We start from the raw sequence: 142,042 nt of genomic DNA on the forward strand, positions 1-142,042 counted from the left end.
GGTGGGGGGCTGGAGGCAGGGCTCTGGTGGGGGGCTGGAGGAAGGGGAGGGGCTGGAAGCAGGGTTCTTGTGGGGGCCTGGAGGAAGGGGAGGGGGCTGGGCTCTGGGGGGAGTTAGGGGCAGGGGAGGAAGGCTAGAGGAAGGGGAGCTGGGCTCGGGGCAGGGGAGGGGCCGGGCTTGGGGGGGGGGCAGGGGAGGGAGGCTGGAGGAAGGGGGGCCGGGCTCGGGGCAGGGAAGAGCTGGAGGCAGGGGAGGGGGCCGGGCTCTGGTGGGGGGCTGGAGGCAGGGGAGGGGCCGGGCTGGGGGGGGCAGGGGAGGGAGGCTGGAGGAAGGGGGGCCGGGCTGGAGGCAGGGCTCGGGGGGGGCAGGGGAGGAGGAAGGGGGGCCCGCAGCTCTGACGCATGCTGCCGGCTGGCGGGGCCGGGCTGGAGGATGCCCGGGGCTGGGGCCGGCCCGGAGCCTGAACGAGGAGCCCAGGGCCCGGGACAGCCCCCCCCCTCCGACCCGGTGGGTGCATTTACCGGGGCCAGGGGGTGTTAGCGGCACCCGGGGATGCTCGGCCCCAGGGCTCCGGGCAGGAGCGCGGGGGGAGCCCCGGGAGGACAGAGCCGGGTTCGTGCAGCGCCGGACACAGCAGCACTTGAGTCCCCCCAGCCCTCCAGCCAGTGATGAGCAAGGCGGGGCGGGGGTCGCTGCCGGATTGGGCGGGGCAGCCAGGGACTCAAGGGTAAAGGGTGGGGGCAGGGGAAGTAAACGGGGTTAGCACCCTAGGGTGCTGCCTGGCCGGGTTTAGTTCTTCAGGCACCTGCTGCGCACACACGCCCCCTGCTACCGCTGGAGTCGGGGGGAGCAGTTGCAGCCAGGTATTTTTGTTTTAATTGCTTCCTTTGTTGTTATCCCCGGTGGAGTGGGCCCCACCCAGTCTCTGCTCTAACCACTAGACCCGACCCCCTTCCCCAGCTGGGGAAGAACCCAGGAGTCCTGACTCCCAGTTCCCCTGCTCTGTCTAACCTAGTGGTTTTCTGGCGACCCAGTTAAAGAAAATCGTTGATGCCTATGACCCAAAGGAGCTGGGGATGAGGAGTTTGGGGTGTGAGAGGGGCTCTGGGCTGGGGGGTGCAGGCTCTGCAGTGGGGCCAGGGATGAGGGGTTTGGGGTGCAGGAGAGGGCACTGGGCTTGGGGAGGGGCTCAGGGCTGGGGCAGAGGGCTGGGGTGCGGGAGGGGGTGAGAGGTGTAGGCTGCAGGCAGCACTTACCTCAGGTGGCTCCCAGAAATAGTGGCATGTCCCCCGTCTAGTTCCTATGCTCTCGCCCGCAGGCACCATCCCCGACAGCTCTCATTGGCCGGGAACCAGTGCGAAGTGCAGAGCCGGTGCTTGGGGCAGGGGCAGCACGCAGAGCCCCGTGGCCCTCCACCTAGGAGCTGGACCTGCTGCTGGCTGCGTCGGGGGTGCAGCGCGGTGTCAGAACAGGTAGGCACTAGCCTGCCTTAGCTGGGCAGCGCCGCTGACAGGAATTTTAAGCACTTGGTTGGTGGTGCTGACCAGAGCCACTGCGACCCACTGGTCTAACGCACTAGACCCACTTCCCTACCAGCTGTAGGGATAGAAGCCAGGAGTCCTGACTCTGAATTCCACTTGCTCTAACCACTAGACCGCACCGCCTTCCCAAAGCTGGGATAGAACCCAGGAGTCCTGATTCTCAGCCCCCCTGCTCTAGCTAACCCACTAGACCACACTTCCCTTGCAGCTCTAGGGCTAGAACCCAGGAGTCCTGACTTAGCTCCCTGCTCTAACCACTAATCCTACGCCCCCTTTTGCTCTGCTGCCTGCCTGGATGGTGGCCTATCTCCCCCCCCCACACACACACACACATGCCAGCATCTTATCGCCCCACCTCCCAGCACTCTTTACATCCAGGGGCTTGTCTCTTGCTTTCCAGATGGGGTGGCCAGCCTGCATTCCAGGGGCTTTTTCCCTGCTGTGAGTGTCCTCGCGAGCCAAGAAGAGGCAGGGGGATCTATGCAGAAATGCCAGTGCTGCCCTGGCTCCTCCTCGTAGTTCTCTGCCACTGTGGCGGCCTGGCATGTCCTGAGGGCTGCCGCTGCCCGCTGGAGAGCAGGGTAGTGAGATGCACCCATGGGCACCTGAGGGAGATCCCCCAGGGCATCCCCCGCGACACCCGCGTGCTCTACCTGGACTCCAACGAGATCACCGGCCTCCCGGATGGTGCCTTGCGGGAGCTGCGCCAGCTGCGGGAACTCTACCTCTCTGACAACCTGATCGAGAACATCTCCCCAGCCGCCTTCGGGGAGCTGGGCAGCCGTTTGCAGCTGCTGGACCTCTCCAATAACCGGCTCCAGCAGCTGGGCCCTGCCGAGGCTGCCTTCGCCCTGCAGGCCAAGATGCGCCTCTACGGCAACCCGTGGCACTGCGGCTGCTCCCTGCAGAAGCTGCTGGAGGCCCTGCCCCTGGAGGCTGAGACCCTGGAGGACGTGGTGTGCGCCAGCGCGGCCCGGGAGGAGTACGCCGGCCAGCCCTTTGCCCTCCTGCTCAACACTGGCATAGACTTCTGCAGCGTCCAGCAGAGGACCACGGACGTGGCCATGCTGGTCACCATGTTCTGCTGGTTTACGGTGCTCATCACCTACGTGCTCTACTACGTTCAGCGGAACCAGGCCGAAACCCGCAGGCACCTGGAGTATCTCAAGTCCCTGCCCATCAAGCAGCCGAGTCCAGAGGAGGAGGAGATGGAGGAAGACACGCTCAGTACCATCCTCTGACCCAGCCTCTTTGCGGTGGGTGGGAGCTGTATTTAAAAGGGGAAGGTTTTGACTTTGAACCACGACGGGCTGAGAAATCCATACAGAGTATGCTGGAAGGGTTAGAGAGGAAGGTTGGCCTTGTGGTGGTTGGGCCAGGAGAGACCTGAGTTCAATTTCTTATTCTGCCACAGACTTCCTGTGATACTTTGGGCAAGTCACTTAGCGTCTGTGTGCCTCAGTTCCCCTATCTGTACCTTAGGGCTTGTCTACACGGGGACGTTATTCCAGAATAAAGTAGGGCATGAATCTGAAGCACAGCAGATTGTCCACATGGGGAGTTTTCTGGACTAGTTTATTCTGCAGTAGCTATTCCGGTCAATTTCCCCATGTAGACAAGGCAGGTAGGGTTGAAGGCTAGTTGAAGCCTAGAGCTCAAAACATAATTGCTAATGGGGAATCATCAATGCATGGGGAGTGTTTCCAGCCGAGATCAGTTCTTGGCTCAATGCCATTCACTATTCAGCCATCGGGAAGGAAACGTGGAATCACTGCCAATAAAGTTTGCAGGTTGTTAAATCATGATGAAAACAGGACAGTGAGAGACAGCGATGAAGATAGCCTGGGCACCTTTAACACCTGGCTGAATGCCTGGTCCGACACAGAGGCACAAAGAAGATAGGTGTCACCGACTGCGTCCTAGGAATAAAAGAGTCTGAAAAGGACGTGGGTAGCTCATGGTGGAAACCAGCTGAACATGAGCTCCCGGTGTGGTGCCATGGCTGAGGAGACATACATAGTCCTTGGATGTACAAAGCAGCGGAGTCAGAATAGGAAGGTGGTATTATCTCGGTGCATAGCATTGGCCAGGGCATTACTGGATACTGTGTCCAATCCTGGCGTCCACTCTTCAAAGAGGAGGATGGAAAAAATGATGATTCAGACAAAAGCTGCAAGAATGATTCAAGTTCTGGAAAACCTGCCTCAGAGCGAGAGGCTGATGGAGCTCAATTTATTTAACTTATTATTCAAGAGGTGAAGAAGCAATCTGATGATGGTCTAGAAGCACCTGCAGGGGGGTGGAGATGTTCAAAACTAGGAGGTTAATTTTAAACTGCAAAATCCTTTATTTAGGCACCAAAGTAAAGGTCCTGATTTTCAAAAGTGCTCAGCACCCAGCAGCTCCCATTGACTTAACTAAACAGATGATTTTTTGGCTTAACCTCCTCCTAACTCTTTCCGAACAGGGCCACCACCGATCAGTTTCATAACCAGCTAATTAGCTGCACGCAGTGATCCAGTGGGGCTGGGAAGGGTGCTGTGAGTTACTAGAATAGACAACTGTGTTCTTCCTGCTGAATTGTAGCTAGTTTTTAAAACTCAGACTGAATAAACTCCAAACTCTGCGTTCTTCTTCGAGTGTGTGTTCATGTCAATTCCAATCAGGTGTGTGCGCGTGCACGGTAGCTGGAAGATTTTTCACCGAGCAGCATCCGTCGGGTCGGTCTGTGTGCCCCCCTGGAGTTGTGACATCATGGTGCTCGATATAGAGCCCTACCCCCCCCGCCTCCCCTTCAGTTCCTTCTTGCCGCCAGCGATGGAGGCTGGAACTTCCCGTAGCCCTTGCTTTAGCAACCGTGTTCAGCAGTTCTTTGTATATAGTTTATCTCAGTAGTTTTAGGTAGTAGCTAGTGACTAGAGTTGTCAGGGGGTACCTCCGCCCCTTTCGACTCCCCAGAGCCGTGGTATGCTGTGGTCCCCAGGGTTTAAAAACGGTGTGGTCTGCGCGAAGTGCATGCCGAAGAGCGATCCACACTCTTCATGCTTACGGTGCCTAAGGGCAGGTCATCAAAAGGATCGCTGTCAGATCTGCTGCAAGGTCCGCCCTAGAACGCTTAAAGAAAGCGAGCAGCGGCTTAAAGCAATCCTCACGCAGATCTACACCCCATTTGGACCCGGGCTCCAGGGACCCAACGTCCTCGTCGACACGGAGCGCCCCGGTGCCATCGTCAAGTTTGGTGCTGAGAAAGGACTTGTCCCGGGGCACTCGGTACCAGCACGGCACCTCCTGAGGCCCAGCGGAGAGCAGGCTCTGATCTCACTTGCCGGTGCCTCAGAAGAAAAAGAAGCCGGACAGTCAGTCGCCTCCGGCTAAACCTAGAGAAGTGAGAACCCAGGTGGGCCTCAGCTCTGGATCCCCTGTCAGGGCCACGTCGAGTCCTGCCCAGGCGAGGCTGTTGAGTTCCAGGCCGCTGTTGGCTTTCCTGGTTAGTCACGGGGTTTCAGTTTGATTGCACTCTGGCCTGGCTGGCTGATAATCCAAGCCACCTTCCCTTTCTCCGGGGGCAGGGTATGAGTCATGAACTCCTGTGTCGGTTTAGGTGTATAGACACCCTCATAAGCCAAGTCCTAGTTACTCTCACACCAGGAGAGGGAAGTCCCGGAGTGTCAGCGGGGCCCCTCTTCTGTCAGCCTGGCCCGAGGCTGGATGATTTCACGTGGCAGCGAGGTGCTGCTGGTCAGAACCAGCAAGCTGGGCCCAGCCTCTCCTCTGGTGACCCATCTCCAATGGGGTTGAAGGGCAGCAGGGGAGGGGGGTACGTGGCAGGGGGCAGGAATTGAAGGTTGGACGGGCTGGGAGTTGGTGTGCAGGGAGAGGGGGTGGGAGTCAGGTAATCGGGACAGGAGTTGGGGGACGAAGGGATAGGGAGTGAGGTCAAGGGAAGCAGGCAGGAGTCATGTAGTAGAAGCCGGAGTGGGCCTTGGAGTTTTGGGAAGGGGCACAGGCTGTGTCGGGGGGCGGGGGAGGGTGTGTGAGGAGAGTCATGGGGTGGGAGGAGGCAGAGCGGATGGGAACACAATCTGGGGGATTAACAATGAAACCACCATAAATCCCTCTCCTCTAATCCCTGCTTTTCAGGGGTGCAAGTTGGGGCCATCTGCCACCACTTTCCAGCCAGTTGTTCTCATCCACGTGTGCGCTGCTCCTCCTCAGCAGGTGAGAGCAGGAGCAGAATGAAGAGCTTGCCTGCTGATAGCGCCTTTCATCCCAAATAACCGTAAAATGTTTTGCACGTACACTCCTCACTCCCCCCTGGGCCTGAAATGCAGCCAGCCCTGGGGAGGAACAGGGCCACTGTTTTAACAGCTCACAGCCACACTATGGGACAAGTTAGGGGAGGAGAAACTGGAGGGGGACCGGCCCTTGGCTGGTATGCTGGTATTTCATACCCTCTGCCTCTTGGAACAAGAAGAGCCAGCTGGGGGCAGCGCAGATGAGACACTAGACACTTGCAAAAAGGAAAGGAGTACTTGTGGCACCTTAGAGACTAACAAAAAAGGTGCCACAAGTACTCCATTTCTTTTTGCGAATACAGACTAACACGGCTGCTACTCTGAAACTAGACACTTGGTTTTCTTTTTAATTTCTCCAGCCTGGCAAGGGTTTTAAGGCGATTACGGCTAAACCAAATGGCATCGTTCCTGACTCACTTTGGATGCCGATTTAGTCTTCCTCTTGTTTTGTTTAAAAAAAAAATTAAACCCACAAAGGCTTTAGTTTCCTGGTGTCCTCAAAGGCCCCCTGTGTGTCACGCCCACAGCATTGCTTATCTCTGGGGAGGAAAACGTTGACAGAGTCCCAGGATGGGGCCCACCACCCTGGGCCGAAGGGAGGGAAAGCCTGGGGAAGACCGTCTCAGTGCCGGTGTGTAGGACTCCACAACTGAACCCCTTCACTCCCACAGGTGTGTCCCAGATCCTCTCCCTGCTGCTGCTGCTGCCTGGATTGCCCAGATCTGGGAAGCTCTGCTTCTAACGCCCATGGCTTTTCCTGCCCGCCCTAGGGAGCGGCTAGGCATTACTGGCCAAAGAAGACATCTCCATGGAGATAGCTACTATTAGCACCGCTCATTTTGCTGGGGTCACATGTTCTGCTTTGGAGTGTCCTGGACAAGGCTCCAGCCCACGATCAATTACAGCCCCTCAGTTGTGCACGTCCCTGCTGTCCTTACTGCCTGGGAACCTCACCACAGACTGTCACTTGCAAGTCAGAAAATTAGATGGTGTGTAGCGTGACGGTCTTGCTTGAGCATTAAACAAAGTGCTCATTTCCATCTGGGGCGGAGGGTGGGTTTGCAAAGCTCCATCCTCTCACCGGGTTATTTATAACCAGCCCTTTCATCTCTGCACATCTCCCCAGCTGGCTTGTCCAGAAAGGCAGATGCCCCGCAGTTAACCCCCTTGCGGGGGCTGTGATATCATCCCATGTACACATGCTGTTCAGTGTAGTTCAAGCCTAAATCTGCAGCAAGACAAGTCAGGATGCAGGTGGCTTAAAAGCAGAGACGATCCCAAAGATTTGCTACATCCTAACATTACCAATGGTCTGAACTGGTCTAGTGTCCCACCATTCACAGGGGCACAGTATCAACCCATCCCTTAATGAACTATTATCCTATAATAGCACTTGGGTAATAGTCCTTCCACCCCTACAGGGGGGAGACTCACGAGTGCAGTTCTCACCATGCTGAGATGATTTGCTTTATGTCTTTTATAATCAAATGGAACAGCAAATAGCATTGGTCCCATAAGTGGCTAATCTTTTAGTAACACCCACTAACGCTTTGCTCCCTATTATCTTGTGGCAGTGAGTTCTGCAGGTTAATTGATCATGCTGTTAAAAAAGTTTCCTGTGATGTTCTAACGTTTTTGCCTTATTTTATTGGATCAGCCTTTGTGCATGTTGGTCCAAGTTTCAAATTTATTTTTTTAATTTGACCTTTAAGTTATAAACATAAGCAAATTAAGACAAATACCCCCCCCCCACACACATTTAGACTGAGAATGGACGATCTGGAGATTAGGTCACTAACCTGGGATAAGAGCCTGCATGCAATTTTCTGTGGCATCAGAGCCTTCCTGCATGACCTTGGGCAGCTCCCCTCGGCTTCTTGAGGAACTAGCCTAGATTCACAAAGGAACTTAGGGGCCACTGAACTCCTCCAAATCCCTGCTCAGCTGCCACCTAATAATATAGGCACCTAAATCCCCTAGGTGCCTAAATTTTCACTGGTGAGCATTTGCAAAGCTGCCTAAATCCCGATGGCACTGAATAGCTCAGCGCCCCAAGCCATGGCAAGATTCTCAAACTAGGTGTCCCCTGGCCTAGCTCATCGTGATGGAGGCAGGCATTCTTAGAGCATGCCTAGCCCCCACAAATAATAGCTTGGGATAGGACCTACCTACACATACCATTATACCCCAAAGCCCCAAGGTTAGGGCACTCAGCTGGGAGATCAGAGACCTGTTTTCAAATCTCCATGCACAATCTGAAGCAAGACCTTGAACCCAGGTCTTCCACCTCATTCTGATGGCCTCCAGTGGCTCAAGAGCAACAAACCAGGGCACAAACCCCAAAGTGCCTGTGAGTTCCATACTTAGAGTTCACCAACCAATTATAAAATGTAAACATTTAAGGCACTATCACAGCCTTAACATTGGGATACCCAAGGGTGCTCTGTAACTCCGTCTGTTTCGCATCCCAGTGAGCCTGCCTTTGTGATAGCTGGCCCCTTACACCAAGAATTACATCAGTATTCAGATTACTCCCAGTCCCAAAAGACCAGTCCCTTATCCCAGCTCAATTGCACTTTAGACATCAAAGACAATGCTTGTAGCCAGTCCTATAGTAAACTTTTATTTTAGATTTATTATCTAGGAAAAGGATACAAGGGAGTTGTTTACAAGGTTAAAGCAGGTGAACATGAATGAGTTATATTCTTGTTTCAAAAATTAATAGAAACTTCTATAATAAGCAAGCTCTATACGTCCTTTAGGGCTAACCCAGGCCAAGCAGTGGGGATCTCTTCCCTATGCCTAGAAAATCTTACCCCCCCAGAGTCCAAGCAGCACAGAGATACACTTCCTTCTTGTTATGGGGGGGAGGGACTTAAAACCCCTGTGCTCTGAGTTGTGAACTCAGCTGATGGGAAGAATCCACTTGCATGACTTATCTTCACTGGAGAGAAGAGCAGAACAGCAAAGCCTTTTGTCCTCTTTAATGTTCCACAATGGTCTGTCTGGGGTTGACGGGCCTTCCCCGTTGGCCAGGAGGTAACAGCTTCAGTTGGAGACCAGCACTTTACGCTAGTTCAGTGGTTTTCAGTGGTCCACAGACTATGTCTAAGATTTCCAAAGGTCATCCACACCTCCATTAGAAACTTTTTAGGGGTCTGCCACTGAAAAAAGCTTGAAAACCACTGCACGAGTTAATGTCTTTTGTCCAGTGATTTACACTGTCACAGAGGCTCACAATACAAATACTTAAACATTACCTTACAATATGGGATACAGATGCTGTATGCAGGCAGCAATTCACAAGCATTCAATAATGTCTAAACGCTTAGAATTTTAATACCTGTTTTAGTAACACTAACACACAGGTAAGCCAGCCTGAGTCCAGCGATGTGTTTGTCAGTGTTCATGAGACATGGGTACCTTGCCATGAGCTGGCATCTTGGCTGCTGCGATACATGTGTCTAACCTCCACAAAAGATAGCTTGGGGTGGGCCCTACCTACATGACCTAGTAGCCCAAAGGTTAGGACACTGTATTCAAAATCGCCTGTATTCAAAACAGCCACAATTTGAAGCAAGGACTAGAACCCAGGTCCTCCAACTGGTCAGGGTGCGCCCCGGGGTATTCTGGGATGGGGAAGCTCCCACGTTGGGAGAGGGATAGCTCAGTGGTTTGAGCATTGGCCTGCTAAACCCAGGGTTGTGAGTTCAATCCTTGAGGGGGCCATTTAGGGATCTGGGGCAAAAAAAATTGGGGATCGTGCCTGCTTTGAGCAGGGGGTTGGACTAGATCTCCTGAGGTCCCTTCCAACTCTGATATTCTATGTGTTGAAGCTGTTCCACTTTGTATTAAATATTCATTGGGCCACACAGCAAGCGAGATTGCCTCTATAGCTTGGTGTTTAGGGCATTTACCTTGGCATGAAGAAGCAGCGGAGACCTGAACTATTTATACAAAGTGGAGTAGCTTCAAAACAGGAGAGATTAAGCAAGTCCCCCAGAGCACCCAACAGCCTGCTGGGTCAGGAGCTCACCTGGGATTCAGGAGACCCAGCTTCAAGTCCTGGTAGCGACTAATTATTTATACAAAATGGAACAGGCTCAACAAAAGAGATGGGGAGATTCCCCCCCCCCACTACCACCCTCTATCTTGGCATTTCCTACTAGCTAGCCTGGGTGGCTTCTCTGCCATGCCTAACTCTCACCATGCATGGTGTGCCTGGGTGGCTAATACAGTGCTATGAATTCCACTGGATGGCAAGGTCCTAAAAGGGAGGTGTAGGCATGCCCGAGTCTCTTAGGGGAATCTGTTCCTTGCCCATACAGTGGGGATAACAGCACTGCCTTGCCTCCAGGGCTGCATGAGTATAAATTCATAAAGATTGTGTGATGCTCAGATAACACAGTAATGGGGCCATTAAAAGTTTTTTCATGCTTTACAATTCTTGGTCATAACTTTTTGCCTTGCTCTCCACTCAAATTAAAACTCCAGTCAGCTTCACTTTTGTTCCTAACCAATTTCACTTTCCAGTTTCTCCTGCATCACTGGAAGCTCTTTGGGGCAGGGACTTTTTGTTCTATTAGTACAGCGCCTTGCACAGCGGGGTGTCAGTCTCTGACTAAGGCTCCTACGCCCCACAGCAACAGAAATAAATTAACCACCATATTGGAATTATTAATATTTGAAATCAGTACAGGAGGCCTCAAGACAGTAATTCAACTATAAATTCCTTTATTAATTCCAAAGGCCAAATGGTATTTTATACAATGGCTCTAAACATGCCTAAGCAGTCCCTACACCCAATACAGTAACGAAGTATTCATAAGCATGTGATCGGTATACTTACAAATATGCCAGTCCTAGGGAAAACCATCTCACCCTGCCGTGCCTCAATATGATCCGGTCGGGTCTGAAAAAGACCCTTCAGCTAACTTGCTAGCTTTAGCAAAAACCAAATTTGAAAGTTTATCCTTGGTACTTTCCTCCCTCCACGGTCTTCCCTTATCTCCTCTCCCCTCCCCTCCTTGCTTACCAGCAGACCTGTGGGAAGGTTTGTGCAGGTTTCTTTTAAGACATTTTTTCGTTGTCTTGTTACTGCAGCTCTTCATTAGTTACTTTTGGAACCATACATCCTTCCCACACTACAATACTAATTATTTTCACAGCCTTCTACTTGTTGATTGCGGCCTTCTCCCTGCTAGCCATGAACTATAAAGCAAATAGGTCATTTTCTTAACCAAACTTTAATTCTTTTAATTTCAGAATTATCCCTACACACCACCTCTCTCTGTCACCCCTTATGAACTATCCCTGGACATGCGAGACTCTGGCTTGGGGGCTGAGAATTCTCTCTCATGGGAACAGCTCTGTTACTTTTATGGAAGATGGACTGAGATTTTTCAGAGCTGCCTAGCAGATTTGGACACCTGGTTCCCATTAACAGGAACAGGGCACTCAATTCCAAAATACAGAAAGGAAGCAATGTCACACGGGCAGGACTCTTAGGCTCCACTACCACCTCTGACTGCGCAGCATCACTCCCCCACTTCAGGCTCACAGTTGCCCACCTGTATGTAACATTGCACCTATGGGAGAGTTGTCAGTATGAGGGATTTAACCTAGGATCTTTTAGATCCCAAACTAGGAGCCTTCACTGGCTGTACAGAAAGACCCAAGTGTGCTCAGGCTGTGACAGACACCACTATGTAATCCAGACAGTAGAGGGGGCTGGAGATCCACACTGTATGCTTGGTTTAGCCCAATAGCGATAATACTGACCTGGCACAGAGGTGTCACTTGTTTTTAAAGCCCTCCAGCAGTGCCTAATAGGAACAGGCCCCCTAGCTCCAAGCAGGCCTGCCGCTTTCCCAGGTGTTACCGCACGCCTGCACCCACACAGCAGAACAGACATAAGCTGTAAAACACTTGCCCCATTTGTGACCAAGTGCAGAACTGAGGCCAGGTGGCTGTTGATGAAAGGCACTTGGGAAGTGCTAGTTCTTTCAAAACCTGCCAGGAGCAACTCCCTGGGTTAAATAGCTCCAGGGCTCTGAGCCACCCCAGCGCAAATACGACTTAGCCTTTTACAGACAGCCGTTTGGAAGCTGGGAGCCAAAAGTACAGCCTTGAGCTGCTGTGGTTGCAAAGCAAGTGCCATTCAGGTCACGTTGGGAAGTACAAGAGAACGGAAGCCAGAATGGAAGTGTGATCTTTAATCCAGACAGCACCAAGCACTTTAAAAAGCAGGGCCTCATGCCCTGTGCTGGCTCCTTCAATCAAATTTATACAGCAAACAAAACTGCTCCCCTTCCAGACTCGGGGCTCTCTTGACAAATTATAAAATCCATCAGTGTCCAGCATATGCTGCCTCCCCAGCTGACCACAGTGGATGTGCTGGGACCATCTCTCTCTTCCCAGTGAGGCTGGGGAGGAGTAACCATTACAGGGAGCAAACAAACAAAAGTAGTTACCCAGCAGCAGGGCGAAAGGAAACTCCTTAAACAGCACAATTAGCATGTAAGGAAAGGCCCAGCAGGGTTTAAATGGAGCCCAGCCCAAGGGTCCCCTGCTCCGCTCTTCACAGCTCCGAAAACAAGGGCTGCTCCCGCACACTGGCACTGCTGCTGCTCAGGGCCACAACAGGACTGTGGCTGGGTCTGAAGCAGGGGAACTGGGCACTCACAAAGAAAAATGGGATGTGGCTGATCCTCCCTGTAGACCAGCACTGGTGCAGGGGGGAAAGAGAGAGAGAGAGAGAGAGACATGAGCACAGGACCTGTGCAACACACCCCAAATCCCAGCCAATTAAATCTCTGTTGTGCTGGAAATTAGACCCATGTCCAATGCCAACAGAACCCGAGATAAGAACAGCTATACTGGGTCAGAGCAAAGGTCCATCTAACCCAGTGTCCTGTCTTCCAACAGTGGCCAGTGCCAGGCGCTTCCGAGGGAACGAACAGAACAGGGCGATTTGAGGGATACATCCCCTGTTGTCCAGTCCCAGCTTCTGGCAGTTCGAAGCCTAGGGACACCCAGCGTATGGGGCTGTGTCAGGATAACAGCACCTCCCATTCTCAGTGCCAGCAGATCTCAAGGCCCCTGAGGCCCTCATGGGGTCTGGTAATAAACCCCCCCCCCCCCCATTTCAATGCTAACAGATCCAGGGTTAGGGTAATGGCACCCTCAAGCCCCATTCCCAGCAGCCACAGAGCTGTCCCCTCTGCTGAAGCCCTGTGGTTTCCTGCTCCTCTGTTGTGGAGGGACTGTGAGGGTGGGTGGCGGGGGGAGGAGGATTGTGTTTAGAAAGCCTCCAGCTTCAGAGTGTCTCAGCTGGTACCCCCCCCAGGAGATCCCAAAAAACAAGGCTGCACTCACCACAGTCAAGAGGGCCCCTTTCTTAAAGCAGGGATGGAAGGTGATCAGCTGCGGCTGAGCCCCTGGCTCACCCTGCAGGAAGCCACTAGGGAAGAGAAAGGGGACACAGTGACTGCATGACCAATTGATCTCACTCACACTCACACTCCTCCAGTGTTGGGCTGCGAGCAACAGGACCTGGGATCCCTTCCACACCCCTTCACGCTGAGGGAGGCAGTTACACTGTCGTCAGACTATTACAAAACTATTAATACCAGCAAGGTGCAGCCGCCTCTGGGGTGGAGAGCAAACAGACAGGGAGAAAGGACATTTGGACTTTAGGGCCTGGGGCAAATCCCCTTACCCCCAACCCTTGTGCAGTACTACGGGATCTTTAACATTGATGCGGCATGAACAGGATCTGGGGATTTGATGGTCTTGTCTGAAAGATCCTTACCTGCACAGATGTGTCACGGTGCTCTGGGGCCTTAATGGGCTGTATGGATTGGTGTAGTGGAGTTGGGGTTGTTACTCTTATGGGTGTCTCTCTTATTCCCTGTCTTGCAAGGAGGGTTTTTTGTTTGGATTTTAAAATAGGAACTCAGTGGAAGCCACCCTGCCAGCAGGAGAAAGGACCAGGATGGCAGGGATTGCTCCAACTGAGATGCAGCCACTTCTGGGGCACAACACTGCATACTAACATTTCCTTGAGCGTTTAGGGCATGAACCACAGAATACAACATCCAATTAAGGGAAATTTAGGGCTTGATCCTGCACTGTGTCCCTCAGTGATTAGTGCCAACAGAGGGTGCTCAGCACCACAAGGCAGAATGGAATTACACAATGAATTGAATTTGATCAGGACACCAGAGGCACTCCTTGAATCTCACCCCAGCATCATAGTTGTTTAAGGACCAGCCAATCAGGATCCCTGTTTCATGACTTACTTGAAAGACAGCACCCCATGGTGACACGGTCCACCCTAGCACCACCTCTGGGTGTTAACTTAGTGCCGATTCCAAGGGAATGGCACCAAGAACCCAGCACCCTCTCCAGTATCATGCCAAGCTTGGATGCATCTTTCTAAAGGACATGACCTCACTCCAACAGAAGCTCTGGGCTTGACGCAGGAGTTACTGGGTGAAATTCTTAGGCCTGTGTTCTGCAGGTCTGATTAACTGATCAAAATGGTCCTTCTGCTGCCTTTAATCCTATGGCATCGAGGGCTACTCCTTAAGCCACCAGTACGCACCATGGCAGGAGTTCGAACACGGGGCTGTTGCGGGTACGAAACACAGCAACGATTGTCCTGCTTTCAGAATTCCCTGCAAAGAGGAAAAAAGCAAGTGAACAGGACATTAGCCATTTTTCAGACACAAGTGGTGCCCGGAAGCTGGTTTGAGGCCTCGGTAAATCGCTATTTGTCCGAAGGTCCCAGCAGGAATCTGGGGCGATTCTTTATTAATGAGCTTCACTTCACCTGTACCATTATCCGAAGTGATCGCTGTGGCCTGGACGCTAATCAGATCCCCTTTCTCTGCATTGGATCAGAGCCAGAAAGCCTCACTTCCATCAGAACGTCACTGACCAGTGACTGGGACAAGCAATGCCTAGGGCGGGGTTTTCAACAGCACTTAAGTGATCAAAAGCCAGTGGGTCTCGTACTCTCTGTTAGGTACTGAAACAGTGAAATCCAAGAGTGGTTCTAGCCTAGGACTTGGGAGACCCAGATTCAAGTCCTGCTCTGCCACAAGCTTCCTGGATGACCTTGGACAAGTCACTTGGTTTCTGTGCCTCAGTTCCTTGCCCATAAAATGGGGATAATAGCCACGCCCTTCCTCACAGGGGTGTTGTGAGGGTAAATACAGTAAAGATTGTGGGGTGCGCAGATGCTATGGTAAGGGGGAGCATCTACAGTACCTATCTGGCCCTCATTGTGGGGGTGCTCAGATACAGTCTTTACCTAGGTTTCACAAAAAGAAAAGGAGTACTTGTGCCACCTTAGAGACTAACAAATTTATTAGAGCATAAGCTTTCGTGAGCTACAGCTCACTTCATCGGATGCATTCAATGGAAAATACAGTGGGGAGATTTACACACACACACACACAGAACATGAAACAATGGGTGTTACCATACACATTGTAAGGAGAGTGATCACTTAAAATGAGTTATTACTAGTAAGGGGGGGAAGGAGGAAAACCTTTTGTGGTGATAATCAAGGTGGGCCATTTCCAGCAGTTAACAAGAACGTCTGAGGAACAGTGGGGGGTGGGGTGGGGGGAGAAATAACATGGGGAAATAGTTTTACTTTGTATAATGACCCATCCACTCCCAGTCTCTATTCAAACCTAAGTTAATTGTATCCAGTTTGCAAATTAATTCCAATTCAGCAGTCTCCCGTTGGAGTTTTTTTGTTGTAGGATAGCCACTCTCAGGTTTGTAATCGAGTGACCAGAGAGATTGAAGTGTTCTCTGACTGGTTTTTGAATTTAATAATTCTTGATGTCTGATTTGTGTCCATTTATTCATTATTATTCTGGAGCTCTAACCACTGCACCATCCTCTTGCTCCACTTTTGAAAAATCCCACCCCAAGATGCCTACAACAAAGATTTGGGGGGAAGGGGGGGGAAATGAGTGTTCCTCCTAATTTATCAGTGGCTTTACTATGTGCTTTGCACAGCACGCTGGGGAAGCCCATTTCCCCGTCACTTGTGGGGTCTTTCACAGGGCAACAGAGGAAAGAAGCATTTTTAATACAGAAGGTGGCTGATTCTCATTCTCATGGCTAAGGCCACTTGACACTGCTCAAGTGATATAAAGGGGCATTCGAACAGATGGAAAGTGCCTTCAGGCCAGGGTGCGGGAAACTCCCCTGCCAGGCCAGCCTTTTGCCCTAGGCAGGAATGACACCACAGTTTGTCCACATTCTTGACAGCTGCCTTTGGAGATGCACTAGCTCTCTGAGGGGGTTAGTACAGCCATATCCCATTGGGTTCCTGCTCTCTGAATAACAAAGGTGGCTTATTTATAACCAGGCTTTGAAGAGAATCCCAGCAGCCTCCCGCCTGCTGCTTTAAAGTGCAGATTAGAGGATTATTTTAAGTCTCTCAAGCATGCAATTTTATATGCTTAGATCCATGCAGGACACACCTGCATGGATCTCATGGGCCACTGGAGTAAGCTGGGGGCTGGGGGGGGCAGGGTGGCACAGCACAGGGTGCCAGTCATGGCTTGCCACTGTACCATGCATCCTGACTGGCCCTGGTTTTGCAGCTACTCCTTTTCTCTTCAACTGGACTTCCTACACAGCACACAGGACGTCTCTGCATGAGATCAGGGGACTGGATGGTTCAGTGAGTTGGGAATGGCCTCTAGATGGTAGGTCTAATGGCAGCAACAGAGCATTCCCGTGTTACCCCTCTGGTTATTGTTATACTAGATCAGAACCAGGGCCCCATCTGTGCATTGTATGAACACACAGGTCCTTGCTCCAGAGAGTTTACAGGCTCATCTGAAGGAGGAGGCTCATGCAGGTGAAGGCTGAGACCCAGTGGCAGGGTGGAGCCCACCATATTTCTTGCCTGGGGATTTGTGGGGCAGAAGTAGCTGTTTAACGCAGATGGGGAAAAGGCTATTCAGATGAGGTAGGTTCTGGAGTGAGAGGAGACTACCCACTGTTCTCAGCTGGAGCTAGCTGCACCCTCCCTTCACCTTCTGCATTATGCAGCTCTCACTCACTGTTTAGCCTCACGCTGGGTGGGGGAACCAAGCTACATAAGCCAAGGTCGCTTAGGAAAATCCCATTTGAGAGTGAGGGGTTGAAGGGCTTAAGGTTTTACCTCTGATGAGAGCCGCAAGCCTCTCACCCCTGGGGTCCCAGACCATGGAGTGCACTTCCCCTCCGATCCTGAAACCAACACACCGGGCATTAGATGTCCTCTTGCTGAGAGCAGCATCAGTGTGAGCTAGGCTCAGCTGCCAGGAATCCTGCCTGCCACCTCACTTGCTAGATGGGCTTGGAAGTAGCCCACGCCCCACACACCCCGTTTCTTTAGCAAGCAAGCAAGCTCTGTTCCAAGTTGCCTTTTGCATCATAGAATTTCTATCCTATGGGGATAGAGTAGCATAACTGGGACACATACGTCTTCCACCCTTAGCCTTGGCTTGGGACCCCTTTGGATGAAGTCACATGTGACACAAGTCAGCTGAGCTCAGCTTAGTTTGTTTGCTACATGCAACCACCCTATACCTAGTTCTCCCACCGCAGGAATTACCCAGAATTGCAATGACCTAGGCTTCATGCAGGCCCCGATGGGTGCAGAGATAAGCATCTGGGAAGAGAGAAAAGGGCCTGCCTGTTTTACACCAGGCTCTGGGCAATGATATCGATCTGCCACTGAAATCACCCACAAGAGAGAGTGGGAGAGAAACGTCATGTAAGCACTGAGTGATGCCCCTGTACACCCCACACACAGATCTGAGTAACAAGCACAGGGGCTATTTTAAGGCATCAGCGCCTGCATCTTCCATTAAGGGTCTGAATCTGCAGCACCATCCCCTCACTCGCTCTTCCCACCAGCTGCCCTGCCTTCACCTCTCCTCCCCATATGGCATCTCGAAGGTGGTCTCAGACAGGTCTGCCACAATAGATGCCGTTTTTGACCCTCCAACTTGCCCTTGCATCTCACCTGGAATAGAAAAGACCAATTAGGTGCCCAATTCCCACTGAAAGTCCATAACAGTTGGACAGTTAACTGCCCTTTGTATCTCTGAAAATCTCCCCCCACTGGGCTAATGACCAGTAACTCAAAGCTACAAGCATCGTGAAATTCATGAAGAGTTCTGTCCCGCCACTAGAGTGTGCCTAGGATACGTAGCACTACTGGATGTTATGGCACAATGGGCTGGATTAAGGAGGGGGAGAGGAAGCAAAATGAAAGATGAGTCCAAACACTGGCTTTGGATGGTGTGTTTCATAGTCAGCACCCAGGGTGTGCTCACCAGACCAGGAGGAAATTAACAAGATCATATAGGAGGAAGGCAAAGCTCTGGCTGGAAAGTGTCTGGGAGGCCAGTGTGGCTATGGGAATCAGACAACAATCTGTTGGAATCAGCTTACTCACCACTGTACTCTGAGAAGGACAAGGAGTAAATGACAGACTCCCCCAGGACCGTAAAGAGCAATCGGCTGCCGTCAGGGCTCCAGCACCCTGTCTGTGGGAAGGAAAGGGATGTGTTTAAAACCAGACCATGAAAACAACTTGCAACATGGTACCTTTTATTCTCAGATTTGACTAGAGAGCTAGACACACAGCTTCCCCTTAACGTTCCTGGAAGTCATGTGGTTAACTCAGCTTTTAAGGGCTCAACCTATATGCCATCATTTGCCCACCACGGAAACACAGCCACCTCTGTATCTAACTCAGCAGCTGCTGAACTGCACTGCTGTAACAACAGTTTAGGACACGGAGGGAAGGAGAATCCAGCAGCCAGCTCGCACTGCAGGGGGAGTTTAGATAGGTAGAGTGGAATTCAGCCAGGACCCTAGGGCTGATATCCCCTTTGGATCAGAAATGGGGTATTTATGAGCACAGATCGAGGACTTCGTTTTACCCTCATGTAAGGAAAAGTCTCTCCACCCCAACAAGGGAAGACTCCATCACATGACAGAAGTAAGTCTGGCATGCTGGGGATGAAGCACTGGCCTTACGCCACAGTGATCCAGCTCAAGGTTCTTTCTGTGAATGCATTTTTAGCTGACTTAATGGAGCTTGACTGCTGGAAACAAGGAGAGGCAGCCATGTCCCCAGCAGGTGCTCCACAGACCTATGGCAAGGGGTTGCCTGTGACAGCAGGGGGCTGGAGGTTGATGGGTCTTATCTGTGCTTACCCTACAGGATGGGAGTCTGCACAAAAAACAAAACAAAAACCCACTAACCCAATTTGGATCAAATTCCCAGTTTTGCATCAGGAAGGGCCCAGCCAATCTGGAAAAAAAAGCAGAGAGCTAGTCTCACCCCGCACGAGGGTGATGGTCAAGGCAGGACGACTCACTGCATCTGCTCCTGTGTACCTGGTACATAGCAGGGCAGTGATGGGGGAAGGATCTCACTGTTCAGCTGTTTGTCCTTTAACCCTCACAAAAGCAATCCGCTCAGAGCTCTGCCCTTCACTAGCGCAGAATCAAGAACAACCCTCCACCCCACATACCTGGCAGTGCCCCTTGATGGTGGGCCACCTCTCGCACGTCCACATTTGAGCTTCCCACACCCTGGAAGAGACCATAGGCCGAGGTGAATGAGAGCGCAGACTCACTGTATTTCCAGCATCTCTATTTCAATTCTTGTGTTAGACCCAAGACCATTGAGAGACAAGGGTTAATCCAGTTCTGCTTCTCTGAGAGGGACCAAACAACTGCCATCAACAGGCAGACAACATAGTCGTCACAGACGATTGGGGTGTATCAGCTCCTGGGTTCTGCCTCTGACTAACTAAGCCACAGAGCAGCTGCTTCCTTGAGGAGTGTGAGACTTTGCTAAAGTTTGCAAAACATTTTGGAGCCCCTTGGATGATGGCAGGTGCTAGGCAAGGGGAAGATGTTACTGGTTGGGAAGGAGGGGAGGGACAGACCGACACAGCAAAGCCATGGGAATCCGAAGCCAGAAAACCTGCAGTGATGGAGGGCTCAGAGATGCTGTCACCCAGATATCACCTGCCTGCAGTAGAAGAGTGAAGAACTTCTCTATTATCTTTCACCCCCACATCTCAAGGCACTTTACAGATGAAGTCTGACAACCCCCTCTGAGATGGGTCCATAACATCCTCTCCATTTTACAGATCAAGATGCAGACATGCAGAGAAAGGAGGTGACTTGCCCCAGTCCAAAGGTGAGAAGAGAGCCCAAGAGTCCTGACTCCCAGTCCCATGCTCTAACCACTGGACCATGCTCCCATGGGTCCAAGCAGGCCTCATCCTCACCTGAACACTGCTGAGGGTGTGGTTGCTAGCACCTTGCTGCCATCAGGTGACCAAGCAAGGTAAGTGACTCCACCACCTCCAAACCACTGTAGCGGGACACAGTTTTCCGTGGACACGTCCCACACCTAGAGAGGGAGAGTGTGGGGGGGGAGAAGATGAGGGTAACATACTGGAAAAACAAATCTGTCTCCCTCCAACCCATACACAGCTGGGAGTTGGAAAGGATCTGTGCCCCTCTGCTCGCTGGTTCAGCTATCTTCCAGGCAGGCTCTTGCTAAGCCAGGAAGAGCATGACAGACACCGGCCACGGTTTTCAATGTTAAGCCATCACAGCATCAGTAGAGGCCTCAGCCTTGCAGCACATCAAGGAGGGATTAGTTTCCCCCCGGTCAGAGCAGTATTTTAGTCCCTTTGGTCATGTCAGAGACCAGTTCCCATTCTGCAGCTCTCTACAACCTCTGGATTTTGTGAATCGCACACAGTAGATTTGAACTTTATGTGGACAAGAATGAACTTTAGTGGCCTTCAGTCACAAGACCATAGGCACACAGCTCGCCCCATGCCTAAACTCAAGCATTCTGCCTCCAAACCACCCAGGTCCTGCTGGCCCAGGAAGCAAGCCACAGAATCTAGAAATTGAACCTGGGGCTTCTTCCTGGGCCAGCAGACAGCAGCAGACAGGCTGCCCCAAGGCCAGGAGGTTTTGGCCCTAAAATTCTATCAGGGTGTCCAGATATTGCTTACAGACAGAGCTAGCTTGAGCCAGGCGCACTCTTTACCCAACGTACCTCAATCCTGACCCATGGCCCCTTTGCTATTCCAGTCCTAAGCACCTCCCACACAAAAGTGCTGCCAATGGCCCTTAACCCTGACCCACTGTCCTGCTATTCCTGTCAGGTTCCCTGCCTCCTATGCCTTGCAGCAGCATTGCCAGTGCCCCTCATTCCTGACCTGGGCCCTAGAAAACTTGGTGACAGAGCTCATTCCCGATCTGCAGCTCCCTGCTGCTGCAGTGCGAGGTTTCTGAATAGAGGCGTCCGACTTCTGCAAAACTGAGCTGGGTGGAATCGAACCCAGGCCTACAGCGACACTATCACCCTCTGTGCAAACTTGGACTCAATCTCAGGGTCTTTATAAACAGAGGCCAGTCTAGAGCGGGGGAGCTCAGATTCTCAAAGCCCGGCTCTCATCTTAATACGGAGATTGACTCCCGGGCACCTCTGGGCCAGGTGTGACTGCAGAGGCCCCCTCCCGTTCTCCATCACACAGCGTCCTTGGGGCAACTACATGGAAGAGTAAGATCAGGACCCAATTTAATGTATTTTTAGCTGTCTTACTGGAGTTTGGCAGCTGGAAACTAGAAAGGTAGCGATGTCGCCAGCAGGCTTTCAACAGACCTCTGGCAACGGGTTGCCTGTGATGGCAGGAGATTGGACTTGAGGACCCAGGAGGTTCCTTCCAATCCTCTGCAGCACACTAGCAGTATGAGGCTACCTTGAGCCCCACTGGTCTAGGGAATAATGCTAATGTGACCTACATTAGTATCTATATAGATCCTTGTCCCCCTCTAGTGCCCGGGCCACAGAGATGTGAGCCCACTACTGCCTCTTAGTTAGCGGAGTTGGATCTGTAGGTCAGGCAGTAGAAACCCCTGCTTTTAGACCCAGATGTTGCAGGTTCAAACCTTGGGGATGACCAACTAGACACACAGTTACTAGTGGAAACCCTTTGAAACAGTCACACACATTTACTAGGGCATGTGGTTGAGAGTTCAGCTGGTCTTGCTGTTCCGTCCAGCACTGAGTGGTAGAGACACCCCAGCCACTCCCCACACTACAGGAGGACACAGGCGGAGAGAAACGTAGGAGGGCCCGCCTTACTCACGAGCATGGCTGTATCAACAGGCGAGGCCGAGAGCAGCATCTCTCCACTGGGGGCCCATGCCAGGCTGGTGACGGGACTGTGACCGGGGTAGGCAAGCACCTGGGCGCAGCCAGAGGAAGGCCTGAAGGAGAGCAGAGAGAGAGACCTTGCTAGTAGGGGCCAAACTGCTATGACATATTCCAGGGAGGCTGGCAGCAGCTGCTTATTTCCAGGGGACACATAGCCACATCTGTCTGCGTCAGGTGGCTTGTTGATGGGTAGGTGGCGTTGATCCAAATGCCACTTAACTGGGCTTTTAATGACACATGCTGTTCTGCTTGCCAAGTAATGGGTGCGCTATAACCACACTAGACACATGGGATTCTGGCCCCGGCTTTAGAGGCAGCCTCCTTGCCAGCACAGAGATGCCAGCAACATGGGAAGAGACCACAGGGGCACGACCATATCTCCAGGTGGCTGGTTACCTGGTGGAAAGGGAAGTAGGATCCAAGTGCCAAACCAAGACACAGCTCTGGCATGCCACGGCGAGGATGGATGCACACAGTGGCTTCCACGCCATTGAAGCCACATTCCTCTGCAAGCGGTGTTTCAGGATGGGGACCGTCGTGCTGCAAGAGAGGAGAAAGGGGTGTGACGTGGAGACAAAGGCAGCATTCACAGCAGCAGCAAGGTAACCGGCTCCTCCGGTATCTGCCTCTGCCCAGTCATCAGCTCCAGATACTCTGCCCGGGATGTGCATATAGCATAGGTCTATGAGATCTAACACAATCTTCTATTTCTATAGCACCTTTTTTCCTAAATGGAGAGGACCGATTGCCTAGGGGTTAGGGCACCAGACTGGACTCTAGAGACATAGGTTTGATTCGCTGTTCTGAGATAGGCTTCCTGTGAGAGCTTGGGCAAGACACTTGGTCTCTGTGCCTCTGTCAATAGGTGTAATAGCACTGCTCTGCCTTACAGGAGTTCTGAAGGTAAACACATTGTAGATTATGAGGCACTCAGGTATTGCGGTAATGGGTATAACCAAAGAGAAAGAAACGATCCCAGAACCCGCACACATTCCACTGAAACATGGCCCCCTCTGGGGTGAGGGAGGAGGGAGATGCAGCAGCTGTGTCATAGCACTGCACACCAGCTCAGTGCAGGAGGTAGAGAATACCCAGGGGATTCGACCAGAACACACTGATTTTTGGGAAAAGTTCTAACTACTTGCAGCCAATTCACAGATCACCCAGGAGCAGTTTTATGCCCACTCTGGAAGACAGCGCCTCCTAGCACCACGCCAGGTCACTACTGACTGAGTGGAGTGCAGCTGTATTGAATCGCCAACCCACTTCCAGCAAGACATTGGGTTTTCTTTGGTGGAGTCCCCTGAAGTAATGACCAGGCCCTGACACTGCTAAGCCTGGGGGAACCTGAGAAGATCACCACCCAGGGTGAAGAGCTGCAACACTCAGAGGCTCAAGAGGACAGAGAGATGGAAGCGCACCTAGTTTGTTTAAGCGGCGCGCCCGGTGCTGCCGGCAGCCTAGGCCCAGCAGTTATTGGGTGTGATTTGGCACAGGCTGGCAAGAAAGCCCAGCCAGGGGATGCAGCCTGTGGAGAACGCCGGCCACATTTCAGAAGGAGCTGGGAAAGTCTTCTTTTAAGGATGCCTTTACTTGCCAGCTGGGACCCACTTGGAGAGTGGGGAGACCTGCAGGAGAGACGAAATTCAATGGATGCCCAAGGGGAAAAAAGCGAGAGAGCTCCCTTAACTAAGCCTCTCGCAGGCCAGTGGGAGACAGTCTGAACCTGCTCTGCCTGCTGACCCATCACAGGGGAAGAGGGACAAACTCCAGGCAGCACGAGACGAGAGTAATATTGCTTAGCCCAGCCACCTAGTGACGTGAATATGGATTTCTTAAGTGTTAACCTGAAGACGAATGGATCAGCCCTTACTGACAGCTGCTGCTTAGCTTGGCGAGGTGATAGATGCGCTATTAACAATTCTGGGCCTTGGTCTAGAGGAGGCCTCCATGCCAGAGGAGCTATGCTGGCTTCAAGAGACTGCAGGAGCATACCTGCTCTCCAAGAAACATGGGGTCAGTGCTGGGCCCCAACACGCCCCTTCCACAGGTGCTCAGAAGAAAGGTTTGTATGAGGAGCTGGGAGAAGGACCCCCATGGGACTTCCTCAGTAACAGGACTGGTCTGAACCCCAAGCTGGGGGGTTTTCTGCTCAGCCACTTATCTGACACTTTGGCTCCTGTCACTAACCCTCAAGGGCCAGGCCTTGCTGACAGTGGACATCACCCAGCTGCAGTGTCATTCCACCTTTCCCCACTATGCACAGCGAGTGCTGTTTTCCTTCCGATGGGATGGCCTGGATCAACAGAGGGGGGAAACAGAGAGAAAACTGGAAGTAGGCTGGCCACAGGATCTGGAGATTTTACTAAACATCTGATAAGAACTTCTGCTACAGAGTGAGAAATTCTGGGAACACAAAGAACCTGCCAAGAGCTAAAGACGAGTGTGTGATGGAAGGAGTGGCTAGCTCAGGATCAGAGGTGGGTTACAGAGGGGAGGAAAGGGAGGAGGGGATGCAGAGTCTTTGGGACATACTGGAGAAGCATTTGGAATGGTGGCATTTGGTGCCAAGAGACCCAGAGCTGAAGTGCCTTCACTGGAACTGTCTTCACTGTCTTGGTGCTGAGGAACTACCCCAGGGCACCACCTTCTCTCCCTTAGTGTCAGCGCAGAGCATAAGGGCTCTCGAGGCTGTGTAAGGAGCCTGGAGGCCTGAAGGCACTTGAGAGGGAAGAAGGGAACTTCCTAGGGAATCTCCTTAGCCTCATGCTCAGAACAAAGACACTGGCTGCAACCACCAAGGTCTTAACAGGCTCCAGTGCAGAAGAGCCTCGCACTGACAGTGTAATTCTAGGAACCTGACCTGCTGAACTAGAGAAAAGTCTGACAACAACTGTGCTGCTACAGAGGTCCAAAACACAGGGTGCACACTCCCCTCTCGCTGAGGACATCAGTTTGCAGCTTCCACAGGGCCCACAACAAACCTGAAACCAACCTCAGTCTTCGTATGCACTAGCAAGAACATGAGAGTCAGCTCAGAACCCTGAATCAAGGGTTCAGGAGCAGGCGATAGCCTGTCTGGATGCTGCGCGGAGCTGCAAACTTTATGCACGGGGACTCCTGCAGCAGGAAGGCTCAGAGCCTTGCCTCACGGTCCTGTGGGCATGACCCTGCCAAGAGATATCGGACAAAGGCAGACTCAGACACAGCTCCAGATTCCTGTCCCTGCAAGGTATGGCAGGAAGGAAGGACTGGAGACAACTGGGGCTGCACCTCCCTTTCCCAAGCTTGGCCAGCAAAGCACTGGTCAGGCTCCCAGACCCCAAAAACAGGGATCCATAGAGGTCTTTGTAGCAGCAATGGAGGTGTCCGTACCTCTCTGCATGAGCCCTCGCCATCACAAAAGGTTTGCAGCCTCAGTGGGTCTTTACTCTGCCAGTGGCAGTACGGGCAACCTGACATTCCTCACCTGTTTGTGTTGTAAACTCGGATAGAGTCGTCCAAAAGGGCCACTGCAAACTTGCTGGAGTGAGGGTGCCAGGCAAAAGCCCGGATGGAGCAGCCAGCCCTGGAAAAACAATGAGCAAGAGAGAAGGGATCACACTGTGTTACACAGCCACAAGGGTCTGACAGGCTGAGATGCAAAGCAGGATTGCCCGATAGCAAAGACAGTAAGGGATGGCTTAGAAAAGGCGAAGCATCAGGTTCAAAGACAGGTTCAAACCCCAGCAAGGTCTCCTCAAACTTTCATCCTTCCCAGGAGGAGTAACCTTTGAGAATTCAGTTGGTCTAAGATTGTGAGATTCTCAGATACTGAGTGGGGGCCAGATAAGTACCACCGACAGCATACACAGAGCTTGAGAGATGACAGGACGAAGAGCGCCATGTCAAATACAGCAATATCCTGGAGAATGCCTTTCTGAATCAGAGTGCTGGAACACCGAGGCCTATATTCTGTCTCCAGCAGTGCCCAGTGTGTACGACTGGACTGTGCACAAAACTGAACAGGCCTGAAGACAGACTCCCACAGGCTGCAAGTCTGATCTACTGGCTTCATGGACACAAGACGACTGTTGATTCCCCTTAGACCTGCAAGGGATGACACAGCCACAGGAGGGCAGGCTGGGGCCAAGTCCCACTTTCTCATACCAGTGGTGGCAGAGAGAACCCAGGACAATACCAAGAGCCCAGGTGGAGTATGCAGCATTGGAAAGTTTGGAACATTTGGAAAGTTCTCTCCCTGACTTGTAAAGGGAGTAAGGTGGATCCAGAAGCCCTTGGGAATAAACACAGGACTACAGGGTCTGTCTAACTTAGGCACTTTTCAGAGTCTGTGGTCCTGCCTGGCCTTCTGCTATCACAGAATATTAGAGTTGGAAGAGACCTCTGGAGGTCATCTAGTCCAACCCCCTGCTCACAGCAGGGCCAACCACGACTAAATCATCCCAGCCAGGCCTTTGTCAAGCCGGGCCTTAAAAAGCTCTAAGGATGGAGAATGCACCACCTCCCTAGGTAACCCATTCCAATGCTTCACCACCCTCCTAGTGAAATAGTGTTTCCTCATATCCAACCTAGACCTCCCCCACTGCCACTTGAAACCATTACTCCTTGTTCTGTCACCTGCCACCACTGAGAACAGCCGAGCTCCATCCTCTTTGGAACCTCCCTTTAGGTAGTTGAAGGCTGCTATCAAATCCCCTCTCACTCTTCTCTTCTGCAGACCAAATAAGCCCAGTTCCCTCAGCCCCCCTCATAAGTCATGTGCCCCAGCCCCCTAATCATTTTCACTGCCTCCGCTGGACTCTCTCCAATTATCAAATCCCTCCAGTTCCCAGAAAATACTTATTAGTTTAAGGGAGAGAGGCTGGAACTGTGCCACTGACTGCGTGACCTTGGGCACATCACTCCATCTCTGGGCCTCACACATACCACAGGGATAACACCACGCAGGTGGCAGGAGGTTAGATTTAACATTTCCTGAGGTGCACAGCAACCAAGACTCCTGTTTGGAGCAGAAGTAGGATCAAATTGAAACCGCAAGAGAGAGTAACTCTACACAGGCATTGTGGCTCGGTGGCCAGAACACTGGGCTAGGACTTTGGAGACCTGGGTTCTACTCCTGCCACTGCTGAGTGACCTTGGGCAAGTAATTTCTTCCTCGATTTTTCAATCTGTAATGTGGGCTAATGATCCTGATCTCCTGCACAAAGCACTTAGAGATCCATGGATTAAAAGCATGGCTATGAGTTAAGTGATCATCTAAAGTCCTCATTGCCGTAGTATCCAAGCAGCTCACCATCTTTCACACAGTGCCACTAACCCCATTTTACAGATGGAGAACTGAGGCAGACAAAGTGACCTGCCCAAAGCAAAGCAGGGAGTCGAACCTGGGTCTCCCAAGTCTCAGGCAAAAATCACTCATCACTGCACTATTCCTCCTCTCTGTAAACTGCAGGCATTTAGTTCCCACCACAATGGGCACCCTTATAAAAGCCCAGCCAGACACACACACACGTTGCAGAGCCTCAATGTGCAGAACTTACCAGTCCACCGCCTGGGAGAACTCCGCAATCATGTCTTCGCTGCATAGCTTAAAGACAGATGAAAAAAGAATTAACACATCAGTGGCAGATCTGGCAAACTGCACAGAGAAGGCGGCAGCTGCCTGTGGAGTGGGTATCAGAGCCACAAGAAGTTGATGGGAGTTACAGTTATCAGTTAAGTGGTTTTCACGTTCTCACCCACCTTATATACATCCTCAACAGTTCCTCTGGAATATTCTGCCATATTTAACCCTTGCTTTTCAGTACCCAGTTGTTCTCCTTCCCCAGACAGAAAGAACATTCAGAGACTGTCTCTACACTGCAATTGGGAGGTATGACTGCAGCACATAGACATATGAGTAACAGCAGCAGTACATGGGGCTAGCTCCTGCAATCAGCCCTGCTGTTGCAGCTTCACTGCTATTGTTACTCAAGCTAGTTTTGAACTAGCTAGCCACACTACATTTGCTGCAGTCACACTTCCTGAGTGCAGTGTAGGCAGACTTGGAGTGCCCAGCCAAGCCAGCATTAGAGCAATACATTATGGCTTGGACTTGCAGACGGGCACCCACTGATTTGCAACAAGGTTGAGTGCCTAACTCCAGTAGGTCCCTTTGGAAATCCCAGCCACTATCAAAAAGAAGATTTTAACCGTCTTGAGTTTTAAAAATGGCAACTTACTATTAATTATTTTATTACAGTAGTCAGCTGAATTTGGGGTTCTATTATGGAGATTCACAATCCCTATTCTAAATAACTTGCAATCTAAATAGACAAAGGGGTGGCGGAACAGAGGCATGGGGTGGATCAGTGACTTGGCCAAGCAGGTCAGTAAGAGCCAGAAACAGAATCCTGCTCACCAAGTCCCAGTCCAGTACTCTGTTCACTGCATCACTCTGCTTCTCAACTTGCAGATCCTGCTCGTTTAATTACTTTGAGGTGGCCCCACATTTGTACTCGGTGCTGAATTTGGACATGTGAACTTGGACGTGACACCCTTTGTAAATACACATACCTTAGGCCAAAATGCCAGTTACCAGACTGATTCTGCCTGAGGTATTTGCCATCCTCTGAGTGGCAGGATGTCTGCATCGATTGGTCTTTGATCAGTTATGATCATTGTCCCCTTGCAATGAATTCAGAGATTGGGGACTCCTGAGTTTTCTGTGTGTCGAGGGGATCCTGGAGACAGCTGTGGCCTAGTGGACTGGGCTGAGAATCAGGCAACCTGTGTTCTTATTCCCACTGACTCACGAAGCTTCATAGGCACAAGCTACTTGCCCTCTCTCTGCTTCAGTTTCCCCCATCTATAATGATACCAACCCACCTAAGTGAAAAGTGCTGCAAGTTCAAAGCATCATTTTTAATTTGGGCAAGCAGACCAGCTTCCTTGATGCCTGTATTGTACTTCTCATGCTGCTGGAAGGCAACAGGATGGACCCAGTCCACAAATGGACATGAGGCCACCTAGTTTAATTGCAATACAATAGGATGAACAACATTTATATTCCTGCCCAGCTGGTCCAATGTTACACCGTGTTAGAGACTGAACTTCAGAGTCATGGAAACATACAGACCCTCCACCCTCTTGTTAGCTGCTTGTTAGCTGCACTACATCACAAGATGTGCCACATCTGCCAGCATTTCCATGACACTCAGGACTTCTCTACACTTAAACGCTGCAGCAGCGCAACTGGTCCAGTGAATACACTACCTACACCAATGGGAGGGGTTCTCCTATCTGCATAGGTACTCCACCTTCCCAAGAGGAGGTAGCTAGGTTGACAGGGTCTACACCAGCGGTTAGGTCAGTTTAACTGTGTCGCTCAGGGATGTGGATTTTCCACACCCCATGAGCAACAGTTATACCAAGGTAATTTCCTAGTGCAGACCAGGCACCAGTAATAGTTAGGGATAGATTCATTCTTCACAGTACTCACTGACAAATGGGGAAATAGGGAGCCGTGGAGAGAGGAGACCCAGTGGCACAGAGCCAAAGTCCAGCGTGATCCTGTTTTCATCCACTGGAGATCTAGGAGGAAAGAGAGGGATATAAGAACGGGAAGGAAAAGAGAAGAGAGTCGTCAATCCTTCTGGAATTGTGATTTTCCAAGCCAGAAGTGAAGAAGGATACACAGACTGCAGTTAACTTGGAAACTTAAGGACTGTCATGTGTATTGTCTGCATCTCATGGACCATTATTGGATTTAATAAATAATCCCATCTATTTCTGTAGCTCTGGCCTTGCCCAAAGGATCCCAAAGTGCCATGGAAATGCAGCACACAGCAGTGAGGAGGAACAGGCCAAACTTTTGCAACAGACAGTGTGGTAAATCCCAGTGAAGTGCTATGAGTCCGCTGAAATCAGATGGGAATTGTGGAGAGTGAGGTGCACGGAAAGTGATTTATTGATTTAACAAAACTGAAAGACGGCAAATTTAAAAGTGACAAATCAGAATCAGAAAGAAGATGTTAACTGTGATTGGAGGACAGCATGTGGAACACTCTGCCACAATATGTCACTGAGGCTGAGAGCTGGCAAGATTCAAAGACGGATTAGAGGTTTCTACAAATAACCACCAGAGTTATAACAGTAAGGACTGAAAACAGCACCACCAAAGCCCAGGTGTTTTGACAGAGATCTAAACCCTCCTGCTTCAGGGATTAAGCCAACTTCTACCTAGTAGGACTCAGGAAGAAACTTTCCCTGGGGGGCAAGGTATCCCATAGAGGATTTCTTGCACCTCTGTCTGAAGCATCTGGTCCTTGGCTCTTTTGGGAGCAAGATACAGAACTAGGACCACCATTAAATAACCAGCAAGGCAATCTCTAGGTTATTTACTCAGCTATTCCAGGCAGGGGAGCTATTCCTACACAGAGCTTTTTGGGATCCTTCAGAGTGGGAAACACTATGGTGTTCTATGGCTGTGGATGTGCATTTGAAAACAACATGCCACCTGTAGTTTATAGGCTCAGCATGTAACTCTGCAAATGTGATTTTAAACACAACAGTAACCAGACATCATTAGCCTAGTGTCCCTGGGAGCAGCACTGAGCTAGCATGATCCAACAGCACTCCCCCAGAGACTGCGTCAGACAGGACATGTCTGTACCGCAATCTCCCACTGCTCTCTCATTATGGGTTGGGTTGTTATTTCAGGTTCCGTGCAGTGGATGACACTGGTTGGGTTTTATTTCCCCTCTGTGAAATAAGCAGAAAGGTTTTGCTTTAAGCTTTTGTTGCGGTGGCAGCAGCAGCAGCTCCCTCTATGTCCTACAGTGACTCTAGGCACTGATGGAGAGGAAAGGATGGAGCGGCGGCTTTAATCTCATATTAAGCTTCAGCTGTTTCAGAAGAAGTCAGCCCGATCCCCACAAACTCCAGCTGACCCGCTCAGCACTACAATCCTTTCCTCACTAACTCACGTAACCGAGAGAGGAGCCACAGGGAGGTGGGGCGGGACAGGACGCAGAAAGGGGTCCAGAGAATGGGCGGGGGAGCAGCAGAGACCGAGGAGACAGGGACTAAAGGGACTGGAGGGATCAAGACATGAAAAGATTTAGGAGACAGCTACCTAATTCCTTCACAACATGTAGCCAGGGCTGCTCTCTTAACAGTCAGACTCACCTGCCTCCTCCGCGTTTGCTATCTCGTTAAGCACCCCACACATTCCCACATCGCGCCTGTAGACAGAAAACTCTGTGAGTCTCCTACATATCACAGGGCTACAGGTTTAAGCTAGACAGCAGGAGTAGGGAGTAGCTCTTCCCCCAGCAATGGAGGTCACTAGCATGGGACGTGGGAGATTCAGGTTCAATTCCCTGCTACACCACATACTTCCCACGTGGCTGTGGGCAAATCACTTAGTCTCTCTGTGCCTCAGTTCCCCATCTGTGCAATGGGGATAACAGCACTGCCCTGCCTCACTTGGGGGAGTAGAGAGAGAGATAAATCCCTTAAAACCTGTGAGGCAAGCAGATACTACAGTAACATACCTTATATAAACAGTCCATCCCTACTGAGGTACCCTCTCCGTAGCCACGTAAGTAGGTAAGCAAGACGTTCTGGCATGAACAACAGGACACAGTATCCAAGAGCCAGACTCTAAACAGGGCTTCAAGTTGTTTTCAGAGCTGCCCGCAATCTCTCTGCGACCCCACCTTGTTCGCTCTGCTTCACCTTACTGCAACTCCTCCCTCAGCAAAAGCCACCAACTCTGGACTTCCTCCTTTCAACTGCTGGTTCTCTCCCACCAACCTGGTCCAATATCCAATACCCCCAACCCCTTTGCCTCCCACCTGTTGGAAATTGTCAGTTTATACCAGGCAAACCTGCTACCTGATTTGCTTATGACCTGCTTTCCAGCTGCACAGAGCTGCCTGTTAACCTCAGGACAAAAAAAATGACCAACCTCATTTCCCAGTTTCCAAGTGTCATGCACCCACCCTTGGAAATTGCAGAAGAGTCTAGGGTTCAGAACCCCTTCCCATCTCGAGCAGCACTGTACCTGTCCTTAGGACAGCACAGGCTTTTCTTCCACTGATTGCAAACGAGAGCGGAAAGGAGAATTTCAGGATGGGCGTGGTCAGGCCAGCAGAGCTATAGAAGGCCAGCATAGGGAACTGAAATGAGACACAATTTTAATTCTGAATGCCAGCCAGCACAGTCAGGGTTATCTGAGGAACAGTCACCTCTCAGTCTCCAACATACCAACCCCAGATTATTAATTATTATCATCTGTGTTATGGCAGTGCCTACAGGTACCCACTCAAAGATCAGGGACTCACTGTGCTAAGCACTGTACAAATACTTAAAGAGATGGTTCCTGCCCCAAAAAGCTTGCAATCTTAATAAGTGACAGCTGCCTCTTTGCTTTCTGTTCAGAGCATGCATACACTTACTCACCATGCATTGAGACATCTCTTCCAGAGGGTCTCCTGGTGGTGGATGAAGGCGGGTTTTGTGCTATGCTCCAGCCGGCTGTGAGCTTTCAGAGTTTCCTTGGGGATGGTTAGGACAGGCAGATCAGCCAACTGCAAGTACAAAAACCAACAGTCAATCAAACAGACTCCAGTGAAATGGCTTGATCTGAGGACCAATGGCTGAGGGGTTTGGGAACAGGATACGGAACCAATCACTTCCAAGCCACCATTTCCAAAGAGCAGCTGAAAGCTGCTACCACTCTCCAATCATTGGGCAGCTTGCATGTAACAAGCTGGCAGATGTCAGTGCAGTTCAAGGGTCTGTAAGCTCCAAGAAATATGCCTTCTCACGGGTCTGCAAGGCATTTAGCACATTGTGGCCATTATGCAAAAGAATAAATATTTATAATCACAAAAACCACCAGGCAAGTGATCCCTCTTGTGAGCAACCTCAGCAAAGACGCCAAGGGCTCATTGGAAATAGAAATAAGAGGCTGGTTCAGATCAGGGCTGAGGTACATTGGCAGGGGCAGCACAGAGGGAATGCTTGCCATGTTGTGCCCGACTGTATCTGTTCTGTGCGTAAACAAAGGAGTCAGTCTCCAGGACTGGCACCTGCCAGACATTCTAAATTCATGTTGTGAAAAAGCAGCATCTATACGTGATGAAGGAGCAAAGAAGTTGAATCTTATTTGTATTGGAACCCCAGTTATTAATCAAGACCCACTGCGTTCAGCACTATACAAACACAGAACAAAAAGATGAAGCTTATCCTCTAAGTAATGAACAACTTGAGCTGAAGGATATATTCTTAACTTGATGTAAGCAATATGCTAGGAGAACATATTAACAATGTGAGCGCTAGCTGATCACAACTCATGCATCAGAAACCAGCTTCCATTGCCAGCTAAGCAGCACCATAATTATAGCTACAGGTGGGGAAATAAGCAATTGGGAGGCAACTGACTATATTCCTGAAAAGGAGAAGGTCACATAGGAAAGGAAACAGAAAGAAACTGGGCCAGGAGGCACAGCGGCTGCTACAAATTGTCAAAATGTTGATTAATTAAAAAAAGGTTTTGAAGTTCTTTGGGGTTTTTTTTTTCTTCAGTTTGTGAATTTGGTGCTAGATGGAAAGTGCCAGAAGCCAAAGTCTCCCTCATCTTCAAGTATCAAGAAAGCAGGTTGAGGACCTGCACTTGGGGACAAGGACCCACTCTCCTAGATAACTTGTGAGCACAGAACAAAGAGACAGTCCCTGCCCCCAGAAACTTAAAATCCAAGTATAAGGAAAGCGACAAAGGTGGACACAAAAAGATGGATGTGGCAGTACAAGGAACGAGTGACACAATACGGTTCTGAGGGTTTAAGATTGGCAGTTCTCTCTTCCATGCATCAAAGTCCTTCAGGGACAACAATGCCTCCTGCTCAGGGGTTAAAGTAGGGGGGACCTGGGAGAAAGCACAGATGCCCCTCTGCTACGACCAGAAGGGCAAGCCCCCTCCCTCCATGGCTTGAATAAGCAGCGCTCCCCCAGGCTGCTCCCCTTCTTCTTGGCTGGTGTGGCGAGTGCTCCCTGTTGTTCCAATCTACTTAAACCCCAGCTCGTACATGGAGCTGCAAAGCTCTGCTGGGTTATAGTTCTGCTCCACCAGAAAACAGCGACAAGCTCTCCTGGTGAAAGAGGCCAGGCCGTCCATTGGTCTGGAGCAGCAGATGGGTTCAGTCCACTGGTCTCCTTCGGGTTCACCTGCCCCTGGGGAGAGCTGGCCCATCCCAGAGGGACAGAGTCGCCAAGAAGCAGCTGGTGAAACCTGTGCTGGAGGCCAGCCCTGGAAGAGGAGGAGACAAAATATTCCAGGGTACAAAATATATTGGAAGGACAGAACAGGTCGTGGCGGGGGGGGAAGGTGGCACTATATGTGAAAGAAAATGTAGAATCAAATGAAATAAAAATCTTAAATGAATCCACATGTGCCATAGAATCTCTATGGATAGTAATTCCACCTGACCAGGACAGCGATAGTGATGATGAAATGCTAAGGGAGATTAGAGAGGCTATCAAAATAAAAAAAACTCAATAATAGTGGGGGATTTCAATTATCCCCATATTGACTGGGTACATATCACCTCAGGATGAAATGCAGAGATAAAATTTCTCGATACTTTAAACAACTGCTTCTTGGAGCAGCTGGTACAGGAACCCACAAGGGGAGAGGCAACTCTCGAGCTAGTCCTGAGTGGAGCACAGGATCTAGTCCAAGAGGTAACTATAACAGAACCACTTGGAAATAGTGACCGTAATATAACAACATTTAACATTCCTGTGGTGGGCAGAACACCTCAACAGCCCAACACTGTGGCATTTAATTTCAGAAAGGGGAACTATGCAAAAATGAGGAGGTTAGTTAAACAGAAATGAAAAGGTACAGTGACTAGAGTGAAATCCCTGCAAGCTGCATGGACACTTTTCAAAGACACCCCATAATAGAGGCTCAACTTAAACGTATACCCCAAATTAAAAAACACAGTAAAAGAACTAAAAAAGAGCCACCGTGGCTTAACAATCATGTAAAAAAAAAAAAAAAAAAAAAAAAAAGAAGTGAGAGACAAAAAGGCATCTTTTAAAAAGTGGAAGTCAAATCCTAGTGAGGTAAATAGAAAGGAGCATAAACACTGCCAAATTAAATGTAAAAATGTAATAAGAAAAGCCAAAAAGGAGTTTGAAGAACAGCTAGCCAAAAACTCAAAAGGTAATAAAATGTTTTTTAAGTACATCAGAAGCAGGAAGCCTGCTAAACAACCAGTGCGGCCCCTGGACAATCGAGATACTTAAAGACGATAAAATCATTGTGGAGAAACTAAATGAATTCTTTGCTTCAGTCTTCATGGCTGAGGATATTAGGGAGATTCCCAAACCTGAGCCATCTTTTGTAGGTGACAAATCTGAGGAATTGTCACAGATTGAAGTGTCACTAGAGGAGGTTTTGGAATTAATTGAGAAACTTAACAGTAACAAGTCACTGGATCCAGATGGTGTTCACCCAAGAGTTCTGAAAACTCAAATGTGAAATTGCGGAACTATTAACTATGATTTGTAACCTGTTCTTTAAATCAGCTACTGTACCCAGTGACTGGAAGATAGCTAATGTAATGGCAATATTTAAGAAGGGCTCTAGAGGTGATCCTAGCAATTACAGACCGGTAAGTCTAACATCAATACCAGGCAAATTAGTTGAAACAATAGTAAATAATAAAATTGTCAGACACAGAGGAACATAAATTGTTGCACAAAAGTCAACATAGTTTCTGTAAAGGGAGATCATGTCTTACTAATCTATTAGAGTTCTTTGAGGGGGTCAACAAACATGTGGACAAGGGGGATCCAGTGGACATAGTGTCTTTAGATTTCCAGAAAGCCTTTGACAAGGTCCCCCACCAAAGACTCTTACGTAAATTAAGTTGTCTTGGGGTAAGAGGGAAGATCCTTTCATGGACTGAGAACTGGTTAAAAAAGACAGGGAACAAAGGGTAAATTTTCAGAATGGAGAGGGGTAACTAGTGCTGTTCCCCAAGGGTCAATCTGAGGACCAATCCTATTCAATTTATTCATAAATGATCTGGAGAAAGGGGTAAACAGTGAGATGACAAAGTTTGCAGATGATACTAAACTGCTCAACATAGTTAAGACCAAAGCAGCCTGTGAAGAACTTCAAAAAGATCTCACAAAACTAAGTGATTGGGCAACAAAATGGCAAATGAAATTTAATGTGGATAAATGTAAAGTAATGCACATTGGAAAAAATAACCCCAACTATACATACGTACGGGGGCTAATTTAGCTACAACTAATCAGGAGAAAGATCTTGGAGTCATCGTGGATATTTGTCTGAAGACATCCACGCAGTGTGCAGCGGCAGTCAAAAAAATCAAACAGGATGTTAGGAATCATTAAAATGGGATAGAGAATAAGACGGAGAATATCTTATTGCCCTTATATAAATCCATGGTACGCCCACATCTTGAATACTGTGTACAGATATGGTCTCCTCATCTCAAAAAAGATATACTGGCATTAGAAAAGGTTCAGAAAAGGACAGCTAAAATGATTAGGGGTTTGGAATGGGTCCCATATGAGGAGAGATTAAAGAGGTTAGGATTTTTCAGCTTGGAAAAGAGGAGACTAAGGAGGGATATGATAGAGATCTATAAAATCATGAGTGGTGTGGAGAAAGTGAACAAGGAAAAGTTATTTACTTGTTCCCATAATATAAGAACTAGGGGCCACCAAATGAAATTAATGGGTAGCAGGTTTAAAACAAACAAAAGGAAGTTCTTCTTCACACAGCGCACAGTCAACCTGTGGAACTCCTTGCCTGAGGAGGTTGGGAAGGCTAGGAATATAACAGAGTTTAAAAGAGAAATGGATAAATTCATGGAGGTTAAGTCCATTAATGGCTATTAGCCAGGATGGGTAAGGAATGGTGTCCCTAGCCTCTCTTTGTCAGAGGGTGGAGATGGATGGCAGGAGAGAGATCACTAGATCATTACCTGTTTGGTTCACTCTGTTAGGTGAGAAAAGTTAAACATGAAGCAGTTATGCCAACCGAACCAGGGTCAGGCCAAGAAAGGCTGCTGGGAAAGCCTCTGAAAATAGAATGAAGGAATACTTGTTTAAGTTACAGAGAGTGAAAAAAAAGGGGAGGCCTGCATTCCTGCATTTTTGTACCAGATGTACTGGGAACAGTCCTTGAGATACTGGGGCACTGTTTTCCACTCCCTGTTTTTGTGTTATGTCTGTTCTTAACTCCTCATCTCCGGGTTGGCACCCTGTCATAAATATAAAGGGAAGGGTAAACACCTTTAAAATCCCTTCTTGCCAAAGGAAAAGCCCATTCACCTGTAAAAGGTTAAGAAGCCAGGATTACCTCGCTGGCACCTGACCAAAATGACCAATGAGGAGACAAGATACTTTCAAAGCAGGGGGGGGACGACAAAGGGCGTGTCTGTCTGGGTAATGCTTTTGCCGGGGACAGAACAGGAATAGAGTCTTAGAACTTAGTAATTAATCTAGCTAGATATGCGTTAGATTATGATTTCTTTAAATGGCTGAGAAAATAAGCTGCGCTGAATAGAATGAATATTCCTGTTTTTGTGTCTTTTTGTAACTTAAGGTTTTGCCTAGAGGGAGTCTCTATGTTTTGAATCTAATTACCCTGTAAGGTATTTACCATCCTGATTTTACAGAGATGATTCTTTTTACCTTTTCTTCTATTAAAATTCTTCTTTTAAGAAACTGAATGCTTTTTCATTGTTCTTAAGATCCAAAGGTTTGGGTCTGTGGTCACCTATGCAAATGGGTGAGGTTTTTTTTTTTTTTTTTAACCAAACCTCCGAAGGAAGGGGGGGTGCAAGGTTTTGGTGAGGATTTTGGGCGGAAAGACGTTTCCAAACGGCTCTTTCCTAATAAAAAAACCCGGTTAGACATTTGGAGGTGGCCGCGAAAGTCCAAGGGCAAAAGGTAAAATAGTTTGTATCTTGGGGAAGTTTTAACCCAAGCTTAGGAGGTTTTCATGCAGGTCCCCACATCTGTACCCAAGAGTTCAGAGTGGGGAAGAAACCTTGACACGCCCATACCGATAAGAAAGTTAGTGAAGCATTATGATTTGCTAAAAAGTTATCTACAATAAGGGGGTAGAAGTGCATGCATAATAGAAAAAGAGGATTTTAACTAACATAGAGGAGGGGTGGGCTGCTTTACGAATAAATCTGTGACGCGACGGGACTGTCTATAAAAACCTATTAGTTTTATTTAGAGGCAGCTAGTTCTCTTCGGAGACAGGCTGCTCTCTATTGTTGTGTGCACGCTTCAATAAAGAGCTTTGTGTTCGGACCTTGCTGGTGTTGCCTGTCTCTCTCCGGTCAGACAACGAACTGTGCCATCTGGGGTTCGAGTCCTCGACAGCTCCCTCTGGGGCACCTGGCACTGGCCACTGTGGGTAGACAGCAAAAAGAAAAGGAGGACTTGTGGCACCTTAGAGACTAACAAATTTATTAGCGCATAAGCTTTCGCGAGCTACAGCTCACTTCATCGGATGCATTTGAGCTGTAGCTCCCGAAAGCTTATGCTCAAATAAATGTGTTAGTCTCTAAGGTGCCACAAGTCCTCCTTTTCTTTTTGCGAATACAGACTAACACGGCTGCTGCTCTGAAACCTGTGGGTGGACAGGATACTGGGCTGGACAGACCTTTGGGCTGACCCAGTATGGCCCTTCTTATGAGACCCCCAGCTGGCCCCCTCGGTCGGACAGCACTTGCCTGGTCTTGGAAAGCGAGCGGGAGCGTCTCATAGACGTGGCCGGAGACCAGCGCGTTGTTAAACTCGTACAGGGTGACATCTCCGGGGGCAGGCGGGGGCGGGAACAGCGCCAGGGAGCACATCCTGCTGCAGGCCCTGGGGAGAAGGCAGGGCCGGGTCAGAGAGGGGCGTGCAGCCCCGCGTCCGGGGTCCTATTCGAGCCCATCGCCCTCCAGCCTGCCCCACACTCAGCGCCCCGCATCTCCCTACCCCGCCCACGGAGAAGGGAGCACGTGCCCCCAAGGGGTCCCATTCGCCTCCCCCGTCCCACCACAGACCGTGGACCCGCGGAGAGGGACACGTTCCCGCCCCAGCGCCCCCCGGCCGGGCCACGCGCACCGGGAGGCCGCCGGCCCCTCAGCCGTTACCAGGCGCCAGCCCCGGCTTTTCCCGGGCCCGGTTCAGAGCCCGACGGAAGCCGGCTCAGGACACGCCGCTCCGCCCGCTCTCGCCCCCTAGCGGCGCCTCCCGGCGACGCGCTGGGGCCGGCTGGGAGTGGGGAGACGCACGTGCGAGAGCCGCGTAAAGGGGCCGCGGCTGCGTTTCGGCCTGAGCCTCCAGCACCCCGCTGCTGCCCCCCACCCTCCCCAGCCCGCCCGCCCCTAACCAGCTCTGCGGCCTACCTCCCGCCTTCCCTCTCCCCCTCCATCCCCTACTCCATCTCTCTAGCTCCCCTCCACCTCTGGCCCCCAAACAGGCGATGTGGGGTGCAGGAGTAGGGGGGAGCTGATACCTGGGGGGCTCTCAGAGGGGTTCCCACAACACCCCCCCATGGCTCCCAGTTATTCACTCCCCCAGGTGCCCCTCGATCATGCCCCCCTCACCACCCGCTTTTGAAAAACTACATAAGGGCCGTGAGCGTGCAAATATCCCCCACCCCCCACGTGGGGCAGCCGGGGCTGTGGGGTCTCACTCAGCTTCACCCTGTGCTCTTCACAGCTTTCTGGAGCAGAGGAGCTTAGGCGGCTTGGCGGATGCAGAGGTCTGATTCCCGCTCTGCGGTTCTGGAAATCCTGGCCTTAATTACCCAAATTCTCAGATGCTGTTAAACCCGGGAAGAGGCAGAGTTACAGCCAGGGCGAGGCACTGTCAAGGCATAGAGTGAAGAGTCAGTCCCGGCCCCAAAGCATTTGCAATCTCTCTGTTAATGGTTGTCCTTCTAATTGCCCAAACTCAAATACTGGGAAAGCAGAAGCATAACCACATTAAGGTGCATGGCTAATGTCACCTTAAGTCTGCCCCATTTGAGCCCATCCGCTTGGGTGATCGCAGCACCCTACCTCTCCTTGACATGCTCTAGCACTTCCAGGCACTAGCTTCAGTTGTGGGAGCGGTAGGGTCAACTCCCTGCTCCGCCACAGACTTCTTGTGTGATCTTGGGAAAATCACTTAGCCACTCCGTGCCTCAGTTTCCGCATCCGTACAATGGAAATAATAGCACAGGCCTGCCTCACAGGGGAACTGTGAAGAGAAATACACTAAGGCTGTGGCGCATTGAGTCACTGTGGTAATGGAGGACCTTACAAATACCCAGCATAGATAGTCCACTGTGATCTCTGCCAACCAACCAGCAGCAAGTGCTGTGCAGATCACGGGGGTGGGGTAGCTAGAAGTCCTGCCTTGACATTGGGGTGAGCAGAGGTTAAATGGCAGGTTTCCTTACAAACAGGCTGTTCTCAGGTCCACTGTGATGGGGTCAGAGTTAAGGCTGTGCTGGGCAGCACGTGTCACCTCAGATGTGCACTTCCTAGTTTGCTCACGTGCGGGGAGGAATCTTTCCCACTTTGCAAGGGCACAGGCCGCTGCTGACCGCCTGCAGCCGCGACACCCCACGAACCAGGCTTTTTGCATCTTAACACCCCAAGGGCTCGTCTAATTGGGAGCTCAGCAATGCTATGAGAGAGACTGACGGTGCGTGCGTGAGACAACCGTGTTGATGGGCGTGTGGCATTGTGTGTGTGGGCAGAGGGGTCTGCACATGTGGGAGGGTGTCTCTGATGGGGGGGAGGATGTACAGAAGTGTGGGGTGCATCCAGCTGCATGGGAGGCACAAGGGGATAATGCGGGAGCTTGTAGGCAGCTGGCTAGAAGGATTGTTCTCACAAGGCCACAAGCAGACAGACGCCTTTCTATATAACCACTTCCAGCCAAGCCCCACATCCCCTCGTAAATACACACCCATCAAATCCCCACATATCCTCCTATACATGCGTGCCTCCGAATCCCTTCCACGCCCGCGCTTTCACACACCAGTCCCTGCGAGACACACACCCACACGGCTCCATGCTCTCTGTCTCTCTCTCTCTCACACACATGACTGCCCCCAGTCTTTCTCTTTTCAGCAGATTTGTTTCATTTCTCCCCCAACTGGCACATTCCTGCCATGGGGCTGTAAGATGTGTGTGTGTGTGTGTGTCTGTCTGTCTGTCTGTCTGATGTGTGTGTCCATCTAGCTGTGTGCATCCTGCTATGTCTGTCTGTGTGTGCCTGTACCTGTCTATATGTATGCGCAGGTATGTGCCTGTGTGTGTCTTTCTCTGGGTGTGTCCATCTCTCTGTATATGCAAATCCATCTACCTCCGTGTGTGTGTGTGCGTGCGTGCGTGTGTGCACCCATCATCGCCATTTGTGTCTGTCTGTATCTCTCTGTGTGTCCCTCTGTCTTTCCGTGTGTATATCCAACTGCCTATCTCCGTATGTCCATGCGCCTGTGTCTGCCTGTCCCTCTTTCTGTGTGTGTGTGTCATTCTGTGTGTGTGTGTCCGTCTTTGTGTCTCCTTCATGCTCACATTCCCTCCCGAATCCCAGCCTCTCCGGTTTGGAAGGATCCCAGCCCCTCTTTGGGGTTCTATTTTCTTTCCCTTCCATTTTCAGCTCACTTTTATTCTATTTGTCTTTTGGGGGCGGGGGGGTTAGTGGCCACAGAAGTTATTTTAATTTTTTCAGGATATTAAATAAACGCTCTGGTGGAGGGGGCTGCGGGAGGGGGCCTGCATTCCTGATCCATTACACAGAGAAGATGGTTTGATAGGAGCCGGCGATTTGGACGGCGCCTCTTGCTGGAAGACATCAGAACCACCACAGGCCTGGCTCGGCCCTGACGGCTTCCCCCCACCTTGGACACAGACCCACAGGCGAAACCCTGCTTGGAGTTACATGTGGGGAAGTGAAACAGGCAACGCCTGAGGTGCCCACTTCCCTCGGCCAAGGGGTCCCCAGGTCAGCCTTAGGGGGTGATAAAGATCTGCTTGCACCAACAGAGCCCCCAGATTGGGAAGTTCCCTGCCAAGGACCCGAGCAGTCCCCTTGGGTTTCTGCCATCTCTTTACGGTACCCCTTGGAGCCTGTGAAGCCAGCTGGAGTCTTTCCATTGATTTCAGTGGGCCATTGGCTGGGGCCCATCCACAGCATGTGACATTACAGCATTGGCTTTGGTAACCCCAGCGATTGGCTCGGGCTCGGCAAAGAAAGAGGTTCATTAAGAGAAAAAAGAAAAGGAGTACTTGTGGCACCTTAGAGACTAAGCATAAGCTGATCATAGAATCATAGAATATCAGGGTTGGAAGGGACCTCAGGAGGTCATCTAGTCCAACCCCCTGCTCAAAGCAGGACCAATCCCCAACTAAATCATCCCAGCCAGGGCTTTGTCAAACCTGACCTTAAAAGCTTCTAAGGAAGGAGATTCCACCACCTCCCTAGGTAATGCATTCCAGTGTTTCACCACCCTTCTAGTGAAAAAGTTTTTCCCAATATCCAACCTAAACCTCCCTCACTGCAACTTGAGACCATTACTCCTTGTTCTGTCATCTGCTAACACTGAGAACAGTCTAGATCCATCCTCTTTGGAACCCCCTTTCAGGTAGTTGAAAGCAGTTATCAAATCCCCCCTCACTCTTCTCTTCTGCAGACTAAACAATCCGAGTTCCCTCAGCCTCTCCTCATAAGTCATGTGTTCTAGTCCCCTAATCATTTTTGTTGCCCTCCGCTGGACTCTTTCCAATTTTTCCACATCCTTCTTGTAGTGTGGGGCCCAAAACTGGACACAGTACTCCAGATGAGGCCTCACCAATGTCGAATAGAGGGGAACGATCACGTTCCTCGATCTGCTGGCAATGCCCCTACTTATACATCCCAAAATGCCATTGGCCTTCTTGGCAACAAGGGCACACTGTTGACTCATATCCAGCTTCTCATCCACTGTAACCCCTAAGTCCTTTTCTGCAGAACTGCTGCTGAGCCATTCGGTCCCTAGTCTGTAGTGGTGCATGTGATTCTTCCGTCCTATGTGCAGGAGTCTGCACTTGTCCTTGTTGAACCTCATCAGATTTCTTTTGGCCCAATCCTCTAATTTGTCTAGGGCCCTCTGTATCTATCCCTACTCTCTAGCGTATCTACCTCTCCTCCCAGTTTAGTGTCATCTGCAAACTTGCTGAGGGTGCAATCCACACCATCCTCCAGATCATTTATGAAGATATTGAACAAAACTGGCCCCAGGACCGACCCTTGGGGCACTCCACTTGATACTGGCTGCCAACTAGACATGGAGCCATTGATCACTACCCGTTGAGCCCGACAATCTAGACAACTTTCTATCCACCTTATAGTCCATTCATCCAGCCCATACTTCTTTAACTTACTGGCAAGAATACTGTGGGAGACCGTGTCAAAAGCTTTGCTAAAGTCAAGGAACAACACGTCCACTGCTTTCCCCTCATCCACACAGCCAGTTATCTCGTCATAGAAGGCAATTAGATTAGTCAGGCATGACTTGCCCTTGGTGAATCCATGCTGACTGTTCCTGATTACTTTCCTCTGCTCTAAGTGCTTCAGAATTGATTCCTTGAGGACCTGCTCCATGATTTTTCCAGGGACTGAGGTGAGACTGACTGGCCTGTAGTTCCCAGGATCCTCCTTCTTCCCTTTTTTAAAGATGGGCACTACATTAGCCTTTTTCCAGTCGTCCAGGACTTCCCCCGATCACCATGAGTTTTCAAAGATAATGGCCAATGGCTCTGCAATCACATCCGCCAACTCCTTTAGCACTCTCAGATGCAGCGCATCCGGCCCCAGGGACTTATGCTCGTTCAGCTTTTCTAAATAGTCCTGAACCACTTCTTTCTCCACAGAGGGCTGGTCACCTCCTCCCCATGCTGTGCTGCCCAGTGCAGCAGTCTGGGAGCTGACCTTGTTCGTGAAGACCGAGGCAAAAAAAGCATTGAGTACATTAGCTTTTTCCACATCTTCTCTCACTAGTTTGCCTCCCTCATTCAGTAAGGGGTCCACACTTTCCTTGACTTTCTTCTTGTTGCTAACATACCTGAAGAAACCCTTCTTGTTACTCTTAACATCCCTTGCTAGCTGCAACTCCAGTTGTGATTTGGCCTTCCTGATTTCACTCCTGCATGCCTGAGCAATATTTTTATACTCTTCCCTGGTCATTTGTCCAATCTTCCACTTCTTGTAAGCTTCTTTTTTGTTTTTAAGATCAGCAAGGATTTCACTGTTAAGCCAAGCTGGTCGCCTGCCGTATTTGCTATTCTTTCTACACATCGGGATGGTTTGTCCCTGTAACCTCAATGAGGTTTCTTTAAAATACACCCAGCTCTCCTGGACTCCTTTCCCCCTGATGTTATTCTCCCAGGGGATCCTGCCCATCAGTTCCCTGAGGGAGTCAAAGTCTGCTTTTCTGAAGTCCAGGGACGGTATTCTGCTGCTATCCTTTCTTCCCTGTGTCAGGATCCTGAACTCGACCATCTCATGGTCACTGCCTCCCAGGTTCCCATCCACTTTTGCTTCCCCTACTAATTCTTCCCGATTTGTGAGCAGCAAGTCAAGAAGAGCTCTGCCCCTAGTTGGTTCCTCCAGCACTTGCACCAGGAAATTGTCCCCTACACTTTCCAAAAACTTCCTGGATTGTCTGTGCACCGCTGTATTGCTCTCCCAGCAGATATCAGGGTGATTGAAGTCTCCCATGAGAACCAGGGCCTGCGATCTAGTAACTTCTGTGAGTTGCCAGAAGAAAGCCTCGTCCACCTCATCCCCCTGGTCCGGTGGTCTATAGCAGACTCCCACCACGACATCACCCTTGTTGCTCACACTTCTAAACTTAATCCAGAGACTCTCAGGTTTTTCTGCAGTTTCATATTTGAGCTCTGAGCAGTCATACTGCTCCCTTACATACAGTGCAACTCCCCCACCTTTTCTGCCTTGCCTGTCCTTCCTGAACAGTTTATATCCATCCATGACAGTACTCCAGTCATGTGAGTTATCCCACCAAGTCTCTGTTATTCCAATCACATCATAATTCCTTGATTGTGCCAGGACTTCCAGTTCTCCCTGCTTGTTTCCCAGACTCCTTGCATTTGTGTATAGGCACTTGAGATAACTCGCTGATCGTCCCTCTTTCTCAGTATGAGGCAGGAGCCCTGCCCTCTCGCGCGCTCCTGCTCATGCTTCCTCCTGGTATCCCACTTCCCCACCTACCTCACTTATGCTCAAATAAATTTCTTAGTCTCTAAGGTGCACAAGTCCTCCTTTTATTTTTTGCGAACACAGACTAACACGGCTGCGACTCTGAAACCGTTCACGAAGAGAGATGTTCTCCAGATTAAAAAATAAATAAATACAAATCATCGCTCAAGGGCAACATATGAAGAGCGTCTGTTAAATGGCTTGCTAGGTCCCAACCCAACAACCTTGGAGGCAATTGTTAGCATCAGGAAGTGGGAAAAGCTGAGACTAGAACTCACAATCTACTTCCCTAGGTCAAAGGGGTAGCAGAAGCAGCATATGATGTGCTAGCTCTGTGCCGGGGAGCCTGCTCAGTGCAAAGGGAAAGTGCAGAGATTTTTTAGGAGCAAGCTCTACTGAGGATGGGCAAATGGTGATTTTCAGAGGCTTATAACTTGGCCAAATCGAGCAGTATTTTCCCGTGGACAGTCAAAGACACCTCTCTGACTCCAGGGCTATACCTGTCCCAGATTTCAACATCCTGCTTCAAACCATAGTGGTGGTAGCGCTCTCCAAAGAAACAGGAGGGGAAATTGCTTACCACTGGTGAAACGGCCTATTATTTTCCTTCACCTCATTCTCAGATGGACCATTTTTTGCTGAAAATCTCCCAGAAACAAAAATTTCAGCCTGAGGTTGAGAGCAACCAGGGGATAATTCAGCTCAAATTGTTTAAGTCTGGCAAAGTTATACCTGAAGACAGGGGCTTATAATGGAAATGTGTTAGGTAACCTTAGCTCGAGGTCATACTATCAGCTCTGCTTATAATAGCGATGGTTTCCATCCCCCGACCACCACACAGTGCTTACCAACTAATCTACAAACAGTACACATGGGCTGTTTTGCCTGCCACTGAGATGCGGATGCTTCTGAGATAAGATATATTTACCAGCATGCAGCGTACAATCGTCTAGGATAGGCAGAGAAGAATTCCTCATCCACCTGCAGGTGGAATTGGAATCCAGCTGCAGGGGAAAGTTTATGGAAGCAGGATATTATCTGAACAGGGATTTAGCCCGGCTACCAGGGTTAGCATCCTTATTGGCCAGTGGTTGTTGGGGCACTAGCCTAGGACTTAGAAGCGCTGGGTTCGCATCCTTGCTCCTCCACAGTCTTTCTCTGTGTGGAGCATCTGTGCGGGTTAGATTTCCATTGAAATCAAATGCCCATTGATTTCAACAGAAGTTTGGAGCCCAAATACTGCTGAGGATCCAGGCTTTAGTTACTACATACCTCAGTTCCCTAATGAAGATAATAGCTCTGCCCTGCCTCACAGGGGTGTTGGGAGGACAATTACATTAAAGATTGTGAGGTGCACAGATACTACGGTGATGGGCTCTGTGTAAGTGCCTTCGATGAATAAGAAGCACTAGGCGAGATTGATTGACCATTGTGGGTCCGGTCTTGCCCCTGTACTCTCCACCTTCCTCTTCCCAGTGCATCTACCCACGCCAATCACTAGAGGGCAGGCTTGTATTGATGCAATAAATGGCCATATGCAGCAGCTCCGTGCCTCACTCCCTTGCTTGATACCCGCATCACATAAGCCTTTGTCACAGGGGCTGCAGCCCCCTCTCCTGCATTCCCAGATGGCCCCCTCCTGGGCACCATGGGGTAATCCAGACCTTGGCCTGTCCCTCCCTTCTGCACAATCTGCTTGTTCTGGATAGAATAAATAGGTGTCATTCTCCAGAGCCAAATTCTCTAGGGAAACGTATTCCAGTGCTGCCTGCAGGCAGTGCTCACGCCAGGAGCTAGGTCGGCTGAGCTCAATGGCAGGCCAGGGAGACCCCCACGCAATGTAAGCCCCCTGCACTAGCGATCAACCTCTTGTGTGTGTGGATGTGCATGCCATTGCTGTCTACTGCTTTGAGAGCAGGGGAATCAGAGAGCTAACCCTGCCATGAAGTTCGAGTGGCTCCAGAGGGCAGCAAATTGGCCACACAGAGTCCTAGCGACCAGGGATTTGTTACTGTTGTTGCACAACATTGCGACATCTCAACCCTGGCATCTCGGCTGCGGTGTCACAGCATCACACTGCTGGGTCAGTATCACATGATGGCCTTGCGCTGTGACATGGCCATGTGCAGTGCGGGGCCTGGAATTCGGTCCTAGCCCCGTGCGCATCCTGCTAGTCAAGCTGATGGATCCCGGGGCCATCCCACCAAAATCAACCTCTCCTGGAAAACATGCATCAAGTGGTCACCCCGGGGCGGCTCCCCCCAACCCTTCTGCTGCCCCTGCCCCTGCAAAGGGCCTTCAGAGGAAGAGATCCACGCTTATTCCCTTGCCCCCCTGCCAGCTGTTTCCCAAGGGCGGGCAGCAGGGCAGCCTGTCAGGGCCCATACAGGGAGGATCTCAGCCTTCCAAAGCCCCCGTGGCTATTGCAAACAGCTCCCCCCCGCCCAGCCTAGGGGCTAAAGAACATCCCCTTCCCTGCCCGTCCCCACTCCCCCCCCAACACACACACACTCCACATTGAGAGCAGAGGAATTCCAGCCAACCGGCCTGCCTCATCCACAGACCAACTCCCCGCCTTGACCCACAGGGGAAAACCACTTCACAGAAAGCCGCTTGGACTTTGTAGGGACCTTCCCCCCACCTCATCCTGGCAGCTGTTCAGGCCCGTCTGTGGTTTGTCTCAGCACCATGAAACGCACCGAAGCTGATGGCGGCCGCGACCTCCCTGAAAGCACTCGGCACCGTCCCTATGAAACGGGCGGCCGTGCTCAGTGAATTTAACAGGCTCCAGAGACCTGAATGTAGAGCCCAGCCCCACTGGAGCTCGCTGGCTTCTGGGGAAAACCGGCTCACCTCGGCTTATCGGCTCGGAGCTCCAGTTGTGAGCCCGATGCCAGGTTTCTTTGGCCTTAATCTGCTCCTTATAGAGTTTGTGTGTATGTTTGGGGATGACCGTGGGGGAATTGCACGAAGGGCCAGCAGCCTTCCATTGTGGTGTTGTGGCCCTGCCCTGCGTCCACACTTCCCAGAGGTCATGTTAGCCCCTGATGAGGGGCCACTCACTCGAGCTCTAGTCTACACCCCTGCTTGTGCGGGCCAGCTCATGTGACTAGCACCCACGGGGGTTGTGTTAACAGCAACAACTGAGCTACAATGTGCTGCCACTTTGCAGCGAAGACAAGGCCACTCTCTGGATGCAGGAGCACCCAGAGGGCCCAACCGAGATCAGGGCCAGGTACTGCACAGGCACAGAGCTAAATAGACAGAGGGTGAGTGGGGAAACTGAGGCTCAGAGCGAGACCATCACTTGCCCAAACTCGCCCAGCAGGACAGCGAATAGAACCCAGGTCTCCTGAGTCCCCAGCACTAGCCACTAGATCATACTGCATCAAGCAAAGAATGCTTCACAGCCACACTGTCACAATTCGTAACCCGCATGGGGTTTCAGCCTCAGGCACTGCTGAAGGGAAGCTCACAGCACTGTGGTCCCCCGATGGGCACTGCTGTCAGGAAACACACCGCCAAGGACCCAGATGGGAGATGCTCATGCTCCGGAATCCCTGCCCAGTGGACATTTTCTGGGCACTGCTGTGTGGGGAAAAGACACCCCCTTTCTCCTTCCCCATCCTCCTCCCCTGTCTCTTTAATTCATGGTGACTCTGGCTGATATCGCTCTCTCTCCCAATGCATCTTCTGGGGAGCAGATACCCGCCCCACCCTCCGGCCTCAGCACGGTAACCATTTGCACATGTCCAAGGCAGTGGCTCTGAGCTCCCTCCCCTCTGTTTGTCCTGGCAGAGGGATGCCCATGGATGGGAGGCCTTTTTTTATCTTTCAGCAAACCAAAAAAGCCCCAAACTGAGACGCCCAGAGATGAAAGGCCTGGCTGGAGCCCCATGTGCTGGGAAGAGCTGGCTATGCCTGGCACCCCCAGAGCTGTGCAACCACCTAGTGCCACCAGCTGAGCTCCAGAGTCCCCCTGCTACTGGAGGCGGGGGGCTAGGGGAACCCCAGAGACTCTGGCCAGGACCTCTTCTGCATGCAGCTCTATTCCTCTGTTGACTCAGGACTCCTAACAGGGAGGCCAGTGGGTTGCTGGGAGGGGAGAGGTGTGGGGGTGTTTAGGAAAGGGGTGTGGGGGGTGGAAATTAGCAGCTCTGCCTGCCAAGGGATTAGGTGTAATTTCCTGACTCAAAGGCACCCTGTGCCTGCTCTCAGCTAGGCTAGGGATAATCCTGATGCTGCTTTATTATTAGCCCCATTAACTCTTTGCAGGCATGGCCAAGGGGCCCTGATCCCATGAACACTTTGAGCTACAAGAGCTTTGCTGGGGAGGGAGTGACAGCGGGACTCCCCACCCTCCATGTGCGATCACAATGTGGGGTTCTTTGCCTGGTAGCACTTCAGGGCCGGGAGCGCCCCTTCTGCTCTGTCTGGAAAGCACTTAAGGTGGTGTGGGGGAGGAGGAGAGGCAGCGTGGTGAAGTGGATGGAGCCAGGGACTGGGACGTAGGACACCGGGGTTCCATTCTCAGTCTGGGTGACCCTGAGCAAGTTATAGTGCCTCAGTTTCCCCTCCCTCCCTTGCCTGTTTAGACTGTGAGCTCTCTGGAGCTGGCACTGTCTGTGCAGCACCTGGCACAGTGGGGCCCTGATCTCAGATGAGGCTGGACAGCGTCACTACAACATAACTCAGAGTAGTAATCATAATGGGGGTACCACAGAAAATCAAATCCGATTTGGTTGGGCCAGGGCAGAGCACCAGGCAAGCTGGAAGAAGGGAACAAGCTGCTTGGACAACCCCTGCGGGGTGGGGGTCCTGGTGGAGTTGACGCACGTCTATGCACAAACATAGGCAGGCACATGCATTGACACACGTGAACACACACACCCCATGTATCTGCGCACACCCACACCCACAATCCTTGCACGACCGTGATCCAGCAGGGCCCCGCTGGCTCCTGCTCCAGTTCCTGGTCTGTCACAAGGCAATGGAGGGAATTCCTCTGCATCTCCGCTGCTGGGGCCAACCCCCCCCTTCAGATCACTCCAGATCACCCAGGCACCAGCCAGCCTGCAGGGTAAGCCCTGGAAGGTTGCGGAGGGGAAAGGGCAGGCTGGCTCATCTCGCCAGTGGCCCCCCTGTCAGCCGAGGGCCAGCGTTTTCCAGTCACAGCTCACCTGAAGATCATGGAACTTCGTTGCGAGATGCAGCCCCACCCCGTCCCATATCCCCCCCTTGGAAACCTGGCCCCTCATGCAAACTTCAGGATGAAGCTGCTGGAAATTGACCTCCCCCACACCCCCCATGAAGGGAGAGGAAGATGGGGAGGGGCTTGGGCACCATAGAGTCTCTGGGCTGCGGGGCCGCGCCAGGCGCGTGGGTCTGTGTAGGCCAGAAGGAGAGCAGATGTGCTTCCCAGCTGTGCAGCTACTGTGCGCCTGACGGTGTGTGGTCCGCCAAGGGCCTTCGTGTGTCCCAGGCTCGAGAGACTAACTCAGTGGGAGCCTTTCCTGGGTGGGGGGCAGTTCCTCGCCCCCCCCCTCCCCCGATGCCCCATCCTGGGGCTTCCTTTCCCCAAGGAGGGGGAGAGACCATTAGCGATGTAGCTGGGCAGTTTCCAGCAGTCAGACCCTACAGCAATGAGCCCAAGGAGCCTGTGGGGAATTGAGCCCAGCAGCTGAGGCCCCCCTAGAGCAGGGTTGGGGAGGTCTCCCCTGGGCGGGGGGGAGGGGAGGGTGGGGGAGATCTCCCCTGGGCAGAGGTGGAGGGGTAGGGTCGGGGAGGTCTCCTTCAAGCAGGGGTAGAGGGGTAGGGTGGGGGAGGTCGCCCCAGAGCAGTGGTTGAGGAGGTCCCCACAGAGCAGCGGTGGAAGGGACAGTGGGGGAGGTCCCCCCAGAGCAGTGGGGGAGGGGACAGTGCACACACACACATATACATATGGACATACACAACTGCACACTTATATTTCACCACCATGTCCCCAGGACCGCTGTCGGACATGCTGGTGATAGAAACACCAGCCTCTTGTCTATACTCGTGCTCAGCTGCCCGCAAGAGGAGGTGCACCAGGGCTAGTGCAACAGTGGGAAACACAGCCACAGAAACCCGCTTTTACCTCCCTCAAAAGCGGTTTTAGCTGTGGGTTTACAACAGCCCCAGCTTCTCCCAGCAGAGGGTGCTCGAGAGAACGGGGCAGGAGCACTGGCTGTGGGGGGAGCTGCCGGCTACTCCAGTTCTGACCTCTCCCAGCAGGGGTGCTATGGGGGGGGGGCAGGAGCCCTGACTATAAGGGGAGATCCCAGCTACTCCAGTCCCAGCCTCTCTCAGCAGGGGCACTGTGGGGAGCGGGGCAGGAGCACTGGCAGTGGGGGGAGCTCCCGGCTACTCCGGTCCTGGCCTTTCCCAGCAGGGGGAAGTGGGGAGCGGGGCAGGAGCACTGGCAGTGGCAGGAGCTTCCAGCTACTCCAGTCCTGGTCTCTCCCAGCAGGGGCCGCTGTATGGAGTGGGGCAGGAGCCCTGACTATAGGGGGAGCTCCCGGCTACTCCCGTCCCAGCCTCTCCTGGTGGGCGGCGCTGTTACACCAGGGTTGAGTTTGCCCTAGCATTGCAATGTGGGACCCAGGGCAGCAGCACTCCGTCAGGGCAGGGGACGACTGAGCGAGGGCTCTCGAGTCCCATTCCTCGGGGCTCCTTTGGGGTCAGTCTGGTCGGCGTCTCGCGAGCCAAGGAGTTAACACCAGGGCCGTCAGGCATGGCCGCGGTGTTGGCGGTAATCGCCGTCCCTGCCAACGGGAGCCCATCTCCCTACAAAGCCCCATTGTGCACTTGCCGGCCACACAGAAGCCCTTTTGTTCTGCGGGGACTGGGAGCTTCGCTGGTGACGATTTCCCTAACGACAGCTCAGGGGCTTTGTGATTGTTACTGCAGTCCAGGAGGACAATTCCCTCCCTTCGCCCTCCCCACTGCCACACCTGCTTGGCCCCTCACTGACCTCTGGAGCCCACTCCACTCCTCCCCGAGTTCACCAGCTGGCAGAGCCTGTCATGGGGGAGACCCAGCGATGCCACAGGAAGTCCCTGGCACAGAGGAAGCGGAAGGGCCTCTGCCCTTGAGATGCGCCCTGCCTCGTTTTCCGGGTCCATGAGCTGTGCACTACTCTGGGCCTGAGGTGCCTGGCTCGTCCCATCCGGGTTTGACACTCATCTCATGTCAGGGGCCCATTGTGCCAAGTGCTGCACGGACACAGAGGGAGAGACAGCTCCTGCCTCCAAAAGCTCACAGTCTCAATAGACAAGGGGTGGGAGAGGAAACTGAGGCACAAGGAGACAGTTTGGCACCCACTTCGTGGGTGGGATAGCCTGGGACAGCAGGGCCTGGAGTGGAATACAGAGCACTCTAGCATGTGGCAAGATCTACGGTGTACAGAGAAGTCCCACAAGCTGGGGGTAGTGTGGGCTAGTGGGTAGAGTACTGGCTGGCTCTGGACACGGGTGGTTGTATTCCTTGCTCTGCTACTGACCTGCTGGGTGACGTTGGGCAAGTCACGTCCCCTCCTGGTGACTCAGTTTCCCCTCCCCACTCCTTGTCTATTCAGACTGTGAGTTCTTTGGGGCAGGGACTGTCTCTTACTCTGTGTCTGTGCAGCACCTGGTAAAATGGGGTCCTGAGTGTGGCTGGGGGCTCCAGGTGTTACTAAAGTCAGAAGACGACTAGCTGAGTGCATTGGGGACCCCAGAATCCCAATATCTACCCCTAGTGCTACCAGGAAGCTGCTCAGCAAACTCAGAGTGGTTACCATCTCATGGGTGGGCAGGTCTCTCTCTCCCCTCATCCTCCTCCCTCTTTCTCACTCCCTTTTGCTCTCATTCCATCCTTAGAGGTTTTTAAGGCCCAGCTTGACAAAGCCTTGGCTGAGATGATTTAGTTGGGGTTGGTCCTGCTTTGAGCAGGGGGTTGGACTAGATGACCTCCTGAGGTCTCTTCCAACCCTAATCTTCTATGATTCCATGATGATTCTATAGTCTCCCCATTCCTTATTTTCCTTTTCGGAGAGGGTGACCTTTCCTCTCGGTGATTTCAGGGATGGGGGAGGAAAATAATCTATTTGCTTTGGTTTGTTTATTCATCTGTCTGGTGCCCTGTGGTGCTGAAGGAGGGAGTCCTGCCTGGACGTCTTTTTGGAAGATGCTTAGTCAGAGCCACGTTATTGTCTCAGTACGGGAAGATATGAGGGAAATTCTCTGGCCGGTGTTAGGAGGTCAGACTAGAGGACCTAATGGTTCCTTCTGCCCTTAAAATCTATGAGTCTGTGAATGATCTCAGGTGTATTAAGCTGGGAAGGAACACATCTCAAAGACATCTCATTGGCGACAGTGGTCAGAGACGTAATCTTGTTTCTCATTTGCAGTCTGGGCTACAGGGCCGTTAAGTAGCACACAGGCCATTCTGAAATATTGCTAGCCTGCAAAAGAAAGGACAGGTGGCCTGGGGAATATATCTAGGTGCCTACGTGGACCTTGTCACTGTAGTATCTGAGCGTCTCATGCATTTCATAACCCTCTGTAAAGGAGGAAGGTATTAGCCCCATGTTAGAGAGAGGGAAAATGGAAGCAGCATTGTCTACTGGATAGTGCACTGGGCTTCAGGAGACCGGGGTTCTATTCTCACTTCTGCCAATGGCATGCTGGGCGAACTTGCAAGTCCATCCCCCACCTCAGTTTCCCCATCTGTAAAATGATGTTGGCACTAAGAACTTTGGGATCTAAAGGTGCCAAGCACTGGATGAGAGCTAGGCACTGTCAGGAAGTGATGCGCACAAGGTCAGTGGCAGAGCTTGGAATGGAGGCCAGGTCTGCCAAGTCCTGCCCTGGAGTGAAGCTTCTCAGCAGGGCGGCACCTTTCGTCAAACTAAAAAATGTTCACAAAGAGTCCTTACGTTGATTGTGAACAATGTGTCAGTGACGGCGCTGAGCCCGAAGAAGTGATTTGGGGCGGTGTTTGAGAGGCAGGGGACACGTGACCTTTAAGGGCCGGGGAAGAGGAGAGTGAGGTTTTCTTTGCTTTCCATTGCAGTTTGCAGCTCAGTGGAACTCGGAAGCATGTCTCTCCACTAACAGAAGTTTGTCCAATAAAAGAGATTATCTCACCCGCTTTCTCTCTCTTAGATTGCAAGGACATTTTCAATGCCTGGTGACCCATCCCACACACGCGCCCCACCCCCTCCCAGCTTTGTGACTCATCAGTTGAGATACACAATGGTAGTGCACCCTCCCTAGCTTCAAAGGTAGGGATAAGGCACTGGAGTGGGAGTCAGAATAAATAGGTTCAACTCCCACCTCTATTACAGACTCCTTGTGTGCCCATGAGACTTAGGTGCTTACATGCCTTTGAGCATCTGGGCCTCAGATCCCCATCTGTTAAATGGAAAGGACAAGACTTCCTTTCTTCCCCCACCCTCCTTTTTGTCTGCCATGTCTCTGGGGCCGAGTCTGTACCTCTCAATGTGTTTGCACAGCTCCCCACACAAAGGGGCCCTCCTGATTATTGGCTAATGAATCCTAGAAGCTCCTTTTGGACACCGTCTTCTCTAGCTCGCTCTTCCCCACCTGCCAGAGACTCTAGATCTTTTAACAAAGTCACGTTCGCGAGGGTCCAACGTAGCTCATCTTTTATTACTTAAATTAAAACCAACAAAACCAAAATCCAAACAATTCAATTCCAAATCAGATGGCGGTGAGGAGTGTTGGGGGGAGGGGGGATGTTTAAAGATACCATCTTGTTCCCTCTGATGTCGGTGGTGTCAACATCTGCTTATGTGACAGCTCCCAACTTGGATGTATGCACCAGGGATAGAACCGGGGACCAAAAAGTATCAGCATCCCTAGCTGGGGCTGTAACAAACTCTGTGGAGTGGGCACAGATGGGAGTCTGTAATATACCCTCCCCAGTCAGTTACAATTAGAGCAAAGCTGATTTTTGCCCCATATATTTTTTGCTTGGGGGCAGGCATGCAGGCAGTGTGTTAAAAGTTGAAGGGGGTTGAAATCAGGGAAGCTACCGCAACTGACACCAGCTAAGTGTTTGGTCCACCATGTTACCCTACATGGAGAAAATTAATAGATGCATGGAGCATTCAGTTGAATGCTTCTGTCAGCATTCTCAGCTGGCCCCTGCTGCCCTCCACCCCTTCCCTGACTCGTGTGTGCATATGTGTGTGTGTGTGTGTGTGTGTGTGTGTGTGTGCGCATGCACAAGCACATAAGTGTGTGCATAAGTGGGTGTCTGAGCAAGTGTGCGTCTGTGTAAGAGTGTGCACGGGCACAGTGAGTGTCACTTGGCTGAAAAGGGGCACATCATTTTCATACCCCGAACCCCGATGGCCTGTTCCCTCTGGCTCCCATGTTTCCTGGGGGGATAGGAAGAGAGACACACGTCTCACACCGCTCCCCAATTAACAGTCACACATACCCGCACATATGAAGCCCTCCCCACTGCCTGCGAACCCCAACGATGAAGCAATCCCCATTGAGAGTCCCTCAGGCTTTTGACAGAGAACCCCTTTCAAATGAAGCGATGCTCATTAATTAAATGCCTCCTCCATTAGCACACAGAGACATCCCCGCTGTTAACAGAGGCGCCCTTCCATTAGGGTGACCTGCAAGGGGGGAGGGAAATGGGCTCCTGCACCTTTATGATGGATGAGGCCAGAAAAGCTTTAAAAAAAAAGAAGAAATGTTTTCAGCTTGTTTTTTACATTAAAAAAAAACACATCAACATCATTACCATTACTGGTATGAGGTAGCACCCATAGGCCCCAGGCAGAACTGCAGCCTCATTGTGCAGGGCGCTGCACAGCTACAAACCAAAAGCTAATCCCTGTCCTAACGAATTTACAGTCTGGAGTTGTCAGGTGAAGCAGTGGGAGCCAGCACCCTCACTAGTTTTAAGATGGTGCTTAATACGTGTATAAGGGGATTATCTGCCAGGGTTGCCTGTGAAAATAGGGGACTGGACTTATTGACCTGGGAGGTCCGTTTCAGTCCCACATCCCTAATTCAGGTCCTGTCTAGGCTGGAAGACTCTATGGTGACAGGAGATCTAGTGAAACAGTGACATCACAAGAGCTGAGCAATTAAACGGGTTGGGATTTTTTAGACACACTGTTAAAACTCTGTCTTTGTCAGCACCTGTTTAACTCTGATGCCTAACTAATGTTTTGAAGAAAGGAATCTATTGTTAATAAACCACCCCATTAAGTTATTCCTGCTCACAGTACACATCCCTGAGTCCTCCCAAAGGTAACACCACAGAAGATCAGACTTTATGGCTGAAATTTACAAAAGAGCTCAATTCTTATTTAGGCACCTAAATACATGGGGCAGGTTGGGTGCTGAGGACTTTACTTACGTGCCTATCCTTGTATGGGTGCTGAGCGCTTTTGTCAATCTGGCCTGGATTGTGTGTGCTGAAGAACTGGAAATCTGTCCCTGAGCTATTTTTAAAATTCCTGATATTAATAAGGTAAAAAACTAAGGAGAAATTTTTGAAAAAGGGTTTTAAGTGGGGGAGGGGGGAATGTTCAGGGTTGTTGTTTTTTCCCTCCATCATAAAGAAGCAAAAACCATAAAGGGCCCAAGGCTAAATGCAGGTCAATGGTACCATAAGAGGCCCTGTCAAGAGAGATGACCAATTAACAGAGAGCCCCTCGTTAAAAGACGACCCCTCCTGTGTTTTAAACACAAAGGCCTCGTGAAACCCCCCCCACCCCGCTCCCTTAACTCATCATCATAACTTAAGACATAAATATAATTCTTACATTTCTAGATTAAATACACGGGGGATGGGGGTGGGGGAGGAGGGGAAGGTGGAAGCTCTTCTTGGTATCTCCGTATAGTGGAGATGGTGGCACTCCTTTGTAAAGTGGGTGGAGGATGACATGGGTTCTTTGTATCCTCCCTTCCTGCATCTGACCTGAGGGCAAAGGTTCTGATGCATCATTTAGAGCCCGATCCTGGTAGGGGCTGAGTTCCAGGGCCCCAATCCATCAACGCACCCGCTGAACACCAAACTCATGAGTAGTCCGATTGGCTTTGCAGGACCAGGTTCCCATTGCCCAGGATCAAGCCCTCACTGGGTTGCCCCAACTGGGAGATGATTCCTACCACACACACACACTTTGGTCAACCTTAAGTAACTCCTTAGGAAGACGGTGCCAGTGGCTCTGCGAGCGATCCCGGCCAGGTAGGACAAAAGGCTCAGTAAGTCTATTCACGGCAAAGAAAACAACATGACCTGGGGACTAGGTTCAAATCCCAGCCTCTGCTCCATGTGACTTTGGATCAAGGTCATTTAACTCTCCCATGCCTGGGTGGAGCGGAAAGCAAGGGTTCCAAGAGGATCCTGTCCAAAAACACAATAGGTGTCTGCATCTGAGCCGCCACTTCCCCCAGGAAATAAATTATCTCAGTGAGAGGGGGAACTAAACAGGAGGAGGAAGAAGAGGAGGCTGGAGGAGAAGCTCCACCCCTAGGTTAGATCTCCAGCAAGCTGCTTTGCTCAGGGCTGGTGGTGTCTTTGTCGTCGTTGGCCAACCCGTCCTGCAAGGCTGCGGCTGGAGAGCCACCGCCAGTGGCTGTCTCCTCCCTTTCGGCTTCGCTCTCGGCAGGCTTGGCTGCCCCCATCTCGGTGTGGGTCTTCTGGTGCTTGCTGAGGTGGTCGCTGCGGGTGAACCTCTTGTTGCAGAGCAGGCAGGTGAACTTCTTCTCCCGGGTGTGGGTGCGGACATGACGTTCCAGCTCATCTGAGCGGGTGAAGCGCTTGCCACAGAAGAGCCAGTTGCAGACAAAGGGGCGCTCACCTGTGTGCCACCGCAGGTGGGCCTTGAGGTGGGAGGCCTTGCCGTAGACCTTCCCGCAGCCCGGGATGTGGCAGCTGTGGATGGGCTTCTTCCGCAGGCTGGCGGCTGAGGCCCCGAGCCGCTCCAGCTCCTGGCAATTGGGGCAGTCGCACGTCGAGCGGCCGGTGCTGCTGCTGAAGGTGCCGCCACGTGGGGCCTTCAGTCCGATCCCGCCTTCCATCAGGGAGTTGTTGGCCACAGGCTTGGGCTTGTACATCTCCTGGGACAGCATGTGTTGGCTGGAAGGGAGGAGGTGAGAGGAGGAGGTGATGCCCACGGCCGGGTACGGGGCAGGGTTCAAGGTGGTGAAGTCGGAGCTGTAGCTTGGCAGCTGGGGGCTCAGGGATGTCTGGGCCGGCACAGGCTGAAGGGAGCCCTGGAGGCCGTCAGACTGGGGCTGGGCACTCAGCCAGTTGGTATTGGAGTGCACGTCCCACCAGGAGGCTGTGGCATTGCTGGAGCTGCTGGAGATCCCAGGATGGATCCCAGCTTTGTACCAGGAGCCGTAAGGGTGCGCCATATCTAAGGAGGTGTAGACACTGGGAAGGCACTCTGCCGAGGGGTGGCCCTTGGACACCAGGAGGGATGAGGGGTCCTGAGAGCTGGAGGAAGCTGGAAAGGAGTGGGAGAAGGGGCTGTAGTCATTGCCGTAGGTGGTGGAGGCTTGCGGGCTGGCCGAGGAGGACATCAGCCCGTTCCCACTGGGGAAGGCGGCCGTGTAGGAATCTCCCATGGCCTCGGAGCTGCGGAGCTTGGGGCTGGACTGCTCGGCTCCCAGCTGGTACAGCTTCTTCCCCAAAAGGTTCCCCGCTTTCCCAGGCGTGGCCGAATCCCGGATTGGACTGGAGCCTCCAAATTTATTGCAGGTGGCCGTTAGCATAGCCAGGGGGCTGGAGACATAGCGAGCATCTTCCTGCAGGGAGGGAGAAAGGAGGGCAAGGCGTCAGCAAAGGGAGACAGGATGTGCTGATCACATGCATTGGCATTGGCTCAGTGAGGCCTTCAGCAGCTAGGTTTGTACTAAGGCAGACTGATTCAGGGGGCCAGGACATGGGGCAACAAATGCAACACAGATTCATAGATTCATAGATATTAAAGTCAGAAGGGACCATTATGATCATTTAGTCCGACCTCCTGCACAATGCAGGCCACAGAATCTCACCCACCCACTCCTGCAAAAAACCTCACCTATGTCTGAGCTATTGAAGTCCTCAAATCATGGTTTAAAGACTTCAAGGAGCAGAGAAGCCTCCAGCAAGTGACCCGTGCTCCATGCTACAGAGGAGGGCGAAAAACCTCCAGGGCCTTTTCCAATCTGCCCTGGGGGAAAATTCCTTCACGACCCCAAATATGGTGATCAGCTGAACCCTGAGCATATGGGCAAGATTCACCAGCCGGATACCCAGAAAAGAATTTTCTGTAGTAACTCAGATCCCACCCCACCTAACATCCCATCACAGGCCATTGGGCCTATTTACCATGAATATTTAAAGATCAATTAATTACCAAAATCATGTTATCCCATCATACCATCTCCTCCATAAAGTTATCGAGTCTAATCTTAAAGCCAGATACGTCTTTTGCTCCCACTGCTTCACTTGGAAGGCTATTCCAAAAGTTCACTCCTCTGATGGTGAGAAACCTTCGTCTAATTTCAAGTCTAAACTTCCCAATGGCCAGTTTATATCCATTTGTTCTTGTGTCCACATTGGTACTGAGCTTAAATAATTCCTCTCCCTCTCCGGTATTTATCCCTCTGATATATTTATAGATAGCAATCATATCTCCCCTCAACCTTCTTTTAGTTAGGCTAAACAAGCCAAGCTCCTTGAGTCTCCTTTCATAAGACAGGTTTTCCATTCCTCGGATGATCCTAGTAGCCCTTCTCTGTACCTGTTCCAGTTTGAATTCATCCTTCTTAAACATGGGAGACCAGAACTGCACACAGATGCAGCACAATAGAGATAAGCTCCCACTGGGAACAATGGAGACTCTCCCCCACCTCATTGAGAACAATGGAGAATCACCCCACATCCCCAAGATCTGCATTTAGCTGAGCCACTTCGGTGCCACATGGGAGTTGTAGTTTGGTGCCTCCTGCTCCCATTCTCTGTTATGGACTGTGCTCCACAGAGACACTACATCTCCCATGATGCCTTGAAGTCATGGGATTCCTATGATGCACCAAGGCTGGCCAGAGGGGAGACTGTGGTGCATCATGGGAGATGTAGTTCAGCCAGTAAGCCATGCCCAAGAAGGAGAACGAGGGCATGAGGCAGCCAGAAGGCACCGCAGTGGTTCAGGCCGATGCAGATTAATGTCAAACTGACCCTAAACTAAATATTTCTTTTTACTTTTCCAACAGATTTAAAAAAAAAAAGGCTAAGTCAACATTTTCCCACACAAAATTTCCATTTTGCAGAAACCACATTTTCTGTCAAAGATACATTTCAATGGAAAATTCCCAACCAGCTTCCTTGTTTCATAGTAATTGGAACACCCCCCCACCCCCCACTCAGCAAGTGGTGCCTTGTGGGAGTTGTAAATTCAGGTGTCTGATGTCCCCATTCTGCCCTCTATGGTCTGGGCTCCTCAGCTGAACTAACTTCCCATGATGCATCATAGCAGCCCACAAAGACAATTGGGGTTTTCAATGAGAATTGACAGGTTTCAGAGTAGCAGCCGTGTTAGTCTGTATTCGCAAAAAGAAAAGGAGGACTTGTGGCACCTTAGAGACTAACAAATTTATTAGAGCATAAGCTTTCGTGTGAGCTATAGCTCACGAAAGCTTATGCTCTAATAAATTTGTTAATCTCTAAGGTGCCACAAGTACTCCTTTTCTTAATGAGAATTGAGTTAGGCACTCAATTCCCACTGAATTTCAATGGGATTAGGGCAGTTACAGTGTTGCCAACTGTCTTGATTTTAATCATAAATCATAAGATATTTGATGTTTATCCTAAAGCCCCAGCTCCTGGAGTCATGTGATTAGGTAGGAATCTCAAATACATCTTTCAGAGTAGCAGCCGTGTTAGTCTGTATTCACAAAAAGAAAAGGAGTACTTGTGGCACCTTAGAGACTAACAAATTTATTTGAGCATAAGCTTTCGTGAGCTACAGCTCACTACATCTAAGTCCCTTACCCTCCTTTGAAAATCCCTACCTTAGAAAATATATAGTGTGACTCATAGATGCATACATTTTAAGGCCAACATACGTCATTAGATCACCTCTAACCTCCTGTCACAGGCCAGAGAATTTCACCCAGTCGCCTTCGTATTGAGCACAATAACTTGCATTTGACTAAAGCACAATCCAACAGAGACAGAGAAAAAATGAAGAGGTAGAAACCAAGAAGAGTCTGTGATGCAGAGAGACACAAGGAGACTGCTCCAAGCAGCAGGAGATGCAGAGCAAAACATTCTCACACCAACAGTGTAAAGAGAATGTGGGACAGGAGGCAAATGCTAACCGAGCAGAGAAACTGAGAACTAGAGGTGGGCAGGCTTTCCCATATCACAAGAGTTTCTGAGATTTCGAAATGTTTTCCCATTCTGAATCAGGATGAAAAGTTGAAATCTCAAAAATTTTGGCAAACCAACAACCTGAAAAAATGTCAGGTTGATTTTGACCTTTTATTAACCCTTTACTTTTTTTTTTAAGTATAAATGCACCAAAATTTTGCAATGAAAAGTTGTTTCGAACTGAAAAACAAAACTTTTCATTTAACAAAATGTCGACGCTTCTATTTTCAATTTGTTTTCGATTCGGAAGATTTGTCATAATCAATCCTTTCCCAGGAACAGATTTGGTTTTTGACAAATTAGCATTTTCTGATGAAAAAACATTCCCAGTCAGCTCTAGTGAAAACAGAAGAAGAGAGATGTGGACCGGGCTTGGATTGGGCCGGTACGTGGCCATACAGCATACTTGTAGCTATCCCAAATTGCCTTCCTGCTCTCAAGAATCTCACATTTTCGGTGCAGTTACCATGTGTAACTGACACAGCCCCATCTGCCTGAATCTGCAGAGAGCCTGGAACAATAGCTGGGTGAGGTGTGAACTCTCTGAATAATAGTTCTGAGAGGTGTGGGCCAAGCCTATCATGCGGGTGGAATTTGGAAGACTCCCACCAATGTTTCTCTTATTCTCATGTAGCCACTGGTTGTGGGGTCAGATATTCAAGGGCTCACCAGAGGTGTCAATCTGAGAGGTGCGACTACACAATCAGGACCAGATTTCACATAGAGTTTAGCCCTCAATTAGCACCCGAGAGGCTGAGACCTTTGGTGCCTAAATGGGAGCTGAGATGTCTTGGAAATCTGGTCTAGAGAGTGTGGCAGGATGGCGAGGGGTTAATTGGGAACTGGAGCCTACTGAATGGGGTGGGTCTGCTTGTCAGTTTCTTCAGATCTGGGTCTCACCGAGTAGTTTGACTAATTGGCATCGCCACGCCTTGCATCCAGCCCCTGTTCTTGCTCTGGGTGGTGCAGTCCCTCTGATCTTAAAAAATTGCTTCTCGCAGAGTTGGGCTTGGCCAAAGAAACTGATCTGAGCAGCAGCACGAGTGGCTGTGGTTCTGCCCCCAGTCTGGAACTCAGCCCCTCTGCTGTTCCAGCCCTGGATTACCCTCCCTGGGCACAGCTCTGCTGATGCCCCTCAATCCCCATGGTCCGCTATGGGGCCTTCTGCGCACGTGCTCCTTAGTCCTGGCTTTCTTCTCCCCACTGCTCTTCCAGACCTGGGACCAACCTAGACACACAGCTCTGCTGGTACACCTCGCTCCTTAGTCCAGTCCTGATCCTGAGATAGCTCAGAAGTTAGTAAACAAACCAGAGCTGTAGTTTCACTCCAGTGTCCTTACCCAGCGAATCTCCCAGCACGAGTATAGTCTCATGCCTCTGTCCAAGCCACATTTCAGCCATTAACAAGTTCTATGACTTGACGTTATCCTTGTAAATGAATAACAGTCTAGCCAATGTAGGTAGAGTTTCTATTGTGTCTTTGACTCCCAAAAGATTCTAAATCACTTTACTGCTGCCTAACTGCTGTGTATACCTATGACTGACTTTACCCCCCCATTAAAATGCAGCACCTCTGGGGTGGGATGTGCCAGATGTTTACCTATGGACAGAAACATTTGCAATGATTTGCGTCAGGAAGTGAAAAATACCGTGTCCGTTTGAAACTGCAGGGGGAAGTTAGGGCAAAGCCGCTATCACAACAGCTGTTGCTATGTGAATGATAAATGAAATAGGGGATTACTGTTAATATTGACCTGAGGATCTGACCCCAAAATTGGAATCTGGGCAGGACATTAGAGTAACACCTCAAACTTACAGAAAGCTATGTGCTCTGACCATGCAAATAGTTAATTTTAAGCCATCAATAGTGTTATTCCCATGCCTGGAGTTCGAAAAGTTCTTAAATCTTGTCAGAATCAGTCTTCATGGCTACCTGCAGTCAGGCTCGCTCTCGGATGTCTCGTGAAATCTGAATCAGAAGGGATGTGTGATTGGTTTACATATTACTCATGGAAGGATCACAAATATTCATGAGTGCACTGTGCACCATTTTGGAATGTTTGCTACTGTGTGCAATTACACACCCCTGCAACGTGTGTGACTTTTTTGCTATTTTCACATTTATAAAACCATGTTTTTTATAGCTTGCCTTGGAAGCTCGTTGGGAGAGTGACTTTTTGTCCAGTGTTTGTACAGTACCGAACACAAGGGGGTCCCGGTCAGTGGCTGGGGTTCCCAGGTGCTATGATATAACAAATGATAAATAATAACAGGTGGCAATGCGTTTCACATTGGGGATGGGGCTGTGACAGAAGATGGGGTCTTTCTTTTTTTTTTACTGGAAAAATTAATGCACCTGAGCAAAATTTGCCATGGAAACGGTCCCCATTCTGGAGTTCAGAATGAAATGTGAAAAGACTTGAAATTCAAGAAGCATTGCATTTTTGTTCCAGATATGTCGCAAACCACTGCTTATAGCACTGCGGCCAGAGGTGAAATCCAAATCTACTGCAACTGCAAGGAAAATTGCCTATCCCATGACATATGGTAACATACAATCCCACCTGCCACCCCTCATGGTCTGGGAGGATTCATTGCCAGTTGCATGTATGACTCTAATATAGTGGCCTGGTCTGGAACTTTGGTGCTTTGGGGTTTCTGTGCCCTGTCCCTTCAATGCTTGTACTAGAGCCGGCTGGAAAATGGAGGGTGTCATGGAAAATTTCAACATTGTGGGTGAAAAATAAAAACTCAAAAGTTTTCATCCAAAACCCAAAAACTTCTATTCAGAAATGTTGCTGTGGTGCCTCATGGGAGCTGTAGTTTCGATGCCTTCTACCATCTGGGCTGGGTTCCATGGCTGGACTATATCTCCCATGAGACACCATGCTCTCCCTCTTGCTAAGCTTCCGCGATGCATCATGGGTGCTGCATAGCTATGGTGTAACATGGGAGATGTAGTCTTGCTGGTGATGGCATGAGGCACCCAAATTACAACTCCCATAAGGCACCATTAGATGGCTTCCAAATATAAATTTGGGGGATTGGGGTTTTTTTTCAATGAACAGTTGAAAATCTCTGCAGAAAGCAGACACTTTTAGTGAAAAAGTTTGTTTAATCAAAAACCCAATTTTCTATCTTAAAACAGTTTCAATGGGATATTTTTGACCAGCCCTAATTTCTACCTTTCTTGTCATTAACAGAATCTAAAGAGAAAAAGATAAAATAATCTGAGGAGAGAATTCTGCCTTTTTGTTCAGCCATTTTGTTCTTAGCATTGCTGCAGCCTGTCATAGAGGAGCTACACACACAGTGCTCTCTCCAAGTGTCTTTACTCTTTAATTTTTCTTGTTGCATTTCCCCCCCCTTACTCTAAAGATACATCACTTTACCCTTAAAGCATCGGGTTGCTCCTGATGGATCTGAGCGACACCTTGCTGCAGGTCTTGGCACTGCCATGCATGTCATAAAGCTGCACTGTCACAGAAAGGCTGCAACCTGCATGAAATCTAGGGAATTTCCTTCACGCTGTTATTTGCATTAAGGTAGCACCTAGAGGTTTCAGTGGAGATCAAGGCTGCATCATGCTACATGTACATACCTAGCACAATGGGGCCTTGAGCTCAATCATGGGCAAGACAGAGAAAGGTAGGATTATTATGCCCATTTTACAGGTGGGGAACTGAGGCATACTCCAATTGTGGACATTAGGTGTCTGAATAAGGGGATAGCTCAGAGGTTTGAGCATTGGCCTTGCTAAACCCAGGTTGTGAGTTCAATCCTTGAGGGGGCCATTTAGGTATCTGGGGCAAAAATTGGGGACTGATCCTGCTTTGAGCAGGGGGTTGGACTAGATGATCTCCTGAGGTCCCTTCCAACCCTGATATTCTATGATTCTATGAATACCTTTGAGGATCTGGGCCAGAAAGTCTAAGTGATTTGCCCAAGGTCACACACAGTCTTGAGTAGAGCCCTGCAATCCAATCTGGATGGGACCTGACCACAAGCGTGGACGAACAACTGAACCCTCTGGGGCTCGGGTCAGCTCTCCTCCTGCTGCCACTGCCACCTCACTGTGCTGTGAGTGCTATGGAGTGAATGTGCCGGGAATCCCAGCTTTTCTCGCTCCGCAACACACACAGCCCAGCAAGGGGGCGGCCGGTGGGAGTGTCAGGGTCAGTTTGGGTGGACTTGACTCCAGGCTGGGCTTAAAAATGAGGCCTCTACTCTCGAGTTCTAGCTTAGTCACAAACCACCCTTCTTCTAAGCCTGTGTGGTGTGACCAAGCCTAGCCCAGGGCTGGAGGCTTGAGCACTCAGGACCTGATTCAGGAAAGCACTTAAGCACATGCTTAACTCATCCAACGTTCAAAAAACTCCTGAGTCAGGCCCCAAAAGATCATCATATTTAGGCAAAAAGAAGTCTGATTGGTGTTCTTTTTATTGGCTCTCTGGGGGGTTCTGCGGGGGGGTCACCTTTTTAGGCTTTGCTCTGCCACCACAAGGGCGAGCCACCTCTGTGGCTTTTAGCCAGATGGTCAGGGACGCTGCCCCATGCTCCCGGTGTCCCTAAGTCTCTGATTGCTTGAAGCTGGGACTGGACAACAGGGGGTGGATCACTCAATAATTGCCCTGTTCTGTTCATTCCCTCTGAAGCATCTGGCACTGGGACACTGGGCTAGATGCCCCACTGGTCTGACCCAGTGTGGCCACTTGCATGTTCCTTAGTGAGATTCTTGCACAGCCCCGTGACTCCGGGAGCTAGAGCTTGACATTAAACACCAGACACTGCCAGAATCATGATAAAATGTCCCATCATGTGCTTAAGTGGTTTCCTGAACTGGGGCCCAGTGCTGATTTGGGGGAGGGACAGAGACACTGTTGGAATCGTTAAACTCATTCAGTAAAACTCTCATCCTTCCTAACATGCAGAAGCGAGAATACAAATCCAGCTTTGCTGCATTGAATCCCTGCCGTCAGCCCCTCGGCTTTTTTCCCCCCTTGCTTGTCTCATTATTTTGCTTCTCCGAATGGCTGATCCTCTCCACGCAGAAACTCACGGCTTCCGAGAGCCTCCTGTTTCCAATCTCGCCTCCCTCTCTCTCTCTCTCTCTCTCTCTCTTTTTATGGCCTTTTAATTGAATTACGTTGTGGCATTTTAAATCCTCCTCTTTCCCTTCCTTAAATGACTTCCTCTTTATTTGCTCCCTTTATGTTTTTAATCTGCTACTCTGGGAGCTTGGGACTTTGCCAATTCCGACATGCAATGCGTAAAAAAACACAGCACATTTCGATCTCATCACTCAGAGGCTTTGACCCACATGCTAAGCATCTATCTATATTGTCATCGGAATTTGGAGTGTAAAAACTGGCATTTCCTTCTTTAACATCACAGCTATCCCCCCACCCGCCACACTGCTAATTTGTATTGGGGGTGTGGAAGAGCTGAAAGAATCTGTAGATGTTTGTAATAGTTTTGCCTAGTTTTGTACACGTGCCACGGTCCTCTGCTGGAGAGAATCACAGTTGATCAGCTATGTGTCCTAAACCCTCTACTGCAAACTCGTGATGGAGATTCTCCTTGAGCTCAGAGCAGAAGAGTCTGAGTTCTGGCTCTACTGTTCCCAAGAGTTGTTAAATGGCCTTAGATTTGTCTGTTATTACAGGAAGATTGTCAACTCAGGAATTGTATTTTTAAGCACTTTATTTTTCACTATTTGTGGCTTTTTTTTAAAAAAAATATTATTATTATTTCCCTTAGCTAAGACTATTTTTATTAGGATTCTGGTGTCACCCACAATCTGCTATTCACTTTCCAAACATAACAAGACACAGGCCTTGCATACTAAAAAAGCTGCAAAAACTTAACAAAAAGCCAGTTTAGTTAAGGCAATGCAATGCAGACACACAGCCTCTCGTAAAGCAGTTTAGTTTTGATTTAGGTTGAGTCAATTGATTCAAGGGGAAAACTGAATTAAGTGTGTCTATATTAGCAGTTTGCATTGATTCAGATAGATGGCTTTAAAATCAAGACTGGATGTTTTTTTAAAATATATGCTCTAGTTCAAACAGGAATTATTTCAGGGAAGTCCTATGGCCTGTTTTATACAGGAGGGTCTGCTAGATGATCACAGTGGTCCTTCATCTATGAGTCCATGAAAAAAATAGATCTAAGTTTCATCTTTCACTTTGTTTCTAACTCATTGTAGTTAGTCAGTTTCAGCTGACCCGTCAACTAGTTTTGCAATGTCCTGGACTTGTCTACACATAGTATTTGTTGTACCAGATTCATTAAACTGGTTCAGTTAAACCAGTGCAAAGTCCTGTGTGGACAATCTTACTTCAGATTAAGAGCATCTTATTTTGGTTTCACTTAAACCTGTTCCTAACTGACTTATGCGTCTGGTTTAAACTGAAATAAACGTGGCCAAACAGTTTTTGGCTCTGATTTCCATCAATAACTGTCAAATCACACCTTAAATTAAACTGGAGCAATGCTGCACACAGACACGCCCCTAGAGCTAGGGTGAACATCCGTTCCGTTTTTAAAGGGACAGTCCTGTTTTTTGGGACTTTTTCTTATATAGGTGCCTATTGCCCCCCACCCCGTCCTGTTTTTTCACAGTTGCTATCTGGTAACCCTACCTAGAGCTGTCTCAGGGCTTGGAAACCACCGGAGCCTGCCTCTCAGAGGATCCATCCTAAGGTGTGCTGGGACAGGACATTGGGTGCTTAGAGTGGATTCCCCATTTAGCGTAGACAAGCTGGATAAATCTCTTGGCCATGCCTCTCATTGTGGTCTCAGGGCTTTGATTCGAGGGGCAGACTGGGGCATGAGTCTCCAGCATGCTTCCATTCCACACCCAACCCACTGTTGCAGTATTTGAGTGGTGACCCGCTGCCAGGACAACAAGGATTTGCTGTTGGCCGTTGTGACATAGATTCCAGGAGAACATTTTTGACTGGGCATTAGAGGAACTCGCCCCTTCCCAGCAGCACCTAACATCAAGCCAAATCCGGCCTGAGAGTGTCTCTTTCAACAGCCTGGGAGGGTCCTGCTGGCTTTGCAATGCAAACACAGCCTGGCAGCGCCAGGCACCGTGGAGCAATGCAGTCTGGCCCGGGGATGAATCTGGCTGTCGACACGTCGTGCTGCCCTTCGGGCGAGGCGAGAGGACAGGGAGCTGTCTGAGATCCTCCCTCCCCTCCTCAGTGCTGGCTGGCAGCAGGCATGGCCAGATGGAAACATCCAGACCAGAGCCTCAGCTATTCACACAAAACACCCAGGGACTCAGATGCGGCCGGGCTGCTCCGTGGGAAGTGCCAGACCCCAGCGTGGCTGCCGCCTAAGAGTCTGAGGAAACCCGGTGGTGGGGGCAGGTAGAGGGAACAGATCATGTTGGGCTGTGGCGGAGACAGACCCGCAGCTTGCATCAGCCCAGGCCTTGGGTCCCAGCCCAACTATTCCCCGCCATGCCCCGGCCATTGTCAGGGACAATGTGAAACCAGGAGACCAGCGAGGTATCGGCAGCCAGTTGGTACCAGCAGCTGAGGGAGCTGCTAGCCGGGCTGAGGCCGGAGGAGACGGATCTCTAGGGCTACCAGGGGAGAGAAGCCTCAACCAGAGCTGCTGAGCGTTTATGGAAAATTGGCTCCAGGCACAAGTGGGAGCCGGGTGTGAATTGTGACCAAATCAGAATGATTATCATTGTTATTTGTATTTCAGTAGCATAGAGGCTCCAGCCCAGATCAGAGCCCCATGGTGCTGGGCACTGCACAGACACACAGGGAGAGACAGTCCCTGCCCCTGCTGAGATCAGGGCCTCATGGTGCTGGGTGCTTCACAGGCACATAGAGAGAGACAATCCCTGTCCCAGCTCACATTCTAAACAGACAAAGGTGTGTGTGTGTGCGCGCGGGGGGGGGAGGGAGGGGGCAAGGGGGAAACTGAGGCACAGAGCGGGGAGGTGACTTGCCCAAGTTTAATAGCAGAACCAGGAATAGAATTCAGCTAGGCGAGTGCGCCTTGCCACTAGACCACACTGCCTCCTTGAAACCCACTAGCTTTGCCCTTAGACACTTCCCGATTGGAACAGCTGCTGTAGATGTACTGACCAACCTAAGCCCTGGGCCGGGGGAGAAAATCCTGCAGGCTTTAATCACCAGACATTTTAGACCCACCACTGATCATGGCAGTGTCCCCAGTATCCATAGGTGCTGGAACTAGGAGTGCAGGGGGTGCTACAGCACCCCCTGGCTTGAAGTGGTTTCCATTACACACAGGGTTTGCAGTTTGGTTCAATGGCTCTCAGCCCCCCCCCCCCTAAAAATTGTTCCAGCGCCCCTGCCAGCATCCTGCCTAGAGAGACGAGCCTGGGATTTCGGCATCGACAGGCCTGGCCCTGCCAATCACGGGACTCAGCTGTGCCAGTGGGTTTTGCAACATTGACCCTTGTTCATTAGGAGTAAAGCTGAGACCCTCCAAACTCATTCCACACAGGGGCTCCCTTCCCAGTGCCTAGGGATCTAGGCCAGGTTTAAACTGGTGACCTAGCCATCAAATACACCCTAAACCCACCCCCCTGTGCCTTCCGGCTACCCCTGCCCATCATCTAACTTAGCCTATAACTAAGGGCAGGCCTCTACTACAGGAATACTGCTAGACTAAACAAAGCGCTCCTAGTGTGGACACAGTTTATACCGGCAAAGCTGCAATCTCACTGGTAGAACTCATTCCCCCGGTCCATGAACCAAACCAAGCTATAGCAATACAAGCACAGCTCTGCCACAGTAACTGCATCTGCACTTGGGGTTTCTGCCAGCGCTGCTGTATCGGTCGGGGTCACAGATTTCACACCAGTGACTGACGCAGTTATGCCGGCAGAAGTCTGGCATGTAAATATGGCCTTTGAGATGCAGGCTCAGCTCTCCGCTGAGGGGTTTATATCACATTCAGCACCCTATCCCAGCACTAACAGGCTATTAAGAGATAACTGCTAAAGCAGGAAGGGGCCTTTAGTCTTCAGCTGACTTTTCGTTACGCCATTACAGTCCCTAGCACCCTTTGAGCCGGTCCCAGAGGGCTGCGTAAATATCACTGGCTTATGGGGCTCTTCCATGTAGCTTGATGGCATTTCTCTGCTTGTCTATCTGCAGTGCAATAGTTTCTGGTCACCACAGCCTGCCCATTCCACAAATTTCAGGGAATATTCCATGTGTCCATGGTCAGAACCCTACTGAGTTGGGGGAAATTTGAAGAAAACAAAAGGGGCAAAGGGGGGCCCATGGCATCAGGTGGGCAAAGCCATCAGCATCAGCAGCCTCTAATTTTCTATAGATCAAGGAACAGGCTGATGTCAGAAATTAACCCCTTCCAGCATGACAGCAATTTAACTAGTTGATCAGAATGGTCCCTTCTAGCCAGGGCCAGCCTTACGGGTGGGCGACCGCCCAGGGTGCTGTGGTCAAGAGGCATGAAGTGTGGCAGGCCTGGGGTGTGAGGCCATGGAAGGGAGCTTGGGAAAATGCGGGGGGGGGGGGGGCCTGGGAGGCAGCGAGGCCCAGGGGCAATGCGGCGGTGGGAAGGCCAGGGAAGCAGCAGGGGCCAGGGAGGATGGGGGAATGGGTGGGGAGCCCAGAGAGGCAGTGGGGACTCAGGGGTGATGGGGGGAATTCCAAGGAGGCAGTGGGGCAAGGGGTGATGGGGGGATGGATGGGCAGGCAGTGGGAGCTGGGGGCAATGGGTGGGGGGTTGAGGGAGGCAGAGGGGGCCAGGAGTGATGGGGGTGGGGGGCATGGAGAGACCGGGAAGCCAGCGGGGGCCAGGAGTGATTTGAGGGCAAGCCCGGGAAGGCAGTGGGGGCCAGGGGCTCCAAAATACAAGTTCTCCCAGGGCACCATTTTTCCTAAGGCCGGCCCTGCTTCTAGCCTTAAAATCTATGAAAACCAGGCTGGACAAATGCATTTGAAGGGAACCAGCCTGTCATGATTTCTGGAGCAAAATGAACTAGGTTAAGCCATTACAAACCCTTAGGAGGCTTGCATCTGCCCTGTGAGCTCTGGGTACGTACCATTGGCCCCAAGGTTCTGAAGCCTTTTACACGCGACTCGGTGGCATGTCTCTGTCTGTCTGTGTATCGCAATCACTTTCGCAAGCTCCAGCTGATCAATTCCATGGCAATGTTCTAGGCAGCGGTGGGCAGAATCCTATTGATTTGGGTGAAACTCAGAACAAAACAAAAGCAGGAAAGGGGGGCAGGTGAAGCCCTTGCAATCTGGTTGGCAGACCCAGCAGTTTCAACCACCTGTCTGTGCTTGTAGGTTAGATTAGCCCTCGCTGGTGGCCGGACCACACCAAGGGGTTTATGGGTAGGACTGCATTTTTGTCATGGAGGTCTCAGTGATCATGGAAATTGCGAGTTTGAATAAAGTCCCTGAAATCATGGAAAAACCACATTTGATGTAGGGTTGCCAAGCCTCCAGGATTGTCTTGAAATCTCCAGGAATTAATCTTTAAAGATTACGTCATGCGATGAAACCTCTAGGAATACGTCCCATCAAAACTGGCAACCCTTGTTTGACTAGACCCCCAAACTGAGTGGCATTACAACCCCATGCGCTAGGTCTCAACACCACTCAGGTTTGGCCCGTCTGTAGACAGAGGGGTGGGCGGGCCAAACCTGAGTGGTGCAGGAACTCTGTGTGCCAGGTTGCAATGCCTGGAGCAGGACATCAAGCCCAGCCCCACGGGACAGGAGTCACTGGTGCGGGGCAAATGCAGGGTGGGCTTCCTCTCCACCTCCACCACACACACCCTGGGCCTGACCTTTCAGTTTTGTGACTGTTTGGTGACGTATCGTTTTTTAACACCCCCTCTGCCGTGAAATGTATTTAAAATGTCCGTGCCAAAACCAGAGAGTCAGCTACTGTCACCAAGTTCAGAGAGCTGCTGCTTTAGCTAAAGCAGACCCCGTTCACACTCTTCAGTAGAGACTGCTCCAGGCTGAGTCCCAAGCAGGGTAGCTGTTACGTTTGTGCAAGTAGCGAAGCACAGGGCCAGAGGATGAGGAAAAAGGGGGGATTTTTACCTTTGACAGGAGGGGAAAGTATTAAAAAAGAAAATCTAAAAATATTTCATGGCCCATTAGACCTTCCCCAAGCCAGTGAGAAGTTTCCTGAAGCACCAAACTTTATATTTATCTATTTCTTTCTTTATTGATTCTTCTTTGGGTTTTTTTTTTTAAACACAGTTTTTATAAAACTCTCCCCAAATCAGCCACTCTGCTCTTGCAGCTAAATATCTCCAGGCTGATTTTTGTTGGTTCTGAATTCTTTATCTTCTTATTTTACACAAGAAACTGGCAGAGCGCTTGCCTGCCTTTGGATGAATCCTTGCATATTTCGTCTTATTTGTGAAACAGTTTGTATGGGCACCTAAGAGGCCCTTAGATTCATAGACTTTAAGGCCAGAAGGGACTGTCCTGATCACTACTCTGACCTCCTGCACATTGCAGGCCACAGAACCTCACCCACCCACTACTGTAACAAACCCAGAACCTCCGGCTGAGTTACTGACATCCTCAAATCATGATTTAAAGACTTCAAGATCTGACCTCTCAAGATCTAGCACATTTTACACATCTTTAGGGCCAATAATAAGGATCCAACCTGGGTCCCATGAAACTAGAGCGGGCCTGATTCTAGCATTACCAGCTTGGAGTGTTCAAAAATCGTGAGTCAAGCTTTGAAAAATGCATGAGATTGGCTTAAAAAACTCATGAGCTTTTACAATTAAATAATACATTTGGTTTTTTTTTTTAACGTGCATTTTGGCTTCTGGTAAAACGCTTAGATTACATTAGTAATAGGGACATATTATTGAGAACTAGCTTCAGGCAGACTGAAGTCACCATGTCATCGCCAGCTGGCACTTTTTTGGTCAGATTGCCTGCCTTGGAGATAAAGTCCTCGCACATCATGCCCTGAAGATCAGACGTGAGATGAGGAAGGGACATTGCCCAGCTCTGGACTGGTGGCTAACCTGTGATTAACCTGGTGCACTGGATCAGTAATAACCCGTTGGAGCTTTTAGATGCCCAGAATAAAGCCATACAACATGGACACGCACACCCAGCACTGTGGCCCTCGCTCTCTACCTGTGTTGTTGTTGTTCTGGGTTCTGAGCATTTCGGGTTACACACGGGTCAGTCACATTTCAAGCTTTTCCTCACAATTATGAGAGTTAGAAATTTATTTCCTTGTCTAAAACAACGAGACCAGATATTCTGACCTAACCCCGTGGCTCCCAGTTCTGGGACCTCCTGAAAAACCGCAGCTCACGAGACTCATGGTAAAATCACGACATTGGGATTCTCATTTACACTAAGGTCTCTTTAAACAGCCATGCTAGTGTAAATGAGACTCGGTCTATAGGAGCTTTGCCATTGGCTTAAATAAGAGTGGGATGGGGCTCTAAGAAATGTGCACAGCAAGAAATGTGTTAGGGCCTGATCGTAATCCCATTTACACTCATTTTAAATGGTTGTAATTCCATCAGCCACAGTGGAATTGTTCTGATTTACACCAATGGAGGAGAACAAGGACTTTAGATTCTCCCTGTACTGCCCCCTCACCCCACCGCACCCAAGGCTGGGCGTGTGAGACAGAAGGAATGAACTGGTTTTAGGTTGTGGGGTTTTTTTGTGACACAACCTAGGGTTTATAAAGGGGTGGGCTGGGGGAGAACGGAGAATGTCCAAAATAATTAAATGGGGCAGGGAGGTGTCTGCTTTTGAAAAATGAAGTTGGCTTTTATGGGGGAGCATGTTTTAAAGAATGGAACTGGGGCATTTGGGGGAGTGTTCTTTAAATGTGATTTTTGGGGCATTGTCTGAAAGTTGGGTTTTGGAGGGTGTTTTGAACTCATGAATTTGTGAGGCTGTGTGCTTTCAAAGCCGCTTGTTGTGGAGGAGTCCGTATGTTTCTCTTAAGAATTCAAACCGGGTTCTTTGTTGAGAGGGGTTATGTGTTTTATTCCCAGAATGAAATTGGGGGGCAGAAGGGGGGGATTTAATTGGTTTGGAGGGAGATGGTTTGGGAATGAAATTGGGTTTCGATGGAAAGAAGGCTCTGGCAGAGGGTTGGGACTCTGGGGTTTTATTCCAGCTCTGGAAGAGAGTCATGGTTAGAGCAGGGGGCCTGAACTCCTGGGTTCCGTCTCTACCTCTGGGGTGCAGCATGGGCTGTAATGGAAATGCTGACATGAGAATGACTGTGGTGGCACCAGCGTAGGGCTCTGCTACTCACGTCTCTGCCTGCCGAGTCGGCCAGCTTGGTCATCACAGATAGACAGTTCCCCTTCTAGTTTTGGGAGAGAGAAACTATTCAGCCCAAATTTCTGCCCCTGACCACCCCCCGTGTGCAAATCCTTAGTAGCTCCCTGGGCTTTTCCTGGAGTCACAACTGGAATAGATCTCTGCTTGTGTAGCTAAGGCCCTGGCCCTGGTGAGAAGGTGTTGCACCAGTATAGCAAAAGCAGTACAAACCCCCCACTGCGGATACACTGCAGCAGTGCAAGCATGTCAATTGCAGTAACGCCAGCCCGATTTTGCACCTATGCAGTTGTGATGACCGACCCCTGGGACCTCCCCAGCCCACCCTCCTACAGCTTGAGCTAAAGCTCCAGCCTGCATCACTAGGAGCTGTAACAGATCCATGTCCTCTGGGGCTCTGGCACAGTGGAGGCCAGGTAGGCAGACCAGTGCGTTCCACATCTGGAGGTTGCGTCTGTGTAACGCCCCCGCTATCCTTCTACAGGTGCAACTCTCCTTAGTCCAGACAAGCTCTATGATGGAAACCTGATCTCTCAGCCCTGTGCCACCGGATTGCACCCCTCAATGCCCTCCTGAGAATTGAATAATGCCGGCCAGCCCGGCAAGAACAAGACAAGTGAAATCCAGCGAGGGGGATACGCAAACCCTAGGGGGCGGACAAACGTGATCCAAGGACCCACCACTAGGAAACCACTATCCCACTTGCTGGTAGCGCAGGAGGTGTGGGGGGACAGAGGGCAGGTTTGATGTCCTTCCCTTCCCGAAAAAAACAGTCCTTAACGGGTTCTCCCTCCGGCCACTCCTTCAGCCCTTCACAGCCTCCAGTACTTTGGTGAAGGCAGGAAGTCTGGGGTCAGGACTCCTGGATTCTATTCCCGGCTCTGGGAATTAGGGCAGGGGATGGGAAGCCAGAATGCCTTGATTCTCCTTCGTTATTGCCTTGCTAAGGGGCTATTTGGCACCCCTGAACTGACGGCTGCACCCGGGATGGTGCAGATAGAATGAATTAATTCCCCTGAGCCCTGGTTCCATTCTGGACTCCGCCACTGACTCTGCCCATCCTCCAGCAGGTCACCGATGTGACAAGGGGACCGACTGACATGACCCAACCTCCAGGAGAGGGGCCAACGCAGCTTTCGGGGCTCTGCATGAGGGACCCAGGACCTCCTGGGAAAGGCCTTTGAAATCACCGAACCAAAGAGATGCTAAGGGGAGCCCCAGTGCATGGTGGGACTTTGTTTGGGAGGCTGGTCTTCGTGCCGAGATACGTTGGGCCATTCTTGGTGTGCTCCAAGGGGAAGACTGCTGGAGCCTGTCGGGAGGACGGGGCGTTTGCCACGGGTGGGGAAGACTCAGAGGCAGAGGAATGGGGGCTGCATTTATATGCTCAGTGTCTCTGCTTGTCTTTAGTCCCTGCTCTGAGTTCTGAGCTGAACCACAGGGGGGAACTCACCAGAGCTTGGGCTGGATTCTTCTCAGCATTGGGCACCTCCTGATCCTCTGTTGGTGCCTGATAAGGGCGGAGGGAATTTCATCTGACAATAGACTATGTCTCTGATCCACTAGCTGGACCAGGCCTCTGTCTAGTCAAGGAAGGAGCCAGGGTTCTGGCCTGATGCTAACAGCAATCACCAGTAATTCAGTCCCCTTCTTTTTGCCTTCTTTGGCCTCATCTGCGCCAGCAAAATGCCCCAGTTTAATGACAGATGAAGTGGGCTTTAGCCCACGAAAGCTTATGTTCAAATAAATGTGTTAGTCTCTAAGGTGCCACAAGTCCTCCTTGTTCTTTTTACAGGTTGAAAAATGCACACTGCAAAGCACTACTGGGGACACACTTGGGGCTTGACGAACACAGAAGTCACACTGGTTTAACAAACCATGGAGTTAAACCCTTGTGTGGACACCTTCCGATCAGTTTCAGATTGGTTTAGCCTGCACCCATAATAATAATAGTAATACCCCATCTTAAATAGTGCTTTTCATCAGTAAGTCTCCAAGCAAGTCTGTATTATCGTCATTCTACAGGTGGGGAAACTGAGGCACGGAGCGGTCACCCAGCAGGCCAAGCTGTGACTAGACCTCAAATCTCCTGAGTCACTGTGCAGTGTATGCACTAGGGCACAATTCACCTTTCCTAGACCCTAACCTCAAAATAAGTGGAAGACTTGCTATCTCTGAGGATACCAAGAATTTAAGCATGACACCATGGAAAGAAACTTACAGACCTTGCACTAGCTGTTTGGGTGCAAAATTAGAGCTACTTAATGGGTGAGCTCTATATTATGGCCTCATATGCCTCAGTTTCCCCACCTGACTGGGAATAATGGTGCTACCTTGGCCTCATATGGACAGGGTGAGGGATCACTCATATTTGCAATACTATTATTGTTCTTACACACAAAGGTTGAGATTTTTCAAGCTGTCTAGGGAATTCATTTCTATGGGAGCTACATGTCTGAGAGGAACAGGCACTGGACAGGGAATCAGAACATCTGGGTTTTATTGTCAGCTCTGGTGGGTGATCCTGTGTGCCTCAGTTTCCCCTCCCACCCTTTGTCTATTTAGACTGTGAGATCTTTGGCATGATGAAGTCCTGATCTCAGCTTGGGCCTCTGGCAGGTTAATAACATATACAGCCAAGACTCATGATATTTGGCATTTTAATTAAAGCACGAGCTCCTGGAGTCATGTGATGTTAAAATAATCCCCCTAGACAGCTTTGAAAATCTGCTCCTTTGGGGATTCCCTGTTTCCTTAGAGCAAGAGGGGAATGTAGGTGTTGAGAAATTCATGAAGAAGATAAGAGAGGAGGATCATTTTCGGCATGACAAAGGAAGGTGGGTGTGTGTGCGGGATGCCTCAGACCTGTGTTTTGCCCTCTAATCCTCCAGGAGCCCTAAAAATTCCACAGGACAAAAATAATCAGCATGAAGCAAGTGGGGAAGGGGGAGAGATGTGGCTGATAATGGGTAAAACTCATATCAGCAGAAACAACAATGTTCTATAGGGTCATGAGTGAATCCCACAGCGGATGTGGCAAGGGACTAATAGAGATGCAAGATGGAAAAGAGCCTGTTTGCAGGGAGGTCAGATGGCAAAGGTGCTTAGTTGGGATATCCAGTCCTGATTGTGGGTGCTGAGCACTCGGAAATCGGTCCAAATTGGGTCAATCTGCCCCTGCCATAACCTGGTGCAGTGTTGCTACAGTTGTGCCCAAAGAAGCTTGGCCTGAAGGGTTTTTAAAACGAGGGATAAGGAATTTCTTTAATTGGTCCGACTTGCTTGAAATTAATCCCTGCGCCCTATAACGGGAGCAGATGTACCCCCCACCTGGAATCTCAGATGGTTCAAGCTGTGTTCCTGGAAGGGTCAGTCCCACCCTCCGCCCAGCAGACATACAGATCTGCTCCATCAGCATCCAACGATCCCCCAGGTGGGACCTGCTGCAAGCGGCGATGCCACGTCTCGGCTCCTGGCACGCACACACTCCGCTCCCTCCCAGCGCGGTGCGCCTCGGCGAGGCTGGCAGCAAGGCTATGCACACCCGCAGTGCCTCTGAATTTTACAGGCCTTGTTTAAACTCCCCCGTCGGGCACACAGGGTTATGAACTCTGTTCTACAGGTGGGTAAATGGAGGCAGGGGGAGAGGAAGGCATCTGCCCAAGGTCACCCAGCAGGTCAATGGCAGAACCTAGCCCCATACACTAAGCAGTAGGCAATATTCCCTCCCTAAAGTCTCATTCCCCTGGCTTGACCACACTCGAGGAATAGAACGCAGCTGTCCCAGTCTAACCATCCAATTCCCTCCCAGTGCCGGGACAGAACTCAGGGGACCCAGGCCGCTGCTCTAACCGCTCAACTCCCTCCCCAAATAGAACCCAGGAGTCCTGGCTCCTACTGCCCAACGGGACGCCCGCTGCACAGCTGCAATCCCAAGCCCACCTGTGCCAGGATCTAGGAGCGAGCCTTTCTCGTGCACCCCCTTCCACCTGCCACCTCTGGCTCCCCATGCATGGATGGCAGCCAAGTCGGCCTAGGAGACCAGCACATGCCATTGTAAGGGAAGGCGGCTCTTGTTTTTTTCCAGCTGTAACTTTCCTCAGCCCAGGGCTGTTTTGACAGGGGCGGGATGGAACTGACACTGGGAGGGGACGGGGGGGGGGGCGGTATTGGAATTGACTGGGCCAAATTAGAGGCAGCCCTTTGGTCAACCGTTTCCTCCCCCTCTTGCCCCAGTGAGTCCATCCTGATTGAATCCCTCCTCTCCATAGGAAATATATACCGATCGAATCAAACCTGTGCGAGACCTAGCAGGGGGCAGCCGGGTCAGCCAGCCCCAGGCAGACAGACACGGGACTGGTCACAGACAGAACAGACGGTGTCAGCAAAACATCCTGAAGACTCAGGAGTGTGGCAACCCCCTTTGAACCAGCTCCGGACCCAGCAATGGGACGAGCTTAGAGACCAAGGGCCAGGTTTCTTGGGAGTGAGGCACTTAAATACCTTTCAGAACTGTCCCCAAGCGCCCTCGACTTGCAGCGAAGCCGAGAGAGCTAAGGGCGAGTGGCACCGCAGGGATGGGGCCCAGAGGGAGACTGGGCAGCTTGTATCTCCTTGGAAACAGTGGCCATCTGGGCAAAGACATTTGTCTCTAGGCCACTAGCTGGGATGACCCCCTCATTACCCCCAGCTAGCCTCTTGGGAGAGACCATAACTGGGTTTGCAATAGTCCCATCAGCGCACCATGGGCCCAACCTTGGGAAGCTGTGAGCAGCCTCTCACACGGTGCTGTGCATCCGCATTGCCAGATCCCTGGGGGAGTCGATCGGCGTAGAGACATCGATGCCAATGGAATGATGCCAACTGGGAGTCTGGCCCCATTGACTCCAAGGGAGCAACGGACGATATACAACCGTTGGGGAGAATTTGCTCCATTGTCTTCAACAGATCGACTCTGATTTACACCAGCCCAGATGCCTGCCTCGGGGCCTCAAAGTACTGCTTGAATCCTATGCTTAGCTAAGCCAACTGCCTGAAGTGCCAAGCACCTGATGCCAGTAGCCGGGTTCCAGGAAGCTGAAAGCACCATTGCTTTAACAAGATCCATTCCCCCTACCTTCTTTTTTCCTGAGACGCAGAAGCGGAGAATGGAAGGGGAGGTTAGCTGGGAGCTGGGGAGTTTTAATGTGGAACATGACCTTATTAACACACCTATCACCAGCCTCGAATGTCTCGCCACTGCTAAAATTTCAACTTCAAACGACGTCTTGGGTTGTGGGTTTGTTGAAATGTTCAAGCTCTGGGTTGCTTTTATTTTCCGTCTCTAATCGTTATTTCCTTTTCTTTTAATTAAAACCCCTCGTTATCTTCTTCCCCCTTATTAAAAAAATTAAAAGCCAACTTCTAAACCTACCCGATCCCCCTCTTTAAAAAAAAAAAAGACACTTTTCTGCTGTACGATCACGTAGGATCATTAAAAAGGATTTTTCTTTTTTCTTAAAAAAAAAAAAATCTTAAAAACTACTCTTTAAATAGCAACTCCAGCCAGTGAAATTTCTGTAGCCAATAAAATCTGAAAATAGCCCTGAACTGGGAGTTTGTCCTCAACCGAAACCTAAATATTTGAGACTGTAGTGGCTGGGTAGTTGGGTTTCTGAATCTTTCCCAACCTTTGCTCTGAAGGCGATTGCTCCTTGTGAAGGGTGGGGAGGCTAGAAAAAGTTTAACTTGATTCCCCTCTTTAACTTGATTCCCCTCTTCCAAGTTTTGCCTTTCTTCTAAAAAAGGAAAACACCCCCTCAGGTTTAAAAACCATACCCTGTTAAATGGGGCACAGTCCTGGGTTGGTTTTGCAAAAGTCTACACACACAAACACACACACACTCACACAAACTAAACACAGATGACACTGAAATCCAGGGCACCCACAATCAATACCCAGGCGCTCTCACTCCAGAGTTCAGAGGAAACATCCTTGATCTCTATCACTTCTCCTTCCTCTTGGTATATTTCACCCCCTCTTAAGATAGGCTGCCCAGCACCCCCTTATAGTCCTTATAGCTTCACCATGGATTTGATTTTAGGACAACCCACACCCCACCCCAAAATAAAAAGAAAATGCAAAGAAAGAAAGAAGGGGAGAGAGAGAGAGGGAGAGAAAAAAGAGCTTCTTACTTTTTTCAGCTCCTTGGGGTTTAGTTTCCACCTGGCTTGAGAAAACCCAATTGCTGCTAAGTCAGGACTCTCTAAGGCCCCTGAATGCATGCAGTGGGGAGATTACCTCGAGCACTGGAGATGCCATCTCTCTGTGTGTCCCAGCCTGGGGCGATTGCAGCAGATTTTGAGGAGAGACAGGGAGAGGGAACTAGTTGATCCGTAGTTAGAAGGGACTGGGGGGGAGCTCCTTCCCTTTGCACTAGGATCCACCCTCTAATTACAGCCTAGGAGCCTTTGAGCACCCGCTAGTATCCAATAAAGGAGGAGGGAAGGGGGTGGAGTGGGGGGAAGAAGTCAACATTTTCGGATTGATCCTTGTTTCCTCAGAGGTTAGAAAAGAAAGAAATGGGGGTGGGGAGGATGGAGGGAAAGAAAAAAGGAGAAAAGAATGGAAAAGAGGAAAGGAAAGAGAGGGAGGGGAAAGGAGGAGGGAAAGAAAAGGGAAAAAAAGAATGGAAAAGAACAAAAGGAGGGGGAAGGATGAGGGAAAGAAAAGAAAAACAGAGGCAAGGAGAAAGGATGGGGAAAAAAAAGAAAAAAGAATGGAAAAGGGGGAAAGAAGTAGTGGGAGAGGGAAATGGTTGAAGGGAAAGAAAAGAAACAGAGGAAGGAAAAAAGGATGGAAGGAAAAAAGAGCGAAAGAAGAAAACAAAATAAAGGAAAGAAAAGAATGGAAGAAAAGAAACAGAGGGAGAAAGGATGGAAAGGATCCCTGGATCCAGCTGGTTGGGGTTTGATGTGGCTCAGCCTCTGCTTTGCTTTCCCAGGGTTTTCGGGGGCTCTGGACCAGCCTCCTTCTCTCCGGCCGGGGGCGGGGAGCCAGGAATAGGGAGCCGGGTGACATTCCGCTCCCTGACCCCTTGGGGGTCTCTGCCGGGGCACAAGGCAATGCCGGGGAGCTTGGGGGAGGCTGCGTCTGAGGGATGGATGAAGGCTGACCCTGCAGTCCTCACACACTCTCTGTTCCCACTCAGGCCAAGGGGGTGGGGGTGGGGTAGTCTGTAAACGGATGGAAGGATCAGGTCCAAATGGTTCAACATCGATCCTGACCCTGTTTAGGTCCCTAGGAGTTTTGCCATCGACGTCAAAAAGAGCAGGATCGGGCCCGCACGTGGAAAGAGACTCCCAGTTCAGATTCACTCCCACTCCTCTTCCAGAACACGCTCGCTAGAGGTCTGATCTGGTTCCTACAGGGGGGTGGCTCAGCTTCCTGCCGCCCTCTGGGCAGACGTTTACACTGTCCCAAAGCGCTACCTGGCTACTCTGACCAGTTCACCCCCACATTTTGCACTGGGGGCACAAGCCACAGGCCATGGAGCAGAGGGCTCCTGAGTGCAGGTGGGACAAGGATGAGGGGTGGGAGAGTCCGTCTAGTTGTCTGGCTGTCAGCCAGAGGATCAAGGAGTGAGGAGGAGCGGGGAAGAAAAGGGGATAGGAAGGGAGAGAGCTGAGAGGAGAGAGAAAGCAATAACGGTATAAAAGAAAAGAGAAGGGCAGACAGGCCAGGTCAGCAAAGAGAACAGTCCCGAAGGAAAAGGGGAGAATGTGAAAGAGACAGAGAGTGGGTCCAGAACAGAGGCACTGGGGGTGGCTCTAACTGACAGGCCGAAGGGAGGTGTAAATTGCACTGATGTAGTCTCGTGTAGAGCCAGAGTCTGATCTGCATTCACACTGGTGTAAATATGGAGTCAGCAACCTTGCCCTGCATTTAAACAAATGTAAATCTGGAGTAAGCGGCACGGCTGTGCGTTTACACTGGTGTGAATCTGGAGTGAGCCGCGGTGCCCTGCATTGACACTGGAATAAATCTGGAGTGAGCAGCCTTGCTGTGCTTTTACTCAGATATAAATGAGAGCAGAATCTAGCTCGCTCAGATGGCCCAGCATCTGCTCTGTGTGGCATTTGGCACATAGGATTCGATGGTAATTTGCCTGCTTCTATCAAATAAAATGCTCCACATCGATGGGCTCCATCTCCAGCGTTACCACACAACTCCGTGCACTTGCCTTTGAAAGGTGGGAGGTTTTGAGACCGTTGATTATGCTTCACACCCTAGTAGCCCCTAAGAGCCCATTGTCTCGGGTGACGAACGAACACAGAGTGGGCCACAGGCCCTGCCCTGCCCTGGAAAGCTTGCAGTTTAAACGGACAAAGGGTGGGAGAGGAAACTGAGGCACAGAGCGGGGATGTGATTTGTGCATGGACACCCAGCAGGCCAGTGGCAGAGCCAGGAATTAAAAAAACAGGGCCCCAGCCTAGCGCCCTGTCCCTGTACTACACTCACAGCGGCCCCGCAATGGTGCAATACAAGTATCACAACCGCTTCACTAATAAAATCAGACAGTCTTTCATCTGCTGAGATCCCTTCCTACCCTCCTCCCTACAAGGACAGGCCTTGCATTGGGTCTGTTTAGACCTTTCTTTGACTGGATTTTTCTTTTTAGTTAGCAGGGGGGAAGCCACTAATTAAAGATACAGCAGCTCGCTGCCCATTTGGAGGCCACATTTGGAAGTATTTATTTTTTGTGCATCTGAAGTCAACGAGGGGGGGGGGAAGGAATCAGCAATTGGTGGAAAGGGGAGGGGGGAATCAAAGGCTGCAGTGGCATGCGCTCCCGACCTCAGACTGATTTTCCAACATGACATTAAAGACCTTTTTAAAATGAACGTAGCCAGAATGGCAAAGCCGGGGAAACTCGTCAACGGAGACGCCAGCAGCTGGGGTGGAAATAAATTATCCTCCCCTGTTTCCAGCCTTTGCTTCTTGCAAGTGTGTGACGGAGGGTCAGCGCTCAGAGATCCTGGCGCGCTCGCTGGGATGTTGGGCTGTGCGAGGAGTGCACAATAGAGTCTGTTATAGGGCATGTTAGAAACTGAGATGGGCCTGCTACGGGAGGCAGCCTGATCTTTTGATTAGAGAAGGGGGCTGGGCTGCAGGGATCCCTGGGTTCTATTCCCAGCTCTGGGAGGGGAGAGGCAGTCACGGGGGTGTCTGGGAGTCAGGCCTGCTGGGTTCTATTGCCCACTCCAAAGGGACAAAGCGTGATCTAGACGCCAGAGCAGGAGGGTGTCTGGGAGTCAGGACTGCCTGTTTCTGACACTGATGTGCTGTGTGAACTTGGGTGGAGTCACAGCGCCGCCTCGTGCCTCAGTTTCCCCATCTCTACAATAGGGGGTGGCGAGCCTGCCTTTGAACACCTAAGATGAAAGGCAGTAAGGAAGCACCAGGTGTCATTGTTTGGAGTCTGCCTAGGGCTGATTTAGTGCTGTGCATTGAAACCAAGTGAAGCTTGTATTTAAGCTTTAAAAAAACAAAAAAACCCTTATCACATAAAAGCCAATGGTTTGAAGCGAGCTTCGGCCTGAAATCAGGGGTTGGCGGGGAGGGGGTTTTGCATGGCCCTAAGGAAGAAAAATGCAACAGAGAAGACCCTTGTGCAGCCCAAAGGAGTGAGGGAAAGAGCATGTCTAACCAACTGGGGAGAATGTGCACAGAGCCCTCTCTGAGCCTAGTCCACAGAAGATATGTCTCCTACAGCCGGGGAATATGTCCTAAGTTTGTCCCCCAGACCTGGGTTTGCCCCCAGACTTTGCATAGGTCTATACACTGCACTTGTTCTCCCCCCAACTTTGCTGGGTATAACGTACAATGGTCTCTGTGCTGACACAAACTTGCCCCAATCCTGCCTCCCCCAATCTTTCTGAAATGACATCCCAGCTGAGTAGCAGTGGCTCTTTAGCTCAGGCTTGCACTTTCAGGCTTGGAGGTCCCAAGACTTACACTATGTTGGAACACCCCGTATGCCCAGCTATGCAAAACCTCCCCCCGGACCATGTCAGTGCTTCTGGGGCCTCTGTTGTGCCAGGGATTTAGAGGGAGAATTCCTCATTTTTTGAGCTTGCAAGCAATGGTGTTGCCAACTCTGGTGGGTTCAGGGATGTTTCTTAAGGCCCCATGGTTCTGATTAGAGACAGTCGGAAAATGGTCACTGTTTTTGCAGAACAAAATGAAACTTTCCAGCTAACATTTTGACAGTTTTGATCCCCTCCACAAAGTCACCATTTGGGGTTTCTCCCCCTCTTTTCCAACAGCAAAATGGGCAAAGGAGAAGGGGGAACCCCAAAAAACTAAAATGTTTTTGATTTTTAGTTTTTTGACCAAAAACAATGGGAAAATTTTGAACAGAATGAACATTGATGCTATCAGGAAAACAGCTGGTTTTCCACTGGGAAATGTTTTTGAATGAAATAGTTGAAGCCATTCTCTTGTTGATGAACACGCAGCCCAGCCAGATATGCAAAGGGTAGAAGCTTGGTCCCTTTGTCGCTGTGGGTCAGCCTACCCCATGCCACACTGACGCCTGCTGGGAAACTTGGAAACAAGCTTTACTGTAATACGGCTTTCTCTGGGCATTTCCACAAAAACCTCTCACTCACTGCCTGATGTGGCAGTGAACACAATAGGGTGTTGAAATCAACACTGCCTGACGCTCACGATATTCGGTGTTTGCCTGAAAGACCCAGCTCCTGGAGTCTTGTGACTATGTGAGAATTTCAGCTTGTGTTTTAAAGAAAATGGATGTTTTTAGGTCTCATGGCTGCAGAGGAAAACTGGAAAATACGATACCAGACAGCGCTAAGAGCCAGCAGGCAAATGAAAACCCCCTTCAAATGTATTATTGTTAAAATCTCATGAATTTGAAACTGATCTCATGATTTTTAAAGGCAATCTCATGACTTTTGGGGGACCTGACTCATCATTTTTGAACATTTGGGGTTGGTGAGTGAAACAGATGCAGAATCAGAGTCCAACAAAGGAGACACACTCCCGAGCTTATCCCCCTTTCTCCGATTGTCCCAGATCCAAACACTCCCCACCTTCAACTGTGGGTGAAGTGGGATCTGGGTTCTGATCACCCCAACACCAGTGCATTTCTGGAGCAACTCCATTGACCTCAGCAGCGCTTACATCGGCATCTATACTTCTCTCAGGACTGTGAAAAATCCACCCCCCTGCGAGAAACTGCTAAGCCGACCTAACCCCTGGTGTAGACAGTCCTGGGTCAATGGAAGAATTCTTCTGTCAACCCAGCTACCATCTTCTGGGGAGGGGGATTAACTACACTCCCGCTGCTGCAGTGAGTGTCTACACCATGGCATTTAAATGTAGACATGCCCTAATAGATTGGAAGCTTTTTGGAGCAGGAACCACCTTTTTGTTTTGTGTGTGTGCTGCACAGTGGGGCTACCATAATATACCTAATAAATAATGTACAGCGCCTAGCACAATGGGGCTCCTAGGCATCATCGTAATATGCCTAATAAATAATGTACAGCACCTAGCGCAACTGGTCCATGATTGGGGCTCCTAGGTGCTACCATAAGACACCTAATACATCATTTACAGGCTGTGCAATGGAGGGGTCCTGATCCATGACTGGAATGCCTAGGTGCTACCATAAGACACTTAATACATAATTTACAGGCTGTACATATTAATACATAATGTGCAGCGTAATGAGGTCCTGATCCATGATCAGGGTGCTTAAGCACTACTGTAATATATCTAATAAATGTTAAGAGGCCAGGATCCAGTGGGTATCACTTAAGCCAGCCCCTGGCCTGGACTCTGGATAATGCACCATGAGCAAGTCTGGATCCAAACTGTGGGGCTTGGCCTGAGATTCTCCCCAGATCTGTCCCATTGGCAAGATGCTGGGCAAGGGTCAAGTGTCAACTTGTAAACAAAGGACAAAGCAGGTAGCAGGATCTTTCCACTCTCCTCCTCCTTCCCCACCTGCTGATGGCAGGACACCCAGCAAACAGGTTCCTCTGCGGTCTTATCTGCTAATCAATTTGATCCTCCCTCTCCTGGCTCCCAGAGGCAGCCCTGGGGGAGGGGCAGGGCAGGGCATGAGCATTGAGCTCGATTTAACAATTTACCACGCACCTTCCTTCCTCCTTGTGCAGTGCACAACCCCGTCCCCTCATGGGTGTGTACCCCAGTCAGGCCCATATGCCTGTCGCTGCACTGGATCCTGCCGTTTGGATCCACACAGTGTTAGCCCAGCTTTTCTGCTTGTGAGATTTGCAAAGCGATTGTACCTGCAACAGGATGGACTGGGGGTTGGAGCTTCTGGCCCTGGAATCAGACCCAAGGGCTGGCTTCACAGACGTCTGGTTTTGTACCGCTATAACTGTGTCAGCTAGGGGCATGATTTTTACCAATATGGTTTTATCAGTACAACTCCTAGTGTGGACACAGCCATGCTGGTATAAAGATGTCTTATAGTGGTATAGCTTATTCCCCTTTCTTTATAGGAATTCCTCTTCTGGTATGAGTACACTTATACGGTATAACTGTGTCTACGCTGGAGGGGCAGTCCCACTTTAACTAGGCTGATCTAAAGCAATCCAAACCTTCAGGGATAGCAAACCCCGAGAATGTAGAAGATAAGGGTGTACATCAGCAAGACCCAATGACTGGAAGTTGAAGCTAGAAAAATTCACACTGGAAATCAGCTGCAAATTGTTAACAGGGAGGGCAGAGCTTCCTGAGGGATACAGTGGATTCCCCATAAGCTGGCATTTTTAAATCAGGACTGGCTGTCTTTTTAAAAGTGCCAGTTCAGCCACAGGCTATTGGGGTAGCTGAAGGGATCACTGAGGGAAATTCTATGGCCTGTGTTATGCATCCGATGAAGTGAGCTGTAGCTCACGAAAGCTTATGCTCAAATAAATTTGTTAGTCTCTAAGGTGCCACAAGTACTCCTTTTCTTTTTGCAAATACAGACTAACGCGGCTGCTACTCTGAAACCTGTTATAGAAGAGAGTCAGATGGATGCTTGATTCAGCACCTTTCCATTCGGGCACTTTTGGAGAGGTGGGGGTGGAACAGTTGTGCTGGAACAGTGATAATTGGGATTTTCATAAGAGTCCTCTTAAAGTATTATTTTTGTTGAAACCAAGCATTCCAATACTTCTTTCTTTTTAGGACTTAAGCACTGATAAGGATCTGATCTTAAAATCTATTCATATGAACAGGAAGATGAACAGGTAGGAAACACTATTTCACTAGGAGGGTGGTGAAGCACTGAAATGGGTTACCTAGGGAGGTGGTGATCTCCATCCTTAGAAGTTTTTAAGGCCCGGCTTGACAAAGCCTTGGCTGGGATGATTTAGTTGGTGTTGATCTTTCTTTGAGCATGGGGTGGGACTAGATGACCTCCTAAGGTCTCGTCCAACCCTAATATTCTGTGATTCTATGATTCTGTATAATGATTCTATATAATGAATTCATTATAGACTAAATTATTTGCAGCAGAACTGAGAGCCAAGTCAAAGCAAGGTCGCCGAGAGAAACAGACTCAGTTTTGCAAAGAAAATGGGCCTATTTCAGGGCTAGTGAAAACTGCCTCCCATATGAAAGTGCGCGGGAGCAGGGAAAGAATGGAATGCAGATGCCCATCTAACTGAAAATGCAGAGAATATAAAGGCGGTTTCTTGGGGTGAGCAAGCTGCTGAGAACTGATTTGTCTGCAGTGCGTGAAGACTGTTTCACTTCAATGCAAAGGAGCGCGGCATAAGGGGTTACTTGGGCAATACATGTCGCAGGATGCAAGTACACAAGGTGTGGGCCAGTGGCTTGAGAATCAGGATGGAAAATAATGGGGATTTTCAGGTCAGGAACCAAAATGAAAAATTTTAAAAAGAAATCAGCTTGATGATTCAAACCAAAACTAGGTTTTTCATCAGTTTTTTGTTGAATCGAAAAATCAAAACCATTTCATTCTGAATCAGCTGCAATGTTTCCGGGCAACTCGATACAACATTTTTTCAGTTCGTTTTGAGTAACCCGAAATGTTTAAATTAAATTTTTTTTTCAAGTATTTTGTTTTGATTCGGCCGGTTGGGGATGTTTTGCCCCCTTTCGGGGGGATATTTTTAGACTGACAACAAAATGCCGTTTGGAAGTGAAAAGTGGAAATAAAACATCTCCATTATTTTGGGGGGAAAAATTCAGTTTTTCTTTTTCGACCACAACTAGTTATCAGTTTTGACCTGAATTTCCCAATAATTTTGGAGCCCCCAAAATCTATTTTCCATCAAAAAAATTTCACCCGGCTCTAATCAGGACACCAGGGTTCTATTCCTAGTTTTGTCACTGGCCAGCCACATGACTCTGGGCCTTCCCTCCATTGTAAGCTCTTTAGTCAGGGGCTGTCTCTCGCTCTGTGTCTGTACAGCACCTGGCACAATGGGGCCCTGATATTGGTTAGCTGCCTGGAGATGCTATCAGAATGGCAGTGATTGCTCTGGGAAGCCTGGATGTTCTGACTTGCTGTGTGAACATGGGCAAGTCCTCCCTCTCTGTGCCTCACTTTCCCCCTCTGAAGAAGGAGCCTTGTGTATTTACCCAGTGCTTGGCTGAAAAGCCCAAGTTAAGAGCTGAGCAGCATCACAGGGGCAGATCAACCTGGCACATGGCTTTCCAGAGGTATGGCCTTCCCTGGTTCTGCAGCAATGCCCCATGCTGTTCTGGAAGATATGACAATCCACTCCAGAGGACAGGATGGGAGAATCCTGCACCCTCGGGCTGCTATTGTTGCGGGTGAAGACAAAGGCTCTGCAGGTGAGACAGGCCAGGACAGAAGGGGCCTGAAAAGAATGCATTCCTGCCTAACGAGGGGGAGGATCTGGGGAGCAGCTGGACCCTGCCCAACAGGCTCATAAATGTTTGGATGCATCTACTCCCCAGGTAGAGACACTCCCATCAAGGAGGGCACCGACCTGCCAACAAGGCAGGCAGCCTTTGCAGAGGTGGGCTGGGGACGATTTGTCTCACAGTGCTCTGCTGAATTTATAGCAGAATTATAAATTATAAATTTATAGCGGAATTTATAACTGAATTATATCTCCCCCACCACCACCTCTGAAATGCAGCCACCCCTGGGGCAGGGCAAGTGTTGAACCGCAGCACATAAGCCGCACTACTCTGTGTTTCAGACAGGAAGTGAGCAAGACCCATAGGGAGGCAGAATATTATTCACCAAAGGGCAATTTGCTCAGGATACCCAGGCCAGCTACAGCAGAAAGTGCCAGGGGATTTGGCCACGTCTTCTGTCTAAGAGACAGCACCTTACGAGGCTGAGGCTGGGGGGTCCAGCACGGAAGCAGTGCCTTCTGCTGTAGTCAAATCAGCAACAGGACACAGCCACGTGGCTGCTGAACAGATTGGACTCCCGCTGCTGTTATGGGAGGTCAGGTAAGAGCAGTGGGAGGTAATCTATGGGCGCACAAGGTACATTAAACCCCGGTCAGTCCTTACAGGTCTCCCAACCAACACCTGCCACGGCCTAGTCCTACTTAGCTTATGAGAGACCCAGTGTCCCATTATGCAGCTGGAAGAACCTGCCTCATCCCCTGCCTGGGTAACTACGGCCAGGCTACACCCCTGGCCTTTGTACAATCAACCACCTGGTCGCCACAGTGACCTGGCTGCTGTTTGCCGGCTGCTTTCCCCACCGTCGCCTCCCCTCCTAAGGCAGGGGCTTGGCATCGGGCAGCTACGTGCAAACCCCTTTGGATTGCTGGGAGCGGTAAGATCTGGGGGTTGGCAGAGCCCCCAGAGGAGGAACATTCTGGGGAGCAGGGGGCAGCCATGCAGCAGGATCAGCAGGGGGCAGCCTCACGGCTGCCCACATCCCGGGCAGCCAGGATGCTGCTCACTAGCCCGGTAGCATCTCTCGTCCCTGTCACGCACGCCAAAGGGTTAACCCGGGAGCCTGCCCGGATTCCGGGTCCAAGGGGAGCACCTCCCTTCGGCCCATTCGAAGGCTTTGCGGTCGCCCGACCAAAGAACGCGCGCGAGGGAGAAATGAAAGGGTTATAAATAAACGCGCCATTTAGGCCTTGGCTGATTACAGGGCAGAGCCGGAGGCTGGCTGTGCAGGAAACTCGCTCTCCTATTTTAGTAGCTTGCGTTCTGGGTGACCCGGCTGCCGGGCCACGATTGAAGCCGATCACAATTATTGGTGTATTTATATTGCGCTGCAAAGGGCGGGGCTCCAAGGGGGGGCCTTTGAAGCTGATGAAACTGAGGGTGAAAGTGCAAAGGAAGCGAGAGAGACCCTGCGAGCCCAGACAGCCGGCTCAGACTGGGGAATCCAGCCACCCGCCCCTGGATCTCTGGCCCATCACACTAGGCAGTGAGCTAGGGGCCCTGGGTTCTGTTCCTTGCCGCTGATAAGTGACCCTGAGTGCATCAGAGAGAGCGAATTCCTCCCCCAGAGCCCTGGACTCACCTCCCTATGGATCTGTAGGGGTTCTTTAATCAGTGTCTGTGGCATGCACAGCTCTCAGAGGCCAGGGTGTTGTTGTGCAAGGCTCTGTGCAAAAGGCTGCCCCTGCCTTGCAACCTGTTTGTGGAAGTTGCAGACGCAACTCGGATCCTTCCAGAACAGGAGAGTTTAATTCCCCACGCACAAGGGGTGGAAATGCAGCGTTAAGGGGACATTAGCTGCATAACCTTAACTCTGCTTCTTTGAATGCTGCTCTTTGGGAGATCACAGCACCTTGCCCCTTCCTCAGTCCATAAGAACAGTCATAGTGGGACCAATGGTCCATCAACCCAGTATCCTGTCTTCTGACAGTGGGCAATGCCAGGAGCTTCAGAGGGAATGAACAGAACCGGTAATCATCAAGTGATCCGCTCCCTGTCCTCCGCTCCCAGCTTCTGCCCGCTGGAGGTTTAAGGACACCCAGAGATGTCCTCCATCAACTTATCTCATTCTTTTTTGAACCCCGTTATAGCTTTGGCCTTCACAACATCCCCTGGCAACGAGGTCTGCAGTGTGTCCAGTGGGCTCTCTGCCAACCAGCAGCAAATGAGTGGTGCAGGCAGGCGAGGAGCGATGACTCGGTCTCCTGGTGTGGGCACACGCTCCATGGCAGCTTGTATTAGGGACGGGTAGGAGGCTGGGCCGTTCCTAGACCCACCGGGCCTCCTGACGGGGGCAGAGCCGAGGCTGGGTGGCTCCGCTGGGTGGGATGGGTTGTCTTCGCTCCACGCTTCCTGGTTTGCCAGGCTTTGGGAATGAAGCCGCTGAATTTGCCCGGAGAGCTGACGCACCGCCGTGGCCCTGGTTGAGAGGCACTGGCAGAAGTTTTGCCTGAGAGATTAGCCCGCCCCCGCACCCCTGGCAGAACCTGAGTTGACAACTCAGAAAGAAGCATCATTAGCGCAGGAGTCTGGGTGCTTGGGGCCTGTTCCGAGCACTCAGAGAGGGGTGTAGCCAGTGGCAGAGTGGGGTGCTGAGGGCCAGAACACGGGTTCTATAGACAAGTCACTCCCTGAGATGCAATGGGGTTAGTCTCATCCCGCTGCTTCCCAGGGGGCTTGTGAGATTTCACTCATAAAATCCTTTGATCCCCTTGCCTGGTGGGTTCTAGCTCAGGGATCCCCAATGCGCACGTCCCTTCAGGAACTACATGACAGGAGCTAAAAGCTTGTTTTAAACGGTGGGCCAAGTTCAACCTGGGAGCTTCATTTTAAAGCAATTGGTGAGCTCTTTGGGGCAGGGACTTTTTGGTCTGTGTTTGTACAGCGCTTGGCACAGTGGGGGCTTGGTCGGTGACTGGCACTACCAGGCACAGCCCCCCCACACACACAACAAACAGTCACTCAGCTTGGTGGCATGTATTTGTCCATCTGCCTGTAAGGTGGCAACTCTTGAATGCCACATCTGATCAATTCCACAATTTCTGGGAAAGTTCTAGGCATCACCTGGCAGAACACTGTTGATGGGCTGAGGTGGGAATCAGGAAACCAGAGGGGGATAAAATAGTGTCAGGTTCTGGTTCTGGGCAGTCAGGTCTGGTGGTTGGAGCAGTGGTCAAAGCTAGATATAGGGTCGGGAGCAGGCCGAGGGCAGCACTGAAACCAAGGTCTGGGGACGGGCTCTGGATCAGAACCAAGGACAGAATCCACTGGCAAGTCAAGTCAGGATCGCAGTCTAGGTGCAGGCCAAGGGTTGGGCCGGGTGGTCAGAGGGGCCGGGGGTCAAGAGGTGGATGCAGGGCTGGAGCGAGATCAGAGCAGGGCATGGACCAGGCTGGAGCAAGGCTGGGGCGGGAACAGGAACCAGAAGCCTGGGGATCTGTTACACTACAGCGCAGCAGAGAGATTCCTGGACAGGTAGTGCTCTTGCCCAGAGTGACTTACCACGCTGTGAAGTACCTGTGCTTGGGGATCACCTGACCCGGGCCCTGCCGGCTGCTGCAGGGTGCCTGAGGGCTGAGTCCTGGGGGGGTCTCTGTGGGAGGGATGAATCGTGGCAGCAGAGTGAGCAGCCCTGCTCTGGCTGTGGGTTTGCCTCACAAACACATAGAGGGGACACATAGAGCCCCTGGCATGGGATTCGCACAGCCATCAGCTTCAGGCACCTCTGCAATCGGCTGCAGATCAAAGAACCGGTTGATGGCAGCCGTTAAATCTTTCCAGCACAACACCCATGGGACGGTGGCACCCAGGGAGTTGGGGGGCGGGGCAGAAATGGAGGGAGGCAAGGTGGTGCTTGCTACCTACCGAAGCAATGCAGTGTGCAGCCCCCTAGTAAACACCACTGCTGGTGATCAGTGGAAATACCCTGGCGTGCAGCACTGAACTGCCTGCCACAGAATGGGACCGGTGCAGAAAGAGGACAGGAGCTGAGATGGGGAGGTGGAGCCTTTGCAGCAATATTAGTGAAGAGGCCAATAATGCCAGCCGATCTCCTAAGGCATCAGTGGAGGATCAAACCCCCAGAGTTTTACACCCCCCACAAAAGCCCCATGCTGTGGAGCTAAGTTAATGCCGTTTGCTGCTCCGTAGCAGGCTGTTGCACTTACTGGGCCAAGCACCAGACGTGGCTTGAAAAAAACGATGGGAACATGTCACACACACCCCAGTTCCCCCCCCCCCATTTCAAGATTTTTACCCGTTCTGGAGTTGGTTGGGGTGAGGGAGGATTTTGTCATCAGGTTCCCCCCCCTACACACACACAAAATTTTGAAATTTAAAACCATCGCAATGGTGTCAGAATTTGGAAACCCATCGACCTGCTGCCATGGCGTGCGCACGCTGAGCCAGGGGGCCAATGTTGGGGGACAGCTGGTCCCGTCCCGTTTGGCCAGGTGCATTATGGGATGCACCTTCATTTCTTTTTGGCTCTGGAATTGGGAGCCTCTCCAATCTGTGATGCTGATGGGGTGTAGTGGACCCCTCCGGTGTAGATGTTATAAACACCCAGGGCATCACCAGCTGCTCAGTTATGTTTGCCCTGCTCGGTCAATGAAGATGACTTGGTTCCATGGGGCAGTATGTTTATTGGACCAACCTCTGCTGATGAAAGAGACGAGCTTTCATGCTACACAGAGCTAATCATGTTGGTTGTTGGTCAACCATGATTGGAAGCTAAATACTTTGGGGATAGTTCATGGGAGAAATGACATTGATGGGTAAATAAAATAGCTGGACCAATTGATGCTTGGATTGGATAAGAGCATAGATAGAAAGATAGATAGATAGATGATGTGCAAGAGGATAATGAGATAGTCTCCTTAAACTTTGCTGCTGTGACCCAGCAGCTCCCAGTTCCTCTCATTGTCTCTCTCTTACAATGTGTCTGTAGCTTTAAAAGTTACAAAACAAAAGGAGGAACCTTCTGACCCTAGTGAATTTCTTCCCAACTTGCCAGTGGCCCCATCCGCCCACCTGGCTTGGGGGTGGGAGCTGAGGAGGGCACGGCCCCGAGGGTCACGACTGGACAGAGGGGGCTGCGCCAGGTATACTTGGTGAATTCGATTTCTTGTGTAATCCAATTTGGAGCAGCCTGACGGGGCCGTGATTACCTGCATCTTCCAGTGTGCATCTCGGGGAGTCCCTGAGGGATGGCCCAGCTCGGCTGCTTGGCCTTCCTTCCAGGCGTATAGATTTCATTCAGCTACGCGCCTCAGCTGGCTGCTCACTGGCTTGCCATGGGCCTGTCTCTTGGTGATTCAGCTCAGCCATGGCCTTTTCCTGTGCCGGGGCCGTGATTGGTTCCTGTCTTCATCAATCAAAAGTATCAGCTGGGATGGGGCAGTGCATTGAACAGTCACTAAACAGGTTGCTTGTCCCGCTATGATGCAGCCAGCAGTTGGGCTGGCCCAATGGTTAGGGTATTAGCCGTGGACTCAGGATATTGGGGTTCATTTCCCTGACCCATCACAGACTCCTTGTGTGACCTTGGGCAAGTCACTTAACCACTCTGTGCTTCAGTTTCCCAGCTGTACAACAAGGATTATTGCCCTGCCCTGCCTCACAGGGGCTTATGAGGATAAATCCATGGATGATTGTGAGGCGCTTGGATACTGCAGTGATGGTGGCCAGATAAGTATCTTACCCACATAGACAGCCAGGGATTAGGGAGCCAGGACTCCTGGGTTCTATTTTTGTCTCTGCTACTAACTATGGTTCTTTGCAGGGAAGACTGGGGATATATTCCTCACCCCAGCTAGGTGAACACAAAGGAAAGGCAAATGGGAAGCCATCAGGAAAAAAATGTACATGATCTTAAAAGCTGGGTTCTCTTCCTGGCTCTACCACTCACCTGCTGGGCAACCATAAGCAGGTCACTTCCCCACCCTGTGCCTCAGTTTCCCCACCCACTCTTGTCTGTTTTGAGTGTGAGCTTTGTGGGGCAGGGACTGTCACTGTGTACACATGTACAGCGCCTGGCACAATGGGGTCTCAGCTGGTGCTCCTGCGATGCAAAGCGCCAGACCGCGTGTCTCCTCGGCGAGCGTGGGAAGGTGCAGCGGAACCTGACATTGATGAGTTAGCAGACAGATGGCTGGACCGAACTGGGCTGCTTTAGAAGCTCTGGACTGGGTCACCCCACCAATTCATATGAAAGAGAGGGCCTGGGGGACAGTCACTCTTCCCTAAACTGGGTGAGCTGCTGGTACGTCGCCCCAGGCAGGGAGAGAAGGACATGCACCCCCCACTCCATTCTCCGCACCTACGTGGAATCCCATAGCTTTTTCTTGGAGGCAACTCCTCTGCCTGTCCCCCAAATACGTCCCCCCACGCCCTCCCACTCAAGAGCCAGGGCAGCCCAGGTTAGGGATTTCTTGGGGAGCGGTTTGAAGCCTGACCGGGAGTGGGGGCAGGGAGTGAGGATGATGCTGTGGGTTCAGTAGGACATCTGGATCTCATCGACCCACACAGCGCTCTGGGTGCTCCACCTGGAGCACCCACAGAGCCGGGACCTGCAACCAAACGCAGCCCGCAAGGGCCGGAGCTCTGTAGCCTTTGGCAGCAGGACGTGCTGACTCGGCCCCTCTCGCAAGTCTGCAAAGAACCCGGGCTTTTTAAGGATGAGAAAAATGAGCCCAGATGGTGTATGTGAGTCTAGTGTGGCTAGTTCAGTGGCAGGGTGGGCTGGAATTTGGGCTTTTCCCCTCTAGTGGGCACTTGGGTCTGATGTGGCCCCAGATCACAGGGACTGGCTGGCTCAGGGGCGCAGGGAATGGGACATGGGGCATTTGACCTCCAGGAAGAACTGGCTCTGATCTGGCCCCAGTGGCTCAAGCAGAGGTGTATTAAGATTTCTTGGGGCCCTGGTCCAGAGCAAGTGGGGGGGTTCCTCCCCACCCCTTCCGCCTCTGGTCCCGCCCCATTCCACTGCGGCCACAGCGGGGAGCAAGAGCACCAGGTGCTGGGGCTTCCCCCACTGCCCAGTGTTTCTGCAAGGGCTCCAGGCGGATTTTTTCTGGGGCCCCCCAATTGGCCAGGGCCCCTGGGCACAAGCCCCATCAGCCCAGTGGCTAATCCGTCACTGGGCTCAAGGGGACAGGGAATGGGATATGGGGCCTCTCCTCTCTAGGAAGTGCCAGCTCTGACCTGGCCCCAAAGTGGGGGCACTGGCTGGATGCTGGGGGTGGAGAATAGGATATGGGGCCTTTCCCCTCTAGGGGGTGTTGACTCAGAACCAGCCCCAGGGCAAGGGGACTGGCTGGCTCCCCCTCTAGGGGGTGTTGATTCAGATCCGGCCCCAGGGCAAGGGGACTGGTTGGCTCGGGGCGGGGTGGAATGGGGTATGGGGCCTTTCCCCTCTAGGGGGTGTTGACTCAGATCCGGCCCCAGGGCAAGGGGACTGGTTGGCTCGGGGCGGGGGGGAATGGGGTATGGGGCCTTTCCCCTCTAGGATGAGTTGACTCAGATCTGGCTCCAGGGCAAGGGGACTGGCAGGCTTGGGGGGTGGGGCAGGGGGGAATGGGATATGGGGCCTTTCCCCTCTAGATAAATCTGATTTACTGATCACATTTTTTTTGTTTATTTTATTACAATTTCTTTCCCACTTACTGAAATGTTGGTGGCTTCCTCCAACACCGAGCCTGTAATTAACCAATTGCAGGAGCCTGTGCTTCTGAAATAAGGGTGTGTGTGTGTGTGTGTGTGTGTGTGTGCGTTAATTTTTGTCTTCCATTTCCTTTTCCACGCCGCCTGCCTTCTCTCTGTTTCCCAAGATGAGAAGGATCAGGCCCCTGCTCCCCATGCTAAAGTGGGGGCTGTTCGCTTTTGGCTTGTTTATTCATCTAACACAACACACGTAGCTGGGGTGAGACTTTCATAGACTCAGGGGGAGCCAGGAGTGACCATTAGATCCCCTGGGCTGGTTCTTGTAGAGGGCTAACCCTGCCCAGAGCCCCACAGATCCAGCTGTAGCATCTAGGTCTTTCGTGTTGCCATGGCGTATGGTAGTGGGAGGGAGACCAGGACTCCTGGGTTCTATACCTGGTGCTGGATGGTCAAGAAGTGACAGCTGGGTGAATGCTGGTCTCTTTAACAGAGTGTACTTATAAGAGGTAGAGTGGTCTAGTGGGTAAGGCACTAGAATGGGATTTGTGGGACCAAGGTTCTATTCCTGGCTCTCCCACTCTCCTGCTGGGTAAGTCTCTGTTCCTCAGTTTCCCCGCTCAGTGTCTTCCTCACAAAACTCTCCTCTTTGTCACTGTGTTGAACATCACAGCTGCTCCAAACTGACCAGCCGGGCTGCACCTCAGACCCTCCAAACACCCATGAGCTCAAGGAGACTTGCCATCCTGAGGAGCGGGATACGCAGTTGTGATGGGGCAGGAGGAGGCCTGCACGCTAGCCAGCTCAGTGCCCCATTTGCCATTGGAAAAATGCTGATTCAGCTAAATCCAGAATGTCCTCGCTTTGTCCACGGTTTCGATGTCAAGTTATCGTTTGGACAAGATCAAAGCGCATCCATCTGGCTTCCATATCATGGCCAAATGAAAATAAGATGACTCGAAGATGGCGGCATAAAGCACTCCAGCCATAGCAAACCGAAATGTCTCGCTAAGGGTGACGTTTTCTGCCTGTTCCTCGCATGACGGGGTTTGGGTTTTTTTGAAATTTCAACTTCGGGACCAATGGGATTCGTGCACCGTCGGCTTTGCTGCGGTAGGGCCGTGCTGAGCATTGAGCCGCTCTGCTCCTCATGCTGTGGGTTTCCTGGACCTGGATAAGACCTGGTTCCCTGCCCAGGAACGGCCAGTTTTTATTGCCTCAGGCCGATGTCAGGGGTCCAGGTACAGAGGCCACGAGTCCAGGCGGCTCGTCACAAGAATTCATGATCAAAACCTGCCGCTTTCTAGTGCTGGAGCCGCTGTGATTGTGCCTGGAATAGCTCTTGTTCTAACCGCTAGGCCATGCTCCCCTCCTTGAGTTTGGAATAGAGCCCCAGAGTCCTAGCTCTCAGCTCTAACTCATTAGTCCCCACCACTCCCCTCTAAGAGCTGGGGATAGAACCCAGGAGTCCTGGTGCACCATGTCCTGCTCTAACCACTAGACAACACACCCGCCTAAATCTGGGAATAGAACCCAGGAGTCCTGGCGCACCATCCCTGGCCATTAGACCACACACCCGCCAAGAGCCAGGAACAGACCCCAGAACTCCTGTGAAATCTAGAAAATCTAATCTAAGGCAGCCACAGGGTTCCCACCCCCACCCCATACTCCCTGGGGTGTAACCCCCAGACCACTACCCCCCTTGGGGAAATGAAGATCTGACAGAGCTTCTTGCCGGCACACGCTCTTCCCCTTCAAAGGGGAAAATAAAATAAACCATAGAATCATTTCCATGTGTAGGAGCTGGGCTCTGCGCAAGGGGGGGGGGCGCACTGGTTAGACAATCACTGTAAATTTAGGGTAGCGGGGCTGGGGGGAAGCATTGAAGACATGATGGGTCTGACAGGGAACGTTTTGCCCAGGGACCAGGGGAGCTTTCAGCATGGAGAGAAAAAAGGAAAAGGAAAACAGAAAGTGCAATGAAAAATCCAGTGCTGGGGGGTGGGGGTTGCCTGCAGGGGGCTGCAAGTTCTGTGGTGGGGGAGGGTGCTGATCGGGGTTTGCAGGAACTGAGGGATTGGAAGGGGGCTGCAGGATCTGTGGGGGGCGGGGGGAGCGGCGCAGGATCTGTGGGGGCTGTAGGGTTTGTTGGGGGCTGTGTAATCAGAGGGGGCAGGGTTGCAGGGCATGCAGGCGGCTCCAGGATCTGTGGAGGTTGGAGGGTTTGTAGGGGCTGCAGGATCTGTGGGGGCTAGAGGGTTTGCAGGGGCTGCAGGATCTGTGGGGTGGGGCTGGAGGGTTTGTAGAGGCTGCAGGATATGGGGGCGGGTTGGAGGATTTGTAGGGCACTGCAGGATCTGTGGGGGCTGGAGGGTTTGTAGTGGCTGCAGGACCTGTGGGGGACAAAGGTTTGTAGGGGGCTGCATGATCTGTGGGGGTTGGAGGGTTTTTAGGGCTGCAGGATCTGTGGAGGACCGGAAGGTTTGTAGGGGGCTGCAGGATTTGTGGGGGAAGAGGGTCTGATGTGTGTGTGTGCGGGGGGGAGAGGGGGGCTTGGGCTGCATGTCTTTTCTTGCAGCAAAGTCCTGCTTTATGCTCAGAGCCGCCATGTGGTCCCAGGGACCGGAAGCAATTGTGGAGCCAGGGTAGCCCAGCTTGGCCCAACCTGGAGAGTCTTTTGAACCTGGGTCTCCCCCAGCCCCGATGGCCATTCTGGGGTCTCTCTCTGTCTCTGGTTTGTCCCTCCGGACGCAGAACAGGATCAAGGTTTGAAATCTCCCAGGTTTTCACAGGATGGGGGAACTGTTTCCCGCCTGCTCTGCTAACGAGTGTGGTTCCTCACAGCATGGAGGAGATGCTTCGCCTCGTTATTTCTGCCATGGCGGAGACGTTTGTGCCCCATGAATGCCACTTCAGACTCCATTGGCGTGAGCTTCCCTGCAGCAGTGCCCTGGCAGGACTGCAGGGCTGCGAGCTTCCCTGCAGCAGTGACACAGCAGGACTCCACTGCTGTGAGCTTCCCCACAGCAGTGTCCTGAGCTATATCCCTCAATGCCCTTCCCTCTTTCTTTGTAAAGAGGCCACAATGGGGGCGGGGGGGGCATTGTCTGTTCTGCTCCAGTGGCTCCCCCTGGCTCTCCAGCGTGGGAGGAGGGAGCCGTGTTGCACAGGAAAGCCACCTCTCCCAGGGATCATTTTGACTCATCACCCGCTAAACCACAGGCCAGGAATGGTGATGGCAGCGATTCCCTGCACTCCCCCTCCCCCCCTCTCCAGGCACCGGCCCGCCCCCCCCCCCTTCATTACAGGGGCACCATCCCCAGCCCAAACTCCGCTGGGATCAGGCCCCCACGGCCTGAACTGCTGTCAGCAACCGATTCCAGGAAGGACACGCAGAGGCAATTCAGCCTGAGCCAGCCCCCCTCCCCTCCTCGGTCCCCCTGCCCCCACAATGGGGATTTACAGCACCCCCCTCCCCATCCTTATCCTGTATCCTCCATCCCTCCCCCACCCATCCCCCGTCCCCTGTGTCGGCTTCCGAAAGCTTTTCCTGCAAACTTTCCCCTGTTATTAATAGTTCGCTAACCACCATGACTCAGACTTACCCACTCTGCTCCCCAGGGCCCCTCGCCCAGCACAGAGCCCCCAGCATTAACCCTCTCTGCTCCCCTTTCTCTTCCCTTGGGGAAGGAAACCCCCTCCCCCCAGTGCCAGCTTAACCTGGATCTGCCCCCAGGCAGTGTGTTAACCCCGACTGGTCCAGGCCCCGCTTGGGCCAGAGGTGTGTTTAAGGTGGGGCTGGCTAACACCTTTCCTCACTGGATGCATTTCCCGGTGCCAGGCCCTGCAGACGGATGGCCTGGTTCCCTCCCCCTGACCCACTCCCGGGGTCAGATCTGTGCAGCAAGAACCCAGGGCAGCAACCCCCCGCTGCGGTAGGCGCAGCACAGGGCTGCCCCAGGGCGTGGGGCATGCTGGGTGGCAAACACCGCAGTGACTACCCCCCCCCCCGCCAGGAATGCTGCTGGGGGCTCCTGGCTCTGCAGCTGGATGCACTGGGGCCTTGTTTTAATCTCTGTTGCCGGGAGCTTGGCTTGTTGCCTGCCCAATGCCTGGTATATTGCGCCCAGAAAATGGGGGGGGGAAGATCCTGGGAGAATCCAGCTTGATCTTTTCCCTCCCTTTTTTGCTTCCTTCCTTTCTCTCACAGACCCTGCTTGTTGCTCCCTCCCTTCCCCCTACCACCCGTCTCAAGCCTCGGCCCCGGATGCTTCCTTTGTGGTCGGAGGGACTGAAATAACCCTCCCTTAATGGGTGTGTGGGTGCGGCACTGCGGCTCTCGCTAGCTCCTCCCGAAGCCCGTCTCGCCCCGTGCCAGCTGCCACGGGGCTCCAGACAGCTCAGCGGCGAGCAGCAGAGGGGACACCACAAGCATGCTGGATGGGGGTGGGGGGAATGTGTGAGCCACCCTCCCTTCACCCCAGGGGGAGGGATTCATGGATATGCAGCCAGCATAAAGGGCTTCCTCCCAGGGAATATCGGGGTGCAGTGGGGTTCCCCTACAGGTACCCCAAAGGCAGGAGGGGGTGTGGCTGGGGTGTTCCTATACCCTTGCTCTTCTAGAGGCCTTGGGTACATTGATCCTTTTAATCTAAAATCTCATCCGGGCTGCTCTGCCAGGGGGTGTATCTAGGGCATGCTCTGCCGATGCTGGTGTCCTGCAGCTCTGCTGCCCACTGGAGGAGAAAGTGGCACAGTGTTGGGGTGTTTTCCTACTGCAACTGGTTTATTGATACTTTCTCCACCAGTCCTGGAGCACAGGTGGTTACAAATGGCATGCAGGCAACCTCCTTCTGCCAGGCATCTTGGCCCAAACACCAGCGCCCAGGTCCCAGCGAGCATCTCAGCCCCCAAAATTGGCTTTCGTTTCATGGACCGTGTGCTGCATCATAACAGGAGAGGACTCCATGTTTCTAAAACTAAACCAGCTCTTTATTAACAGAGCAATCTACAGAGGGTGCATTCCAGCCATGTGCACACAGACTGGCTTCCAGGTGCCGCCTCTAAACCCTTCCCTCCTGCAAACTGGGTTGCTCCCTCTGAGTTCCAGGCAGGTTGATACAACTAAGGCAGGGAGCAAACTCTCCTGCTACTTGCTAGAGTGCCTCATAAAGAAACTACATCACAAACAATGACAGCATTTCTTCCAAGACTGAAAGCTGCTAAGAAAAAGGATTTGTGTTATGGCGCCACCTGGTGACTCCTGATAGCACACGCCCATCACCCTCATATCTGGGCCCCTCATCTCTCTTTTCACTGGCAAATCTTTCCAGAGCCCCCAGCCCCTCCCGTCCTGCCCAGAAAAATTCACCCTGTCATGCCAGGACTGTGATCCCTTCTGGTTGCTCTGAGCCCTGTGCCTTTCCATTTCCAAGAGCCCTGCCAGCTTGCAGGGAGAAGCCGCCTATCCCAGAGGAGAGGCACATGCCATGCTCTCTCCTGAAGCCCTTTCACCTTGATCTGAAATAAAAGCCAAGGCTCTAGCTGCCCTTTGGGGATGGGACCCAGACCAGAGGGGAAGGATAGCTCCGTGATTTGGGGCACTAGCACAGGCCATGGGAGAACCAAGATCAATTCTCTGCTCTCCCATGGGCTTCGTTGGGGCAAGTCACTCGGCCTCTCTGTGTCTGAGGTCCCTATCTGTAAAATGGGTATAATGAAGCTTCCTCCTCTCTCAGGGGTGTGGCGAGGATAAATGCATTACAAGCTCATGAAGCACTTTGAGATCTATTGATGAAAAAGCACAATAAGGAATAATCTTTATTACGACCCCTAAGGCTGAGCTGGAGTCTAAAGCCACCTCTGGCCCTTTCGATTGCCCACAGCAATGCAGGCCCAGCTCTCTTGCACTCCCCTTTCCCCAGTTACATCAGGGCCCCATAGCGCTAGCCGCTGTACATACACATGAAGAGGGACAGTCCCTACTCTAAACCTCTTGTTGTCTAAAAGGGCAGGACGGGAACCACTGTGTGCAAGGCCAACAGTGGAGAAAGGAACAGAACCTGCCTCTTCCAAAGCATAGGCCAGAAATCTCACCACTAGCCCACGCTGCCTTTCCGCTGGCCTATGCACTCTCTGGACCATTCAAGGATAGTTTAGCCAGTGTTGGCTCAGCTCCTGTTCTAAAACCTCTGGCCCAGCTGCCTCCCTTCCGCTTTCCAATTAGGAGACAGAGACAGCTATATATATTTTTTTTAGCTGTCCTAGTTTTGGGGGTTTTTTTCTTCCCTTCATCCATGTAAGTGCTAAAAATACAAGCAGCAGAGACGTCACCTCCCCCCAAGACTCCTCCCCGAAATACCACCAGTGCCTCCCCGACATACAGCACTCCCCTGCTCTGAACAGGCCCCAGGAACTACTTTGTATGCAGGACTGTCGCCCCCTAGTGGCTGGGCACTCGGAGGTGAAGATATGCGCGCTACAACTCGCCCATGCTCTTCGCAACTGTCCTTTGGCTCAAGGAAAGGGGGCAAAGGGTAAAGAGTTGCATTCCAGCGCCCTAGGGGTGTGCATCATTTGTCTAGTAAATTACGATAATTTGTACTGCACAGAGGCCCCAAGCGAGATCAGGGCACCGGGTGTTGCACAGACACAGAGTGAGAAACAGGCTAAACAAAGGGTGGGAGGGGAAACTGAGGCGCGGGGCAAGGACTTGCCCAAGGCCACCCAGCAGGTCAGTGGCAGAGCCAGGGATCGCACACACATCTCCTTAGTGCTAGGAGGCTGCTCTACCCAGTGGACAATGCTGCCTCAGTGAGTACTTGCAATAATTGGTTGAGAAGGGCAAAGTACCGTTTTTATTGCTAATACCACACTAGGCACTGTACAAACATATAGTCCATGCCCTAAAGAGGCGTACAATCTAAAAGACCAGGCGTAACAGCTGGATGGGCCAGGCTGGTGTGGGAGAGAAATGGGGTAAGAGGAGCATTGGGGGCACTGGCCTGTCACCCAATACTGGAATTTCCTACATGGAACTGGGGGTGTTCGCGGTGAGTCCAGCTGGGAGGTAGGGACAGGAGCCAATACCACGTGATATGAGCAGCCAATCACAACCGCTACCTTTGGCAGCCCACACCAGCCTGGATTATTCTCAACTAAGATCCTGGTTGCCAATTCAACATGGAGGGAAAGTGCGTCAGCCAGGTGCGCCATTGGGAGCCTGCTCATAGCACCGGGGGGAGACAGGATGGTGAGGCAGGGATCACATCTCCTAGAGAGATCAGCAGCAAAAGGGACTGGAATTTGAAACTGACCCAGCTGGGGTCCCGGTCCCAGCTGAGGGGCCTGCAGTCACCTGGGTGGGGAACAAATGAGATTTGGAAGCCGATGCGCCAGTGGAACTCATGGTTCACTGGGGTAAGCTGCAAACTCTGTGTGGCACCAGAACAGAGCAGCCGTGCTGGGGGGGGTGCTACATCGGTACCAACACCTCCAGCACAGAGACTTCCCTTCGCAGGGCAGATAACGGATTGGATCCTGGGAATCCCCAACTCCTGTTGCAGCCTCCGGGCAAAGGAGGCAGGAGGTTGCAGTTCCGAGCCTGAGACAGCGGGCTTGGGAATGGGGGAATTCACACCGGAAGGTAACAGCAGGGCACTAGGGAGCATGGGAGGAGAGGACCGGGGCATATGAGTAGCAGAGCGACTCTTTGAGTCCCCATGATGCCACGTGCAGCACAGACACACAGTGAGAGACAGTCCCTGTCCCAGCTGAGATTGGGGCCCTGTGGTGCCAGGCGCTGCAGAGACACAGTGAGAGACAATCCCTGCCCCAGCTGAAATCGGGGCCCGTTGTGCCAGGCGCTGCACAAACACACAGTCCCTGCCCTGAAGAGCTCACAGTCCAAATAGACAAAGGGTGGGAGCAGAAACAGAGGAAGACTTGCCAAAGGTCAGCCAGCAGTTCAGTGGCAGAGCCAGGCATAGAACCCATGTGTCCTGAGTCCCATCTAGTGCCTTGTCCTTTGGGTCACGCTGGTTTTCTATCAGAAAAGTTCCCACCCACCACCCAGGCACCCTCTGATTGGGGAAGCTCGGCGCAATGCCACAGAAATCCCAAGCGGAAGGCCCAGGTGACTGAGAGTCTTGGCCTCCAGGCAGAGGCAGCTGGGTACTGACATGCACAGGGACACGTGGCCGAAAGCGCACGCATGTACAGCAACATGCAAACATGCCACAGTGCGCAGAGATGCTTGCCAGCCATCCAGGCAGACCGGCGCACGTACACACACCTGCTGCGAGCCAGGCTCCTAGGTGCTGCCAGCTGCCGGGCGCCGTTCACATGCAGCTTATGGGCACTACCACAGGCTGGGCACTGCCATGTTCCTTCTTAGCTGCAGGCACCAACACAGGCCTGTGGGTAGCTGGCTTTGGGGTTTCTTGGCTCACCGATCCTCCTGCCAGGCTGTTCAGCCTGCCCTTTGTTAGCTGGGCGAGTGCCCGCTGAGTCCTGGCAGACTTTGCTTTGGAGGCAGCCTGCCTGCCAGGCCACCCCTGCTCCCCTCTGACCGACTGTCTAATTACCTCATTACCCGGGGCCTTTGGCTAAAAGCGCAGGGCAGGGCGCCTCTCCATCCCTGTCTTGTTTTTCAGGCTGTGCGGTTACCACGTGGAATGGGCAAAACCCACCTGGTCATGCCACGTGAACCCAACCAACCAAAGGAGAGGCCTCACAGGGCTATTTCCGCTCCTGAAGCCCAGCTCGTTGGGCTCGCTCCTCAGCGGCAAGCCCAAGCATGGCCCCTGTGCTGGGCAGCCCTCCCTGTTGCCCCTGCTCCAACTGGCACTATCCTGGAGAGTGCTGGGCACTCTGCTGGGTTGGCAACGGGCTCAACAGCTATTGGGAACAGGAGACTCTCCCCCCAGCTGGGAACAACGGAGAATTCCCAGGCCACTGAGAGCAACTGGGAGGTGCCGGGTGTGGAGCATTTTGAAAGTGGAACCCTAAATTTCAGGAAGGACCTCAATTGTGGGAGGGGAGCTGTGGGCGTATCTAGAGATTGAAGTTCAGGCTGATCTCAGAGATCAGAACAGAAATGGGCCTGCTTTTCTATTTATCTATCTTCGTACATGTTCTCTCTCTCTCCACACCCTCTATGTCCAGATACACCCTCCCTCCCTCCCTCCATCTCTCACTCTCTCTCCATATAATCTATCTGTCTATCTCTCTATCTATCTATCCCCCTCCACCCCTTCTATCTATCTATCTATCTATCTATCTATCTATCTATCTATCTATCTATCCCCCTCCACCCCTTCTCTCTCTCTCTCTCTCTCTCTCTATCTATCTATCTATCTATCTATCTCCACCCCTTCTATCTATCTATCTATCTCCACCCCTTCTATCTATCTATCTATCTATCTCCACCCCTTCTATCTATCTATCTATCTATCTATCTATCTATCTATCCTCCTCCACTCTATCTATCTATCTATCTATCTATCTATCTATCTATCTATCTATCTATCTATCTATCTATCTATCTATCCCCCTCCACCCCTTCTATCTATCTATCTATCTATCTATCTATCTATCTATCTATCTATCTATCTATCCCCATCCACTCTATCTATCTATCTATCTATCTATCTATCTATCTATCTATCTATCTATCTATCTATCCCCATCCACCCTATCTATCTATCTATCGATCGATCTATCTATCCCCATCCACCCTCTTTATCTATCTATCTATCTATCTATCTATCTATCTATCTATCTATCTATCTATCTACATCCACCCTCTCTATCTACATCCACCCTATCTATCTATCTATCTATCTATCTATCTATCTATCTATCTATCTATCTATCTATCTCCCTCCACCCCTTCTATCTATCTATCTATCTATCTATCCTCCTCCACTCCATCTATCTATCTATCTATCTATCTATCTATCTATCTATCTATCTATCCCCATCCACCCTATCTATCTATCTATCGATCGATCTATCTATCCCCATCCACCCTCTTTATCTATCTATCTATCTATCTATCTATCTATCTATCTATCTATCTATCTATCTATCTATCTCCATAAATACCCTCTATGTCCATATACACCCTCCATCTCTCTCTCTCTCTAGTGAACATCTCTCCCTCCATTTACAACGTGCCCATCACCCTGGTATCTCTGGGCCTGACTCAGTGCCCACCAAAGCCAACAGGAGCATTCCATCGGTTCCCCCAACGGGTAGGAGCCTGCGTAGCAGGGAGCGGAGGGCTGGGCCAACCTACTGGGGGCACGTTGCTGTTTCAGTCGAGCAGCTGGGCCGGCCCACACCACACTGGCCCTGCCACCACTCTGTGGCCCGGGCTTGGTTTAGATGAATCATCATTTCAAGTGAACACACAAACCATAATTAGGTTTGGAATATAAATATGGAAAGTTACGCTAATGTTACCGACCGATATAGCTTCCCGGCTCATTATCTGCACCCGGGCAGCTCCGCAGAGCTATTTTCTGAACAAAGAGCCTCACATTCCAGTTATTTAAATAAAGTCCAGGGAGATTTATGGGTTGTGGAGGCCTGGAGGTGGGGAGCAGGGGGGAGAATTGCTTTGCAAAGCCATTGTTTGTCGAGGGGGTGGGAGGGCACAGTTGGAACCTCGCTCTTCGCGAGATAGACAAGACAACTCCTCTCCCAGCCCTGTCCTGAGGGTGCCACAGAGAACAGAGGCAGGAATTCCCCCCTGTGGGAACTCAGCCATGCAGGGGGGAAGAGCAGCGTCAAGTGATTAACCCTGAGACCAACCCAGGCCATGTCCAGGGCGGCGTCACGCTACTGGAATCATAGAATCATAGAATATCAGGGTTGGAAGGGACCCCAGAAGGTCATCTAGTCCAACCCCCTGCTCAAAGCAGGACCAAGTCCCAGTTAAATCATCCCAGCCAGGGCAGTGCCCGCGTTCCGATCTAGTGTCATGGTCTCTGGTGAAACAAGGCCGCGCCACAGTGATGCGATCTTACCCCTTTGATTGGCCGTGTCACAGGGCTGCTCTCCTTGGCGCCATGGTGCCATTAACACAATGGGGTGGGGGGTGACGCAAGAACAAAGTCCCCGTCAGGAGTGGCTCAGGCAGCTGGAAATGCTGCTTCTGACACGCACACCCCATGCCGTGTCTCCTCCCTTTGCAGACACTTGTGAACTCACCCCTGCAGCTCCACCCCCCCCTCCAGCCCATTCTCCTCCTCCGCATGCTACGGGTGGGAAAACCGAGTCACAGAGAGGCAATCAACCACCTGGCATCAGTTGTAAAGCTGGGATTAGGACCGAGGGGCCCCCCAGTTCTAATCACACCTGGCCAGACTCAAAGCACTGCTCAGCATCCTGCAGGATCCTTCCCTGGAGCCACATGGCTTGGGGTCGAGGGAGCATGGGTCTGGTCCGCCACTGCAGGGAGGCAATCCTCAAGTCTGATCAGATACATCAGGAAAATTGGGGGTACTGCAGCCGTCCAAGTATGCCTTTTGCCCGCCAAGGTATGGATCCCCTGCCCCATCAGGAATGATGCCCCCTGCTGGTTCCTTAATCATAACCTCACTGGCACTTCCCGCATTTTATACAGCTCTTTTGCTGGGGTTTTGTCTATCGATCCCTTTCCACTGTCCCAGGCTCTTCACGCCTCCTGGTGCAGTCCTCAGCTCCACTCCCCCAGGCAACCCAAATTAACGTCATAAGAACATAAGAATGGCCAGACTGGGTCAGACCAAGGGTCCATCTAGCCCAGTATCCTGTTTGCCGCCAGTGGCCAATGCCAGGTGCCCCAGAGGGAATGAACAGAGCGGGTCATCATCAAGTGATCCATCCCTTGTCGCCCATTCCCAGCTTCTGGCAAACAGAAGCTAGGGACACCATCCCTGCCCATCCGGGGGCTGTTGGGTTAAATTGACCCAGCACAGCCAAGAGGCGGGGGGGCTACCATGCTAGGTGGGCACAATGCCATCTGAGGGACACTGCATGCGTCTACCCAGAAGTGCAGAGGCCCAATCCTAGCAAGCTAGGACAAAGTGTGGAAAGAGTTTGGGGATTTTCAGATGGACGCACCAGAGCATGAAAGCGAGCGACACTTTGGGCAAGATATTTTCGAACGTCTTCCCTTTCAACGGGAATGCAACTGATCTCTGAGCAGGGTTAGTCTCACGCAGTCTGGCACTGATATAACCATGCTGGGTTTAATTCAAACCATTTTGGTATTTCACTGCAGGAGGGACTAAGCGACACTGGAACAAGGCACTCTTATTCCGGAACAAGAGTGTGTCCACACATGGAGTTATTCCTGAATAGCTATTGGGCTTTAAATTTATACTCTCCCTTAATCCGAATTTACTTTCAAATGTAGACAAGCCCTTGTTTCAGATTCAGAGTACCTTAGACCTAGGCTGTGTCTGGGGTGTGAAAAAACACACCCCTGATCGACATAAGTTTTACAGGCATAAGCACTTGTGTACACAGCCCTATGTCGTCAGGACAGCTTCTCCTGCCAACATACCCATTGCTGCTGGTTTAGGTGGTTTTATTATGTTGACAAGAGAGCTCTCTCCCATCGGCATCGAGCGGCTACACGAGTGATTTTACAGTGGTGCAGGTGCATTGGTCCAGCTGTGCCACTGTAATTTCACTGGTGAAAACGTGGCCCTCCAGTGGTTCCCATATAACTAAAGGTTTGATAACGAAACCTCTTCAGCTTTACACGTGTGGACAGTTAAACTGCTTTCAACTTACTTTATATCAGTTTAGTAAATCAATTACAGGCCCAGGCTAAAACATTATAATCAGGTTGAAACCAATATGGGAGAGTCTATACAAAGAAAATTGCACCAGTTTTACTACACCGATTTAAATTAAACCAGGGCGGCTTCTGTGTGTAGACGAGCCCTTGGGTCTTGTCTTGACTAGGAACAAGGTTGAGTTTAGATCAGGCTTAGATAAGCTAAACTCTGCCGTTTTCCCTACACTTGGCAAACCTCTACACACAGTGTTTCTATCAGTAAAACTGTCAGTTAGGGGTGGGATTTTTTTACCAATACAGTTATGCTAGTACAACCCATGTGTGGATGCAGTTATACCAATTTAAAGGTGCCTGACACCAGTATAGCTTAGTCATCTTCCTGTAGCGGAATAGCTGTACAGTAACTCCTCACTTAACGTTGTAGTTATGTTCCTGAAAAATGCAACTTTAAGCCAAACGATGTTAAGCAAATCCAATTTCCCCATATGAATTAATGTAAATAGGGGGAACTAGCAACTGGCTGAGCCCTCAAGGGTTAGCTCGTTGTTAATGTAGCCTCACACACTACAAGGCTGCAGGAATGGAGGGAGGGGAGACAGCATGGCAGACAGAGACAGAGACACACACTGTGTGTGTGTGTGTGTGTGAGAGAGAGAGAGAGAGAGAGAAAGAGACAGACAGATGCGCATTTCCCCTTTAAGTACCCTGATCCACTCTTAAGTACACTGCCTTGTTAAGTTAATCAGCAAGCTGAGATGGCAGCTGCTGCCAGGAAGCTCCCTCCATCCTGAGCCCTGTAGTGTGTCCCCCTGCTCTATGGAGATGGGGTAAGCGGGGTGCAAGAGCAAGGGGGAGCGGGACATCCTGACATTAGCCTCCCCCCCCGCCACAGCAAGCAGGAGGCTCGGGGAGCAGCTCCAAGGCAGAGGGTAGGAGCAGCACATAGCAATGGGGGGAGGGACAGCTGAACTGCCCGGCAATTGGTAGCCTGCTGGGTGGCTGCTGCATGGGGAACTTAGGGGAGCGGGGAGCTGATGGGGGGCTGCTGGCCCACCCTGGTTCCAAGCCCCCACCAGCTCTCTGCAACGGGACGCTCTTCCTGCAAGCAGTGGACAAAGCTGGTTGCTGCCAAAGACTTTAGAAAGGAGCATTGCACAACTTTAAACGAGCATGTTCCCTAATTGATCAGCAACATAACAACGAAAGAACGTTAACCAGGATGACTTTAAGTGAGGAGTTCCTGTACTGGTATAAGTACATTTATACTCGTATAAGTGTATCCAGGGAGTTTGTGCCTCTTTCGCTATCCCAGAACAAAGCAGTACAATTTGTGTATATACAGGAGGCCATTAGAAGGCCCCAGTCCTGCCTCAATGGCAGAGGAAGTTTAGTTTCTGAACTCAGAAGAGGGAGAAACTTGATTGTGAATGGACAAAACCCAGACACGGGCATTGAACCTGAAAGTTTTGCCTTTGTAAAGAAGCTATTACAATGTCAAAATTAGTAAGAAACATTTTTCCCCCCTGCGCTCAGACCTCAATGCACTTGATGGACAGATCACTTGGAAAACATGAGAATGCTCCTGCAGCCCAGAGAGTCAGAGTCCGGGGGATCAAATCCAGTACTAAGACTGGTTTCAGAGTAGCAGTCGTGTTAGTCTGTATCCGCAAAAAGAACAGGAGTACTTGTGGCACCTTAGAGACTAACAAATTTATTAAATTATTGAGTTTAATCAATGGTTAATAGATAAATGGTCAATCAGTTTGTTATAGGGGCCAACCCAGCCACGTACAGCACCTTCTGTAGCTGTGCAAAGAGCCACTGCTGGCACACCGTCCCTCTAAGAGAGGAAGGATGGGCCAGTGGTTCTGATCCAGTGCAGCAAGAAAGCAAAGCATGCTGGGCTACTCGGGCCACATGGGTCAGATCTGAAATAGAAGGGAGAGGGGATACCAGGCTGGAGGGGCCCACTGGGCTGGGATGCGGGGAGCCCGATAACCCTGTCAGCCATTCTCCCCGTTAGCATCAGAGCTTCCATCCCCTGAGTAAGAGCGAGTCTGCGGAGCGAGAGAAAAGCCACTTGGCTCTCAGGTGCCAGGGACCAGGCTGGGCAGAGAGGGGGATGAAAGGGGATGGAAATCACCCTGGGGAAAGACAAGTTAGAGAGATAGGAGTGGGGGGAAGGAGGGAGTGGAGAATTAGAGGACAGAGGGAGAGGAAGAGGATGGGGGGTTCTCCAGCCTGGTGCCCCCTCACTCTACAGGGCAGGAGGGGATGGGGACATTCTTCAGCCTGGCACCTCCTCAACCCCAGGACGGGGGCAGGGACAGGGGGTTCTCCAGCCAGATCCCCCACATTACCAGGGAAGCAGGGGGGTTCTCTGTTCGTGGCATGGAGGTTGGGGGGCGGTCAAGGACCAGCCCCCCTCACTCCTACCCCCAGAACGGCCCCGTGTCGCATTCCTCCTGCCCAGTCCCGACCCGACCGCACGCTGGGAATTGCTCCCATCAGGCCAGGCTGCCGAAAGCCACATGAGAGACGGCACCAGGCTTCGCGGAGGCTCCGTGGCCGCTCAAAGAGGCTGGGCTGGGCCAGCCCCCCCACCCCAGCCCAGCCCCTCGCAGCCGTCATGTGGCAGCGATTGAGCTTGTGGTGGGAGCCCTCATCAAAGCCTTGGCTAGCAGCGCGCAGGCCGCAGGAGGCCTGGCTGCACTCGGGGGGCCCCGGGCTGCGAGGGGCAGGCGTCTGCCTGGCCCCGGGCGTCCAAGAGCTCGCAGCTCCTGGTGGGGGGCAGGCCACAGGCACCCTGGGCGGGCCCAGCACAGGGCGACTGCCCCAGGAGCTGGCGCTGAATGGACCGGGGGGCTCAGCCGGCTCTGAGGTCTGCTGAGCCCCCCAGCCCTGCCAGCGGGAGGGTGGGGGCCCTGGATGGGGATCCACCAGCCCCCAAAGCTATTAGGGGGTGGGGAGAAGAGACAGCCAGCTGGGGCGCCATCGGTTTCACCATGGGTCCTGGATTCAGCATGGTGTAGCCGGAGAGGGAGCCATGCTGGGAATCAACCCGAGGGAGCCTCCCAGCACACTGTGTCCCCACCCCCAATACCCATCCCCAGCACCCCATCCCCTTCCTCTATCCCCAGCACCCAGTCCTCCCTCCCCAACTCCACCTCAGCACCTCACTCCCCCTCGTCCATCTGCAGCCCCCTTGGGAAATGCTGCCCCCTCGCCACCAGCAGCCCTGTGGCTCCAGTCGGGGGGCTGGGGGTGAAGGCAACTCCGCCGAGGGACTTCCCTGGCCAGGGGAGCAGAAGGAGCTGAGGACAGGCCTCAAGGCAGGAATCGGCCTCGGGCTGTGAGTTGGCGGCTGGGCTTCACCAGCCCCGGCCTGGCTGCCTGCCGGTGCCCTGGTTCATGAGGGGCGAGCGAGAAGAGAGGTGAGACAATGTGCAGCACACACACCGGGCCCACTCACACACTGCACACCCCATGATCACGCTGCACACCGCACACATGCTGCACAGGCACACACACCACCCATCACACCCGCGCCCAGACCACGCACACACATGCATGCACTACACACCCGGACTACGCACGCACACGCACGGGCGAGCGCTCATTCGCCCTGAGAGCCTGCGGCTCAGTCGGTGGAAATGGACGTAGATCCCCTGACGGCCACACAGCTACTCAGATCGTCACCCACTGCGGGGCCGGTCCTGCCCCTCACGTGCATAAATCGTGTGTACAGCCCTCCCTGCTGCCCCCCACGCCGGACCCTCTCCGTGCAATACACAGACCCGCCTCCTTGTGGCCTTTGTGGCTACCCCGGGGCTGCTCCCCATGCCATTGGGCTGGGCCATCACTGGGCAGAACTTAGCCCCTCCGGCGCCTCCTGCAATCTGAGCACAAGACGACTCCCCATTCGCAGGCCAGCTGGGGCTTGACACACAGTTGGGCAGGTCTGATCCCCACCCAGTAGAGGGCAGCAGTGCACGCTTGCTAGCCAGCGGTTAATGGGGATTTCCCCATATGTCAGAGCAGCCTCCCCACGGGGCTGCTCATGTCATTGGGAACCAACCCCCCCCCCCCGAGCCTAGTGTGAGTCACCCCATCAGCCTCCCCCTGGCCAAGATTCCCCCCTTCCTGCTCACCCCAGGCAGTGTTAGTGTTCAGCACATGCCAGGGGGTGTTTGGGTTTGATGGGCTTTGCTGATGTTGTAGCTGGTGTCAGAGGCAGGGGAAGACTGGCAGTGACTCCGGCTCGCGCTTGGCTTGGGCGTTAATTACTTTTCAGATGTCGCTCCCTTGGCATTTTGCTCCACCTCTGATTGGCTCTGGGAGTGCTGTCTCAACAGTGCCCAGCTGCTGTAAGCTTCCTCTCAGCAGTGCCCTGGCAGTAACAGCTGCAGCCCCAGTGCTGCAAGCTTCCTCACAGCAGTGCCCTGATAGTGCCCAGCAAGCATTTCAGTGCTGTGCGCTTCCATGCAGCAGTGCCCTGTGCATGCCCAGCTGGGACCCTGGCACTGTAAGCTTCCCCAAAGCAATGCCCTGATAGTGCCCAGTCAGCATTCCAGTGCTGTGAGCTTCACCCCAGAAGTGCCCTGTCAGTACCCAGCCAGGATCCCAGTACTACGAGCTTCCTCCTAGCAGTGCCCTGATACCGTCCGGCCAGCACTTCAGTGCTGTGAGCTTCCCCCCAGCAGTGCCCTCCCTGCAGGCGTCCAGGCATGACTCCTGCACTGTGAGTGTCTCTGCAGCAACGCCCTTGCAGTACCAAGGCAGGAAGCCCAAACGAAATGTTCACAGTTTACACGAGACCCAAGACGATTTCCTAACTCCTGGTTCCCCAGAGCCTCCCGGGATGTGGGAGAGCAGCTGGGAGCTGTCAGCCTCTCACCCCAGCTCTGGGATGATGATGCTGTGGGGGACTCAGCAGGGAATCCAGAAGGCCGGATTCTGAGGGGGGCAGAGGAGAGACAACCTAACAGGTTACCTATAAAACCCCTGGCCCTTTGGTGCCAGTGGAAATACGATCCCATCAGGGAGCAGGGCAGTTCAGGACCTCTGGGCTCTATTCCCAGCTCTGAGTGACTTTGGGCAGGTCCCTTCCTCTCTTTCACCCTGTCTCCCCTCCCACCCTTTGCCTAGTTAGACCGGGAGCTCTTTAAGGCAGGGCTTGTCTGTACGTACAGCTCCCAGCACAACGGAGGCCTTGACTAATACACAGCCCCAGATGGACCACTAGGTGTCAGCGCCTCACCACAGGACGGCAGTGCCAGCAGGGCACAGACCCAGCCATCCAGGGGAAGAGGGAATTTTCAGGGAATTCAGCGGAGGTCAAGATCAGGATGCCCACCCCAGAAAGTCACTGTGGGGTAGATGGGATGGGGGCAGAGCACTGTGGCTGTCGGGCCCCCTCGTCCTGAGTCTGAAGGGTGGGGGGAGCTAGAAATACTCCGATCCCTCCTCTTCCAGGGGCTGGATCTGGATTTCCTGGGCCAGGGTACATCAGGGGTTAAAAACCTGAGGCTACAGGTGAGCTCTGTTGGGGTTGGTCCTGCTTGGAGCAGGGGGTTGGACTAGATGACCCCCTGAGGTCTCTTCCAACCCTGCTCTTCTATGATTCTGTGCCAAAGCTAAAGAGGCTCCCACGTTTCCTGAGCTGCCCACAGGACAGATCCATGGCCTCCCAGCCCACAGCACAGGGGGCATTTTGGGGGTGCGCCAGCCCCCCCCACTATTCCATGGCTGCTGCATGGCCCGCTGACCGCCTCCAGGACTGCCCCAACTTGCGCTGTTGGTGGATCTAGCCCAGGCTGTGGGGACAGGTGAGGCAAGCCTTGTTCTTCGGCTTGGAGCTCGCCCCAGCTCTGGGATGAACTGGCGGGTAAGCCCCAAGTATCCCAGCAGTGGCAGCTGGAGACAGGCTTCCCCTTTGCGTCTAGCTGACTTCCAGCTATTGCTCAGCATCACTCAACGGCTGCCCTGTTCCGCCCCAGAGGTGGCTGCATCCACTTGCCGGAGGACCCGGGTATTCCTCAGGGTTTGGCCCCCTCTGTCGTTCCCCTTGCAGAATCCCCACCCCAGCACTGGGCGTTTGTGCAGGAGAGGACGTGTACAGATTGTGGGGGCCGTGTGCTGCTCTGTGTGTCCGGCCATGTCTGGTAGAGTTTGTGTAAATGAACTGGCATCAGGGCTGTTGGTGGGATCATGTGCGGGGCCACGTGGGTCTTTGTTGGGGGGCTGTGGGGATGTTGTAGGTGTTGTGGGATATGTGTGTGTTGTGGTATGTTTGTGTGATGCAGGGGTTGCAGGGAGGTATAATGCTGAGGTTATGGTATTTGTGTATGTATGATACAGGGGATGTGGGGAGAGGTGTAGGAGTGTGTGATCCAGGGGTTATGGTGTGTTGTGCATTGTGGTGTGTGATGCAGGGGTTGTGGTGTGTGGGAAGGTGATGGGGGGGCTATGGTATGTTGTGTGTTGTGGTGTTTGTATGATGCAGGAGTTGTAGGGGCTGGGGGAAGTGTGTTGCAGGAGTTCTGGTGTTTGTGTGATGCAGAGGTTATGATATGCTGTCTGTTGTGTGTGTGATGCAGAGATTGTAAAGTGTTTGTGTGGCAAGGGTGTTGCAGAGGTTGTTGGGTGCTTTGGGGTGTGTGTGTGTGTGTGTGTGTGTGTGTGTGTGAAGTAAAGGTTGTGAAGTGTGTGATGCAGGGGTTGTGAAGTTTTGTATGTTGTGTGTAGGTGATACAGGGGTTATGATGTGTTGTGGGGGAGAAGTGTTTTACAGGAGTTGTGTGTTGTGGTGTGTTTGCTGCAGAGGTTGAGGGTGTGCGTAGGAGTGTTTCAGGGGGTATGTTGTGTTGCATGTTGTGGTAAGTGTGTGATGCAGAAGCTGGGGGTCTGGAGTGGTGTGTTGCAGGGGGTGTGGTGTGTGTGTGTGGAAAATCTGTTGCAGTGGAAAATCTGTTGTGTGTGGTGTGTGTGTGTGTGATGCAGGGGATGTGGAGTGTGATACATGTGGCATGGTGTGCTGTTTTGTGTTGTGGTGTGTATGATGCAGGGATTGCAGGGGATATATTGCAGGGGATGTGTGGTATGTGGGGGAAGTCAGCTGCAGGGGGTTGTGTTGTGGTGGATGCGTGATGTAGGGATTGTTGAGTGTGGGGAGGGGAAGTGTGTTGCAGGGGTTGTTTTGTTTTGGTGTGTGTGTGTATGCAGGGGGTGTGGGGTGTAATGCATGGTGTGTTGTGGGGTATGTGTGATGTAGGGGATGTTGGGTATGTGTGTGGGAAGTATGCTGTAGGGAGTGTTGTGTTGTGGGAGGGTGATGCAGGGGTTGTGAGGTATGGGGGTGTTGCAGGAGGCATGTTGTGGTGGGGGTGTGATGCAGGTGAAGTGCAGATGTTGCAGAGGGGGTGTTGTGTTGTGATATGGGGGGGTGATGTGGGGTGCATATTGCAGGGGTGTTGTGTTGTGGGATGTGTTGTAGATGGTGTGGGTGTGTGTTGGGGGGTGTTGTGTGGTGTGGGTGTGATGCAGGGGTCATGGAGTGTGTGCAGGCAGTGAGTTGTGTTGTCGGGGGCGATAGAGGGATCATGGTGTGTGTGTTGCAGGTTGTAAGTTGTGTTATGTTGTGGGATTGTGATACAGGGATAGTGGGGGCGGGGGTTTGAAGCCAGTGTATTGTGTTGTGGGGGTGATACAGAGGTCATGGGGTGTGTGTTGCAGCCAGTGAGTTGTGACGTGTTGCAGGGTGTGTGATGCAGGCAGTGTGTTGTGTTGGGAGGGTGTGATACAGGGGAAGGGGGGTTGAAGGTAGTGCGTTGTGTTGTGGGAGGTAATATAGGGGTTGTGGGGTGTGTGTTGCAGGCAGTGAATTGTGTTATGTTGTGGGGTTGTGATACAGGTGGGGGGGTTGCAGGCAGTGAGCTGTGTCGTGTTGCAGGCAGTGTGTTGTGTCGTGTTGCAGGGTGTGTGCTGCAGGCAGTGAGCTGTGTCGTGTTGCAGGGTGTGTGATGCAGGCAATGTGTTGTGTTGGGGGGGCGACGCAGGGGCTGGGGGGGCTGTTTCCCCACGTGGGGCGGGGGCGGCTCTGGCACACCCTGGAGCTGCATTTCTGTGGTTCCCAACCGCCATGGCAGGGAGCCCCGTGGGCAGCCCGGCGGCGCTCGCTCTGCCCGCTGCTATTCCAGTGTGGCTGGCTCCATTGGCCTGGGCAGCACAGATCCGGGGCAGCAACCCGCCACCCCCAGGCTCGGCTGCCCCCAGGCCAAGCCCCTCTCCCTGCCAGCCCATGGCAGCCAGACACTCTCACTGGGCGAGGTGCTAAGCACCCTAGGGAGCAATGGAGACTCCCCACGCCCACCCCCACTGAGAAAAATGGCAACTGGTGGTGGTGGGAAGCTTGCAGCACTCAAGTTCCAGGTAGGCACTGGTAGGGCACTGCTGGGGGAAGCTCACAGCACTGAGGTCCCAGGTGGGCAGTGGCAGGGCACTGCTGGAGGGAAATTCACAGAACTGAGGTCCCAGGTGGGCAGTTGACCTGCATTACTGGGATCCAGTAGGGGTTGGCAGTGCCCGCTCTGACAGAGTGGCAGAAGAGAGCACAGCAGCCCAAGATGAGCAGCAGATGGGAAGCAGGGAGTCGGGACGGGGTGGAGATAAAAGCCCCACCTGGCACAATCACTGCCGACCCTAAGCTGCTTTCCAGACCGCACATACAGGACCACTGGGCTGCACCCACCACTGACATGCCACCACCTCTAGGATGGGGCACAGCAGCTGCTTCACACCAGCATACACAAGAGATTTGGGTAGGAGGTGACAAAGACTTCTGGGGCAGAGTCCTCCTTCCTGGGGCAACTGGGAGGATGTTCAGACTAGTACTCGGGGGCAGGTGGGCCCCAACCTGGAAGAGCAGCCCCCGTGGTGACTTGCAGGGGCACAGGTCCCCCAGGGCCCCCGTCCTTCCTCTAGGGCGACAGTGACTTAGGCCCGCTCTCTCTTATGGAGGAGGAAGGCGTTACCCAGGCTGGCCCTGGGTCTGGGCCCCTGGATCCCCTGCCCTGTCCTTGCAGAAGGTGCCCACTGGCCATTAATGATCCTGAGCCTCCACATTGCGTCTTGGGCATGGTCCGGACTCAGAGAGGAGAGCACCCTCTGCTGCAGCCCCCCCCCACGCTCCCCACAGCGCCCCCTAGAGCTGCCCTGGAGCTGGCACTGACAGAGGGGAGAGCACCCCCTACTGAGCTCCCTGCAGCACCTCCCTATTCCTTGGGAGACTCCCAGCCTAGCAGCAGCCCACCCCTCAGCCCCCCACCCTGATGAGTGTAAGGACCCTGTAGACTGAGAGCTCGACTCCACCCGCGCAGCATCAGGTGATGAGCAACAGGAGAAGGGGAGGGAAGTTCAAGGGCAAAAGGAGGACAGAGATTGGAGAGATTCGGGCAGGCTGCAGAGGAGAAGGCTCCTATGCCGGGGTGGGGGCAAGAGGGTTGTGTGGAGGGGCAGGGAGGTTTGGGAGGAGAGAGAAAGTCTGGGAGGGGGGTTTGGGCTGGTGGGGTCAGGGCCAGCACCAGGGCTGGGGGATGGGTTTGTGCTTCTCTAGGCTTGAGAGCAGCTTGTCACCGTCACCACGGCTTTGTGGACAGGGCTGGGGCTATCAGTCTGTCCATGTCTCTCTCCTATTTCCTTGGCATCGGCTGCTTCCCCAGTGGCTATGACTCTCTGGCGCTGATTCCTGTGTAAACCCCCCTGAATGGTTTGTGATCCAGTTGCCTGAGAGAGGCATCTCGCCCCGCCACCAGCCACCCCTGGGACCCCCAAACAGGCCCTAGACTAGCCATGTGGGGCCGGGAGCTGGCTCTGTGCCTGGCATAGGAGACCCCCAGCAATGAAGGGAGTGCTCGGAGCTGCTACCTAGGGGCTGCAGAAAGGCCAATTGGCGAATGGGACCTGGGGCTCCCTCCTGCAGGCTTTACACCATGAGTTTCCTTTAACAGAGTTTCTCCCAGTCAGCACCAGTGTGAGACCAGAGCCCGGAGCACCGAGTCCTGCTGGAGATGGGCCGGATCTTCAGGAGCCTGCCTGGGGGCGGAGTGGTGCTGGCGCTCTGGCCGTGCCCGCTGCCCCTGGGGACCAGCCTGCCCTGCTGGTCTGTCTGACATCCGTGCATAGAGGCCTGACCGACCCGACTTGTCTGCCAGGCCTTCCAGTTCTGAGCCACAGTGCTCCCCCTTACCTCAGGACGCCAATGGGAGCTGGCAAGCCGCTGTGGAGGTACGTGCCAACCCAGGCTTGCCCTTGTTCAACCACCTGGTTTTTAGCCCACCAGCCACACATCTTTCATCACGACACCCACTGTGACTGGGGCTGCCATTCCAGGACGGGACAGCAGAGTCCCTGTGGCAGGAAATCTGGGGCTCAAGCCCAACCACCAACCAGTTCCTCGTCATCGACCCTCCCGCTCGCCCGCCCGGCTTCGACCTGCCCCGGCATCAGTGGGCCCCTCTCAACCGACTCCAGAGTGGGCCAGGCCTCTGCGCAGCCAACCTGCCCCGAGACAGTCCAAGCTGCATCTCGGTGCTGATCAAACAATGATCCGCGTTGTCGAGACGGGTCCACACCACCAACAATTCAGCAGCAGCCTCCAACAGCAACACTTGGCTACTGAGGTCGCTATTGCAAATGCTAAATAAATAGCGGCCCGAAGTCTCCCTTACACTAGGGTCCGACACTGGGCCTTCAGTTGGTGGGGTTGTAAGATCTCCCCCCCTTGTCCTAAGTGATACCAGGGTGTGAATGGAAATCAGCCTTTGTGTCAGTCAGAGTCTCGGGGCCCTGCCTGTAGCATCCCTCCCAAGAGAGACCAGGAGTCAAGGGGCAGTAGCTAGCTGGGGTGTATCTCCACTTCTCTTCCTCCCAAGAAGGAGATAACCCAGTGAGGCTTAACATCCTTCCTTTGGGGACCCCCCTGCCCTGCCATTTAGCAATGCAGATGCTGCTGCTGTTTGCAACCCAGCTGCCATCCAGGGTCTCACTCGGGGTACAGTGCGATCGGTGGCATGATTGCAGCTCATGTGGAGATGTACCCCAGCTAGCTTTGATCTAAGCCGACTCCTGTAACAATAGTGGCGAAGCTGCAGCAGCCCGGTTGGTGCCCGCTCGAGTCTGCACCCAGGGTCCCAGGTTAGCGTTATGGGCTACATGTGCAGCAATCCCACCTCCTGATTGCGGGGTAGAGAGACAAAGATGACCCACGATGTCAGTTCTGGGCGGGCTCAGAGTCAGCACAAGGCCAAGGAAGTTCTGAAACGCCCAGAGCTTGGCTCCGCGCGGGCTGCCGGCTCCCCGGCTCATCCGTCCCGTGCTTGGCTTGGGAACATCAGCCAAACCCTCGCCCAGCCTCCTCCTCTTTTGGTTGTCGCTGCTCTTGTGCTGACGCCGGAGGCTCGGCTTTTTCCAGCACTGCGGTCCCCCAGCGAGCGGGGAAGGCCAGGGTTCCCAGGCCACAGGCTGACGGCAGCGTGTGGTGCTTGGGGCTCCAGAGCAGGCCGGGCCCTGGCCGCGCCCCTCGCTCCTGGAACAATTTCCGATTGGGTTGCTTGAGTAAATCCACCAAGAGTGGCCACTTCCTGGAACGTTCTCCTGTATCCGAAACCACAGGAGAAGGACCCCGTCGCCAAAGGGAGCGAGAGTGTGATCAAACCCAGATGGGGACCAGGGCAGGGAGGAGGGAGCTACACACCCACTCACCCCACTCCCAGAGGCATTCACACATACACACACCCCCTCCCCCACATCACAAGCGTTCACATGCACACACACTCACACACATACAGAGACACCCATGTGCAGACACTCCCGCATGCTCATATCCAGCCGCATACACACAAAGACAGATACGTTCCCCCTCTTGTAGCACGCACACAGAGTCTATCGCACACATTCACACGTGATGGTGCACATGGACAAAGATCCGACACACGGAGGATCTGGCCCATCATTGGCGTTTCTTGCTATGGACACAGTTTGTTCTAGGTTTTGCCTCTTACTGGGACATGAGGAGGTTCTGGGTGGGAAGGGAGAGGGAGAGGGGAGATGGTGAAACCAGCCTAGTCAGTTTCACTCCTGGGTCCTGATTCTGCTCTTACACAGTATAAACCAAGGTGCAGATCCTTGGCTCCGCTCCATTGAAGTCATGGCAAAACTCCCACAGACTTCATTGGAGCCAGCCTGGTGTGAATCCAGACACAGACACAGAAGGGACACACACTCACACAGTCAGTTTCACTTTCCTCTTCCCATGCACTAATCCAGGCCAATCCGAAACAGAGGAAATAGAGAATTCCCGCCCCACAGACCGGGCCTTCCAGCTCCTCGGTGAGATTCGTTGCACCCCCAGAAATTCATGCCTTTTGCCTCGTTCTGTGCTTCCCAGTAATGTGAATGGCTGGTGCCAGGAGGCAGCCTAGATGGCTGTTCCTATGGCAGTAGGCCCATTTGATTCATGTCCACATGGGACTTCTCAGTGTTTCTGTGCTGCAACCATTGGCCATGTGGCGCTTCACTGCAACAATAGGGCTACAACTCATATACCCCTGTTCCGCTACATGAGCTTCTTCTTCCTGGGTCAGTGGAGAATCCCCATTAGGTGTTAGTATTATAGAGCCTATGACACACAGTTGAACAGCTCTAACTCTAGTGGTTAGAGCAGAGGAATTGGAATCAAGACTCCTGGGTTCTGTTCTCAGTTCCTGGAGGGGAGAGGGGCCTAGTGTTAGAGCAGGGGTGGGCTGGGAGCCAGGACTCCTGAGTTCTGTTCTCAGTTCTGGGAGAGGAGGGGGGGTCTATTGGGTTAAAGCAGGGATGACTAGATGTCAGGACTCGTGGGTTCTCTTCCCAACACAGTCAGAGGGATGGGCTCTAGTGGTCCAAGTCAAATGGGAGTCGGGACTCCTGGGTTCTATCCTTGCCTTTGTCAATGATTTGCTACGTTGCCTTGAGCAAGTCACGTGTAGAAAGGGGGTGATGACACCCATCTGCCAGGGGCCATGGGCTGCAGTCATTTCTGAGTTTGCATTGCTCCCTGGGCCTGCCCTGCTGCAGTGTCTGAGCAAATTGTGCAGATCCTGATGGTCCCAGAGAGGCCCTGTGCAGCAGACTAACTCACCCCAGTGCTATTCCCCATGAGGCAATGGGGTTGTGCTAAAGGGAACTGCAGGGACTGCTCCCTGGGACTCACCGTGCAGTGCTGGGTGTGGCCTGGCACTAGGCGGAAGAATCAGCCAGGCTCCTGTTGGGTGGAGGCTGTGCCAAGCAAACCTTTGTCTATCAGCTGTTTTCGCAGCCCATGCTGGCCAGGCAGATGGCTGCTGTGGGTGGTCTGCAGGCTGCTCAAACCTCAGCCTGTGATTACTCCGGCTGCCTGATCTCCAGCAAAACGCTCCCAGCCCGAGATGTAGAGGGCAGCAGCCCTGTGGCGAGGTGTCTGAGACTCCCCCATCCTCGGGGAGGGGTATGTACTGGGCTGCTCCCTTGGAGATGTCTAAGCAGCAGGAGGCCTTGTTCTGTCCTTGGATGGGAGACTGTAAAAGAGCAGCCAAGTGTTGCAGCATGGATCAGTAGGGGGATGCTGTCTCCTCTGAGTCAGTCCCGTGCTAATGCCCCAGTGGGTTGCTAGGGGGCGCTGTGTGGTACGGACCAGTGGGTGAATCAGTCGGGCGCTGAGCTAATACCCCAGGCTGGTGCTAGTGGGTGCTATGTAATAGGGAGTGGGGTGAGTGATTCACTAGGGGGTGCTCTCCTCTCTGCTGAGTGCAGAGCTAATGCCCCAGCCTGGTACTAGAGGACACTGTCTTTCAGACGAGATCTCAAACCAAGGTCCTGGCTGCTTTAGGGTGACCAGATAGAAAGTGTGAAAAATCGGGAAAGGGGGTGGGGGGTAATAGGCACCTGTATAAGAAAAAGCCCCAAATATTGGAACTGTCCCTATAAAATCAGGACATCTGGTCACCCTACTTGTGGCCATTAAAGATCACACAACTCTGCCAGCAAAAATCCGGGCGCGAGGCAAGAAGTCCTAGCGAAATTCATACATGGCTAATTTCTGCCTCCCTAAATCGTCGTTGGGCTTTCAGCTGGACGCATGATCCTTCTTCACTGCCTGTGTTACACTGCTGGGTGCTGTGGGCTGGTAAACAGCTGCACTGGCCAAATGGGCATAATAATATTTTATTATTGTGGTAGCACCCAGAGGCCCCAAACCTCTGGGCCCCACTAGACTAGGGCTGTACACACACAGACCAAGAGAGAGTCCACGCCTGACATCCCATCCCACACACACACACACACACACACACAGAGTGCTGGGCCCAGGGACGGTATCACTCCTATTCCTCCTTTGGAGTCACATTTTCCGCTCTGAGGGCAGCTCCTTGCCGACTGGCTGCTGCTCGGTCGGGTCTTTCCCTGGCCAGCGGCTTCCCCCCCAACTCCCCCAGCCTGGGCCCTGGCTCAGGGCAGGCATTTCTGCCATTTTTCCGCAGTGACACAGCCCCACGTTGCTGGTGGTTTTCTTTAGGTCTTCTCTGCTTCCTCAGCAAACCTCAGCCCCTTGCGCCGGGCCCTGCCCTCTGCCAGCACAGTCTGGAGCTTCACACCACTTGGGACCAGCCAGCTCATTAGCTTAGCGGAGGGAGCAGAAACGAGCAATGAGCGTTGTGTCGTAACATCTCGCTACAGCTTGGGGAGCAAACTCCTGTGTCCTCTCATCAGTTGGGCCTGTCCACGTCTACATCTGGGCTTTGCCAAAGGCTTCAGATTGAGGGCTTTCAGGCCTGCCCCATGAAACACTCCAATGCAGGTGCCAGAGCATTTCCTGCCATCTGGCACAGCCTCCCTGGATCACCCTCTACTTCCCTCTTCCCTCCCACTGGCTCCCTTCCTGCCCCAGGTGCCAGATCCTCCCCCTCTGCCGCTCCCCCTCTTTAGATCCACCACTCCGAATCCCCCCACCTCCTCAGCTCTCCAGTCCAGCAGTCTTCTCCATGTCTCCCTCTGCCATAGCTTTGGTCTTCACCCTGCCATAGGTGCTGGAACTGAGGGTGCTGCCGCACCCCCAGCTTGAAGTTGTTTCCATGATACACAGGGTTTACAGTTTGGTTCAACGGTTCTCAGCACCCCCACTATACAAATTGTTCCAGCCCCCCTGCACCCTGCTGCCGCATGGGAGAAGACGCTGTGCAAAGTGCATTATTGGATTTCAAGGATCTGGTTCCCAACATCTCCTTGGACCCGGTTCTTGGTCTTGTGGTGGCTGCATGGTTTGGAAACCTCCAGCTGGAACATGGGGGAACAGAAAGGAAGCACTATTGGTTCAACAGAGAAATGATCTGTCTATCTGGTATTTCTAAGACACCTATCGCTGTTGTAGCTAAGTTTCGGTGATCATTAGAGGACAGGTCAGGAAGTCAGGCTTCTATTCTGTCCCTGACTCACTGCGTGACTTTGGACTTTACAGCCCTTCCCTGTGCCTCAGTTTCCCCATAACGAAACTGCCCTAGATATTGTGAAGGAAGGTGCCGCTGAAGGACAGAGTATTATTATTTATTAATGTCCCGGACTTTGTGATTAGATGGAGCAAGTATATTTGCAGCAGTAAGCGTCGCTAGATGGGTAAAGAACATGGTTTTGCAGATGTCGTCCACTGGATGGCAGCAATGGCCCGTTTTCTGCTCCTACACCGGGGAAGCCTTGTCTCTGTAATTTCCTTCTCGGTTGCCTGAGTCACATAGAAAAGATTAGGAGGACTTGTGGCACCTTAGAGACTAACAAATTTATTTGAGCATAAGCTTTCGTGAGCTACAGCTCACTTCATCGGATGCATTTGGTGGAAAATACAGTGGGGAGATTTGTATACACACACAGAGAACATGAAACAATGGGTGTTACCATACACACTGTAAGGAGAGATTTCAGAGTAGCAGCCGTGTTACTCTGTATTCGCAAAAAAAAAAGGAGTACTTGTGGCACCTTAGAGACTAACAAATTTATTAGAGCATAAGCTTTCGTGAGCTACAGCTCACTTCAATGCATCCGATGAAGTGAGCTGTAGCTCAGGAAAGCTTATGCTCTAATAAATTTGTTAGTCTCTAAGGTGCCACAAGTACTGTAAGGAGAGTGATCACTTAAGATGAGCTATTACCAGCGGGGGGGAGGGGGGGAGGAAGAAAACCTTTAGTGGTGATAATCAAGGTGGGCCATTTCCAGCAGTTAACAAGAACGTCTGAGGAACAGTGGAAGGTGGGGTTGGGGGAGGGGAAATAACATGGGGAAATAGTTTTACTTTGTGTAATGACCCATCCACTCCCACTCTCTATTCAAGCCTAAGTTAATTGTATCCAGTTTGCAAATTAATTCCAATTCAGCAGTCTCTCATTGGAGTTTGTTTCTGAAGTTTTTTTGTTGAAGGATAGCCACTCTTAGGTCTATAATTGAGTGATCGGAGAGATTGAAGTGTTCTCCGACTGGTTTTTGAATGTTATAATTCTTGACGTCTGATTTGTGTCCATTTATTCTTTTACGTAGAGACTGTCCAATTTGACCAATGTACATGGCAGAGGGGCATTGCTGGCACATGATAGCATATATCACATTGGTAGATGCGCAGGTAAACGAGCCTCTGATAGAGTGGCTGATGTGATTAGGCCCTATGATGGTGTCCCCTGAATAGATATGTGGACAGTTGGCAATGGGCTTTGTTGCAAGGATAGGTTCCTCGGTTAGTGGTTCTGTTGTGTGGTGTGTGGTTGCTGGTGAGTATTTGTTTCAGGTTGGGGGGCTGTCTGTAAGCAAGAACTGGCCTGTCTCCCAAGATCTGTGAGAGTGATGGCTCGTCCTTCAGGATAGGTTGTAGATCCTTGATGATGCGTTGGAGAGGTTTTAGTTGGGGGCTGAAGGTGATGGCTAGTGGCATTCTGTTATTTTCTTTATTGGGTCTGTCCTGTAGTAGGTGACTTCTGGATACTCTTCTGGCTCTGTCAATCTGTTTCTTCACTTCAGCAGGTGGGTATTGTAGTTGTAAGAATGCTTGATAGAGATCTTGTAGGTGTTTGTCTCTGTCTGAGGGATTGGAGCAAATGTGGTTATATCGTAGACCTTGGCTGTAGACAATGGATCGTGTGGTGTGATCTGGATGAAAGCTAGAGGCATGTAGGTAGGAATAGCGGTCAATAGGTTTCCGGTATAGGGTGGTGTTTATGTGACCATCGCTTATTTGCACTGGAGTGTCCAGGAAGTGGATCTCTTGTGTGGACTGGTCCAGGCTGAGGTTGATGGTGGGATGGAAATTGTTGAAATCATGGTGGAATTCCTCAAGGGCTTCTTTTCCATGGGTCCAGATGATGAAGATGTCATCAATGTAGCGCAAGTAGAGTAGGGGCATTAGCGGATGAGAGCTGAGGAAGCGTTGTTCTAAGTCAGCCATAAAAATGTTGGCATACTGTGGGGCCATGCGGGTACCCGTTGCAGTGCCGCTGATTTGAAGGTATACATTGTCCCCAAATGTGAAATAGTTATGGGTGAGGACAAAGTCACAAAGTTCAGCCACCAGGTTAGCTGTGACATTATCGGGGATTCTGTTCCTGACGGCTTGTAGTCCATCTTTGTGTGGAATGTTGGTGTAGAGGCTTCTACATCCATAGTGGCCAGGATGGTGTTTTTAGGAAGATCACCGATGGATTGTAGTTTCCTCAGGAAGTCAGTGGTGTCTCGAAGATAGCTGGGAGTGCAGGTAGTGTAGGGCCTGAGGAGGGAGTCTACATAGCCAGACAATCCTGCTGTCAGGGTGCCAATGCCTGAGATGATGGGGCATCCAGGATTTCCAGATTTATGGATATTGGGTAGCAGATAGAATACCCTAGGTTGGGGCTCCAGGTGTGTGTCTGTGCGCATTTGTTCTTGTGCTTTTTCAGGGAGTTTCTTGAGCAAATGGTGTAGTTTCTTTTGGTAACCCTCAGTGGGATCAGAGGATAATGGCTTGTAGAAAGTGCTGTTGGAGAGCTGCCTAGTAACCTCTTGTTCATAGAAAAGATTGAGGGCTTTGGTAACTAGCGCCACAGGGACGCAGCAACCCCAGATATAGGCCAATCTCCAAATTCTGTTCCGCTCTCCCCACCTGCAGGTGTTGCTTCATCCACAGCGTGCATATGGAAGCTCTTCTCCCATCCTATTATTAAAGTAGAGAGGCCTTTGCAGACTGCAGCGTCAGGAAAAATGTTCTCACTCTGTTTTTTAAATCCATGAATGCAAACAGGACCTTGGAGATCTCCACCTGCGGTGACTTGGCACCCCAAACTCACCTGTCTTAAGGGCTTGGCCCAGAGTCATTGCGGGAGCATGCTGAGATTGACCAACCTTTCCAGCAAATTTGGCCTGCATTTCAAGTGATCCTGAAGCCCTGCAGGTTTCCATCATGCCCAGACCTGTATTTCTGGGAAGCTCAGAGGGCCTATGTTCATGGCTGGGCCTGGCCCTTGGTTCTCTGGCAAACAGATTCCAGAGAACCCTAGTCTATTCTCTATGGGTGTTTACACATCTCTCATCGTGGGAGTGAGTATCTGAGAGCCTTCCAGTGCTGCATTAAGCAACAGGAGTGACAGCTGTCATGTGTTTGTTCCCTTTAATCTACAGGCACAGGTAACAAGAGCAGAGGCTATAGTGATGGTATTGGCTCCAGCACGGGCTAGCGACCTGAATACAAATGCAGCATCCCTGGCAGGTTTGTACTCAGGTGGCAAGCACATGCTGAAGCCCAAACCATCATGTCTACACTGCTACCGTTACCCACCCATGAGCTAGATTAAAGCTAGCCCAGGCATACCAACCCGTGCTACAATCAGACATTCGCTTGCAGCATGGACGGACAGAGTGGGAGGTGGGGAGGTTTGGGATACTCTTTAGTTCCTCGGGGAGTTCATTCTACAGTCCCCTGAGAACCCTCTCTCTCCTACGTATCCCATTTTGCACCATGCAAAGTTGGCAGGTTCAGGTGACTCTTAGCTCTGAGCACTAAGGTTTGTTCTATGTCTGAAATTCAACACTCCAGAGTACAAGGGCTTGATTTCCTACTGCCCTGCACCCTGCGTGTCTGTTACACCCATGCAAAACTGCTACTAACTTGATTCAATAGCATTCAACAGCCACTTTCGCACTGGAACCAATGATTGACACAAGGGTGAGTCGGAGCCTAATTCTTTTGGAGAATGCCTAGATGGGGATAAAAAGTGTGGCTTTAAAATACATATGTTTGAAAACCTCAGGGCAGGCATGGCAAGTGGTAGTTTAACATGGGTTAGCAGCCTGGCCAACGCCAGGTATTCAAAAAACATGAGTCAGGCCCTGACAAAATTATGAGATTGTCTTAAAAAGAGTGATAGTTTAAAAACAAATACATTTGGGGTTCTTTCTGTTGGTCTTCTGGATTTTGAGCCTGGAGTGGTTATGTTTTCAAGCTTTGCTACAAAGCCAAGAAGGCTAGAAACTAACTTGTTATATTTTTTTAATGAAAGCTGAAATTCTCATGTAATCACATGACTTCAGGAGCTGGGGCTTTAATCCTCATCATCTAGCTCTTATATAAGCACCTTCTATCCATGGATTTCTAAGTCCTTTACTAAGGAGGTCAGTATTGTTATGGGTTGGGTTAAAGCCATTAAATCGGTGGGTGTAACAGCTGCCCTTCATTAGAGAAAAATGTAAGAAACAATTAAGCTCCTTTATGGAACCAGAAAGGTGAAACAAGAGCAGCCTCCACCCATATCACAGGGACATGTAAGGCAGATGTGGCTAGTGGGGTTTCGCTGAGTATAATTTTAGTACAGGGGTATGTGTTAAAGAGAAGCAGCAAGAAAACACCACAGCCATAGAGAAGGAGCAGGAAGCCAAGTCCACAGCATGAGCAAACACTGGGAGTGTGGCCTGAGAAAAGCCTAGAGAGAGAGCTTTTTGGGCTGGGTGCTGGCTGAAAGGGGCTTGGAATTGTGAGCACAGAAACTGTCGCTTGTTGTCTGATTCCTCCTCTGTGGTTCAGGGAAACAGACTTTGTATGTTCTCTGTAAAGCAACAGGATTGCATCAAAAGATACTGGGATCCATCATCCATTTCTCCTCCTCGTGGAAACATTGGGCAGGACTTGGCTATCTGCTCAGGTCAAAAAGGGGTAACAGTATCATCATTCCCATTTTAGAGCTAGGAAAACCAGGGCACAGAGAAGTGATTTCCCTAAGGGGCAGCAGGCACTGCTCCCACCACTAGGCCATGCCACTTTCCTTTTAAAAAAATACCAAATATTCCATGTCTCATAGGAAAATCATGTGAATTGGCAGCACTGTGTTGCTCCACTAAGCACTAAGGTTTTAAAAACACGCTGTTTACCCTAGTCTAGATATCGCCTTAAAGATGCTGAGCCCGCTGAGCACTGAATTCGCCAAGGCCTTTTCAAGGCTGGGAGAAAAGACGCTGTTCTAATCATGTTAGTTGCTCCCTGTTAGCTAATTCTGTCTGCTACGCCACTGACCACTTCGGGCTTGTCTACACCTGAAACGCTGCAGCGGTGCAGCTGCCCTGCTGTAGTGCGTCAATGTAGACACTACCTATGCCAACAGGAGGGGTTTGCCTGTCTGTGTAGATAATCAACTGCTCAGAGAGGCAGTAGCTAGGTTGACGGGAGAGTCTCCTGTCCACCTAGCGCTGTCTACACCAGGGCTTAGGTCGGTTGAACTGCGTCGCTCAGAGGTGTGGATCTTTCATGCCCTTGAGCAACACAGTTTTACCAACAACGTTGTCTATGCTACACGCGCACAATGACACAGCTGCAGCGCTGGAGCTATGCCACAGTAATGCAGACATTTGCTACAGTGATGGAAGGGCTGTTTTCATCACTGTAATAAAGCCGTATCCTCAAGAGGCAGTAACTAGGTTGATGGAAGAATTCTCAGTGTCTGCACTGGGGCTTATATGGGCTTAACTATCTGGCCTGGTCTACACCTAAACCTTAGGTCGACTTAGCTATATTACCCTCGGGTTTGAAAAAAAAAATCTTTCTCTCATTGTAGCAAGAGTCTACAATACTCTGGCACTACAGCATCTGTAAGTGTAGACATACCCACAGGAGCATGAATTTTTCACACCTCTGAGCAATGTAGCTAGGTCAACCTAAGGTTTAGGTGTAGACCAGGCTGCTATGAGGAGTCACTTTGAACACCTTAGCCATAGTCTGATACCAGGCCTGAGAAAGAAGAAGTGAAACTGACTTGAAATGCTGGCGGAAATGAAACTGACTAGCCTGTTTTGCTCTCTCAGAATAGGTGAAGTGCAGCTATTCTTTGTGTGGCAATAATCTAAAGTGTTATTACAATACCTGATGGCCCTGATTCACTATCTATCCCCATACACCCCCCTCTATCTACCTATCACACAAGTTAAAGACTGTGGGGGAGCCTAATCTTTAATTTAGCCTGCTAACTTGTGACAACTACAGACTGCCTTGTCTTCACTAGGGTTTTACCTTGAGTTAATGTAACATGAGCAGGATCGAACCTGGGACCTCTGGAGTTTAGTGCATGAGTCTCTACTGCATAAAAGCCAACTGGCTGTTAGCTAAGGCTGTAAAGCAGACTCCTTTAACTCTCTCCAAGTGGTCTCAGCATCACTAGATGGTACAGAACACCACACCCAGAAGCTGTGTGGGTTACATTAAGATCACACCTTTTTTTCCCCTTGGTAAAGACATGGCCTTAAAGGGCTTGTCTACACAGAAAGTTATCCAAGTGTAAGGTAGGGTGTGAATGTTAAGTACTTTCATTATACAGATATAACTCCCCTTATGGACACTCTTATTCCAATATAAGGCCATGTCTACATGACAGAATTATGTCATTCTAACTTATGTCGGAATCCAGCCACTGCAGTTACTAAATCGCGTGTGTAGGCACACTTGGCTCCTGGTGTCGGCTGTGCACATCCTCACCAGGAGCGCTTGTATCGGTTGTATTGTCAGTATAGGGCATTGTGGGACAGCTCCTGAAAGTCAGTAACAGTCTATGTTAGCAATCCAGTGTCTACACTGACACTGCGTTGATCTAATTACATCGACCGTGACTCTGTACCAATCAGGGAGGTGGTGTTATTAAATCAGCGTAGAGAGGCACTTGTCATTGAGTGGTTGTATTTCTTGTGGGGTCCCGTGGAGATTGCTTTTGGACCCTATACTATTAAACATTTTTAACAATGACCTGGAAGAAAACATAAAATCATCGCTGATAAAGTTCGCAGCTGACACAAATCTGGGGGAATGATAAATAACGAAGAGGACAGATCACCAATACAGAGGCAGCTGGATCACTGGTAAGCTGAGGACAAGCAAACAATATTCATTTTAATAGGGCTAAATGTAAAGTTATCCATCTTGGATCAAATAATGTAATCCTTGCTTAGAGGATGGGGACTCTATCCTGGGAAGCAGTAATTGAAAAAGATTTGGAGGTCATGGTGGCTAATCAGCTGAGCATGAGTTCTCAGCGCGACACTGTTGGCCAAAAGGGCTAATGCGATCCTGGGCGGCATAAATAGGGGCATCTTGAACAGGAAGAAGTAGAAAGGTTATTTTACCTCTGTATTTGGAACTTGTGCAACCGCTGCTGCAATCCTGTGTCCACTGCTAGAGTCCACTATTCAAGGATGTTGATATATTGGAGAGGGTTCCGAGAAGAGCCATGGGAATTATTAAAGGATTAGAAAACCTGCCTTATAGTGATAGACTCAAGGAGCTCAGTCTATTTAGTTTAACAGAGAGAAGATTAAGGGGTACTTACATGAGTAACAAATATTTGATAATGGAGGCTGCAATCTATGAGACAAAGGTCTAACAAGATCCAAGTTGGAGCTAGACAAATTCATATTGAAATAAGATGCACATTTTTAACAATGAGGGTAATTAACCTATGGAATAATTTACCAAGGGTTGTAGATTCTCCAGCACTGGCAATTTTAAAATCAAGATTGGATGTTTTTCTAAAATATCTGCTCTGGGAATTATTTTGGAGCAGGTCTCTGGCCTGTGCTATACAGGAGGTCAGACTAGGTGATCGCAATTGTCTCTTCTGGGCTTGGAATTTATGAATCTTCTTCCAAAAATCTTGCAACCTGTGCAGACTGTTCCCATATTATATACTGATTGTCTCCACCCCGCCCTGCCCCCAGCTGTCTTAGCCTGGTCCAAGGTCTACAGAAGTTATTACTGAAGACCATTATGTTCAACAATAGCACAAGGGGTTACTTAAGGATGCAGATGAGAATTGGATGGTTTAGGGGGTTGGAAATGGGATAAACCTTCTGGATAAGATTTCCAGCAGTGACATGATTGGAGGAGAGGGGCTGGTATTCAGTGGAGCCCAACTTAAAGGGGCTGATTCTCAGGAATTTCTGGGCACCCGCCCTCTGAAAATCAAACCCCTTTCAGGTGACTCATGCTGGGCTCCTAAAATCACTGGCTTCCATCTCTAGGCTGTTCATTGACATCTACCCCAGGTCTAGAATGACTGAAGGTTGTTGCCATGTGAAGACTGTCAGGTAGCTTAGGAGAAAGGAATTTGTGTGTGTGTAGCAGGGGGATTCTCATTTGCTAGAGGCACAGGTATCCATACTGCATTAGCCACTAGCCCAGTGATCACTGCGTAACCCTCTGCTGAATGATCAGGCCAAGAGCTGAACGGATCATGGAGACTGGACTCCGTTAGGTCAAGGACAAAGGTCACAGACAGGAGGAGGCGTGTGTCTGGCGGTGGGAAGGAAGTTTATGGGACATCTGCCCACACTGGCGGAATCAGATGCCTTTTGTTCTCCAATCTGGCACGTTGCACCAATGCTAAATTCATTTTAAAAACATAAGGCAGATTGGGGTTTTTTTTCTCCCCCTTTGTTAAATATTGGCACGAAGTCCTGGTCTGGAGGAGGATCCGGCCCTTGGCGCCATTGTATTCTCAGCATGGAAACTGTAAATTAAGAATCTCTGTTTCGGCCGCGACACACAAGTGTCTCTATCTATCTAGCAGAGGCCAGGCGCCGCCATCGATTCCACCTCTAGGGAGTGTCAGATGGGCGCTCCAGGATGCTCTAGCTTTTGAAGTGCACTGTCTGATCCTAAGATAAGGCCAAAGGGGGCTGGGGCAGGAGGGAGATGAAATAGACAACTCTAGAGATCAAAGGATGGAGAGATAGCAGCCTAAAATCCGGAGAGAGGCTCAAGGAAGGGCCAAAGGGATGTTTTCTCTGGTTTAAAGGGGCAATGCAAAACCATATTCAAACCCACTCAGAACAGACACAGGATTTTAGAGGGGAACTGAAAAGCTTCAGAGCCAAACTCTCCTGAGCAGATTGCGCTTCTCATTCATGCCCTCACCAGAATCTGGCCTCCTTTTTCTGTCCCCACAAGCTACTGTTAGGATTTTGATTATGGTCCCCTCTAGCATCCCCCCACACAATAGGCACCCCATTGTGATGGGGGCTGCCCAGTGATATTCCCTGCCCCCGAAGTGCTTGGAGGCAAGACGGGTAAAGGGTGGGAGGAGGAGGGGAAATGAACGAGGGAAAGCACCAAGATCTCCTGACTCCCCATCCAAGGGCATACTCCTCTCAAGTACACTGCCTCTCAGCTGTTTAATTCACAGCATCACAGGCTTCGTTGAGTCCATTTCAACGTCAAGTTGCTGCAGCTGTGGATGCAACTAGGTACTTGGGTGTCCAAACAGCCTAAGTGCAGAAGCGCCTGCAATGATCTGTGCCTGCATTTTAAAGGCACTAAAAGGGAGGCCGGTGTCTGTACTGTTCATAAAAGCCCCCTTTCTGAGGTGCTGAATGGCTCAGTGGCTGCAGAGTGGTCTAGGGCAGGGGTTCTGAAGACAAATTATTTGGTGGCCTCAGAGTGTGGCCACCAACTCTTGCAGGTGGCCGCTCTCACACTTTTTCCTAAAATATTTAATTAGCTTTAGGAAAAACAAATAAATATGAACATAGACAGGTCCAAATCATTGTCGTTTATTATTTGCATTAGTAAGTCTGTTGTGAAAAGCGATATTAACAAATGTACAACTATTATTTTTCACAGCAGAATTGCTCAGCCCTGGCAAGTCTTGGGCAAATTAAGCTCTGGTTGGGGGGTCAAGGGAGGCAGTGGAGGCCAGAGGCGATGTGGGTGGGTGGCTGGGGGAGGCAGTAGGGGGCTGGAGCCTGAAGCCCTGTGGCCGGAGGACAGACCCGAAGCCTGGGGCCCACCACCGCGCAGCCGGAGCCTGGGGCTGAAGCCTGAAGCCCTGTGGCCAGAGCCTGCCGCCCCACTGCCCCAGGGCTGAAGTCCAAAGCCTGAGCCCCATTGCCCATGGGAAGGCAGGGAACTGACTGGCTGCCTGCTCCTCCAGCATTGTGCCGCAGGTGTCCCCAGAGGTGGGCAGGACCCAACCCCTGCTGGCAACCCCAGCAACCAACACCAAGGTGGTGCATCCAGGAGCACCAGGGAGGGGCTGCAGCTTTGCTCCTCTGCCCCCCTCCCCCAAATCACAGCCCAGGAGGCTCTGGCCCCAAGAAAAGCCCCAGGTGGCTGCATGCGGCCACAGTGGCAGCATTTGAGAAATGCTGGTCTAGGGTGCCTCATGCTTAAGTTGCTCATTTGAACTCAGCCCTGGTTTAAAATGACTTGTACCAGCTGACAGGAGTCTGGTGGCTCAGGGCTCGGGCCAGTTCCCCGGGCCTGGTGCCTGTACCACAGTCAGCAGAGAAGCCAAGGAGTGTATGAGGCCCAGAGAGACTCTCTCCCCATGTCTAGAGGGAATCACCAGTGGTTGTGTGGGGAGAGGGCTGTTGGGGGGGGGAACTGCCCAGACTGAATCTGCTGTGTGGCTGGAGGGATGACTCCAGGGATGTCAATCCAGCACTTTTCACAAGTCTGACATGCACTTAAAAATACAGGCAAAGAAATAGCCTGTTAGTGTGAAAGTATTGCCTGATGCGTAGAGCAGGGAAGTGGCTGGGCAGACTTTGTGGCTCTATTCCCAGTTCTCAAATGGGGGCTATTGTCTAGAATGGGGGGGGGGTAAACCTCAGGACTCCTGGGTTCTGTTCCTGGGGAGTGGGATCTAGTATTTGGTGAGGTGGCTGCAGATCAGGACTCTTTGGTTCCGTTCCCAGTTGTGGGTGGGAAAATGGGCCTAGTGTTTAATAATACCTCACTCTTATATACCCCTTTTCATCCATTGAGCTAAAAAAATAAAAACACTTTACCACAAAGGTCAGTATCATTTGCCCCATTTTACAGAAACCAGGAAACTGAGGCCAAGAAGTGACTTGCTTATGGTGTCCCTACAGAGCAACAAATAGAACCCACAGATCCCGAGCCCTAGGCTAGTGCTCCATCGTCTGCTAGGCTTCACTGACTTGTTAGAGGAAGGTGGATGGACACCAGGACTCCTGGATTCTATTCCCAGGTCTGGAATGGGGATTGAGATCTAGCAGTAGCTGGGACAAGGCATCAGGACTCCCAGGTTTGATTCCTGGCTCTGCTGCTGCCTTGCTCCAAGCTACCTTTGGCCCCACTCCTGTGCTGTGCCTCCTAAGAGACAGGGCACTGGATCGGCCCTCCTGTTGCTGACTCAGGGCACAAAGGCTGTGGGGGGGAGGTGCGCCTTACTTTCAAGGTGGGCAAAGGGAGAGAGGGACAGTTGGGATGCGGGAAAAAGGGGTAGGGTGACCAGATGTCCCATTTTTTAAAGGGACCATCCTGTTTTGGGGGACTTTTTCTTTTATAGGCGCCTATTATCTCCCACCACCCCCTGCCCCATTTTTTCACAGTTGCTATCTGGTCACCCTAGAAAGGGGAAGTCTGCGGAGAACGGGACAAATGGATTCAGCAAGGCTCACTGCTTCCCATGTGGCAAAGACAGCATGGAAAGAGGATGACCTGGGTGGGTGGGGGGATGTTGCTCTCTGATCCCCCCCCCCCCGCCCATCTAAGGCAATGTCCCCATACCGCAATGGGAGGAATGCTCAATTAGAGGCTGGGGAGATACCATCCCCTACACCCACACCCACTCCCTGTGGGGAGGAGATAAGGCTGTGGGGAGGGCTGGTGCTTCTGTCTAACCCCTCCCTGTGGTGTGCTAATCTAGATGACTAGCTGGGTGAGTCACCATCCACAGCACACAGTGCATGTGGGTGTGGTGAGGAGGCTCAGGGAAGGGAGTGGGGGCTGGGCTAGTGCTTCTAAGGGGGGACTGGGAATCAAAACGCCTGGGTTCTGAGCCCATCTGCAGGTGGGAAGAGGTAGCTAATGGTTTGAGTGGGAAATTGTGGCCCTTCTGTGTGCCTCAGTTTCCCCTCTGGGCAAATAATACTTAAGAGGTGAGTGTGATGCTTGACAAAATCTTGGCTGTAATGTGCTTAGGGGACCCTCAGATGAGAGTCACTAGAGCAGAATTATCATGGAGCCTGCTTTCTGTGAGGCTGGAGGTCAGACCTGCAACTGGCTGGGGCTCAACTCAGCAAAACACAAGGCTGTCTTGAGTCCAGCCACTGTGGTTTGCTGCCCAAGAACATTCCCTGCCTGCATTTTGGTGGTGGCAGTGGGAGCAGGAGGAGGGGTTGCAAAAAACCCCACCACTCCTTGCAGAAAGAGACTATTAACTAGCAGCTGCTCAGAATAGCTGGGGCCACCCAGCAGCTGGATGTCTGTGTCTGTGCAGAGTCTCTGAGGGCAAGTCAGAGCAGCTCAGGCTAGAAGCCACACCCCGGCTGGCTGGGGTTTCAGGCATGCCTCACAGAGGTTTGCTTATAAAGCTGAATCCAACACTGGGCCATCCCCCTGCTTGCCAGCCCAGCCCCAAGGGCTGGCCCAGTCCCCAGCGGGAGGGGAAAAGGGATGAGAACTGGCAGCTTCACATGGCTTTGTTGTCTTTTTTTTGTGTGGCTTAGTAGGATCAATCCATTGAACCGGGTTTTAAAGAAACAGGCCACCTTTTCAAACTACGGTGAAGGGTGCTACAGGTCAGCTCCCTAGGTCATGGCTGTTAGGAACATTCATAGATTCCAAGTTTGGAAAATTTCACTGTGGTCATCTAGTCTGACCTGTATAACACAGGCCATAGAACCTCCCCAGAAAATTCCTAAGGCAGATCTTTTAGAAAAACATCCAATCTTGATTGAAAGCATGAAGAACGTCTGCTAGGAAGTACCTGTTGATTTCTTTTCTCATTTACATTCTCCCTCTATTGTTATTTCATGATGCTTGTACTCATATAACTGTAATATAATATATAAGAACACCTAACTTTTGTCTGTTGCTTTTCTTCTGTTCTCAAAGAGCTTTACAAAGGAGGCTGGTATTGTTATCCCCATTTTACAGGAGGAGAAACTGAGGCACAGAGAGGCAAAGTGAGCCAGCAGGCCAGTAGCAGAATCCAGGTCTTCTGATTCCCAGTCAAGTGTGCTATCCACTAGTAAACACTGCCTCCCATACTATGTTGGCTAGCATGTTTGCAGGGCTGCCTTCTACTGGATGCAGAAAGGGTTAGGATGGGAGACTGGGCTGGGATTCAGGAGACTTGCATTCAGTTCCTTGTTCAACCATAGGCTAATCTAGTTCAATTCATTCATTCTATGAATGAATTGGTACAACTTTTGTATGTGTACAAGGCCAAAGAGAGGGGGGAAGGGGGAGGAATTAAGGCACAGAGAGGAATCATACAGCAGGTTAGTGGAACAGCTAGGAAAAGAACCCAGGTCTCCTGAGTCTCCATTAGCTTCTTTTGGTTGCATTATTCAAAGAAGTATTATTATCCCTATTTTACAAATGGGAAATTTAAGTCCAGAGAGATTAGGGACCATATTTTCAAAAGATCTCAGCTCCTGTTTAGGCACTTAAATTAAGTGGCCATATTTGTCCTCCATAGAAGAGCCGGGATTAGAACCTATGTCTCTAATAGTGTGAATCAAAACTCATGCACTTAGCCACACCAAAACAATATACCAAACCTCCCTGGAAAAATAAACAGTATGTGATCAGGTTGCTAAAGGCTGTATTCTAATTTGTATGCACAAAGGGGGCAGAGTTAAGGTTGGAGGGACAACCTTAATGTTGGCATTTGCTAATTATTGAGTGTTTAACTTTGCAAACTTAATAATGTTTTTGAACAAATTTGTTGTTGTTGTTGTTGTATGAGACAAGGTGGGTGAGGTAATATCTTTTATTGGACCAACTTCTGTTGCTAAGAGACAAGGTTCATAGAGTTCTTCAAATTTTCACAGGGGGTGTGGGAGGGTTTTGTGTAAAATATACACACATCCACGAACACATCAGCGGCTTTCACCAAGACTCTCCAATGTACTTTAAAAACATGAGGCCTTGTGAAAAGAGTGCCCAAATCCCATAGGCCAGGGCTACACTAGAAACTTTTGCCAGCATAACCATGTCGGTTAGGGGTATGGGTTTTTTGCCACATTATAATACTGGCAAGAGCCCTAGTGTAGACACGGTTATACCTGCATAAAAGTGCTTTTGCTGGTATAGCTTATTTTGCTCACTGAACCAGTATAAAAGCTATACTGGCAAAAACACTTTTTGCTGGTATAAACTGTCTCTCCATCAGGAGAGTCTGCTGGTATAGCTATAGCAGTATGGCTCAGGCAGCTTTGAAAATCTCAGCCTTAATAAATAAAGCCACCTAGCCCTTGCTGCCTGGAGGCAAATTGTCTCTCTGTTCTATAAAGGGGTGAAACTGAGGCATAGACCAACCATGACTTATCCAGCAAGTCAATGGTGGAGCTGCAGAGAGGATGTGGGTTTCCTGACTCCCAGTTCTGTTCTTTAACCACATCCTTCCTTCCCTCTGTGATAATGATTTAATGTGAGGAGAGGGATGTTATTTAACTCTGCAAAATCTCTTGGGATATGGTTGGTATGACAGATGCTCTGCAGAACGAAGCTGCGTTGTAATAAATAGCTAGTCATCCCAATGGCTCATGGGCTGCTATTCCACCAGGTTTCTGTTTTCCCTATAATATCTGGTTTCACTTCCTGCACCAGTAGTTCTAGTTCCTCCATTTTGTTACCCAGACTCCTTGCATTGGTGTACAAACATCTTAATTGTTGCTGCTTGGCTTCACCTACATTCCTGGCCTAATTGGGTACAGTCATTCTACTGCCTATCTGACTACTATCAGCACTATCCTTCCTCTTCATGTCCATTCGCATTGTCCACTGCTGTTCCTTTCTCCATTGCTGTATCCTTTCTTACTGGATTTTGCTCCCTCTCAACGTTCAAATCAAGTGTAGAGATTACCTGAGCATCTCCCAGCCGTCTTCCCAGAATTTCTATTAAATCTCTTTTAATCAGTTGTGCCGGCCTTCATTCCAGAAGCCTATTTCCTTCAAGTGGAGTCCATCTCATGAGAACAGTCCTCTGTCCATGTATGCCTCCCAGTGATCAAACATCCTGCCAAAGCCCTCGTTACAGCACCATTCCCTGGGCTATCTGTTGATCATCATAATCTTGTCTTCCCTTTGTTCTTGTTATGTAGGGACAGGCGGAATCCCACTGAAGATCACCTGAGCCTCCATTTCTTTAAGCCTCTTCCCCAGCCTGGCACAGTCTCCTTTAATACGTTGAAATCTCTCCTTAAACCTTCCCTCTGATGTAAACCCTCCAGAACACAACAGCTAGATGTCTGGTGTGCTCTGACCACTGCTTATTAAAATTACCATCATCCTTGCAGTTGCCTTGAGCATTTCCCACTTGTTTGTTGTATTCACCTGTTGTCTCTCATCTTATATTGTAAGCTCTTTGGGGCAGGCACCATGTTTTTGTTATGGGTATGTACAGTGCGTAGCACAACAGAGGCCCGATCCCTGATTGGGGCCTCTTGCCACCACAGTAATACAAATAATAAGAACCAGTTTGATTTTTTGCTTGTACTGGATCCTTGTATTTTAAAAACCCGTCGGCATTATTTTAATCACTAAAGCTGTTGCAATCTGTTGGCTGGGACACACTGTTTGTTGGTCTTTTGCTGCTCTCTGATCTCTGGGAGTGAAAAAAACAAAAAACAGTTCTGTTGGAGGTAGAGTGAGGTCATATTTAGTGATGGCAGAATTTTCCAGCTGCTGAGAGAAAGAAAAAAAAAGGCAAACAGCAGTCACTCTTAAGAGGGTCAGTCGAGGAACACTAAGAGGGATCAGACCAAGATTTTGACCTCTGACCTCTTGGTCTCAATGAAGCCTCCAAAATCAATAAGAAGAGAATGTTTCACTTCATCTCATCAGCATCAGGAAAGCCTACCACGAACTGCTGCAGAACCGTTCCGTTCATTTAAAGGGATTGTATTCATGCTGTGGCCACTGGCTGAGTCCACCAGACTTATTTGTATTT

At 51.3% G+C, this 142,042-nt stretch overlaps 3 protein-coding genes across 16 annotated transcripts; 1 reads left to right on the forward strand and 2 right to left on the reverse strand.

The window, feature by feature from the left end:
* Positions 1-734: 734 nt before the first annotated feature.
* On the forward strand, positions 735-3,926 carry LOC119845929 (leucine-rich repeat-containing protein 3-like). Its single transcript, XM_038378919.2, has 3 exons — positions 735-863; positions 1,319-1,472; positions 1,942-3,926. The coding sequence occupies exon 3, from the start codon at positions 2,030-2,032 to the stop codon at positions 2,780-2,782; it is 753 nt and encodes a 250-aa protein (XP_038234847.1). The 5' UTR covers positions 735-863; positions 1,319-1,472; positions 1,942-2,029; the 3' UTR covers positions 2,783-3,926.
* Positions 3,927-10,553: 6,627 nt separating this feature from the next.
* On the reverse strand, positions 10,554-39,460 carry AAAS (aladin WD repeat nucleoporin). 13 transcript variants are annotated; one of them, XM_043506679.1, is made up of 18 exons: positions 39,331-39,455; positions 38,912-39,047; positions 32,577-32,704; positions 31,299-31,354; positions 29,611-29,702; positions 27,671-27,717; positions 25,597-25,695; positions 23,549-23,755; positions 22,524-22,667; positions 22,060-22,180; positions 20,176-20,300; positions 19,408-19,468; positions 18,321-18,411; positions 17,792-17,885; positions 17,037-17,104; positions 14,445-14,517; positions 13,214-13,298; positions 10,554-12,563 (listed from the first exon to the last, which is right to left on the reverse strand). In XM_043506679.1, exons 2-18 carry the CDS (start codon positions 39,032-39,034, stop codon positions 12,417-12,419), a joined length of 1,761 nt encoding a protein of 586 aa, XP_043362614.1. In that variant the 5' UTR covers positions 39,035-39,047; positions 39,331-39,455; the 3' UTR covers positions 10,554-12,416. The 13 variants fall into 13 exon arrangements, 12 of the variants coding, with proteins under 12 accessions (XP_043362614.1, XP_043362613.1, XP_043362616.1 ...); XM_043506678.1 differs by having other exon boundaries at positions 39,320-39,427; XM_043506681.1 differs by having other exon boundaries at positions 38,912-39,035; positions 39,331-39,419.
* Positions 39,461-55,076: 15,616 nt separating this feature from the next.
* SP7 (Sp7 transcription factor) lies at positions 55,077-81,510 on the reverse strand. Of its 2 annotated transcripts, none has more exons than XM_038378865.2 (2): positions 60,323-60,520; positions 55,077-59,233 (listed from the first exon to the last, which is right to left on the reverse strand). In XM_038378865.2, exon 2 carries the CDS (start codon positions 59,198-59,200, stop codon positions 57,956-57,958), a length of 1,245 nt encoding a protein of 414 aa, XP_038234793.1. In that variant the 5' UTR covers positions 59,201-59,233; positions 60,323-60,520; the 3' UTR covers positions 55,077-57,955. The 2 variants fall into 2 exon arrangements, with proteins under 2 accessions (XP_038234793.1, XP_038234792.1); XM_038378864.2 differs by lacking the exon at positions 60,323-60,520 and adding an exon at positions 81,349-81,510 and having other exon boundaries at positions 55,169-59,233.
* Between the last annotated feature and the right edge of the window lie 60,532 nt (positions 81,511-142,042).

Source organism: Dermochelys coriacea, chromosome 20, assembly GCF_009764565.3.
Source record: "Dermochelys coriacea isolate rDerCor1 chromosome 20, rDerCor1.pri.v4, whole genome shotgun sequence".
Taxonomy (NCBI): Eukaryota; Metazoa; Chordata; order Testudines; family Dermochelyidae; genus Dermochelys; species Dermochelys coriacea.

Excerpts from the sequence above, each read along its gene's own strand:
- LOC119845929 (XM_038378919.2), top strand. The coding sequence starts at position 2,030 with ATGCCAGTGCTGCCCTGGCTCCTCCTCGTAGTTCTCTGCCACTGTGGC.
- AAAS (XM_043506679.1), bottom strand. The coding sequence starts at position 39,034 with ATGTGCTCCCTGGCGCTGTTCCCGCCCCCGCCTGCCCCCGGAGATGTC. Across the intron at positions 32,705-38,911 it reads CGCTCGCTTTCCAAGACCAG|TTGGCTGATCTGCCTGTCCT; the intron begins GCAAGTGCTGTC and ends TTGTACTTGCAG. Across the intron at positions 13,299-14,444 it reads GTGTTCGAACTCCTGCCATG|TGGCTTCCTGCAGGGTGAGC; the intron begins GTGCGTACTGGT and ends TCTCTTCCCTAG.
- SP7 (XM_038378864.2), bottom strand. The coding sequence starts at position 81,438 with ATGCATTCAGGGGCCTTAGAGAGTCCTGACTTAGCAGCAATTGGGTTT. Across the intron at positions 59,234-81,348 it reads ACCCCAAGGAGCTGAAAAAA|GAAGATGCTCGCTATGTCTC; the intron begins GTAAGAAGCTCT and ends CCCTCCCTGCAG.